Raw genomic sequence first — 143728 nt, 5'->3', positions numbered from 1 at the left:
TCAATGCGAATCCTGGCGATTTTCTGATTTCTCAGTCCCCTACACCCAATTGTTTGCCAGGAGGTTCTGGATTTGATTTCTTTGGTACTTCAGGAGCTTTGCTTAATGAGCACAATCCTGTTGCCTACTCAGGACCTGTTAATTGTGTGCTAAACTCTGGTTCCACTATGGATCCTGTTCCTCATGTGATCGCCTCATATGATCCCCACAACTCATTTGACCATCAATTTACCTCTGCTAATGGGGACATCCCTCTAGAAGTTATCCTTCCAGATCCAATTGTTTCTGGAAATGAGCTGCCAGTTTTAAATAGCAGTCCTGGTGAGGATTGGATTTCTTTGAAAACAGGGGCTAATGGAAATGAGAGTTCCAGCAGCAATGTGGAGGCCCATCAGGAATCTGCTGGCGAAAATGGACTGGATTTGCAAAACCAGTTTAGGTCCAAAGAAGGTATACATTCCAGTTTAAAGGTTGCCTTGTTTTCTTTTGATGCTAAATATTATGAGGGGGTAGGAATTTCTTACTCTTAAGGTTTTTATTTATGTTTCTTTCAATTTAATATGCAATAAGGCAATTTGTTGCAGATGCTGAAGTATATGTTTTCTAGTGTCAAACTTTTTTCCTATTAATTGCTTATTTGACGAGTGTCACTTGTATAAAATACCTTTTTAGATAATAACTTTAGTGCATCTATATGCCTAGTTGTATTTTATACATCCTTCTAGGGGTGTTCACGGTCTGGTAAACCAAAACAAACCGCAAAATTGCGGTTTAGGATTTAACATTCTAATAATTGTATTGTGATGCGTGATATATATTAAATGTATTTATTTTCTTTATTATAAAAATTATATTATAATAATGGTTTGCGATTTGCAGACCACAAACCGCATTAAGTTGCACTTTGCGGTGTGGTTTGATATCAATTTTTTTTTTAAAGCCGCATTTTAAACACTAGCCACAGGTTGGTGAAAAATCCAAACCATAACGTAATTTTAGAACAAGCTGGAAAAAACGGTTTGGTTTGCGGTTTGGTGTCGTCTAGTTGGCACTCTGGATTATCTTACCTCCTTAAGATATTACTACTTCCGTGCCTAAATACTAGCAATAGTTTGACATAACACTATTCATATGTTGACTTTGTTATTACTAATTATAAAAATTAAATGTTATTGTGAAATATATTGTTGGGTTAGTCTCAATGTATATCCGGAATTGCAAAATTTTAAATAATTATTATCATTCCATATACCTATGGTCAAATTGTACATTGACACGTGCTAGTCAATTTGTTGTATGTATTTTGTTTGTTTTTTGTTGTGTCTCCATAAAAAAGAGAGCAATTGGGCTAGATCAATATAGTTGGGGATCTCCTCCAAATGGAAATGATCTTTTGGCAACATTCAAGACATGCAACAAACTCGTATAGAAAAGCTAGACATTTGAAAATTTTAAGTAGTATCTTTAACAATTCATGATAACATTGTGAATAAGATACTGATAATGAAGATGGCTTCTTTCCGTTTGTATTTCCGATTATGACAATATTGCCCCGCAATCAATTTTCATTTTAAAAGTATGCAAGCAACTGAAAAAAAGGTGGTTTTGTTTTTAATCCACCTTTATTCATTTAAAACGCTTAATTTAGCTTTAATCTGATTACGTATTGTGGTAATACTCAATTTGTGGATTGCTGTTTTGACTAGTTTCATCAGCAAATTAGGTTGTTTTTTCATGTAATACCAAGAGAGTACCTGTAGTCTACAACATCTACACTTTTACTGTGCCTTTTAGGGCTTTAACCCATTCAAGCAAGTAGATTGGAATTTTTTTTTCCTCCTGAGATGTATGTGCATCAGATGTGATAGTTAAGAGGATTGTAGTCTTTCTTGTGTAGTTTTTTTTTAATAGATGAAAATCTATCTTCTCCGTGACGTCATATTTGCATAGGCATGTTTTTCGAAGTACAGTAGCAATTCCCAAGCAGGATTCCATTTGGATCTTTATTTTTTGAATTTTTTTATTTTTTATTTTATTTATTTAATTGGGGGTGGGGGTGGGGGTGGGGATAGTACATGAGGTGTGTGTATTATGAAGTTAGCTGGAGATAGTTTAATATGTAAAAGGAAGGTAAAATTAATGGAGCGTATATCAGCGGAGGTAGCCTTAATTGCACGTCTCCCCTTAGATGGTCTCTAGCAATCTGTGATGTTTTTGATGTGGCTTGAATATTTGCTGTAATTCTGTAAAAGATAAAACTGCGTAGATTAAGATTTGAAGGGTAATTTAGATTGCATCTTTTTAGTATGTGTGCTATTTGAGATGTATTTCTTCACATGCTTCCATGTTACTTTAAATGTCCAGGATAACATTACTGTTTTTTTAATGTTTTTAAATTTAATGAAAACATTTATATTCTTTCATATGTTTCTGCCATTTGTTTTCAATTTTCATTATTGTCGATTATAAAGTCTTAAATTAAACCTTTCCAGATTCTATACTTCAAAGGACTCATGGTGAATCTGGATGTGGATCTGATGTTGCTGCTAGTAGAAAAAGGTCTGATGGTCCTTTCACATTCCCTCGCCAGCAAAGATCTCAAAGAAGACGTTCTTGTATACAAACATCTACAAACCTCACATCCAATCAATGTAAATAGCAGTAGCACACTCGGACATGTAATAGACCTTCTATGGGACCATTGTGGGAGGGTATTTATTAAATTGGCTTTCCATTTCTATGGTGGTTGTCCTTTTTAGCCTTAGCGGGCTTACCTTGCAGAGCCAATTTTATCATGCTTTTTAGGAAACGGCTGATTTTTCACCTTTCACAATTTTGATTATCTGTGAAGAAATGTTTGTCATGTGGCGGCCCATCAGTTGAATGAAGGCGTGAGCTGTTATTGTCTAACATTGCTGGAAGATCATGTGGATCAAGTTGGGCGTGTTCTCCTGCATATAAGGTATGTAGTATGGCCATTATGAATTTGTGGTAGATACTTGCCTAAAAGGTCAATGATATGTTTAACGGAGAAAACATCTTAAATGCCACTGTGAATATTACAATTATGTCAAAATTATTGTCAATGTGTAGTGTAATTTGAAATAACTATGTGGCTACTGGATCCAGATGGAGGTACTTCATTTTTCCCTTGAGAAATAATAGTAGTAACATATACTCTATTATTGCTTTTAAATGTCTGTAATAGTGATAATCTATGATTGGATTTTTTTTGAGATACCTACTATAACTGAGGGAAAGGAAATTCGTGAACCATGCTTACTGGTATGAGTTTGGTTTTTTTTAGTTCGTTTTGCCATGTTAAATTAGATGGAACAACTTAAGCAAAAAGCTCTCAACTTTGGTTCTTTTTTAGAGGGAGAAGCTCTGACTTCTCTCAAAAAAGGAGCTTATCTAGAAATCTAGAACAAAACCATGTGTCTAGTCATCACTCCCCTCTGCCGACATCACATAGCCCTTTTTCTTTCTTGCAGGCTTAATCGATATGCCCACACCTCTTTCTAGCTAATTAAAACTCTATAGCATCACGTAACTCTTCCTTTCTTTGTTGCTTTTCGACCAGTGATGTCCATCTCTAAGACTCTAACCCTATCCGACAATTGATGTCTTTTCAAGCCTTCAATTTTCATCGATCACTAATGTAGCCTAGTCTCAGACTCTCAGCTGTTTCTTCTCTTATTGAGTTGGAGACTTGGAGTAGTGAGCCAGTGAGTTCATCATCTGTTTTGTTTCAGTGAGGTATGGTTGTTTTCCCCTCTTCCTCTGCCTCCTAAGTTTCAGATCCACCGGGTCTGCCTAGCTGATGACCAATTTGACAGCACTTTGTCATCTCTGCTTCCTAATCATGCTTCTTGCTGAGGTGTTGCTGCCTTTGTTCAAATCATCTCTGCTTCAATCTTTGAGGTCCCCAGATCTGATCCTTCACCTTCGGCTGGTTTTATTTTATAATGCTGCTTATCTGTTGTAATTAATAGTTTAATACTACCTCCGTTTCATATTATTTGCAACTTTGGAGGACTGCACAGACTCCTAGGAAAAATTTGTTTGTCAGTGTAAAATAGAGTGAATAATATGGGTGCATGTGATGAGAAGAGAGATAGAGAGAAATGACAACCTAGGGGGGGGGGGGGGGGGGGGGGGCGGCATTTGTTGCAAATAACGTGTACCATCTATTCTTTGGCAAAAGTTGCAAATAATATGAAACGGAGGTAGTAATTAGGCTTTTTTATTAGTTTTTGGTATATTGTTTATTTGTAAGGCATGCTGTAATTATTCAGATTTTCTAATTTTGTAATCAGTTAAGACTTTTTCATTTTGGTGTTTGTTTTAAGTAGAATTTCTTTGTTTTTAGTTTAATTAAGTGATGGAAGGCTTGGCATTGAATTTGCATTATTTAGAGTTAGGTAAATTGTCTACCTTTGAAGTCCATTTACTAGTTTTCCCTGGAACTGGAGCTGGGTCTAGAGGGCCTTTTGATCTTGTTCTAATTGTCTCAATGTCATTTTATTCCATTGTACAAGGTAGTCCATGCTGTTTTCTTTTGTAATAAATAATGTGGATAGATGGACTTTAGGGAGGTAATGTACACACTTATGTTCCTCTTTTGGAAAATTCAGTGTAATTAGACTGGTGGCGTGTTTCATGCACATTGGTAAAATTTTTTTATTAAAATTGAGATTATATTAGATATAACATGACTAGTACTGTTGAAACATTCCCAATCCCCGATCACTTCTCTTGCACATCATAGTGTTCCCCTCCCCCGTCCTTTGCACTTCTTAGTGTATTTGTATCATGCTGCTTGTGTATTATTGATTTGGTGTGGCTAATTATTTTTCTGACATGTAGATTTTGGGTCTGTCGTCTACTCATCTGTGCCCTGAGGAAGCAAGCTTGCCAGTTGCAAATCTACGCAAAGCTGGAAGAAACTTTGCAAGATGACTATTATGCTTTTAGTTTGGCATATCTGAACATGTTCAGCTGACAATTAAATCGTAAAGAAGATAAATTACTCGGTGACATCTAAAACAAGGAAATTATTCCTGCAGGAGCTACAGTCCAACGGTCCAGTGAAGTATGTTCCAAGGTCTACTGCTCAAGTCTGATGAAATTTGCTATTCATATTTCTGATTGAGAATAGATTGTTTTTTTTTTTTTTAGTTCTCAGAATAGATTGATTAATGCTGCAACAGAATGAGGTTTTATTAGTGAATCTGCTAGAATTAGGTTTTTTTTCCTCCCTCACCCCTCCCTCCCCCCAGTATAGATTAGGCGAAACAGGTAGTTAAGGGTGACAGCTGATTTAGTGGTGGTGCTGCAGAGGCCATGGGTTAGTCTGATTTATTCGGAAGCTTCTTATGTTGGGAAGCTGTCCATGATAAGAGGATGACTGGCCTAGATTTCTTCACAAACGTATGGCAAAGAAAGTGTAAATATATCTTACAGGTACTGGTTCTATAATGTTTTGATAATGTGTAAATACATTTATCCTGTTAGTGCCAAAGTATTGCGTACTTCCGAAATTTGAGTTCTGTTCTTTCTTGGGATCCTCTTTCTCACTCCTTTTCCATTACATTGTTTCATTTGTTGAATCTTAATCATGCCTATATTGTACAGTAGTATTTCATCATCATTTAATTAAGGAAAAACTGTCAGATCCACCTTTTATAACACTTTTTTTTTTTGAAAAAACACCTTATAAAAATTTTCTTGTAAAACACACCTAAACCAAATTTTACTTTTTGCGAAATAACACCTTAAATCGGTTTCAAGGCTTTGACCTTGTTATCCGGCGTTGAACCTCACGTGAGGGTCACGTGCTCAACCCCTCCCTCAAAACCACCAAAACCACTGCCTAACCAACACCAACCGCTGACACCACCGCCTACCAGCCACTAGAACCACCTCTCAGCCGCCGACACCACCACCCATCAACATAGCCGCCATCACCGCCTACCCAAATCACTCTAGACTCACTGGAAAAAAAACCTTTTATTTCTTTTTTACCCTTTTCCCCCGCCAATTAGACTTTCTCACTCCCTATTCTTCTAGCAACCCTTAATTTTTTTTTTCAATTGAAGGGAAAAACTCCATTGTTTTGCTCGAATTGATGCAAAGATCAACCTCAGTTAATCTAATTTTGAAGTAGGTAAGTTGTTAATGTTAAGAAAATTGATTTTTTGTTGTTAATTTCACTGATTTTTTTATTTATCTTAGATCTAGGGTTTTCAATTGGGGGAAAAAAGGAGGGAAAACTACTACCTACCTCTTCTCTCCTCTCTATTGGTTTTTGGGGGAGGGTACACTTTTCCGGGTGAATTCGGGTGGTTTTGGGTGGGACGTGGGTGGTTGTGGAGATAGGTAAGGATTTTTGCGGGTGGGTTTAAAGTGATTTGGGTGGGCGACGATGGCAGCTAGGTTGGTGGTGATGTCGGCGGCTGAGAGGTGGTTCTAGTGGTGGCTAGGTGGTGTTGTCGGTGGTTGGAGTTGGCTATGCTATAGTTTTGGTGGTTTTGTGGAAGAAGGGGTCGAGCACGTGACCCTCACATGAGGGGCAATGCCCTGAAACCGGCCTAAGGTGTTATCTAGCAAAAAAAATCTGGTTTTAGGTGTGCTTTTACAAGAAATTTTTTATAAGGTGTTTTTTCACAAAAAGAGTGTCTTAAAAGGTGATTTCTTACAATTTTTCCTTTAATTAATCCCCTTTAAAACTTAAAATCGGGTGAATCATGGACATAAGTACAAAATTCTCTCTAAAGAGATACCTAATTATTTTTTACTATGATTTTTTCTTTTTTCAGAATTAATAAAAAAAAATATCGAGCTGAATTATAGCTTGCTCAACTGGTTCTTATTAAGGTTACGAGTCAAGTTGAGTTCGAATCAAGTTTTATTGAGACAATTTGTATTGCTCACGAGTTGCTCAACTCGATTAGCACCCCTAGTTTTCATCATTATTACAATAGCATTGTTTTTATAATTGTTGTAATCAGGCCAGAAACAATTACACTCCACTTTAGGTTGGGTCCTACAAATTTTGAATTTCGGGACGTTTGGGTCACAAGTTGGGTAATTCGGGTCGGGTAATCCGCATCGAGTAATTGAGAACGGGTTTGCCAGGTTTAGTGCGAATCTCAATAATGTGTGCCTCAACAAAAGTTAGACTGTGACCCCCCCCCCCCCTCTTTTGTTCTTCTCATTTCATCCATTTTGATGTTTGATCAAGTTTGTTTGTTTGTTTTTAATTTTTTTTTTTTTTTTTTTTTTTTTTTTTTTTTTTTTTTTTTAAATAAAGAAGTTCGTACCAAAAGATGAAAAGTGTTCTAACTCTACCTTTTCCTCTAAAATCTTATATTCACCCCTCCCTTCCAAATTTACTATCCATTGCATTAATGAGATTAAGAGTGTTTGCGGCTTGATACACAAATCAAACCAAACTATAAAAAGTGTGGTTTGGCCGTGATGCACCACATAGAATTCCAAACCACATCTTAAAATACATAGGGTTTGGTATGTAACGCAACTTAAATTATTTCAATTCAACAAACTAGGTAGGAGTGTAAATGGACCAAACCGATTAATAAACGAGCAATTCGCGAACAAATAGTGTAATGAATGAGCTGAGCTTGAACATATTTTTGAGCTCGCTTGAAAGCTCGAGATTGTGCTCGGACTCCTAAATAAATGAACTTGAACATGAACAATGTATTACTTGGCTCGGCTCATTTACATTTCTAAAAATAGGTGTAAAAAACTAGACCTAAGTAAGATGTAGAACCCATAATTCCAACAATTAACCGAACAACATTAGGCATAATGGAATTCAATGGGACTTAGAATATGTATCGAGAATCTCAAGGGAGTCCCAGTTTATCTTCATGATAAACAAAAATCATTTATATAATGGCATTTGGCATTTTTGTCAATAAATTAACATTAATAGGAACCCGCATATAATAAAAGTTGTTAACTTATTTATAGATTTGCCACTAGATAAACTTGTATTTTCTCGAAAATCTTCTTTTCAAGTGTATTATACAAGTATTCACTTAGTATTCACCCTTATCTTATCTGAATTAATATTACTGGTTGTAATTTGAATTTGGGTAACCATCATCAATCCTTAATAAGATTATTTTTTTAGAATTTATCTTATTTAAACTTATGAGACTTAAAATTCATACTCCCTCCAATTTTTTAAGTGCCCCACTTTCTATTAATGATCGTTTTTTTTAAGTGCCCCATTACCAAAAGCGAAAACCCCACTCATATTATATTATTATTTCTCTCTTTCCTTTTAACCCCACTATCATTTAACAACATTTTCCCTAACAGATTATTCTTAATGGTCCCTATTCATATTTCTCTCTCTTACTTTTTCAAATTTTTTTATTCCTATCCATACCCATTTATGTACTATGTGCCCAAGGGTATGGGACACTTAAAAAGAAAACAGAGGGAGTTCCATTTATTCCATTTTGATGAATCATGACACTAACTTTATCTGTTGTTAGTATGGATACAATTTACAAATAGTCATTACTTAAAGGGATTTTCAATTTGGTATCATTGCAGTTTTGAGCTTTTGACTTTTCCACCCAATTTTTAATTATATTCCAATGGTACCATTATATATTCAATTTATTCTCTACTATAGCATTCCATCAAATATATTATGTTATTATGCATTCTTCGATTTGGGTGTCATTAAAATTGATTAGTTAAAGTTTTAAGAGGATAATTTAGCCTTTAGCGAATTAGCGGCCCTAGAAGTTCAAGTTTGAGGTAAATATTAGGGAAAACAAAAAACAAAAAAAAAAAACAAAATTTTATAAAAATTATTAAAACATGTTATCCTACCGAAAATATAAAAATATAATGAATACAAGTTTAAATTGAAAAAATAAAGATAATAATTATTATTATTATGATTTTAAAGAAAATCACAATAAAAACATATAATCCTTTTATATTATCTATGATAATTGTTATCATTAATATTAAAGTACATAAAGTCACAATTAGAAAAACATAATCCTTATAGATAATGATTTCTTTTAAGAAAATGAGATTAGACTAAAAAAAATGATAAAATTTATCTTAAAAAGATATGATTTTTATTATAATTTTTTTTAATATAAGGTAGATATTTATAACATATAGAAAAGCAAAATTTAAAAAATAAATAGAAATATAGATAAATATTTGATAAAAATTTGTGCATCGCACGGGTTTACATTTAACATTATAATATTTTATATCTTACACATATACTTTCTCCGTTTTTAAATACGTGCTCCACTTTCAATTCTCCCTTCTATTTTTGCTATTTACAATTTTTATTTATTTATTTTTTTACTTACCCCACTACCTCCATTATTTTTGGTGCTCACGAGGGGCTAAGCCCTAGAAAAGAAAAAAAACAGAAGTAAAAACTACGGTGGGACAGATCGAGGGAAAGTCACACCAACACTATCATCATGTAAAATACGACCTAAAGTTAAGGCCGGGAATTGAATCAACTCTACTTTGTTGTTCAGGATGACTCCTTGATTGGCAAGCCAATCTGCAGCTATATTTCCCTATCGATAAATATGCATCACTTTCATTTGCCAATGATCTTCCGCCAATAGCTTCTTACATTCCCTGATGTGATGAAAACATTCACCATTAGACAAATCTTCATTTTTAAGTGCTAACACAAGGGCCTGGTTATCTCTTTGCACTTTAAGCTTTGCCACCTTCAATCTCTTCGCTAGATTAATGCCATATTCTAAAGCTAACACTTCAGCCCTGAAGGCGGAGCAAACCCAAGTCGAATTGAAAAGCCATACACCATATTCCCTTCGCAAGTCCTAATCCACTGGCATCTCTAGGCGTACCTTTTGCCGCACCATCATATTCAAGGTCAGCCAACCACAAGGAGGTGAAATCCATCTCACATTTATTTCTTTTCTTGCGCTATTGTTGGTGTTTAAATCATCATCTCCCAATACCTTCGAAATTGATTCACATCAACAAGAATCTCATGTGTTATATTATACGCTACACAATTTCCCCACATCAAAATCCACCACAAAACAATTGCAAAATAGGTCGGCCAAATTTCTGAAGAAAGGGAGTTATAGCTTTGTACCTTAATATTTCGCACAATCCATTGCTGCAAGTTTCATAATAAACCTTTTAAAGTAGAAATTTTAACATTTCCAATAACACATTTTTCATAATCAAAACTTTCTAAAAAAATATATATAAGAGCAACTCCAATGGTTGTAGCTAGGGACTTTCTTGCAATTACAATAATTTCCTAGCTATTAGCTTGACCATTGGAGCTAGAAAACTTAATTAGCTTGGCTAAGCAATTTGCTTGGGAATTAAACTTGCCAAAATGAAAATGCTCATTGCACCAATTAAGCTCTTTCTATGTATTTTCTATCCAACAACTACTACTAAGCTAATAGCTAGCCATTGGAGCAAAAAGTAGCTAAAATAATAATTAGCTTAAAAGCTTATGTGGCATGACAAGCTAATTGTCAAATTAGCTTGCCATTGAAGTTGCTCTAATACATTAGTTTGAAAATCAAGTATTTCTGTAATTATTTATTTATTTATTTATTTTTGTAAATCTGTTAATTTCAGTTGGTATGAAATTTGTAGGCCCTACTCACTCCACCCTTAAACAAATAATAATATTCGGTAAAAAATTATTTCATTTCAGTAAAACTAATTTCATTTCAATAATAATAAGTTCAATTCATTAAAAATAATTTCAGTTAAGTAAAAATCAGTAAATTTAAAGAAGAAATATAATAGAAAATCAGTAAAAATAATTTCAGTTTAACAAAAGTAATTTCAGTTCAATAAAATTTATTTCTATTCAGTAAAAATAATTTAAGTTCAACAAAATTAAGGTGAAATGAACGAGCCTGTATATCTTGATTCTATGCATATGTTGAATATGAAATTGAACGCATTTAATTCAGACTGTGTGTAATACCCCAATAATTCTTTCTTTAAACCTGTGAATACCCTGAACAATATCCAAGAGAATTACTGACGTGCTACTGCCACGTGTTCAAACGCTAAGGCTATTTTAGAATTTAGCAGCGGAAAACTAGTTCAATTAAATTAAAGTTTCAAACCAATAATTAGAAAAACAAACTAAATCTAACAAGTTGGAACCATTAAGGCCCTTATTCAAAACCCAGTTAACAAAGTTGCATTTAAATCAGAGCAGAGTTTAAGAAAGTTTAAGGTTTTGCGAGAAATAAATCATAAGTAGAACCAACTCTCTACTCAATTACCCATCACTTGATGCAAGTCCCACTTTATGCAAATACCTGTGATTAATCTGCTCTCCAATATTGCAAGTGTAAAAATTGGATCATAGCAGGGTCATTGAAAGGCGAAGGCCATGACCAAAGAAAAGCACATAAAAGCACGCAATCAGCAAAGCTGAGTACATACAAGCTGCGAAATATAATAAGAAATCCCTAGCATGCTACTAATAATCAATCATGACATACAATTTATTTAACGACTCAAACACTACGTACTAAGACTCCTCTATTTAATGACAATTTATTAATTTCATTATAATCATTGGATTAAGCAATAGACAAGGTTGTCTATCCCATGCTCAATTTGGAACATCAATAAAAAAAAAACCCATGCCTCATTTCGAAAACATCAATAAAACATCCAACGACCACGGGCGCGACTCCGTGACAGTAGATTGTATGAGATCTCATCTAACTCCTAGTTTTTGAAAAGTATTTGAAATAAGAGACTCGTAGATAAGACGGCCTCTAGAAAAGTGCACGGCTAATACCCCGTGTACCCCAACCCCTGATTGTCATTACTCTAGATGTGCACAAATCTAGAGTTTTATTGCTCATCAATCTTGCACTTTACGTGATTTATAAGTTTAGATTTGGTGATGACTCATATACAAAACAATACAATCAATCCAATATCAATTAATCAAGTAAAGCAAGTTTTCAATTTCAATTTTTGATTTATTAGTGACAAACAACATTTATTATTTATTCCTTAACTACCTCGGTGTATAATAAACACCTTGAGTGCGTAAAGCTAGGGGTGTTCAAATCAGGGTACCCGCATTGACTTGATGGGGTTTTCACCTTTGATACAATCAGGGTTGTCTGAATTCGTTCCTGGTTGTGTTGTGTCGGTGGTGGCTCAGCGGAAGTGGGACAAGTATGGGGCGTGTTGCAGGGCAATGGCTATGATTTTCATCCTTTCTCCTTTTCTTCGTTGGGGGAATTAGAAAAGGATGTTATTGCGTTGCTGAAGCGGGTTCAGGCGTTCGCTAAGACTCAAGATATTGGTGCTCGTGCAGCTGCTCACATCTTCAACAGGATTGGGTTCGCTATAGGTAGAGGGGTGGGGGTCCATATTGTATCTCGGTTCCCCACTAATTTCTTGTAAATTGATTGACTTTGTAGGTCTTTTGTTATTTTTTATACTACCTCCGTTACACATTATTTGCAACGATTTGACATAAAGTAGAGAGGGAAAATGTCAAATAATTTGTAACGGAGGCAATAATAATAAAGAAGTATTATTTAGATTAAAACTTGATTTATGATCATCTTGTGTGCCAAATTTTTGCAGTATTATAGGGTAGTATATGAAGAATTGGAGAGTAGGTTTGAGCTTTACTTGTGGGCTTGAATAATAAGATATTTAGCCCAAGGGTACATACAAAAGAATTAGCCTATTTAAATGACATGGGATAAATTAAATAGAAGTTTGTAAGAAAGTAAAAATATAAACAGTAGCCTTTAAATATTTAATTAAAATAATTAAACTCTTAAAAATATGTTTTACAAACACTCAAATAATTTGAAAATTAAAATACGGGGTATTACAAGCTCATCCCGTTTTGTTGCTGATAACAAATTAAAACACAAACTCATTGAACAAACATTACATTACATTACAACACCACAACTGCACCCAGGCTAGAATCCATTCTTTAAGTTGTTCTGTCGCTTATAGGCCGGGCTGATGACTACAGTGTGTGGGATAGGATTTCAGCAAACGACTGCACAGCTGCACACACGACCAGCATTAGTCCAACCAGCTCCGGATGCAATGCAAAGGCTTCCCGCCGGAGATCCCATAAGGCAATTAGCAATTTCAACCTCATTTTTACTCTCTAGACAATATTTGTACGAGTTCAAGCTGTTTGAGAGAGCTAGTTTTTTCTTCACGCATTCAATAAAAGCTGAATAGTTTACTGTAGGCGGTCGATTTTTACAAACACCACCAAGTCTGCCCTCAGCCTTGCATGTCACATCACATCTATTGTTGTCATTACATTCTCCTTGGAAACTTGTCCTTCTTTTGGGACAAATAGCTGCACATACGCCCAAGATTTGACCATGAATGAAAGTTCAAATATGAGTATCGAAATTAGGATACTCTTTAGTCTTACTCTAACTAGCTATATAACAATTTTTATGATTTATATCTTATTTCAATTTTCACAACATTTATTTAACCATAATAAACAAATTACAATAACATAAACTACCTCCGTTTTATATTATTTGCAACGATTAGACATTTTTTCTCTCTATTTTATGTCAAATCGCTGCAAATTATATGAAACGGAGATATTATATATACTTCCTCCGTTTCTATTTAGTTGACGCGTTTGATTTAGGCACATATATTAAGGAGAGGAGAGAGAGTGATAGAGGATGAAAAAGCAAATGGGGTAGCTTGTAAATGTAAGGTAAAAAATTTACCCAAAAAAGAAACGTGTCAACTAAAAAGAAACTTCCTAAAAAGGAATACGTGTCAACTAAAAAGAAACGGGGGTAGTATATCAATTTCCGTTTTAGTTGTTACTGCCTAAAAAGATATAGATGAATATGACAATACCTTATCCTATATGACTGTATTTGATTTTACAGATCTATCATGATATGTGATAGACTGATATGACAGTGGTGCAATAATAATTACAATACGGTTGAAACAATATAATGTTGCATGATCAAGTATACATTAATAACATCCTACACACATGTACGTATCAAGATAATACATTATTAACAGTAATAGTCCAATTACCTTGAGAAGTCGCATTCACCAAAAGCAATCCAAGAGTAACAACAATCAAAATGGCGCTTGTGCTGAATTTAGCCATTGTTACAACCTTACAATAATACAAAAGTAATGTTTGTATTTTGCTCGCTCAATAACCTAATGAGTTACCTTTGCTTTATGCACAATGTTTTGTTTGTGACTTTGTTTTATACTAAAATTTTAATACTAAAATACATAACTATGCCGCCTTGCCGGCCACTTGACCAACCTTAAAATGTACATTTAAGGTTGGCAAGAATACAATATATATTTGTGATTATATCCTAGATTCCTAGGCAACAACTATCATAATTTAATTTCCTTTTTTTAAGGAATAAAATACTTCCTCCGTGTTTTTTTAAGTGTTATGCTTTAACCGGCACATAGTTTTAGGCAATTTAATTGACTTAAATAAAATAAGTGGTAAATAGGGTAGTTGGAGTATTAAAAAATTGTAACGATAAGATAATGGGGTTGATAGTTTATTGAAAAGTAATGAATGTGAGAGGAAAGATATAATTAAAAAAAAAAGTAGTACTGAGTTTGGATGGGGACCATAAGAGAAGAGATATAATAGTTTAATGTAGCTTTTTGCCAAATAGAAAGTGTAACACTTATTAAAACACGGTCGGATTTGGTAAATGCAACACTTAAAAAATACATAGAGGGAGTAATAAATAAAAAACCTACGAAGTACATCATATACTAGTAGTTGTCCTTGTATTCTACTCCGTAATTTACAGCCCTCTAGATGTACCTTCTGAATGACTGAATATATAAACGCATACATAGTACCTCCGTTTTTTAGTTTATACATTTTTGATTTTAGTATTCACATAAGAAATTAATAAATCGGGCAATTTTGTACTAGAGGTGATTAATAAATCGGGCAATTTTGTCAGATTAAACCTTTTGAAATTTTATATAAGGCGATATAGGCATCGTGATCAAATAATCTTGTTAGATTCATCATGATATAAAATTTTAAAAGCATCCTATAAGCACCTTTTTGCAAAAAATCAAGATATAATCTTGTTAGATTCATCACGGCATAATCTTATCTTGTTAGATTCATCACGGTATAAATTCACAATATATCTTGTTAGATTTATCACAGTTTAAACACGGACAAATGGAAATTTTTACAGACTATACCTTTTAAAAGCACCCTTTTACAGAAGAGTAAAATAAAAAAAATTAAAAAAAAAAACTTTATAAAAAATTTTTGGCAAACAAAAATTACCAAGTTGCATTTTTTTTTTATTTGTAAGATTAAGGATTTTAAACATTTTTCTACTATTCCATCATTATTCATTGATTATCATTTTTAGGCATTGACTTGGTGTCTTTGTTAAATTAAAAACGATATAAAATTAAGTAATTTTTTTATATTAAAAAAAACTTTAACTCTCTCTTTTGTGTAAATTATTGTATGAGTATAACTTTTCAAAAATTGTAATAATTTATAATATAATTTTGTTAAATCCGTGCATCGCACAGGATGTTAGTAGTCTACTAGATTAGTCTCGTGCGATGCACGATTGAAACAAATATTATTATTTTTTTAACATTTGTTTATTTTTCATGCCAAAATTTTTTTAAAAAAAAATCCCGAAATAAATAATGCATCAAATATTAAAAATAAAATTTAGGGTTCATATAAAATTTGAGCAATAAAAGGACTACGTGAGGAAGGAAAATTAAATTATTATTAGATAGATAAACTATTTTCGAAATGTGACACTAATAATAAAATAGCTAATTAGAATTTTAATTAAATCAAATAAAATATCATGATAATATCATTTATAGTTTGGAGGGAAAATTTTTAATGACAACCTGACATGTGTCTGGTTTTAGGAAAGGGTGATGTGAGCATCTCCGATGGCAAGCTACAATACTTTGTAGCTTGCTTTTTCACATTAATTTTTAAGCTACAACACTTTTTAGCAATAAAGTGTTCCAATGGTAAGCTACAACATTTTTTAGTTTGTAAAATAAATTATAAAAAATAAATAAATAATTATACACATGTTACAACATTAGTGGAATATATTTGTCTATTGTACAATCAAGCATGTAGCTTGTTTAGGCTACAATTGCTAGCATGTTGCTCAATTTTTTGTTCTCCAATGGTAAGCATGTAGCTAGGAACTTTATTTAAATTGCAAGCAAGTCCTTATAATTGAACCATTGGACTTGCTTGCAATTTAAATAAAGTTCCTAGCTACATGCTTACCATTGGAGAATAAAAAATTGAGCAACATGCTAGCAATTGTAGCCCAACCAAGCTACATGCTTGATTGAAAATGAGACAAATAATCTCCATTCATATTGGAACATGTGTATAATTATCTATTATTTTTTTAAAACTTTATTTTTTTGCAAACTACAATATGTTGTGGCTTACCATTGAAACAAGTTGTTGCTTAAAAAGTGTTGTGGCTTACCATTGAAACAAGTTGTTGCTTAAAAAGTGTTGTGGCTTAGAAATTTATGTGGAAAAGCAAGCTACAAAGCATTGTAGCTTGCCATTGGAGATGCTCTAAGCGGTTGCTACTTTAGTATTAGTTATAGATTTGAAAAGTTCAAACGGGTCCAACGTTAATTTGGTTTACTTGGAATAGTTTACTAATTTAAATAAGCTTATTTCATCTTTGTCATAGAGGATGACAACCACTAAATGATTGATCCGACGACTTTTGACAGCTACCCCAAAAAGTCTTAAATAAAGAAAATGTTTAAACAATATGTGCTGGCCACTTGTGTCCTAAAATAAACTTGTCCATTGATTAAATGATTAACTAGTGTGTCCCGGGCGATGTCCCGAATTGCTAGTTTGTACTTCTTTAATTTGATAATTATGTTTAACTGTTGTTTAGCTAGTGTGTGATTTGGGTGTTGTCTCGGTTTTTTTTTCTTCATATGTATTTATTTTCTAATTTTGTGAAAAATAAATAAATTAAATAACCTCTAATATAAAAGGAATATATAACGTTAAATATGTGAAATTTATAACACTAATAGAAGTTGGTTGAGTAGATAAGTGTGTAGCACTTATTTGTTTGAGGTTGAGGGTTCGAATCTAGATATAACCATATTTTATTAATAATTTTGTCAAATGAAGTCGCAAGCTTACGTGGCATTGTGACATGTTTTCATATACGTTGAAGAGTGTCACGTGGCACCGTTCCTTTAAAAGGAACGCCTTTTAATATAATGCTTGATCAGACGACTTTTGACTGCTTATCCCTAATAAATTGTTCAAACAAAATTAAAGTCTTCAAAAGAAAAATAAAATAAAATAAAATAGTTTAAACAAAACGTGTTGGCTACTTGTGTCCTAAAAGAAACTTGCTCATACGAGTACATTTTTTTAGACAAGAAGAAAAGGAATTTCATCAGTATAATATAACCAAACACCATTTATATATAATTTCTAAGAAATCAAGAATTTCAGTAACAGTTTATAACACATTAAAACTAAATACTTCCTCCGTTAATGGTTATTTGCAACAAAGGAATATTTTATATCTCACAAATAATACCTCTTTGTTGCAAATAACCATTAACGGAGGAAGTACATAGCATATGTGATCAACAATCGTCTCAACAAAAATTTCATCCGTAGCAATATAATTTGTGAGTTAGCAATGAGTAACTCCACTGATGCGTAGTCATTTGAATGAAAATACTTATGTGGTCTAGTCCTTTCAATTCTCATGGTGATTTTAAAACCCTAAATCTTCAACTCTCAACATACAAATAGAAAAAGAAAATAAAAATAAGAGAAAAATCATCTCAAGGATGAGATCTATTTATCGAAAGCAATTAAAAGTTGTGCTTACTATCGGTAATAACATCGATGAAAGCTCCTACAAAAATTCACAACTGAGATCAACAGGAAAAGAAATGGCAAGGATGGAGAGAAAAGGGAGAGGAGAAGGAAAACCTTATAAAAATTATTTATAATAATAAAATTTTAGCAATGGAGGATAGAAAAACCCTCCTATGAGAGAACCCCTAAATGAAACTAAGGAAAACCCCGTCATTACTCTTAGGCCCTGTTCTTTTCACCTTAAAAAAATAATATTAAGTAAAAATAATTTTAGTTCAGTAAAAATAAGTTCAGTTCAGTAAAATAAGTTCAGTTTAGTAAAAATAATTTCAGTTCAGTAAAAATAAGTCCAGTTCAGTAAAATTCAGTTTTCTTAAAGAAGAACTATAATAGAAAATCAGTAAAAATAATTTCAGTTCAGTAAAAATAATTTAATTTCAGTAAAAATAATTTCAGTTCAGTAAAATTAAGTTCAGTTCAGTAAACATAAGTTCAGTTCAGTAAAATTAATTTCAGTTCAGTAAAATTAAAGTGAATCAAACAGGGCCTTAATCACCCTAGACTTGCTCATAAAGTAAATGATTAATGTTATAATTCAAGGGCGGAGCCAAGATTTTAGCGTTGGTAGGGCTTCCACGACTAATTTAATTCTAATCAACATACAACAATATAATCCAATATACAAGCAATCATATATTAAAAATTTAGAATAGCCCATTATCATAGATTACCATAACGAAAGAAGTGTCATTGATAAATAATTATCCGTTTTATTTAGAGCAAAATTTAAACCACCTAGCCACTATGAAAAAGAACTAATGTAGAATTTAACACAATATTGACGAGTAACATTACAATATCTGGAGAAATTTTAAGTCATCAAGATTATCAATATTAAAGTTTTAAAATTTGTTCCAGCCAAATAATGGAGAAATTTCTTTGGAAGTTAATGAAATCTGCAACATCCTCATCCCAATGTTTGATCGAAGGGAAGCTATATAGCCACCTGAAGAAATGTGGATGTTCCTCCTACTGCCTTTGGCCTGGTAGTCAATGACATCCTTCAGCTCGCTCCCCGCTGCTAGGGGTGCTCGTTCTGCTTCGTGAAAAGGGATGGTAATCGTGTTGCACACGAGCTAGCTAAACCCAGTTCTAGTTTTGATGAGCTTATGGAGAGTATGGTTGAAAAGATCCCTTCGAGTATCTCTGTTTTTGTAATTGCTGATTTGCACTCTTTAGCTGATTAATAAATATCTTTGCTCGGTTTTCGTCAAAAAAGATTATCAATATTAGTTAATACTAGATAAAACCCGTCCGATGTACGGTTTGTTTGTATTTTTAAAACAATTTTTTTTTTTATTTATAAATTGTAAATTTTCGTTTATTCGTTAGATATTTACATAAAATTCCTGAATTCAAAAGATAATATATTATAGGAAAAATTGGCTTAAAATAATACCAATTATCAACGGTGTGTGCAAAATAATACGAACTCAAATATCTGCTATTAGTGGTACCATCTTTTATACTATATGTGCATAATAGTACGCAAGTCACCGAAAACATATTTTGAGTGACATTCCGTCCATATTTATTACTATTATTTTGTTTTTCAAAATACATATTGAATTAATAATTTCCTTTACAATCAAATTAATAATGCATGCCCCACCCCTTTGTTAGTTTTTTTTACAAAAAAAAAAAAAATATCAATATGTATTTAAATAATTTATTTTAAAATACATGTAGTGATTATTTCTATTACCAGTCTACCACACAATAATAAATAGGGTACTATAATTTAATTAGTTTCAAAAATTGTTTAAAATATCCAAAAATTCCTTACATTATTTAGGTTTGTGAATGTGGGAAAATTTCAAGTATTTTGAAACTAATTATATCAACATAATAATAAGGCATTTAATAATCCTATTTACTATGTAGAAATTACTTTATGCATTATGAAAAAAAATATATTGATTTTTTTTAACAAAAGGGTGGGGCATTATTAATTTGGATTGTAAAGAAAATTGTTAACATAATACTATGTATGTATTTTAAAAAGATTATAGAAAATTAATATAAAAAATAATAAATAATTACAAAGATGGACGGAACATTCATCGAAATACTTTTCCAGAGATTGACATACTATTTTGCACATATAGTATAAAAAGTGGTACTACTAATAGCAAATAGTTGAGTTTGTATTATGTTGCACATATCGTTGATAGTTGGTATTATTTTAAGCCAATTTTCCAATAGAAAAGGAAAATTTGTTAATTACTACCTTAAAAGAGAGGCTTTGTCAGTTACTACCCCTAAAAAAAAAGTTTCCAATTACTACCCTAATTCACCTAAATTACACCGATTACTACCCAAGTGCACTTTTCGATGATTTAACTCACCTTATGACGTCATAACCCCTATTTAACCACACTTTACCCTAACTCTAGTATAATTAGCCTAACCAACCCAATAATTAAACTTAATAAACTTAATTAACCTTAATTAACACAAATTAACTAACAAAATTTACCCCAACTACTCATCTGATTTAAATCACATGAGCAGAGTACCCAATTCAACCCCTCAAACGGCTCCTTCACCATTATCAACCAAAATCCTCTCATCCTATCACTGTAAATCACCAAATCTTTCATCAACCTGTCACATCGCAAAAGGAAGACTTTTGAAAAGGTAATTGATTAATTTGCTTCAATGTTGTGTTATAATGGTCTGATTTTTAGGATTCATTGTAAATTTTAGGTTTTTTCATGATTGAACACTTGAACGATTTAATTAGTGGTAATCGCATAAAGACTGTAAATTTACTTATTTGGAACCAACGATTGCAGGGGCTGTTCTTTGTTCTCCTCCAATGGTAACTCCTTTGTTCTTCCGCATTTTTTGCAAAATACACTTGGAATGTTGTTTACAAGCAAATTACTTTGTAAGTTAGTGCAAATTATGAGCTTGCAATGGGATTAGTGCGCACACGAACTATAATTCTGGGTTTTAGATGGGTTTTGCTAAGGAAGAAGAAGAAAAGTTCAGATGAGGGAGAGAGATGGGAGGGAATTAACCTTTTTTTTTTTGGCAGAGTTAGGTGGGGGTAATAAATTGAGGGGGGGGGGGTAATTAGCTGGGGTAATTTTTTAATTTGGGTTGGTTAGGCTAATTATACTAGAGTAAGGGTTTAGTGTGGTTAAATAGGGGTTATGACGTCATAAGGTGAGTTAAATCACCGGAAAGTGCTAATCGGTGCAATTTAGGTGAATTAGGGGTAGTAATTAGAAACTTTTGTCTTTAAGGGTAGTAACTGACAAAGCCTCTCTTTTTGAGGTAGTAATTAACAAATTTTCCAATAGAAAAACCAAAACTACTGAAAAAGAAAGAGAATTGAATGGAAATACCTCAAATTTACTATGTTGTTTGTTTTAAAAAAGAGAAACAAACTGACAGTCGCACCACCACACAACAACCTATCTCCTTCACTTCCCATCTTTTTCAGCCACCACCTAGCCACACACCATTCGTCGCACCAACTACACTACTTGCCGCTACTCACCGACTCTCCTCCCGCTGCGCTGCTGCCCCCACAACACCCTCCTCTATCGCGAATAATTTCCCCAAGCCTCGTAAAACCTTAGATCCGCTTCCCTCTCCCCATAAAACCCTAGAAATCACTTCTTTCTCCTCGTAAAGCCGTTGTCCGCGTGAGGACGGGGGATGGGCGAACGCCGATTTTACGAGGAGAAAGAAGTGGTTTCTAGGGTTTTACGGGGCTTGGGGGGAGTTTTTTGGGGGAGGGGAGGGGAGGGGCGGCAGCGCGGCGGGGGAGAGGCGGCGAACAGCGGTGAGTGGAACTGCAGTGCGGTGACTAGCTTTTTCTGGTGGTGTAATGGTGTAAATAGGTAGGAGGGTGATGGTATAGTGGTGTGGTTGTGGTACGGAACGAGAATGGGAAATACCTTGGGGGAATGGGGAATCAACTTGGAAGGATTGGGGTAATGAAGAGGGTAAAGAGAATGAGAAAAAATGCCTAACAAACAACAATAAAGGGAATCAGAACAGTTAATTCCATTTCCTTTTGATAAATACCCCCAACTAAACGGCCCCGAGTACAATGGTACCAAATGGAAAATCTCTTCCTAGTACTAAAAATGAAACAAACAAACCCGTTAGATCTGACGGTTGACATTACTCTGTTATGCGTGTCAACTAATCTTCCTCCTACGTTTTAATTTTCAATTTTATTTTCCTTACACTTTCTTTGCAGCACCCCCCTTCTTTCCTCTGCACCTCCATTGAAGCGCGTACTCTGAAACCTCCATTGAAGCGGTTTTTGAGCTTCCTCTCCTCCATTGAAGCAACTTCTTAGGTAAGCTGGTTCATTTATTTATTTTTGAATCATTAAATACCAATATCACAATCTAGGGTATATCGTTAATTTAATTCTCAGCATACTCATTTTAGGGTTCTTCTTAGGTGAAAATTTGAACTTTTGGTTATCATTATTCAAGTTATGAGATATTATAACGATCGATTATGTTGCTAGAGATTTGCTATGTGCTATTTACGTTAAGATTATTAAGTGAGAAGAATTGAATGTGATTTTTGGAGGCTAATTTGATTATTGAGTCAAATTTGGTTGCTAATGTGTTGAAGGCTGTTGTTTATAACACTTTATTGTTGGATGGAACTATGAAAATGAACCTTTAGTCGGTTCAGGCGGCCGCCCCTCGTGCCTTGGCTGCTCAGGGGCGGGCCTAGTTGTGATTTTGATTAGTTGATATTTTGAATATGTGTTTTCGCGTAGATTGGTTAAATGCAAGCTTACTGAAGTGCTTCCTTTTAGAATTTTAATTGAATTGATTTATGAAATTATTTTTCGGAATATCGTAGTGCATTGCCCTAACAAACATTAGCATAAGACCCTTAATTTTCTTAAAGTGCCCTTGTTTGATAATCTATATTAGTTGGCTGAGAAAATTGGGGTAATTGGGCTGTGTAGAAGCCTTTTAATGAGCGGAACAATATTTAATGCCTTTTGGTGTTACAGGCGAAATGGATGGTTCAGCAGCAAACCAGCTTCCGGAAGTGGATTCTTTGCCTGATGGTTTTGTTGAGAGTGCTCCAGACTCCATAGCTCCTGTAACACTATTGAATGAAAAGGAGAAATCATCATGTGACTACAAAGAGAATAGTTTGGCGGAACCGGATAGCTCAAGTGATTTTAGCTATGATGCATCACTAAATGGGTTTGTTTCAGTTGAAGGAAAAGGTGATAAGGTGACCAAAGTTCGCACATTTCCCGTTCCATTGTCTGAGAAGGATGGTTATGATGCTTCGGGAGAATCTGCCAATGTTTCTGATGATGGCTGCTTTGAGCAGAGAGAAGATACTTTGGCAATCAAAGCTGAATCATCTACCTCTGCTTCAGGAGGATCTGATTTAAGAACGAGCAGTAATGAGAAAAATAAAGGGCAATCAGAAGTCCAAACCGCTGATAAATGTAATTACCTATGCTTCCTGAAGTTCTTTATCGGTTTCTTAGTGATGCTATTAGTTTCATGGGGCTTTGTAGATGATTTAATTTACAGACCATATGGAATTATTGCATGTTTTCCTACACTTAAAATCATGTACATTGTGAATCATAAGATATTGCCTAACCATTTATGAAAATGAAACCTAAAGGTTAACAAGTGAATCATGGTAAGATGTTTATATCAATGGCTGTAGTGTACACTTATAACTTCCCCCTTTTGTTTCTGTGCTGACATGTTGACAGTCATGAAACCTGATAATTTTTTTATGTGCTGATTTTTTTTTATAAGGGTTGTAGGCTTAACAATTATTCTGTCAAATTTTGTGTTGCAAATCTAATTGTACTTACTCTGAGCTTTTGTCAGAACAAGGAGCAGTCTTGTTTCATAACAGTTTTTGCTGTTCCTTCTAGGGGAAGATAAAGTAATTTAACCCTAGTGATGAATGTATGGTGCAAATACTATAGTTATGCAAACTGTAGTTAAGTGTATCGTATAACATGTGATTACTAGTAGGTTTGATGGGAAGCAATAGGATGAGTAAGGTGCCTACGTCTGTGCAACTCTCTGCCTCTATTTAGGGTAATCGTCTTTGTGATAGCAGCCCTTATGTATTTTTTACTATTGTAAGATTAACATGGTCCAATGAGAAACTAGTTAATTGGAATTTCCCCATATCTATAAATCCTATTGAACTTTGAGATGATTGACTAGTAAAATCCTAAATAGGTCTTCCAATTATTTTTTTTTCTTTTAATTTATATGCAACGACATGAGGCATTGTTACGTTCATATGATGAATGTGGTGGATGTGCGTTTGTTACATTGGTTTTGTGACCATACAAGAAAGAAACGGTTGAGAAATTAGATAATTAGGAAGAAAGTAGGGTTCACATCTATTGAGAACAAATGAGGGAGGAATTCGATAATAATTAAGAAAGCAAGGGACTTAAAATAAGACGGAATTGAATGAGGCTCCTATTAGAAAGCTTGAAGAGTGGCAAAATGATGGGATTGTGATGGGTAGGGGAAGACATCAGATAACTTAGAGGGTGATTGGGAGTGTTATAACTTATAAGCCGTTTGGGGATTGAGGGAAAATATGGCATTGGATAGAGTGAATTAGAGGGACAAAATCTGCGCTGAGGACGCATCATGACTTAAAATATTTGTTTATCTTTTCTCTTTTTCTTTTAGCTTAACTCATTGTGTTTTTGCAAACTTTACTTATTTTCCTGTGTTTAGGTTTTTAAAAATATATTTTAGTTATTTTTTCCTTTGTTTCATCACCCCTTACTCAATATTTTCTCAAATTTTAATTATATATCCTTTTTTTGAGTTTTCACTCTACACTGCCCTCATTTTAATTAATTTTTTTTTTCTTTTTCTTGTTTTTCATTCACTTTCATTTTATCACATTTTTTTTTTCTTTGTTCCATTTAATGAAAATGGGTTCTTATTACGCTTTATCTTAGTCGACCCCAAATCATTTTGGGACTAAGGGTTTGTTGTTTTGTTGTTGATCCTTTTTGCAAAAATAATTAAAAATATTAAAAATAAATAAGTGTTACTTCCTTCATCTAAAAAATACCAAGTGTATTATGCTTGAATTTGATAGTGTTGTCAGTGCTGGTAAACTGGTTTAAAGTGATTCTAATTATTAAGGAAGCCATTATTGGATTGAGATATTCTTCAAATTAAAAGATAATAACATGTAAAGTTTGGAGAATGGTTTGATTAGAGATTTGATTGGTGCACTTTCCCTCTTAAGCTTCTAAGTTCCAATTTGTGAGGCCTTTGTTTAGCAGGAGTCAAGATTTTAGCTTGTGAGCATTTCTTGACTTTTTCAATTTTGTGGATAAGCTTAAGGGCCCAAGATCTTTTCCCCTTACTTTACCCTCTTTTTGTATTTTGGTGTCACTCCCTGTCTCACTTTCACCTTAGTGCTCTAATATGATTAAAGTGAAATAATAATTAATTAAAGGCTAAGTCAATCAAGCTTAGTTTTAATAGAAGTTTATACTCGTAACTTTACCGAAATTCACTCAAGGGGGGAAAGCTGCTGGCTATGAGAGAGAGTGGCATGTTTTCTTTCTGACTACTGACACTATCTTATGAGTTGTCATGCAAGGGAGCATGAGAGTTGTGTTTAGGTTCATTACCTGAATATGTAGGAGTCAATTCTACCTTTTCTTCCCCATGAATATTCTCTGGTTTATTGATTGTTGCATCTTCACACACTGGCTAGCTTGAAGCCTTGAAGTGTGAGTTCCTGAACCACATGCCATTTTTCTTTTGTGAAGTGGGCTTATATTGAACTCTTTTTCTATAGATCTGCCTTAAGTTCAAGTGTTGTTGTTCTTCAGCATATCTAGGGGGATCAGATGTACCAAATAATTCAAAAGAAGCACAGTCATCTGAGAATCTGAAAAACCGAAAGGTAATTATTGTGTAAGCTTATCATGAACTTGCTAATAAATTTTGTACATTACTTTGTTGTATTGGTTCTATGTGATCAAATCTTGTTCATTCTGCTCCCCCTTCCCCACCCTCACCCTCCCCCCTTTTTAATTTGAAGTTTCTGTTCACAATAGAGACTGAAATGCAATGCTTAATATTTTCTAATTTTATGAAGCATCAAGAAGTGAGGCCACTCCTTATTGGACCTCATTATCATATACTTTTGTCTAATTTTCCCTGCGAAAGGGATAGGTTAGCTGATAATCTTTCTCAACCTAATGGGAATAGCATGGCATAGGAAGGGCTTTGAATTTGTGACATAGGGACGTGCATTCCTTATGCAATATGAACCATAGATGCAAATCTAATTGCCCTCAGCTAAGAGAACAGAAGCAGCTTGCTAATCATCTTTACTCTCCTTTGATCCTTTGTCCTAATTTTTCTTTGACTTAGTTTAAGAGAGCATGATCGAAGTGTGCTTAACAAGCGCTCATGTGTTTATGTGGCTACATTTGGAACTAGTAGGGTTCTCTTGTGATGTGAACTTATTTACTGGTTTCTTGCCTAATGACTTGGGTTTAAATAGGAGACAAATTAGAACTGGAGTGGTATTGCATATCGAGACTGCTTCTTACCTCCTTTTTGTCGTTTCATTGGCTGCTTCTCCTTTTGATGTAAAGCAAATATGAGTAATATTTTATCTGGAAGGAGTTGTTTATCTTAGTGGCAGCATCCATGTGCAAAGAAATTTCTCTTTTTGACGGTCTTGTTTATGAATAAATTCCTTATCCACTACTTTTAGATTTCATGCATCAGACCCATGATATGCTCTATTTTGTTAAGTTTGAGGATCTCTCTTTAATTTTTAATAATTGTTAATTTTGAACTAATGCCAAATTTGAGATTTTGACCTGAATAATAATCATTAACACACATTTAATCTTGGGTCAGCTACACTTGTGCCAAACAACCTAGTTACCTACCTTGTAGGAAGTAATGCCAGCAAGATGACTCACATACTTTCATAAGCTAAACCAATACATATACAACCTATGTGTTCATATTTGCTGCAAATGAGCAAACAACGATAGCACTAAGTCATAACACAACTGATAAGGAATAGATTTCTAGTTGATAAGTGTAACCAACTTTCTAGCCCTGGAGATATGCAACATTCATTATATTCAGTACTCCCTCTGTGTTTAAATAAATGAAATGTTTTCCTTTTGCGGCTGTGTTTATATAAATGAAACGTTTCCACTTTTAGTAACTTCTCTCTATTTTTTAAATACATTTTCTCTACTTTTTAATAATATTCTACTAACTAAAAGTCCCTACAAAACCCCTTACTTCTTTCTCACTCCTCAACTTAAACCCCATTACCTGTTATTTTAATAAATTCAACTAACCTTCTTAAAACTCCGTGAAATTCAAAACGTTTCATTTATTTAAATACAGAGAGAGTATCATTCACTTTCTGTTTAACAGCGGAGAGCTATTTTCATAATATCTTTTCTCTTAATCTTGTGAATTAGCATTAGCAATAGGAGGCTCAACTCTACACTTATTCAATTATTCCATCTCAAGTGACATTCCTTCAGCAGTTCGAAATTCAAAATTCCTTACCAGGATTTTCTACCAGGTGTTGGTGTGCTGCTGTAAGACAAAAGAGCAGGTTCTTCTTATATATTCCTTTTGACTTTTGCATTCCCTTGTATGATGTTGTGGTGGGTTTTGATGGAAAATGTAAGCCTTTTGTTCCATTCCAAACGAATGGCCTATTTTGTGTGGTGTGTATGAGGTTATGTCACATGAATCTTCATCATAATTATAAAGCTTAGATGAAGGACAATTTTTTGAGACATTGCAAAGTATTTTACATGTAATGTGTTAGGCTTATCTTCATCTGCAATTCTATCTGTTGTACAGCATTGGTAATTTCTCAACAATTGCTTTTAGATTTTAATTAGAAGTATATTGTTGCTACAGGAAACACCTGAAGGGAAGCGTAAAAGTTCAAAGCGTACCTTCAAAACTGAGCAGGAATTTTTGGAGTTCACTTTAAAAGTATAAACAAGTTCTTACAGAACGAGATGCAGGTAAATAGGGGGAATAAATTCAAGGCTGCTCCACCAAGGCTGCTCCCAACTTGATTTTCTTTGAAAAGCCGTTTCATTTCCTGTGTTTTGAATCATACTACAATATTCTATATGGACTGTTTATGTTTCTGCATCAGCCATTCAACAGCCATTCAACTCTATTATCATAGTCAATATGTTTGGTGTATAGCTAAACTTCATATAATCGATAATCTTAAATATATTCTAGCCACCACAATCAACTAAGGTTTAGCAATTCAGATCTCTTCAGGTAGCAAATCGTGGTGTGAAAAGGTATAGTATTAGGTATAATCTAAAATTTATATTCCTAAATTCTTGTATTGTAAGGGTGAAGGTAAATACCAATTCGTCAATTCCCACAATGATGGCTAAGAAGTGTGATGTTACACCTGCGAGACGCTGCTTTCATGACACACTCTGGTTGCTTATGCAAGTTCACAACTGCAATTTTTTCCCATGGAAATAGTTTTCATTGACAGGATATGAATACCATATGGGGATTTCTAGGTTTGTGTGGCCTGTTTATTCAATTAAGGGTGAGGTTCCAATCTTTCCAGTTCTTTTATGAACTTTTCCCTACACTTTGGAGTTTGGACTATACAATCTTGGAAAAGAAGGAAGGAAATATAAGTAGGTCATGTAGGCACAGCATAATATCATATCGGAAGAGTTGGACATCTTTTTTTGTCTCAAGTATAACATATGTTAATAGTTGCAACAGACTGAATTGGATAGCAATATTTTAGTGGAATGCTGTGGTTTCCTATTGTTTAGTCTTTTTTTTTTATTTTTTTTTATTTTTTTTTTTTTATAGAGTTTAAAATCACTTGGTATGAAATCTAGTCCTTTATTTTTCTTGAAATGCAAATATTGATCTACCATTTTCTTGTTGTAGCTATTGCTGTTCGAGACAAGCTTGAGTCATTGTGTAGGGAGTTACAACGTCAGAATAAGATGTTAATGGTATACAACTTTCTTGCCTCCATCTGTTAGTTTTCAATATACATCTTGTGGATGTGAAATGTGATTATGTGATTATGTGAATGGTGTTGAGCAATGATATATGACATTATATGTGAAATGTATAATTGAGATGATTTTTTTCTTAGGAAATTGAGCAGAAGCATTTATTAAGGCTCATTTTGTTTCAATAACCTAGCTTATGACCTCTAGCCCATAGACTCATATCAAGGCAGTTCCATCATGTAATGGCTATTAACATTTAAAGGTAAATTTGTCAAGAAACCTTCTTAAGCAAGTTTGTCAGAAAAACATTTAAATATATTTTTGGTAACTGAAAACCTTAATGTAACTTTTTTAGTTAGAGAGACGGCTTTACCCCACTTTCTGACGTTGACTTGGGGTGTGCAGGTCACGTGACATTTTGTTCTTTCTATTTTCACTCTCTACCTGCCATTAAAACCTGCTCTCTCTAATTTGCTCATTCACTTGCAATTAAATATCCAAATCAGCCCTAAGGTAGTTAGTTTTAGCGGTTGAAGACTTTCCCTACTGAATTCGACCAAGGTAATGTCTAAATTCCTGTGTAATTTGTGCTTAATTCTTTGAATTGAAGGTTTACGGAAAATTAGAATTTCTTCCCCCAATCTTTAAACTAATTTCAATCTCTAAGGCTGAGAATTGCCCTTTGAGTGTGACTGGTATGGGTGAGTACCACAGTGGAGTTAATGCAAGAAAGCGGAAGCCAAAGAAACAAGTTGTCTTTGAGAAAGAGGACCTACAAGGTGAAGTTGGTGCTTTGCTGGTTGCTGGGGAGATGGCAAATGATTGCCTTCCTATTGTTAATCAGAAGTAGAATTCAAGAATTGGAAATTCTTGTACTATGCTGGGGTGGAGATTGTTGTAAGAGCATGAATCACTTCCTTTGGAGTTACTTGTGTGCACTTGGAGAAGCTTAGTATTTGAACTGTACATTGATCATGGTTCTGAGCATGTCTATCATTTATGTAAAAGAAGATGGATTAAAATGAGGAAGGGAAAGATTTTCGATTCTATTTTGATTTTGAACATCTGTAAGAGGAAGCCTCAGTATTGGACCAGCTCCAGTTTTGGACAGATTGGAATTAGTGGGAGAGGAAAGTTTGGGAAAAGGGTGGAAATAGCAAAATATATGGTTGCGTGACCTGCATACCCCAAGTCAAGGCCGTAAATAGACTGGTCAATGTCTGAAGGTGGGGTTAGGTTGTCTCTTACATAAAAATTTACATTAAGGTTTTATTGTTTTATTGTTTTAACTTGCCAAAAAATATTTAAAACGTTTTTGTTTGATAAAGAAGTTGCTTTAAAAGGTTTCTTCAGACAAATTTTCCTTTTATTAAACTTGTTGGACTAACTTCTAAGAAGATGTTCCATGGTGTGATAAAATCACTTTGTGAAGTACTTTGTTTTATTTAATTGTTATGTTTGGACTTTCATGCTTGCTAATGCATATATTCATTATCAACATTTTTAATTATCAATATGTAAAAATTATAAAAAGTTGATATTTTGAAAATATATGTTACACAAATCTTACAAGAACCCATGACTGTTTTTATTGATTCAATTAGCTTTGTTCAATCAACAAAAACTTTCGTTGTAAAAAAAAAAAAAAACACCTATGGATGTATGGCATTTATTGGTATGTTATTGCTTGAGTTTTAGAAGTATTCCCATAAATCATCATTATGAATATGTGCATCCCAAAAGTACCCTGAACTTGGTGTTTATCAAATTTGAATTTTTAATTTTATTTTTTCTTCTCTTCCTGTCAAATTCAAATCAAAGTTATGTTTTATGTTTTTTAAGTGTGTGTAAACTTTCTGTGTATCTGAATCTGTACACTAACTTTCTAAACTTGTGGGCTTGATATAGACTGTTAAGATCTGAAAAAAATATGATACTTGTATCAGTTTATGCACTCATTGCTCTAACATGAGACTTAATATAAATATCTAAAGAACTGATGGTATATATGCAGGATGAATTTAAAAGAGTATCAGAGGAAGGGCAGAATTTGAGATCAGATTTATCTACCAAGTTCGAGGATGCTATAAAGGTTTATATTTGACAATTATTCTTTACAGCTGATTACTTTCTAATGCCTGTCTCATTTTGTTTTTTATGATTGAAAACTAGACACTATTTATAACTAAATAAACTCTTCTAAATTTTTTCCAAAACAGAAAACAATATCATGTCATTTCTTGTTTGATTCTTCACAGTGGGTACTTAAAGAATATCAAACATGACAAGAGAGCTGTTAAAAGCTAAAAATGTGCATTGGCAAATGTGCCAAATGGAATTAGTAGAGATCTTAGAGATTGATCAGACATTTTATTGGATTCGATAGTTTTCATTTTGAAAAAAATTGAGGGAGTATTACTATTGTACCTTTAGGCTCTTTTTTCATCTTATTATTTCCACTTATTTCTAGAAAAAACTAGTTTTTACCTAAGTTTAGGTAAGTTCATTTGAGCTGTTCATATAAGTGAATAGAAGGCACCCTGGAATGAACTGACTTAGGGGAGGGTATTATGGGTAGTTTAGTATGTTAGTAGTTATCAAATGTAGTATGGGCAATATAGGAAGTCTAGTATTATTAGGTTTGTAGTTGTTAGCCTTAGTATAAATAGGGAAAGGAGAGAAGGAAGCAGTAGGCAGATATTTGGTGAGAACCTTTTGGAGAGTTATGGCCTAAAGCTATTAATGGAGAGTTGCGAGCTAAACTCACTATCGAAGATTGATAGCCTTAAGCTATTAAATTATCGTTTGTAACCATTCCGCCATTATCAATCAATTTAAAGCTTTCACCTTTATTAATTTGCTAGTAAAAACAGAAATTCGTGCTGTTGTATTGACTTCTACTGGGTGTCCGAATATCAGTTCATTACACACCCTTAATGTTATCATCAAGTAAGAATTCTTGGATGACTTTAAGCATGATGGATTTGAATTTAAATAGGTAAGGATAATCATGGTACTAAGGCTTTATACATTATATACATAGTATCTTATTAAACGTGGCCTATTTTATAGGGGTGGAGGGAATAATGTAGAGAAGGGTGGGAGAACCTAGTGGAATTTATCACCTGGATGACTGGCTGGAACATGGGAAAAGTGATCCCATTCTGCATATTAAGGCACTAAGCTCATGTATAGTCTCATACGGATCAGCCCTAGCTGGAAACCACTGCCCCAAGTAGAAACATCTACTATCTTACATAGACCATCTCTGAAACTAACTAAATCGATCCTCAGGGTGGCCAGTACTCTAGTAATTAATTTAGAAGCTTTAGAGGAAGATATAATCAAGTTCATAGGGAAAGTTTTGGTTGAAGTTCTTGATGATGTGAAAATGAGATTATGGAAACCATGTGGTATGTCTGCCCCCCACCCACCAAAAATAAAAAAATAAAAAAAAATAAAAAAACTCTCTTATGGAGAAGCTGCCGTAATACAATGCTTATATGGATATCGTGTGGTAAATCTGGTTTGAACAAAAGTGCCGTGTAGTAATATATTGTGGGAAAAAAAGTATCTAGAATCATTTCACCTAATGTACTGGACTCATGGCTGATACAACCAAAGTGAGAGCTCCTTTAGAGTATGGCTGCTCCCCTGAAGGTGCTGAATGAGGTTGCCTTACAAGACCTTGGTAGATACAAACCATACTCACTCAAGGGGCATGCCACAGAGCATAGGCAGAAAGGGAAAACACCAGCTTTGTCCAATTGATTTTTATTGGCTTGGCTTTATGCTGCTTGCAGACTCAAAAAACTTAAAGCGTGGTCTGTGTTATTTAAGCGAGTCCAGTGCTCATTCAAAGGACCTTTGGTCTTCAGAAGTATGGACGGAATGCCCCTACATGCTCACCTGTCCTATACTATCATACTAATCTTTTGAAATTCACTTCTGACATATCCTTGCTTTTTATCCCTTGGTAGTATTGGTACTATGGTACTAATGATATGTTATGGTTTAAGAACTTGAAAGCACCCTTAACTTGGAGAGCAACCTTCGTCTTTGTCAACTTCTGAATCACCAAGTACTGAAATTTATTTGGTCAGAGAGGGTGTGATTTCAGCATTCATTTTTTATTTTGCCCGAAGCAAATCATCTTGACATTTTACTTTGAGGGAAAGAATCTGCAAATAAGGATTTGGCTGAGCTCTCGATTTGTGGGGGATTTTGATTTATTGGAGACTCTAGATTGGAGCTTTTCATGGTGTCTTCTCCTGTACCCCTGGAGGTACAATATGCAAATTGATAAAAAACAATCTCCTTAGGGAACCCAAAGTCTTGTGTTAAAATTAATAAAAAGAATAGGAAAGAAAGCTTTTCTGTGTACAATCTGCTTGGACAGGCTCAATACTGTGTACGTATAACAACTTTCAAACCTAGATAATTATTAAGTGTATATCCTATGATATGTCTTGTGCTATTGTACTTGGAAGATTGGGAGCCATATGCTCTTGCATAATGGTTTGGCTTTATTTAGGAGCTATTGCTATCTCTGATTATGTGGTTGGGAGAATGTTGGGATCTTTAATAGTAGCTATAAGCTATTCCAGGCCCGTACTGCTTTATGGGTTAAGTTGTAGATACCTCTGGGCTAGGGTTTTATTAATATTCAGCATGATTGGCCCATAGTTATTTTCCACTAGTTCCAGGAGGACTCGTAACTTTCTTTATATATACATTTTAAAATTAGAGATGCTTACAAAATACTGTATGTACCCTTCCTCTCCTATAGGAAGCACATATAGATCCTTAAAATGATTATCAATTTTGTTCCAAAGGACTTAAAATCATCTGCTATGATACTCATGCATTTTTCATATGCTTATAAAGATAAGGAGTATATTTCTTGTAGTGCATCAGCGCATGTGCATTTTTCAGTTGTATTCTATCACCTAAGTTGGATTATATCCACAGGCTATTGATTTATTGAACGTTTTTTTTTACTGTAATAGTAAAATAGATGTCTTTTTTTTATTATTATTTTTTTTTTTTTAAAAAAAAAAAGAAAAAAGAAATAAGCACTAGTGTTGGCTCTAATGGTTATCATTTAGAGTTATTCAATAGTTAAAATTTTCTAATGGAGGAATGTACTTGTTGGCCTCCTTCTATGAGGTGCAACTGATGATGCTTTTTTATTCTTCCATCTGATCATATCTGATATTTAATGTGCTTGTTGCAGGATGTGAGTGTCAGGCTAGAAGAGCAGAAAGGAGAATGCATTTCTCAGCTGAAGGAGAATGAAATGTAAGTTGTGAAAAACCATGTGATCCTATAGTTAATCAACAAGTATATTATAATGCAGATAATTGATGTAAAAATTTACAGATGAAATTAATTAGTGTCCCTTAAATTTTTTTTATAAAAAATCTGTCAAAGTAGCCTTCTGGTCTCTCTTTTCACGTCGATTACCTACTTCCTACTTTCTAAGTCCTACTTCATTCCCCAATGACAACAATGTCGGCATCCTGCATTGATTTTCTACCTGCTTCCTTTTTCCCTTTGATCTCCTTGCCTCTTTCATTGTAAAATGTTATATCAACTGTATTCAATTTAAGATGTCTGCAACTTCAGATTTCCTCCTCTTAGAAGAGACACATTTCCAACTTCACATTATAAAATATTGACAAAATCCCTCTCTAAACTTTCCCTCTCTTTTTATAATTTTTCTACTAATATGTGTTCTTAAATAATTAAAGAGTGTGGTTAATTGCTGAAGTGTTGGGTGAGAATTCCATTCCTTTGTAAGAGTGTAAGCATCCAATATGAGTACTTGAGGCAGATAAGTGTCATTGTAACGTAGCTCCTACTTATGCATACATATCTTAAAGGAAATTTCCTTATTCCTTGTGCCCATTTTGTGACTTAGAATTAGTTGCAAAACTGCATGTCAGACTCTTGTATCCATGCATCTTAATTTCCATTTTACCTTTTCAAACATTTTATACTGGGATTGTATTCTGGTGATCAACTATGGCTACATTTTTTAAAAAATGTTTACTGCTTTTGCCCTCTTTTTCTTTTTGGGGGAGTGAAGCTCCTGTTCATTGAGAATATGTTGCTCTGGACAAATGGAGTATTTACATGTTTTCTTAAACCTAATTTTTGTTGGTAGTGTATTAGAACATAGATATATGTTAGAATCAATTATTTTCTGTTGTATTAGTATTTGAAATCATGACTCTGTCCTCTGCATCTTTGCTTGTGCCCTTGGGATTTAGGCTGAGAGACAAATTGAAGCAGCTTGCTGATCATTACACTCAGTGTCAACAACAATATGCCCAGGAGGTACTGTGTAGGCATACTTTATGGTTAATATTCTGTATATAAATCATGTGGAAATCTCAACTTTAAAGTTATTGGAACTTGCTTTGATCCTGTGGCATTTGGTAATATTGCTGTGCAGCTGAAGCAAAAATCACTAGAGCTTAAGATTGCTGAACTGAAAGTTGAGCAAAATGAGGAAAAAGTGGCACATGAACAGGCTCAAATAAAGGTATATGCCGAGAAAATATCACAGCTTTTGGAAACTGAAAAAAGTCTACGTCAACAATTAACAGCTGATGGAGAAAAATTTCAACAGTTTCAAGTGAGTATCACTCTCTATCATCATGTCATGGGAGGAAATAAAAAACGCCCTTTTTTTTTACATCAATGTAATTGAGAAGCGTTTATTTTGTAGACCCTGTTTATTTGGGTGCAAAACGTTAATTCTATCTGATAGAAAGTAAATCACTTTCTTTGCAGGATGCACTGCTGAAGAGCAATGAGGTTTTTGAAACATTTAAGCAAGAGATTGAAAAGGTAATTCTATAGTCTCACTGTTGCATATAATTTTGAAAACCATGGCCTGTGTCAGAACTTATAACATCATTAACATGTATTTCTAATGATTATGAGGCTTTTTAATCAGATTCCTGCATTCTGTTGTGTTTAAACAGATGTCCAAATTGACAAAAGACCTGAAAAAGGAAAATACTTTCTTGAAGAGCAAATGTGAGAAATCAGATTTTACTCTTATAGAACTCGTTGAAGAGGTAAACCCTTTTGCCCCGTTTCTTTGCCCATGTATCTCTTAACTTGCATGCATTCAATTAGAACCATAGATCTGTTATCTTATTAAGGGGGTGATCTTGGATCTTTGTAAGGTGTCTGTGAGGTCATCTTGACCACTTTTTCAGTTTGTCATCTCCTGATTTTCCCCAACTGTGTGCGGATCCAATTTACTGTGTTGTCATCTCCAGATAATAAATTTTTTTCCTCTAATGACTACTGATTCAACAACAACAAAGCCTTAGTCCCAAAATGATTTGGGCTCGGCTTACATGAATCGTTATAAGGAACCATCCGAAAAGGAAATAGAGCATAACATAATAATCGATTGAATAAAACTTGGAAAAAGTTGTGTAAAGTGACTACTGATCCAATTAGTAAAATTTAACTGTCATGGTCTCGTACTCCAGTATTTAATTTACAATTGACTTTTGGATGCAATTTGTGAGAATGCATTATTTTCTACAAACTCCTTGCTTGAAAAGAAAGGATAAATTCCTCTTCTTAAGAACCATGTTAGCTGATCAGAATATTTTACATTGATTTATTGGCCCCAAATAAAGCTTATGTTTGCATCTTGAATTCTCGATTCCCTTCAATCTATCCTGGACCTCAAGTTAGATGTAGACTTATCTCTTCTTATTGGATAGCCTGGGTGTTTCTCACTTGTGTTTGTTTGATAATAGCTGCAAGTCTGCAACCCTGCAAAACCTGGCAAAATTATATGTAATATCAATTCATTTCCCTGATATGTCAGACACACTTTGGCTATTTTGATACGTCATGTTTGAAATTATTTTGTACTTATTGCATGGATTGAATTTCACTCTTTTCCAAATTCTGGAAACTGCATTATGAATGATGTTTTGCAGATTACAATTCCTTAAGAAATTGTGCTATGGAACTTTTGCATCTTTTGGTTATAGCAAATGAAATCATGTATGGAATTTCCTGGATTGTGTTTCATATCCCTTAGAGATGTACTGTAGAATGCTTTGCCATTATACATCTATATGCAGCTCTTTGCAATTTGCTATTCCCACTAAATTGGATGATGATCTTCATAATGCTGATTTTTACTCATTTGATTGTAAGTTTTCATCTTCTGGTAATAACTAATGGGTGTCATTTCCTTTGAGCAGCGGGAACGTATGAAGAAACAATTGGAAAAGACAAAGAACCAAAAGGAAAAGCTTGAATCACTATGTCGCTCACTACAAGCTGAAAGAAAACAGGGTTCGATTGGCTCTAGTCAAGCTGACTCTGTTCAAGTCCAAGAATGAACGTTGTTGCACTGACTCCTGTTTCTCGAGACTTTTTACTTTGCACCCTAGAGATACCCAATTCACAAGTTTTTGTTGTAAATTCCTTTTTATTTAGCGTTATCTGAATCAAGCATCTTATCTCTTTTGTTACTTGACTATTCGAAAATGAAAATATAGGATCTGTATTTTCAACTGCATCGTCTTGTTAACCGCCTGTTGGCTTTGAAACTCTATATTTCTTCCCCTCATATTTGAAGACTATCAGATTGGTCCTACTGGTTTGCCGAGAAAATTTGGTTCATCTTCAATAAAGTTTATTCCATTTCCGCAGTAGTTTTTTTTACTTATAATTTTGTTGATGAATTTTATCTCAGCTCTCTTTACGAGTTTTTCTCTCTACAACAGCTGGTAAGGCTCTTTTAAGATGGATTTATGTAAGTGCATAAGTGCATTGTATCTCAGCATAAGTGAGCTACTCTTCCTCCACAAAATTCTTCTCTAGCACTGTATGTCTTCCTTCTCATCTTCCCGAAAACTTGAAACGGATTCATGAATACAATATCTAATGGAACAGATACCGACTTTTGAGGGCACCTCGTGATGCAAGTATCACCTCCCCATTATCATGCACCATAGCATGATGGTAATGCCTCAAATTCTTAATGCTTTGCGAAGATTGATGAAGTAGCAAATGCGAAAATAGCACCTTGATGTCTCTTGCATTTTAAACTTTATTTCCATTGCACTGGCTTGACTGTGGAGTGTGGATCAGCGACTTGGTTAGCTATGATTATAACTATCTCCACAATCAATCTTGGGATTAAAAAAAAACTAGCCAATCCCCATTGATATCCTATATCAACAAGTTTTGTTGATATAATGGCATTTCCGCAATTATGATACCTACTTTTTGCAATTTATTCATTGTTTAATATTATTGGTGAGCTGGACCCGTTTTATGAGTCAAATGTGTCCGTTGTGGGTAAAGTTTGAAGCGGACGGTGAAGTTAACGCCGTCAAGTGTTTATTGTGGCCAATTCTTCTACTTGAAAGAGAAGAAGAGAGAGAAACAAATATACAGAGATAGAGTGGGTACTTTCATGGCGATTTTCCGGCAGATCTGGTTTGATTTTCTGGTCGCCGGTTTGCAAAGTTCGACCTCGGTAGCTGAATCTCTCCTTTAACTGATTATTGTGTGAAATCGACACATCGGAGCTGAATTGAAGTTGTTGCTTGTTGGGAAAAACTGATTTACCATGACTCAATTTGCTTAGTTAATGTTTATTTTTTCGAATCATATAGGGAATTGCGTTGATTGCTGGGAAAATTACTGTTAATAATTGAAGTGGGTCTTATGTGATATGTACATAGTTTTGATTCAATGTTTCTGCATGATTGCAGTACCGCGAAAACGATCAATCTACTGAGTGGAGTAATCGAAGAAAGTGCTACTGCTGAGTAATTGAAGATGGTGAAATGGGCTGAACAAAGTGAAACTACTGAGTGATTAGAGATTTAAAGATGGTTACAAGATTGAAGGCTGCGAAATTGCTGAGTTATTGAAGATGGTGGGTGAGCTGGAGCAATTGCAGAGAGCAATCGCTTGACAACTATCTAACGTCGTCTATCTCGAAACGGGGTATTGTTCAACGGGATGTGTGGGCAGTCCATGTGTCGACGATTTTGCCCCTTATTTAATGAGTGAAAAGACACTGATGCCCTTATATCAACAAGTTATGTTGATATGGGATATCAACTTGTATTTCCTAAAAAAAAACTGCTATATATATCATTAATTGGAGGTATGGATATAATTATGCCAGGTCTAATATTTTATACATACAATCATATACCTTAATCATGTAGCAAAAAATTCAGAAGGCTGGACAACCAATAATGTTATGCCCACAAACAATGCAACCTCTTATACCAGAAGCTACAACAAAACAGAGTTTCCCTAAAAACTGAAGAAACAAATCAATGGTTTTTAATGCTCATTAACTATGTAAAAGACAACCATAGAAACATGTAAAACACTAGCCAATATTTCCTACGTTTTTTCAGTTGGACCACTTTCCTCTTAGAACTATTTTGAAATCATTGTCCCATTTTTCTATTAGGTAAATTATAGTTCAAATTACGGAGTAAATGCATGCCCTTACTTTTTGGTACATCACATATTTATAAAGCCTTTGTAGTAATTGTTAGATAATGTAAATAATATATTGTATATTATTAGTTATATAATATACACTAGATTATTTACATAATCTAATAGTAACAAGCTAGTGAAGCTACTCTTTCCCCCACCACCCTTAAAAAATGTGCCAGACAGATGGAACACCTAAAAGGCAGGAAGTACATAACAGTGGGTCACGAACCTCTGTTGCAAAATTATCACGTGAAGGCAACTATAGCCTAAAAGGTCTGTTGCTTTTCTATGGTTTTAGATGTCGGGCAACTCTTAGTAAAATTAAAGCCAAAACTAAAGCAGCATCTGGAACCCCAATAGGCCAACAAAAAAAAAAAAAAAAAACAAAGGGCAGCTAGCCAATAGTCCATGTATGTCCAATCATAGTGAAGTAACTCAATTGGAAATATTAGTCGGCCGCTTAGTTTGTTTCTATTCCATCATTAATTTAGCTATAAAAGGAGCAAAGCTCTTAGTAAGCAAAACCATCTTCAATTCCTTCTCACTAAATCTCTTATCTCTATTATCTTTATCTGCTTAGAATATTATCATACCAATAAAATGTCAAACTTTTCATTATTAAACGTGTGTTTTATTTGAGTTTTCTTGATGAGTGTTTTAGAGATTCATAGTTTGTCTAATTCAAACTCCTCAAAACAATTATGCCATATTGATGAATACTTTGCCTTAATGCAATTTAAAGGTTCTTTCATCATCAACATTTCGGCATCCAAACATTGCTCAAGGCCATCTTTTTATCCTTATGAAAGAGGACTAGGTGGTCAAGTAGCAAAGGCAAAAACCAATTCATGGAAAAGGGCAACATATTGTTGTGGATGAGAGGGGGGGAATTGTCATCCAATTACGGGTCACGTGGTTGACCTGGACCTAAGTTGTGCTCAACTTCAAGGGAAGTATTGGGTTAAACAACACCCTCTTCCTACTCCATCTATAAACACTTAATTTGGCCTTTAATGATTTCACCCTATCCCACATTCCATCAGAATTTGGTCAATTTCATCATTTAACCAAGCTTAATCTTTCTCACTCAAACTTTCGAGGTATGGTTCCCTCTGAAATTGGCTATCTTCATCAATTGAATTCCCTTGACTTCAGGAGATTGTAACTCTTCAACTCCGCTAATTAATTCTAAGGATTTACGGCAATAAGGATTGTTTACGAAATGGTTGAAGGATAATCTAATGTGTCTTCACCCACTCGAAAATGTGTCTGAATACCCACTAGGGTTTACGCAATATATGTGCAATATATGTGCAATATATAAATGTAATATAATATAATATATAATATATAATATATAATATATAATATATGTGCAATATAATATATTTATTTTTAGAGTTTTATATTCATTATGTAAGTTTATATAAATGTTTATGATTAACAATTTAGAATAATAAATTCATTCATATTTGATTAAAAATTAGTTTGTTTGATTTATATATATTGTAAATCTACTAGAAGATGTATGTATTGAGCTTTAAAAAATACATTTAAGTTAGGCCAATTTATTTATTCCAATATTTATTGTATGAGATATATAAGTAGTTAAAAATGTTAAGAAATTATAGAGTGTATAATATTGACTTGGTTACGTACCTCCACCATAGCTTACCCGCAACTATCACAGGCGACCTATGTGCAGAGTAATTGGTCTTCAAACTTTGAATTACATCTACATAGTCTAGCAACGCCTAGTCTGTTGTTAGGAAAGTCCTAAACTAATGATCAGTCATGGCTGCTTCTATAGAGTAGACGGAATTGATTGACCGTAGAAGCGATGGTGAAGGGGTGCCAAAGAACGAATTTATTTGATGCTACTCTCTACAAGCTTTGTTTTTTTTTTTTTTTAATTTTTTTTTTTTTTTGTGTTTTTTAAGTAAAAAAGAAAAATTTATTTGATTGTTTTGTTTAATCCACGAAACAAATTACGTTTGAAAATTTGGTGAAATCTATTAAATGTAAATACAAGCAAATTACAAATATGAATGTGATAACAAATTTGTCCAAAAAAACATGGGATAAATATATACTACTTGTTGTCCATGACTTGACTGAATTTTTTAGCTAGTTTGGTTTTATCATTTAGAACAAAATGTTAACTAAAATCCAGAGGGGTGAATTAATATAATTAAAAACGAGATTTAAAAATAAAATTTGACTAGAATAGATATTATACCTCAATATGAACTAACATCGCCCGAAATTTGGTTGCACTTTGATTTAGTACCCCAGATTCATTCAGAGGATAGATTTTGCCTTGTTCACTACCAAACAACACAAAATGGGAGATTCCACTTGTGATTCTCCCCATAATGTGTCGCCTACGAGCAACTTCTGCATAAACAAGAGGTTTCTAGACCCAAAGTGGTCCAACTTTTGGGTGTAATTTAGCAATTTCAGGTATCACACCCCATAAAAAAGAAGAAATACAATAAAATAATTTTTATCTCCTTTATTTCGTTCATATAATAGTTTGCTAGTTTTGCATGTTTAGGGACACAAGTTAATGAGTCAATTATGATTTTCTAAAGTTTTAGACAAACCAAATTAAAAATACACCATCAAATACTTACTATAAGTATTCTAATAATCACTAAAAAGGATAGTGTCATTACTCCTACAAGTAATTTCCTAATGAAGATTATAAATTCTCGAAATGAATTTGTGAATGACATTTTAACAGCATATTGAATAGGGGTTAGATGCCGATTTTACGACATCTGTGTTAATTATTTAAGAGTTATAAGAGCATGCCCAACCATTGACCATTGGGGTTGGTTATTGGGAGAAAGAAACTGAAAAAAAATAATTAAAAAATGAAGAGAGAGAAAAACTTGGGGAAATTTTGCTAAAACCAGGTTATTTCTATAACCGATTATTTGCCTTTGGTTATGCAATAAAATATTGCAAGTGGATGGGTTTTTATGACTACCCATAATGACGTGGCACAAGAAGATTGTGACACTCATGTATTTAATCAATGGTTAATATATATATATATATATATATATATATATATATATATATATATATATATATATATATATATATATATATATATATATATATATATATATATATATATATATATATATATATGTATGTATGTATATATAAAATGAGCTCAATATTGAGATATTTTGAAACAATTTTTATGAAAGTGAATATTACTATCTTGTAAATCAAATTGTGTAGAGATGGAATATTTCATAATCCAATAGGAAAAAAAATCTACAAAATCTCAGAACTCATAACAACCCCAAAATAATTTAAATCTTCGACCTTACTATTCTAAGTTTCTAACCTTTCAATTGATCTCAACTCAGATTAAGATACAAATTTTCTACAATTTCTCGAATTATGGTTCAAAAAATCTCAATTTCTCAATTTTTGAATTATTGTGTATTTCTTAATTAACGGCTAATTACTTACTAATTAAATAATATAACGCATTAATTTTAAACATAGGTCATTTTATTTAATTAATGTATGCTAATAATAATTATTAGTTTTGATTGATTATTATCAAGTGCATTAATTATATATGAGAGAGATTGTGTGGTGGGGTTGGGTAAAAGTAGGAGAGAGAAAATGTAAAACCAAAAAGTTGTGGTTAACTATTGAGATATATTGGTTATTAAATGAATATAAGAGTTGTTATAGGTGAGGTGGAAGCTAGAGAAATTATTAAAATAAGTAATAACCACAATGGTTGTGGGCAACTATTGTGTTTGCTCTAAGGGTTTGAGCACGCATAGTTAAGTAAATATCAGTGTAAAGTATGTTTTTGGTAGATAGTGGAAAAAAGAATACAAAATTTAATTAAGGGAGTAAGCGTTAAGTTAAGATTTCATGGTATTGTATAAAAGGAAGTATTATGTACTGTATAAAAGGAAGTATTATGTATTGGTTAATGGTATTAGTAGGCATTGTGCTCAATTGCTCATAAGTGCCCTATCATTTCCTAGTTTGGATTATTCAATTTACTTCATTTCCGTCTTTCATTTCAACTTTAGATAGTCTTTCTCGACTCTTTAGTCTATAATCGGATACAAATCAATTTTACCTCTAATATGTCATTTTTTTTAGACCGGTTCAGCATTCGCCACCTAAACGGTAGGTTTTTACATGTTGGACAAGAAGTGGGCCCAGAAATCCTAAAGGACCCACAAATGTCAGAAAAAAGATAAAAATAACAGACAAATCCAATCCACCATACCATGAAAATTTCCATCACCCACCCCTATAAATAAACCAACAATCTCACCCTTTTTTACATCAACACTCTCTCTAACAACACCCACCAATCCGCCATTGCCACTCTCTCTCATTTTCTCTCTCCTCAAGAAATCCGCAACAATGGAGGAAGGTGGTAGTGGTAATAGTGGGTACGTTGACACAACCAAGGCAGATAGAGCAGTGTGGTTGATGAAATGCCCTTCTGTTGTTTCGCGCGCTCTTCAATCTTCCTCTGTTCCCAACGATTTACCTGTTGCTAAAGTTACCCTTTCCATTGATCCTCTTTGCTCTGACCCTGAAGACCCCTCTCGTCAGGTTTCGTTTCTCTCTCTTCCTGCATTGCCGCCATTTCTTAGGGTTCCTTGCATTATCTTTTTTTTTTTTTTTGATTTTGTAATTTCTTGCATTTTGGGAATTGTTTGATTTTATTTGAAATTTTGGTTCTAGGGTTTTGATGTGCGCTAATTTCTGGGCAAAGGGTAATGGGTGGGTTTATATTTCTTTGCATTTTTCTGGGTTCGTTTTTGTTTTATGAATAATTTCAATTGTAATGTGGGTTTTATGTTTTGATGAATTTTTCCAAGGGTGGCCGTTTTTGTAAAGATTGAGGAAGAAAAATTAGGTAAATGATGAATTGATGATGTTTATGTATATTTTCAAAGCAATTTTCTCACTTATTTTGATATGTGATTGTAATTAAGTGAAGTTGCATTAGTATTGTACTTAATGTTATGAAATGAACTATTATGATATAATGTTACATTGGTAGTGAAAGACGGTGTATGTTATGTATCAGAAGGACAATATATTCGTAACCCTCGTTGTAATTCTTATACAATTGGATATATGTTTTACATAAATTACATTTATTGTACTTATGAGAATATAGAGGGAACGATCGTTATCAAGAACGAGTAGTTGCGTACATTTGGACCTCTCTAAACCCGTACGACATTTGATGTTGCTTGGTTGATTGTGTACTCTGCATTTTGTGTGCTTTGTTGCGAAGTGGAGATGAATTATATTGCTTTGTTTGATGGAGGACATTTCGTCGTCCTTGTGTTGTTTCTTTTGTTGGGACCTTATATTATAAAATTATGTGCTTGGAGTTTGTTTGTGATTTGGGATTGTATATGGGCCCAAGAAATTTATTCAAGTTAGTCACTCACATGGGTTGCTATGGGTTGGTGTCATTGGAAATTTGATGATATAACAGCACCAAAATGTGTGCTGCCATTAACTGTTAAGCCTTCCGGTCTGTGGACTTGCAAACAAATGGTCAACTGGAATGAGATGGAAAACATTAGGATACTTAGTTTCTGGGATGATCGTAGGAACATGTATTTTGTATCAGATAATCTGTGCCGTGGAACCCCAAGCATACCGTGTTTATACTTTTGATTATTTTCTCCCCTTTTTGTGCAGTTTCTTGCAGTGTGATTCTGGGAGTATACTGTGTAATGTATTGGAGAGTATGATTCTTTGCTTGAGCTGATTAGATAAATAACTTTTAGACAGTATTGATAACATTACATTATTTATTGATGATTGTTGATTTCATAAACTTATAATATTTTAATAATGGAAAAGGAGTAGTCTTCATTCACTTAAGGAATCTACAATTTATCATTAGTCTAATCTTTATGTACAACAGTACACGTCCCCTAGGAAATTGTTGACATTATGTTTTAATCAGCTTATGGACGAGTTTTTACACCTTTTTCTTTATTCTAAAGAGTGTAGACACTGTGGGACCTGTTTTAGGAATCGAAGTTTATCAATTATCATTAGTCTAGTTGATGATACCTGTTCTATTTTATTAAGTATTTGGGCTTAGGAGTTCAGTTTTTATTATTCTAGTTGATACCTGCACCTGGTATTGTTTGACTATGCTATTAGTCCAATAGTATATTATAGAATTTTACTGACACTCAGAACAGGGGTTTTAGATTTTGTCCTCCGTTGCACATTGAGTTACTTAGGATACTCCTTTCTTCCACGGATGCATGGTTATGGTTCATTTTTTTCCGTTGTCAGTATACCCTGTTGTATAATCGAATTCTTAGTATTCCTACTCACTTTATATGTCTCCGCAGTCTCCATCCCAACTCGTATGTCACATATGATTGAGGGTCTGACAAGTCGAATTTAAATTCTTTAACTTTCTTCACTATCAACTTTTCAGGATTCTTGATTTGAGTATGGTATTGATGGAAAGTAAAACTTAAACTTACTAAACTACTAAAGTAGGAATGTGGTCTATTGTTTAGAGACGAAGAAAGTTTTAAAGAGTGAGTGACAAAATGAAAACTATAATTGGATAATATTCATTTGTATATTCAATTAAGCAGGTGAGGAGAATTCATGGGATTTCATATTTGTTTGTCTCCTTTGCTGTCATATTCTAAAATTTGATACATTGTTTATAATATGATCAGTTCACCATGGAATTGTCTGGCTCTAATTTGGGAAATGTGCCTAAGCGTTTCTCTATGGACATGTCTAAGGAAATTGTTCCGATGTCTGTCTTTTCAGAGAACCAAGGTGAGTACATAGGCTAATCTGTTTTACCTAATTTCTAGAGCATATTGGTGCTACTACAAACCAACCTTTTCCTGATTTGAAAAATACTATTTTGGCATTAATTTATGTGCTGTCTACTCTCTGCACAATGTCTTTTGTTTGTTTGGTTACAAATTTGTCATGTTCTGAAGTCTGAATACCATAAATTCTCTGTTATGAGGAAAATAATTGGGAAAATTCAGAATATATTTGCAAATTTTTGCCAATCATCAGAAACTTATGTTTATGGAGTAGAGTATGTATGCCTATGTTATTCTATGTGGGAGAATGTTCTTTTATTTAAGGTTTTTTTAATGAACATATTCTGCAGTTAGAGAACCGATTTGATGGAATACTTTAAGATTTATGATTTATTTCTATATTGTAATTCTGCTAAATGGCAGGTTGACCGTCTAAAAATTATCTGAAGATATCTAAGCTATAAATTTAGACTTAATTATCTCCTTTGAAATGAAATTAAAACATGTGAGGTTCCTTCCCACAGAAATTCGTAGTTTATAACATGATTTGTTTGATGTCTTGGCAGAAAGTTTAGCTTGTAAACCATTGCAAAAATAATTAAATAATTTTACTCTGTTGTTTTTGTATGCATGTCTTGTAATGTAGAATTGTATATAGGATGGTCAGAACAGCCATTATTATGTATCTGTTATGACCACTCTCCACTACTTACAGGGAAGATAAGTGTTGAAGGGAAAATTTTAGATAAATTTGACATGAAGCTTCACTATGATGCAATTGAGAGCTATGGTAAACTATGTCGTGAACGAACAAACAGATCCATGACGAAGACTAGACAGATTCAGGTCTTTGTAACTTCCTCTTTATTGATTGATCTAATTTTTTTCCCTATGCTCCTTATTAATCAACTCATTGGCTGATGTGCTGTTTACAAACCAGGTGATTGGCAATGACAGGCCTATAATACCTATGCCCGGGATCACTCATACTCAGGTTGAACAACTTCCTTCATGTAAATATTGTGCTGTTCCCTTTTTTTTTTTTTTTTTTGGTTACTTTTATTGCTTGTCATTTTATGTTAACAGATTGTTTCTTTTACAGGAGAAGAGGAAAGTGGTTGTTAAAGGATTTGAAACTAAGAGAACTAGGAGGGATCGAGGAGAGATGGAAGACATTATGTTCAAACTATTTGAACAGCAACCTAACTGGACACTTAAAGAGCTGGTCCAGAAGACAGATCAACCTGAGGTTTGTCTCTTGCTTAAATACCTAGATGTGGACGTACGCTTTCTTTCTTTTCTTACTGCCAGAAATGGTTTATATTAAAGTTTGTTTATTATGTGTTAGGTTCTCTATATTGATAAAACATTGATTTTTAGTATAACGCTTTTTATAGATTGTGTCCCGTTATATTAATGTCTTTTCTTTATTTAATTTTGGGATTCAACATATTATACTCTGGAGTACTATTCATGATATCTTGGCCAATTTCTCCCTTGAGTTGTGTTACTCTGGATGGGAGAAGTGCTGTGACCCCAGGCCATCAAGTTTTTATTTATACAAGTTTGCAAGGTCAAGGATTTATGCTTTTCAGTTTTTATTCAGGTTTCTGCTTTTCAAAAGAGTTGTATACAGATGCATGGGGCTTGGGACTCCTTGGAGCTGTTATAAGGGCACCTAACATAGGCCTATATATGTCTAATTTTAAAGAAAATTAAGCTGAGTACATTATATGGTGGATCTTCAGATAGCAGAACTGCAACTGTTTCAGTTGTATGTTGGATTTGCACTTCAGGGTTTTACCGTGTTAATTTTCTACTAAATCTTCCTATCTTAAATATTACGGAGTAAAATGTAAAAATTATACCACACAGTGAAATCTTTGACCTGGAATACAGAAAATGACTTCGATTTGTGAGAATCAACCGGATGTTAATGGTCAAATTACTTGGATTTTTATGCCTCTTGATAGTTAGGTGACATACCATAATCTTTTCTGACAATTATATATCAGCTCATGTGTTTACTCTTGTTTCTGTGCAGCAATTCATGAAAGATTTACTGAAAGACCTTTGTGTGTACAACAACAAAGGATCTAATCAAGGGAGCTATGAACTGAAACCAGAGTACAAGAGGTCTGCTGATGATTCGATTGGTTTGTAGGATGTTGAATTGTTGATATCTTCATTCACATTTTTTTTTTTTTTTTTTTTTTTTTGGCAATTAACTTCATTCACTATTAAAAGCAAAGTTTCATCTTAGTCTTTTGCACATATATGACTCAAACTGAAGAAAGATCTGTTTTTGATCGAAGCTGATGTCTGCATCGTTTTTGTGTACCGAATCTTCCAATGTTTTGTTTGCACATATTTTCTGCACTCTCAGGATAGTAAGGAAGATTAAAACATTAGTGTGTAACCTTTGGAAAGGAAGTGAACAGGTCTGATTGAGGCCATATTCATTTCTAAGCTAAAAACTTTTGATACTATGATATTTAGCCATTTTTTGTATATTTGTCAGAAAGTTTCATTTTTGCTTCTGAACTATTCTGTGCAGGACTGCAAATGCTTTTGGGTTCAATTTGTTTAAATTTAGTATGTTAATTTGATATGATGAGTTCAGTAATTCTAGTACAAGAAGAGTAATATAAAAAATAAAAAAAAAATTAAAAAAACCCAAGAAAATATGATTAATTTATTTCAAATTATCATAAGTTAGGTGTACTATGAACATATTTTTTTTGCTTGATATATTAGTTTTGCTTTTTTAAAATTCTCCAAAACTGATAAATTGAGCAAAAGTACCCTTGTATACATCTAACTCTAGGTATGCCCGGAAATTAGATAGAGGTACCGGCAACCTTGGCATTTTATTGACATGTGGAAATGTAGAATATAAATTGAATAATATTATGAAATACTACGTATATCTCAATATAATAAGTATAATTCATTAATTTGACAAAGTCTGTTATGCAATGGGAAATGAAAGATGCCCTGGCATGTGATGACAACTTGTTTTGGTAAGTGGTAGGAGTTTTATTTGACTCTATATTTAATTCAATCTACTTTTATCGTTACAGATATTCGTCAAACTTTAGCAATCATCTATATGCTCTGCCTCTGCTCCATCTTTCTGTCAAGATAAATACTTGTATTTATATCCTGCATGCTGGTGAGAACATTAGCCATTTTTATGGCTTTGATGTTTTAGTTTTAACAATATTTAACCTCATAAATGCACATTTGAAATTACTAATTTTGTTTAATAAAGTTTGTTCATTTCTTTTTTCAACGAAATTCTGTTCATTTCTAGATATAACTTCTACCAACTTTTAAACGCACTTGTTTCGCTTATTAAGTTAGTCTTAGAATTTTGTTTTAGAGGAAATAAGGTCTTGTTCACTTCACCTTAAAAAAATAATATTAAGGAAAAATAATTTCAGTTCAATAAAATTAAGTTCAGTTCAGCAAAAATAATTTCAATCCAATTAAAATAAGTTCAGTTTAGTAAAAATAATTTCAGTCCAGTAAAAAATCAGTAATTTCAAGGAAGAATCAGTAAAAATAATTTAAGTTCAGTAAAAAAAATTCAAGTTTTGTCAAAAAAAAAAAAAAAAAAAAAATCAAGTTCAACAAAAATAATTTCAATTCAGTAAAAATAATTTTAGTTCAGCAAAAATAAGGTGAAATGAACGGGGCCTAAGTCTTAGATTTTGGACAATAAGACCCTGTTCTTTTGAGTTGATGCGATCTGCTTTACTGAGTATTAAAAATCTGCTGACACTTGTTTTGCTCTGCTCTACTCAAAAGGTCAAAAGAATAGGGCCTAAATCTCTGATTTTTGGCAATAAGCTAAGTCTAAAATTGTATGTTACATTAAATACATTCAAACCATCTCAATTAACGCTTTTACAAGCATAGGTACAGTTTACTTCCTTTGAACTTTTAATATTGTAACATGGAATGGGACTTTGGAGATTACGTTTTTCAAAGCACAATTTAAAACATCAGATTGCTTTAATGATCAACAATACAGACTATACAATATTGATACTACGAAAGTATATATAGTGTGACAAATTTAACAAGAATCCGTGATCGGATTTTTCTTTACGTATAAACCACAATAAATTTAAAAAAGCGTGTATAAAAAGTCTAAAACATAATTGCAATATTATAGAACATAGATTTACTCATACTTAAATAATTTTACAAGATTACTCTTCTAATCTTATTCAACATATTGTCAGTTGTCAATGAAATGTCAAATGAAAGTGAATATTGGAGTGCACTGCACTATCCCAAATAAAGGAAATATACTTCAAAAAATATTGAATATTGTCATATTAAGAATTATTTCAAGAACATCAAGCAAAAGTCATGCTCATGCCCCGAATCAAGCCAAAGTCATGCATGATTCAAATAAAGTAAACTAAATTAATTACATACTCGATCAGCAATATTGTCATATCAAATCATAAAGAATCACATACTTCATACATATAGTATTTTTTTTTTTGAATTTTAAAAAAGGCTAAATCAAGCAACAATCAATTTTTGTGCATGTAATGGAGTGTCAATTTGGATACTTGCTCGATAATAAAATTAATAAAAAAAAAAATCCTTAGAAGCAAGAAAAATAGCATAATTTTGGAGAAAATAAGATCAAAAGTTGCACATTTATTATCACAAATTAATTGATCTTTACCAGGATTTTAATTCATTATTTCTTGCTAATCATTCAATCCATCATGAAATCAATAAATCTTCATCTACAACTCTCCCTTACCTCTTTTTTTTTTTTTTTTTTTAACAACCCATACATATTGAATATGAGTATTTGAACTTTTCAACATAGTGTGTTATGGAATTAGATAGCTAGTATGCCATTGAATTATAAAAGAGCTTTTTTTATTATAATGTTGAAACTGAAAACATTAGGAGATCCTACTCACGTGATGAGCTCCTAAATTCCTAATGCATCAAATGTAAGAATAGGAAATAAATCATAGTTGTTACAAGTTACAATGTCCATACTCCATATTATCACTAATTAAATGACGGGTGACTCACACTAGCTATTGAATCAAATACTGACAATAATATATTATTATGATCAATTTGCCATAAGATGTCCATAAATATTGTACCGTCACAAAAATTAGGTCATGTTCTTTTAAGTTTTTGGACAAGCAGTCAAGTAGAGCAAAGCAACTCAAAAGAATAATGACAATATAAAAATTAAAGCACATATGCATGAATGTAGAGAACAGAGAATATAGAAAATACAACTAAAAAAGCACACGTTTTTTTTAGTTAATAAAAGAAGACTAAGCAATAAAATTGACTTTAATTGTCATTTTATCAAAATCGTAGTTGGCGTGTGGGAAGCACGGCACTTCCCTTCTTCTTCCTACTTTCTCTCTCCTCAATTTCTTCATTCCTACCTAACCCAGAATTTATACTTACTCCTCTTATCTTCCAAATCCCATCCATTGATTCTTCTCCTTTATTCTTATTCTTTTTTCTTCCCTAATTTCATTAACCTTAGAAGGAATTTTAATTTTTCATTCCCATTGATTCGATTTCAGGTAATCCCTTAATTTCTGCTTTTTTTCATAGATTAGTGGGTTTGTTGTTATTTCAATTTCTGTTGATTTTTCTGGGTTTTTGTTCAATTTAATATGCAATAAGTAATTGGGTAGTCAATTTATTTATTTGGGTATTGGGTTTGTATTTGATTGTTATATTATCCCAATTTTTTAAAAAAAAAGTCAAAATAAAATCAGAATTATGATTTGTATGTATGTTATGTGATCTGGTCTTCTGGGTTTGGTTTGAATTTTTATTAATTGATGTTGACATATAATTTGTGTTGTTTATTGTGTTTTCGTGTTTGAGGATTTTCTGACCCTCAATTGATTTGATTTCTGAATTTTTATATTACGATATTTGAAGGTAATCTGGGTTATATGATGATTATGTTGAATTTTATTTTAGAGTCTTTTTTTATTTTTTAATTTTTTAATTTTATCAATTGTGATTGATCATTTTATTTGGAAAAATCTCAATCTTTATATATAAGGGAGAATTTGGAATTTTACATTTGATATCGAAAATTTTATAATTTTGGACATATAGTAATAAATTTTAATAAATTTATTTTTGGAGCATGTTACATGCTGTAGTAGAAAATTTACATTGCTTGAAGTTTATATGTTTTTCAATAGCCATTTATATTCAAATATCTTTGGTTCCTCATAGTTGAGAGCTTACACATCTGATCTTTTAGGTACCTAAAGTTCCATATGCTTCATTTTCAGCTACCTATTGATAGTGTCTTTTGTAATATGCGCTCAGCTTCCTTGTCAATCGATTCTTTCGTTTTATTATAGGAGTTACTGAAGTGCTTACTCTTTGATTCTGTTGATGGAATTGCCCAAGTGTTCAAATTCCATATGTGTAATGCAATTTAGCTAAGATCATTTCATTTATGACTTGGGTGCTTTTATTTAGTATCATCTACGAAGCGAATTCTCATTTTGTTTCTTGCACAATTTTAACCTTTTGTGCTACCTTTGTGTTTGCCTTTGGGTTTACTTGCATTTTTAGAATTGTGGCATGTCAATGTTACCTTTTGTGTTTGTTATCAATTGTGTATTTGTGTTGTTTAACTAAAATCTTGTATGGTTTTGGCCGTTGAGATAGATGGAGTTATTTCATTTCTTTTCCGAATTGATACTAGAAAAGGTCTAGAATTTACACATTGAATTGAGGATTTGTAGTCCGAAGCTGTTTTTCTCTTGTTTGCAATAATTAATTACATGATACTGCTTTGTGTTAGTGGATGCACCTTTTTTTTTCTTTTAATGCTGAAATTGCCTGATTAGTGATGGTCCTAGGAATGACTTAACTGCTGATCAAAACTTTTGTATTATTGTTACATATTAAGCCCATTTTTTTTAACATCTTTCCTGTATAATAAGATATGTAGTTCCTCAATTTTCGTTTCCTCTTTCACCAGCTGGATTACTGCGTTGGAGATATGGACTTTTGCTTCAGAGAATTAGCTGGGGAGTCACTTCCTTCAGACCAGGACATCCTTCGATGCCCATTTTTGAGGAATATTGATGCACCAACACATTTTTCTTTTTCATCTTCTCTGGCCTTACCTCTTCCTGTAAGTCACATGTTCATCAACAAGTTATGGAGCTATTTTTTACTTCCTCTATTCTTCAATAGTTGCTTTACTTTGACTGGACACACTTGCCAAGGCACACCTTTGATTACATGATACCTTATATTTGTAAACTCACAAAAAGGAAAAACGGATATAATTCTAGTTTGTGCTTAGGATTTAAAATCACACTACAGAGTCTAAAAGACATGTTCTTCCTCTATAAGCTTCTGTGACAATTGAATTTCTTCTGACATGCTGAACTCCCTGCCTTTGCTAAGGTGCGTGGAGGTGGGTCCAAAGGTCCAATTTTTGAAGATGGTCCCAATTTTGACATGGCATTCAGTCTATTCCATGGCCGTAATGGAGTTGTACCGCTTTCTGGGAGGTCACATTTGCGAACTGAGAATTTAGAGATTGATCCGTCTCCACCTAAGTTTAATCCTTTAGCTGCAAAGGCTGCCACCATCAGTCTTTCAGGATTTGGAGCCGGATGGCCCTTTAGTTTTGATGCATTCTCTCAGAAGTGGAAAAATCAGAAGAAAAAGTCTGAATCATCAAAGGTATTTTCCCGTAATTGCTATACTACTTCTACATCTCATTTGGTATAGGGAAGGTTATTGTGGTTGGGGATTTGAAGGGTTGGTTCTTCTCTATGGAACATTGCTTGTTTTAGGTCCATTTTCTGTCAATCTGTCCTGTTTTTGTGTTTTGGAGGGTGGGGTGGGTTGCTTATGATCTAGTTGTTTGTTTTGATACCATACATTGTACGGATTAGTTATTTTCACACCATGTGGGAATGACCATTCTGTCCTCATTAGCAAAGATTTTTTCCTACATCCTTTCCACTGTTATGTAACCCAACAATTTGATTTGCGCTTGCTACATTATCTACTGATTTTATATACTACAATTGATAAGCTTTAAACATTTGTACCTAGTGGGGGATCTTGATGTATGAATTATGAATCACTCATAGTACGCATCACAAATATTAAACTGTTTTATTCATTAAATGATGTTTTGAAATTATATTCTTGTTCAAATATCACTCTGCTGAACTTACATTTATATAATAGGGAAATGGAAAACACGAGGCATTGAGTAATGAGTGGCTGCAGTCAGGAAATTGTCCTATAGCCAAGTCGTATAGGGCTGTAAGCGGTGTTGTGCCATTGGTAGCAAAGGTCTTTAAACCTCCTCCTGGTGTGAAATTTGAGTGCCCACCAGCCATTGTTGCGGCTCGAGCAGCTCTTGCTCGAACTGCCTTGGCAAAGAACCTTCGGCCTCAACCATTGCCCACAAAAATGCTCGCAATTGGACTCCTGGGTATGGCAGCAAATGTCCCCTTGGGTATATGGAGAGAACACACCAAGAAGTTTTCGCCTGCTTGGTTTGCAGCTGTTCATGCAGCAGTTCCCTTCTTAGGAATGTTGAGGAAATGTGTCTTGATGCCTAAGACAGCTATGGCATTTACTATAGGAGCCTCAATACTGGGTCAAGTTATTGGGTCTAGGGCTGAGCGGTACCGTTTGAAGGCCAAAGCTGCAAAAGAATCTGCCATAACTGAAGTTACTGTTGGTGGGCCAAAAATGACGCCGGTGATCACAGTCAACAATAGCGGGCACTGTGGTGATATGGTGAAGTGGGACCCTCTTTCTATTCATGCCAGTGACCCTTCGCCATCAGCTGGTGTTTGCGCCTTCTAAGATTAGTCTCTGGCGAATCCAGAAATTGTATCCCTATCTGTGTTCTTGAAATAGTGCCGTATTTGTGCCTTAACTTGTATCATTATTCTTACTTGCCTGTACGATCTCCTGGCAAAGACCCTAATGGCGCTAATGTACGTCACTTTTTTCTTTTATGTGTGAAACAATTGAGTTTGATTGTCTGGATGAAGTTGAGTACTTGAAAATAAAATGGATTCGTGCTTCCTCTTCTATGTTATACCCTTGTTCTGTTGTGTTGAATTATGCCTTGATACGACTGTGATGCTATATTCGTTAACTAATATGGTGACTTTCAAACAATTGAATTTACATTGTTGCATCTTGTATGTATCAAGCTTAATATAAGACAGGAATGAAAACAATCGTTGATTCAATGCTGAAAGGTCGCTGACTCGCTGTCACTATTCATATCAATATCAACCATTGAATCATCAGTCATGTAGCCATTTATGCTATGACTTAATTTAGAAATATAACACTAATCTAGCTTGTTTGAGTTGTTTCCCTATAAATAGATCATATTAATCACAAATAATCTTTATATTATCCATGACCATTAAGAGTTGAAGATTTCAGCCTTTCGTAGACAATTGTACATCTTAATTATCCTAAAAGCATTTGATGACAATCAAACTATCTTCATCAATATGAATTTGCTTTTGACCTAACCATGCACTGTTGATTAAATTTATTTTTTATTTTATTTTTATTTTTATTTATTTTTTATTTTTTTTTGGGTGGACTTGGATCTTATGGTGTATCAAAATTTTAACATGCAATCAATGTAAATCTTTGAATTCACTAGATTTACACTTTTACGGCTATCAATTACACTCTTAATTTAACCGTTACTCTATAATTTAAGACATCGGTTAAACCAATAAAATTAGATAACGACTTAGGGCCTGTTCTTTTACGATTATTTTCAGTTTAGTTCAGTTCAGTTCAGCTTAATAAATTCAGTTTACTTCAGTTCAGCTCTTAAATTCTTTTGCTTATAAAATATTCAGTTCAGTTCAGCTCTAATATGTTCTGTTCAGTTCAATTCAATTCAACTGATAATGAAAACAGGCCCTTACACAATCATATCGAGTAATACTTCAAATTACTCGTAATTTCCAACTTAATTAGTACTACTTAGAAAATATACATGAAACTGCTAATTTTTCTTTTGAGAACACATGAAACAAATCTATTCATAATACGATGAAAGAGTGATTTCCTTACTAAAACAGAGCAGCAATGACGACGACAATCGGAATACCATGGCCTGATTTCAACGACGGTCTCACTTACAACGACGTCGTTTCCGCCTCTTCTTCAGGTTTTCTCTCTTCCACCTTAACCTGCAACTATACAATTCAACACCCTCTTCAATTTCATACTAACACTTTCTCTCTCCTCTTTTTTTTCTCTCTCTAGGTTTCACTCTCATCAATTTCTACTCCTCCAATTACTCTAGCTCAGCTCCATTGCAGGGGTATTTCTATAATTTTTTAAATTTTTTCTCCAATTTTTTCAATTTGTTGAAATTAATTCATTTATAATTGAATAATACTTAATGGGGTTGTTTTATTTTATTTGATAATTAAAGGGTTTAATTTATTTCAGTTGAATTTTCATGGTTTTATCTGATTTCTGATTGTTTCATGTGTTTCCTGGTTTAATCAGTTGGTTAAAGAGAATTCATAATGGACAAATTACGATTGATGGGGATACTGTTACTGATCCAGATACTGTTCTTAGGTCAGTATTAAGTCTTTCTTATGAGGCTTGTTTTATTTATGTGTATAGAGAGTTACAAAGAGCATAGACCGGACTTAACCCGTCACGGGTTCTATTTTAAGACTTTAACCAACTAAAATACGAGTACTAGACGATCAACAGTTAGATTATAACCCTCGGTTTGGTCAAAAGAATTGTAATTAAGAATAAATGTTAATATCTTTGATTATGCATTTTTAATAATTATTAAAATTTGATACTTTGAAATTAAGCATTAATATGGCTTTAACAATACCCCTTTATTGTTAATGTAATAATGTTTTACTCTGTATTATACTTGCATGTAAGAAAATTTGGTGAAAGTCTACAAACTTTTATCACACACAAGCAAGTGTAGACTTATTATGAATAATGGAGGGAGTATATGAATTATTTACTTAAAATCATAAAGGAAGTGTGAGGCTTGGTTTGGGAAATGCCAAATTGACAATTGTGAAGTTTGTAATTAAATGATGGGACTCGTGGAAGTATTAATTATTTTTCCCTTTTGTATAGATATATTTTTATTTTAAGTATTATAATTATCATTTACTGGATGTTAAATTTTGTAGAGTTGGTTCGAAGTTGGTTTATCATCGGCTTCCATGGAGTGAGCCCAAGACACCTTTCTTGCTCGAAGTGCTCTATGAAGATGGTGACATGGTAAATTTTCCTAATGCTAATAGTTGTAATGCTAATTGCATTTGATTTTTTTCATGTATTTCTTGTAATTTTTTTTGTAGTTTATTGATATTTGTGCGATAAGTATTGTTCTTTTGTGAAGAATATACATTTTTTTTATTTATAGATGGTGCTCTTGGGCAATTAAATATGCCCTTTATTGGTAATAAACTTGAGCTTTGTCAATTATGAATATATAAAGTACTCATTAAGACTTGCAGTGTATATACATTAGACAACTTTAGGTCACTCTCGATTTTGTTCATATTGGAAATTGAGCAAAGTTAATTGGAGTACCTTAAGTCTTTCAAAAAAAAAAAATTGGAGTACCATATGCATGGTGCTCTGAGGTATACGACATAAGTTGTGAAAAATATTATCTGTTAAATTGTTTAATAGGATGATAATACTTTTGAATAGTGCTAAGGTCTTTTTTTCTTAAGGATAGCTGTATAAAAATCTTTGGAAGTTAGAACTGAGTGCAAATTTGGAGAAGTTAATGTCTTAATGATACGTCAATCCAAAATGGAGGGCAATGCAAAAGGTTCAGATTTACTTGTTTAATTCAGATCAAAACCTAGACAAGCTTTTATAATTGGATCCGTTGTCAATTGCATGAGAGTTGATGATGAGAAAACCTTGCATTCATAATAGCCATTGATTCCTAAAGTTCTATGTATCCATAGTCTGAGCTTTCCAGTCAATCTTAGTAGATATTTATGCTGGCTTATATTTGGTGCTACATCACAGATTGCTATAAATAAGCCGTCTGGTTTGCAAGTTCTACCTGGAGGACTCTTCCAGCAGCGTACGGTTTTGACGCAGCTAAAGTGGCATGCAAACAAGAAAGGCAATTCAACACCAGGTCAACTTCATCCTGTTCCTGTTCACCGTCTAGGCAGGGGCACATCAGGTTAGCCTTCTTGTTGAATGGAGAACTTCAATAGGAAGTGTTGGTGAACAGGATTTTTAGTGGAATATTCTTTATCCATGATGTCAATGCATGAGTTGTTGAACGCTTGTTCTTATCATCTTGTTAATAGAACATGTTAGAGTATTATTTTTTTGGGTAATGTCTTAAGATTCACAGATTGCATTGAGTGAAGACAGATGCTGGAAGTAATTAATTTAAATTGCATTTGTGGTAAATGTAAGTTAATAAAAAAAATGAAAAAAAAAAAAGAGATAAGTTGATCCTACTTATTCTATTTGGTAGAAGTCAAGTTGCTTAAAGTGATAAATATGTTGTTATCTATATCTGTTTGTAAATAATGTATGGACAGGGTAAAAGTTCTTGAACTGTCCTACCGGAGCAAGAACCTCTATAAACTCAAAATTTTCATTAAAGAAGAGTGCTAATAATATATTTTGACTAATAATACTGAAATTCAATTACATTCCTGTACTAAACGATTTTGCTGCTATGATGTTATCTTATTCAGAATGGTTTCTGTATATATCTCTGCATTGTGCTTACTTTTATACTTGTACTTGGAGATTCTTTCCTTGGTGAGTGAAAATTACTGTTTGGAATTTATTAAAACTTATTTATCATGTGGTGATTGATTCTATGACAGGTGTATTGCTTTGTGCAAAGACGAAGAGTGCTAAGGCTCTCCTTGCAGCATATTTTGCTGATGGGACATCATTGGTGAGAGGAAACAGGCTAGTAAAAATGACTACTTTGATACTATTTGTCCATAATTTCTGTAAGCTTGTCTCACTAATAAGTTGCTCCACCCCGGTCAAAAAGCCCACTTTGTGATTCTCTATGGCTTCAAGGCCTTCAACAACTCAGTAGTTGTTGATTAAGTGACCTAGAAATTGCTATTAACTTAAAATCATAATTTGATCACTCTGTAAGAGTACATGAGATCTTGATAAGGTTTACGTCACTAAGTTTTATACATGCTCTGGTTTGGTTCTGTGGACTTGTGGGGGATAAAATTATATACTTCTGTGTGCCATTGGTAATTGTTGAACGTACAGTTTTGTGAAAACAAAAATCATTGATATGCATATTCTCATAACAGTTAGTTTGTTGTTTATGCTAAATTTACTATGTTAGTGCTTGAATAGCTTTCATAGAAGGCTTACTGTTTTTTCTGACCTGATTAGAAGCATATTGCAAAGATGTTTCTGGGATCTTTTAAAAAGACCTTACTACATCAGTGATCTGTTGGCTTACAGCTCTTGCTTGATTGATGATTGAGGATCCGTTGGTTACAAGAGGATCTCTTTAGATCAGCTGGTGTATATTACTATATTTTGTAATGTTAAAGATGAATATTGTGGCTTGCAGCTCTTGTGTGATTGATGACTGAGGATCCATTGGTTTGAGATTCATGAAAGTCTGACATATCTTGGGGCTTAAGCATATAGTTAGATGTTCATAAAACAATAAAAGGATGTGCATGTCTGAAGTGAAATGTTTAAAGCAGTATCTGTAGCTCCAGGTATGAGCTTGAAGAGAAAGGAACTTTGGGAAATTATTAGTAGACAAAAGCCCAGTTGCTGTCCGATTCCTTGTGGCACTTCTGGACAATATCATTTGATCATTACTTGTGTTATATTATTGTTAGTTATAGTATTGCTATAGATTTTATTCTTTTAATAACTGTTTTTAATCTTTTGAATTGTGGTTTTAGATCATTGATTGTTCAAATTACGTTTGATACATTGCAGAGAGATAGACTCAGAGAATGAAGTAGAACGAAGGATAACCAAAACATATCGGGCACTAGTCAAGGGGATTATAGACACGAATGAGGTATTCCAGGGAAATGGAAAAAAAAAAAAAAAAAAAAAAAACTTTCTATTTGGATTTTTATACAACTTTTTTACCCTGGGAGTAAACCATAAGCTGGCAACCATTTAACCTTGGACTAAATGAATTGACAGGTTCTGATTAACCAGCCAATTGGAATTATACGATATCCTGGGGTTGCTAAGGGTCTATATGTTGCACTGCCCTCAGGTTATTTTCTATCTAAATTCAACTTTTGTGCCTATATCATTTTAGTACTCTTAGAGGCCTTAGAGCACAATGGTGTAAGGCTACCATGATATTTTTATATTTTTTGGCATGTATTGTGAATACTTCGTATCATACAATAATTAAATTTGCAACTTTAAAGCTTAACCTTGAAGCTCATCTCTAATAAGTTAGAGATCTCTAAGTATGATTCACTACCTTCATATGTTACTATACTTTTTTTCATGCCAGGGAATGTTTGAATAAATTAGCAATACCGATTAGCTTGTACCTTTTGAGTAGCTGATAGCTGTTGAAACAGAGGGTGGCTGTTTACTCGAAGCTGTTAAAAGAATATTAGCTTGGCAAAGTAGGTGTTGGAATAGAAATATACAATAAAGGTCACATGGGTAAAATTTTTGTAAATTTATATCACATGGCTATTTACGAGGCATTTCCAATCAATTTTGTAAATTTTGACCTCAATTCAAACCCATAAGGCAAAAATGACCCCCCAAAACCTCTAAAGAGCATTATTTGGCACAGAAAACGAAGTTTTTTTAAAAGAAATGTTACATTTAACGATTTTCTTAATGAAAAGTGTTCAATGATGGTGAAATCTTTTTTATTTGTTTTTTTGTCTTTTTTGGGTGGCATTTTAAAATGATTTTTTTATTTTATGGGTGGTAATTTCAAAAAGTGGGTTATTTGTGGGTGGTAAAAAACAAAACTTCCTTATATTAATGCATGTCTTTTATTTGCTTCAAATGAAAATGCATGTCTCTTATTAATTTTTTAGATGCATCACTTTTAAAATCACGGAGAGTAGAGAGATAGAGAGAAAGAAAAAAGAGGACCCATGTGATGTGAGAGAGATAAAGAGAATTAAGCGCATAGAGCAATAATGGAACAACGATGATCAATCTGAACACACAATAAGCTCATCGTGCTCTCACTGCACACATGCTTTTCAATACACTGACATGCTCATTTAACTGCAAACATAAAGAACATGTCATGCAATTTAAAAGAGCATGCCCAATATAAAGTCTTGTGATGAAACATTTCTTAAAATATAGATCTCTTTGCTGAAGCATGACTGCTACTTTTTATTTTACAGACATTTTATGTTCTAGTATGATACTCTCTCGCTTCCATTTCAAGTGATATGGGGTTTTTTTTTTCCTTCTTTGATTTTGCAAATTATATGAGATAATGGTAATAAGTAGTAAATGAAAGTAAAAGCTTCCTGTGTTGAAAATTATGACTTTAAAATTATGGGCATTTCTTTGAATGAATAAATGGCATTTGGAAATTAATTCAGTTTCGGTCTTATGAATAACTATTAAATAGCTAGCCAAATCACACTAATGCAATTTCATTCACCCTGTCTTTCCTCTATCTTACTTCAGAGTTGGTTCCCAAGAAAATGCAAGAAGGCTGAATTCACTCGGGATTTTTCCGAAGCCTTTTGCCTTAAAGGTGGCCGGTCTTCCCTCCCTGATCTCGGGCTTTATGTCTTTCAAAAGAACCGTCTGCAAAATTAATTTTGTTACATAAAAATAGAATGGGATAGAAAGAGTAGTAGTTTTTTTTATACTAGATGTTCCAGAATAATCCATCTAACGAACAGCTATAAGACAATATTCTTATTCTGTAATCAGTACTTTGTGTGCCACAGGAGAGGAGGTGAAAGAGAGAATAAAAGTTCCATGTAGAGTTTACTAAAAGAAATTTATGGATGCATAATCTTATTATTATTATTATTATTATTTTTTACCTTTTTTCAACTAGGTAAACCAGCCCTAAGCAAAGTCAGGGTTCTTAAACGAGATCTTGAGAAAGACCAGACACTGGTGCAGGTACTATGCTCACCACTATTTTCTACAAGCACCTGTGACTTACCTTTATATCTGAAAATTTGAATTTATCCGACGCTGTTGGTTGTCTAGATGCCTTGTTTTATGGTTCCCTAAAGCATTTCCAATGCTGGAAAGCTACTTTTGTTAGAAGCTCTATGTACTGTTGCTCTACTAATATAATGGGAAGTGTTTCTGTTTTGCTGGTCCACAAAGCGTGATGAGGGTGGTTGGCTAAAGAATTATGTGCAAGTATGAGCATGTTGCTTGTGTATCCTCTTATAGGGCAGGGCCTTTTGGCTTTCAATATGATTATGATATATGGAGTGTCTCATACCTGCAACTAGAGAGAGAGAGCATTTGTTAAATAGAATAAAAGGACATGCAGGCCACGTTATTTACCAAATCTAATAACTGTAAACCTGACTCTTTAGCTTTGTGAAGACGGACTATGTAAAGACTTTTTCCATCAAAGTTGACTATTCTCGTTTCAACTTTGCATCAGGAAGCTTTCCACTATTCTCATTTATGCTTCCTTGAACAGGTTGAGATACAGTCAGGAAGGCCTCACCAAATCCGTATTCATCTATCCCTGATAGGGTATCCACTGTTAGGTAAACTTTTGATTATATCTCCAAGGTATTATTATATATTTGATCAATACTCCAATGTCCGGTGTTCTTAGTCAATGAATGTAATTTCCTTTCCATGCTGTACAAAATCTGATGCAAATGATCTAACAATCCAGAACTATTGAAGCACATGTTGGTTATTCAGTGATTCATAATATCCTTGATATTTAGTAGAATTGACACAAGTATGGAGTATTCCCATAGTGCAATTACAAATTTATGACATCTATTGATAAACTCTTCATACTTCTATGCCTTTTCCCGACCCATTTTATCTAATTCTATTAATCTATAGATGTTGCAACCAACTAAAAGTCTAAAAGGTCCCTTTTTGTGTTAGCATACTGTAATTTGTATCTCTGTAGCTCTTTACTCTTTTGCCCCTTCCCCTCTATGCTTTGGCTCCCAAAAAATTTTAATGGTTTTACTTGTAGCCACCTTTTGTATTGTTGTCCCTCTTTGTGAAATGTTAATTTTTAGGAGTTTTTGGATAAGACTTGACTTTTTTCGGCTGGTCATGGGCAAAGCTGATTTTACGTGGAGCAGACCCCGAAAACTTCACAAGACTGACTTTTCAGAGTCTTTCAAGAATTGATACTGCAAATAGCTGAGATATCCGTTTAGGCTTTTTTTTTTTTTTTTTTTTCCCCTTGTAGATAACACCATTACTAATATATCTGTTTATGTGAGTGGATAATGAAATGGATTATATGATATTACTTTGTAGAGTTTGTTTCCACTTAGTAAATATTGCTTTATACCATAGTCGTTTTTAACATTTCAGGTGATCCTCTTTATGTTGCTGGTGGTCAACCAGAGTGTTTTGATTCGGAGCTTGTTGAGGAGGACTTTGCAGAAGATGGGTATTGAAATTCTGGATCTCTTTTACTTTCTCATGTTTAATCTGTTGAACAAAGCATGCAACTTGTGGGGGGATAATGAATAAATACGTAGGCAGGTTTTTGCTAATAATCTTGTTGACCTCTGGGAGATGGAGACTGCATGGCTAACAAGTTGCCAATAAGCAGTATTACAGTTTACAATTTTACATGTTGTAGCCTTCTCTGTGTGTGGCCTTTTTCTTTCATGATGCTTCCAACTTCTAAGGCAGCTTCTGTTATACTCCTTCACATCCAAATTTAAAATCATATTGAAATATTCCCATAAATCCTTACTAAAAGTTGCATTAAACACCTTTTAAGTGAACAATTTTTTCTGATCACTGCCCATTACATGTTAGCCTTCAATATAAATTCATTGAAGTTGATTAAATTGATCAGATGTTTTCTAGATTATAAATTGCAGAAGGCCTCCCCAAATTCTATTTATCCAAAAGAAAAACAAAAAAGATTGATGTGCAAGATTGGGGAAACAAGGGGAGTTTTGTTGTTTATATTTTACTAAAATCTCTGAATTCAATGTAATTACAATTAGTTAACTTTTGGTAATGTTAATGGGTGATGTTGGAAAAAAAAAAAGCCCCGTGAAGGGTGCATTTGACTATTGATTTTTAGTTAGTAGTGTGATTAAGTAATGAAGCTTCACTTCAGGGTTTTTCGTGCAGATTTTCCTATATTTCACTTTATACTATCACCTTCTATTTAAAAAACGTTGTTCTAGGAGTACAAGGTAAGTGTAGGAAACCCTTGCCTCAAGGAAGACTTACACTATAATCAGTTTGTAATTAGCAATAGAAGGTGAGGCATTTTATAATACCAATATGATATTAACTTGTTTTAATCGAATTCTTGTGATGTGTGGAAATGGTAACAACTTTGTATCTTGGATTAGAAAAGTATGTCATCAGACTGACTCACATATGCTTACTCATTCAATGTACTAGTAGCTGTATGCAGATTACAGGCCATGGGAGGTGTTTTTATTGTCTTTGCATTTGTGAATTTATTTATCTTGAATGAACTTTACTATATGCAGAGGGTATCAACGGCCTACAAAACCTGTTCCCGGGGACTGTGGTTATCACTTGCACGCACATGAAGTGATTCTATCCCACCCTACTACAAATGAGGTAATTATAAGATTATTGCATTTTTGCGTTCTATTCTCATCCTCATCTAAGCTCACTTAGTATTGTTTTATGATGATGAGTCTGTTTCATTTACATGCTCTGGAATGAAAGCGATAACAATATTTTCTTTGACCATAGACACATTAACAACAGCATATCTATAACAGAAATGAGTAATGACAACTTTTTTTTTTATTTTTTATTTTGACTGGGGAGAAATGACAACTTAAAAGCGAAAATGTGAGGGAACAAATTTTATAAATTAAAGCAATAGATCAATATTTTTGCTTAGGAATCTCATGTTATTTATTATTGTTTTTATATCAACAAGATATGCATATAAAGATGGCATTAAAGTTAGTTTGGTCAATTCAAAGAATTTTTATGAAGAAAGGGTTATTTGGTGACTGAAGAATAATAGAGAGTAATCTTGCTGGTTTTAAACGTTTCCACTAAATTTCTGGGTTCCTGGTTGGAAACAGGAAACATAACCTTAACAAGATTATGCATGAATCAACTGGCAGATGTTGAAATCGGACACTTACCTCTCGAAAATATAATTGCTTGTATTTATTGCACATCATAGTCACAAAGCCTTTAATTGACAATGTCGTTTTACCTCCCAATACAAACCTGTGTCATTATTCAAAAGAACGACGGTATGCTGATGTTTAGCGTCTGCCATAAAAACAACATTCAGCTCAACTCATCTCAGCTTCTGCCATAAGAACAACATTTATCTTTAAGTCATCTCTCCCCCTTCCCTCTTCTCCCAGATAAGCGATAGCAGACTTTGGAAGCCAACATAAATTAAGTCTGTTATGTATTTACAAATCACGTTATCTGACTAGGACTCTTGTAAGTTAGAAGTGCTATGTTCATGTATAGATAGCACAGAGAAACATCTTATGTAACTCTACTTGCTCAGCCTAATGACTTACAAATACTCTCTATTTACCTCCGAGTATCTTACTGCATTTTGAGCTTGATGACTTGTGATAGTGTGTTGATACTTCTATTTCCAAGTTCCAATCCCCATTGCCGTGAGATCAATTGTCATGTTTTCAATAATTGCAGGTTCTGAAGATCATTGCACCACTGCCATCTATGCTAAAATTAAAGGGAGAATAGTAGTTGAGGAAGTCGATGACAATATAGTTTTATCCGTTTAATGTATTGTGTGTTAAATTTACTAGTTAGTGTTAAATATTGTTTAATTTCTTTGATTTTTTAGTCAATGTACCAGTTCAAATTCTCTAGTCGAAGTTGATTAAATGGATGATTCAATTAATTAATAGATGAAATCCATAATATTCCTCTAAAAGTGAAATCCAGAAATAAAAAAAATCAAGGCTGTCATAACAGCATCAACTTCAAAATCAGAAACTTTAGGACTCAGAAAAACCCAGTAGATATAATAACCAGAACCCTGATCTTCTCTTTCATTGAACTTAGAACTGCATATGAACAAAAACATTAGACTATTGATTTGTTGACAGATGGAAGGAGGCCGTAAGAATGACTATGAATTCCTCACCTCCCAAAATTTCTTCCAGATTAATTTTTGTACCTTCCATCAAATACAACAAATGCAAACCCTGCAATATTACAAGCAATCTAAGGCAACCTAAATTAAATCTTTCAGTAGAACAAAGGAGATGAATTCAACAATACAAAAACCTAATGTACAACTGTGGCAAACAAAGATGATTTGCCACGCCAGGGCCTTCCTATTAAAGACCCTTGGCATTCCTACTACCTCCCTACATCTCCTCCTTGGCTTCTCCAAGGTTCCTCCCTAACAATCCCATTTACTGAGTGACCTCCAACACCACCATACTGTTGACTGGCATAATGCAATTTCAGTGCCGCCACAGGATCTGAAATCCCACTGCACGAACCTCCAAGAATATCCCCTCCCTGTACAACATTCAATTTAACCACACCCTTTCCCTGCTGCTTTAAGGTTTCAAAACCATTCCTTTGTACCTCAGGGAACACGACATCCTGAGGCCTTTTCTTCATATCTAGTCTAAATGGCTGCAGACCATCTTGGTTTCTTAAAATCGTATAATCTATAACATTCCCGCCGTTACTGCTGCTGAACTCCCTTGGCGAGAAAACACAAGCACCATTCATATTGCATTCATTACCATTCACAGCTGCTGGCAAGGGCTGTTGCTCTGACTTTGGCGAGGATATTGAGTAGTTAGAAAACGCACCAGGATACTTGGCTAGTAGCAAAGCTGAATCAGGCAAAGTCGGAAAACCAGTTTGTATCTTAGTTCCATCCCAAAAACCATAACTCCTAATTGGAACATTCTCCAGACCTAAAAAACTATTATGGTCATCAGCAAAGCTCGTAGAATTCCCATTTACTTCTTGACTGGAATGGTGCTTGGCCTTCTCATCATGCAAAACAACATTAGAAGTCGGTTTATCGACTGAAGATGTTTTGCTGAGAATCTTTCCAAATAATTTTACATTACCATTTCTACATGACTTCTCTGTTTTTGAAGAGCAGCTGGAGCCAAGTTCATCTTCGCTCTGTTGAAGAAGAGGAAGCTCAGCAACTGAGTTGTGAGATACAGCACGACTACACTTTCTGAGAAAAGAACGTTGATATGATTGATCAATACTCTCATCTCCAACAGTGCGAACATCATGCAATTCTGACTTGACTGACAAGTCTAATGGGAAACCTTTTAAATCACGACAGAGTTCACTTTGATTCATCATAGAGCTACCAGACAGGAGATGATGCACATTACCCACAGACGATGATTTAAACAACCCATCTCTAGGATTTACAAATTTGACGGGTGCAGAAGATACATGCACTTCTGATATGCTGTCAGAGATTCCAGAAGCAGCTTCCATATCCATAGCAACACCTGAATCGTGATGCGCAACATCAGTAGCACTTCTACAAAGTAATGTGTTCACCTTAGTTTTATCATCCTGGATCATCAGATGAAATTCAGATCTTTTGGTATCAACAGCTGTAGCAGAGTCCTTAACCATGACATCGACCATCCCACGACAAGCAAGTGGATCTGAGACGTCTGCCAGGTGACCTTGTGGAATCGAATCTTTCAGTACCAAATCAGAATCCTTATGATCCAACTGTCCTGGACCACAATTTTCTTCCAACGCATTCAATTCAACAATAGCATCAGGTTTCGACACATCTTGATTAACCTGCACCAGGTCTTCATCTATTCTCGAACCTGATTTGTCACTACAGACAATAGAACCAGTCTCCACAATGCCAGCATCTTCAGTGTCGCTTCCTCCCCCATTAGTATCATTACTTGCATGATTTCCCCCACTGCCAGAGGGTAAAATGTCCAGACCAAGACACTTCCGTGCCTTACTGAAAAAAACTTTACATTGATCACTTGACTTTGTCCTCACACGTCGAGAAATCATCAAAAAATCCTTTCCATGAGACAAGAATGCCTGCACAAACAAAGTCTTTTCATCATCTGTCCAGTCAACAGGGTCCATCTCTCCACAGCTCTCATCTGAACAAGTATCATCATCATCAACGTTCTGTGTCACCTCCGGAGTCAAAGGCCGTCTTATGGAAGAACCAACCTTTTGGTTCTTCCGTTCCTGGTTGCCTTCACCAGGATCAACAGAGCTAGTGATACAGGAACTCATTGCTTCTGATGATAACGAACCACAGATGCCTGCCAAAACATCAGCAGCCGCAGTCTCTCTTTCATCTTCAGCACCAAACAAACTACTAGAATCTTCAATGATTCCATCTGATCCTCTTGATCTCTTGTTGCTAGATTTTCCTAAAAGCAACTTTGAAGTTTCCAAGGCCTGATCAGCTTGAGCAGCAATAACTGAAGCTGCACCTAAAATATCAAGAGAAGCAGCATTCATCTCCCTACTCCATTTCTTCCCAGAGGTCACCAGATATGTGTTGGCAGATATAGGCTTCCCTATCTTTTTCACATCTAGCTTCTTGATTTTCTCAAAACATTCTGATTTATGGTTTTTGTAATAGAATTCAATGCAGTCAGCCGTAGTCTTATGATCAAGAAAAGAAGAAATTTTCCGAAAGTCTTTCCCATGAGTAGCTAGCTTATCCATGAAAATTTCCTTCTCTTCGAAAGTCCAGGGGTTGATCAAACTTCTTTCCTTCTCAACTGCACAGGGATCTTCAACTAATCCATTATTCGACAAAAACCTTGACATCTTCTCCTTTTCATCCAAGATCATAGCTGGCATCTTCAAACCATTCCTATAAACCTTGGCCTGGGAATCGGAAAGCAGCTTGCCAGCAAAATTGATGATTTCGGTTGTCGGAACCAGGCTTAAACTTCCAGCTGCAAAAGTAATAAAGTGTTCAAAATGAGGCATACAGACCGAGGTAATAAAAAAAATATTTACATAATTGCACTTAAAAAATATCAATCATCTCCGCTGACAAATCAAGTAATTAAAAAGCAACAGAGAGTCAAGAATGCTATACATAAACTTCTGCCAAATTCTATGAAAACACTTCTACTTCATTAACAACTGTTCCATTCATAAATCAACCCCAACTTAACTCAAAATAATTGCCAACAAAATAATTAATTTTATGCTCTTACCCATCAAATAGAATGATCTATTTGCTACACACCACCCACAGAATTTTATGTCCATGGATAGTAGAAAAACAGCTTCAGCTAAAACAAGTCTGTCAAATTTAAAATCAATTCTCCAAGAAATAGTTCTACTACCAAAACATAAGCTAGCAAACATATATTTTAACAAATGCAAATATGAAACAGAGCACTAAAAGAAAAATACTTTGATCTGGCTACATATAACACACCAACCACGAAAAATAATAGGATCCTATATTCTAACTACGAAATGCATGCAATTTCATTCCGGAAAAAAAAAAAAAAAAACACACACACATACACACTATGTAATGCATGCAAATTTCATTTTTCTAATCCAGGATACCAGGTCATTTAATATCCATGAGCAATCATCTTTCTGACACCATCAAAAGCTTTGGCAATTTTTCTAATCAGGGATGCTTCAAACTAATGCCGCCAACAATCAAGATAGTAAAATCATAATTAGTAGAGAAAAATGACTACTGAAGCGCAAAAGGAAATTAACCCATAAATCCGTAAATTTAAAACTATTATCTGATATATCACCGACATATTGATCCAATCTGGAGGTAAAGACCAAGTGGAATATCCTCATACAGTATGAGAAAATAACACATTTTAGCCCACGGTTTTTAAATTGAGCTGTTTCAAAATTTAGAAAAGAAAAAATAGAAGATCAAAATCCCTCCCTTGTTCCCTTCTTGCCCCTCCCCTTCTCTGGCAAACCCCTCAAGCCCCTCACTCCTGCTGCCAGCACATAGTTTCTTTTCTCCAGAAAAAATCTCCCTTTCCTCTTCTCTGCCACCACTGCTGCCTCGAGCCCTCAATTCCCCTTGTCTTTCTCCTCTTTGATCCCACAACATTAACATTTGAAAGGTAACTGGCAGGTTGGTAGAAATTTCCCTTGTTACTATGGGTAGAGAATTGAAAAGAGATAATAATTGGGGTTCGTTGATAAAAGGCAAAGAACCAAGAAAATACATGAGATGCTTCAACCCCTTCATCACTCCCCATTGTCTGCCACCAGTCCACATAACTTCTTTTCTCCAGTGAAAATATCTCATTCCTCAACAATACCACCACCTTGCTGCCTAAAATCAATCACTACAAAATGACTAGAAAGGTGATAGGTAGGTTCATGTAACAATTACTCCTGGTGGGTAGGACCGTAGGATAGAATTGAGAAGAGGCATAAAACTCGAGTTCATTGGAGAGAGAGAGAGAGAGAGCATTATTCACAAGATACCACATGACTATATTTTTCCTTAACTACAAATCATTTAAAGCTAGTTCCTTATGACGATTCATGTTAGCCGACCCCAAATCATTTTGGAAATAAGGCTTTGTTGTATCTAAATCACTAAAGCTAATCAAAGTAGATAAACCAACGAAAAACCCATGAGATGCTTCAAACTCTTCATCATCCAAGGTGTTAGCAGTGGCCCAACAAAAGGACAGCTTTGGTAAGTAGTAAATTTCTATATGATATCGTTGCGTGGTTATGTTGTAATCAGGTGTGCAGGAGGGAAGGAAACAATTTTTTTTTTTAAAGTTCAGGAGTAGGATTTACAAGAGAAATATGTGCCAAGGGGTTTTCAATTGATTTTCTTTTTCCACTTATATTAATTCAAAATAATTAATTATTTTTTCCAATAATTAATTACAATTAAAAAGAAATCATCTTTTCCATAACTCCATCCGATTATTAATTAGTACTCCACATAGACTTCACGGTTATAGGTGAAAGAGTTGAATACATTAAGGGGGCGTTTGGTTTGCGGATTATAGGTATGAGATATGGGTTTAGAATGACCAAAACTCATACCATATGTTTGGTTGTTAAAAATATGATTTTTAAACCCATACCTCAAACCCATGAGGTATGGGGTTTAGAAACCTTGGGGGGAGGTGGGTTTGGCTCATTCCATTCCCTTAGGTATCAAATACATGAAATTAAGGGGATGATATTTCATTCCAGAATTGAACCAAACACATGGTATTAAGTATCAATTTCCAACCCGATACCACCTTAACCCTATTCCTGATTCCAAACCTATACCACTCTGCGAACCAAACGCCCCCTAATATTTTTCAAGTGAGGTATGTTGAAGATTAAACAAATCAAAAGAAGCATTGGTAAGTTATTGTGGGGAGGAGAGAAGAGTGAAAACATATTTTAAAATGAAATGGGGGGACCATTAGTGGGGAGGAATATATAAAAATAATGTCACAACTTTCCAAAAATAGGAATGGAACATTTAATAGAAAAACGGCTGAAAAAGGGAGATGAAGCACTTGTTAAAAACGAAGGGAATAGTATTAGTACTTTCTGAGGTCCCATTGTCCCAATAGTGGTTCCAATTGCTTTTAGAAGATCAAGCTTAAAACAGTTTATCATATTTTTTACTAGAGAAATATGTATCAAGGAAGGGATTTTCAATTGGTGATAGTGGACATTGGAAACCGTCAAAAAGCAACCGAAACAACTATTTTGGGGGTGTAAACAAGGTTTTTCCCATACGGGTGTTACCTTTAGAAGAAGTCATTTTGTAGGAAATAATCAGAAAATAGCCTTAAGGGATTACATGAATTAATTTCCCAATCAAGACAACCACACCTCATAGTGGAAGAGATTGCCAACTAATGTTTTCCGAGTCCTGGCACTAAGGACTTACTCACAATTCTTAAAAGAAACAAATGCCGTCAATTAATGAATAATACAAACTAGAAAAGAAATAAATACCTACAGAACTTTAAATTTCTGTAATACTTTCATTACTTGTATAAAATTGATGGAAGTGCCAACCCATAGTTTAAGGAAAATCGATATTTTCTTTCCTTAAGCTTAAGCATGAAAGAACCCACAATAGTACAGAGTACAAATCCAATGTTTGTTGCATCCCATTTGGCAAGACCAAAAGGGGTAAGCTCAGTCAGTAAAATCATAAATCAAAATAAAGAGTCTCAGAAGCATAAACATCCAACTTCAAGATAAAACTTGCGGCATGATTCAGCATAACATTCACCATATTTCAATCTCAGCCTACAATTTTCTCACTTAAATCACAGTTTAAATCCTATCAAATATCTTATCCTTTACACAATATTCCAGCATCTCTCCTAAAGCAACAAAAATTGACTTAAAATTCTATACACAGGTATTTTCTTTAATGCCAAGAAGTGGTACCAACTTAATTAAATAATTCCATTAAAAAGCAAATTTGAAGCCACATCAAAATATTTGATTAGTAATTTAATTGTAAGATTTTACTTACCTGGTGAAGTAAAACGTGAACGTATGGAGGACCGATACTTCTGACTCCCTACTTGCAGAATACGTGAACTCGAATCTGGCTTTTTCTGGGGTTTTGCACGATGACTTCTCAAAGAAAGTAAACGCAAGTCCTCCTTCCAAAGGTGATGAAAAGCCCTGTATTTCAGTGATATCACTCTCTCTTTAAATCTGAGGGACCTTTTCTTTCTCAAAAACTTCTCCTTCATTGTGGAATCAGCAGGTGTGCAAGAAGCCCTATTCGCCACCATCGAATCACAACTAGGCAATAACTTAAGAAGCCCCTCTGCGGCTCTGTTAGCCAATTCCTTATTAGAAGCTATTACTGTATCACATATACTGTCCACTTTTTTATCACACACACCAGGTTTCTCAATATCAATTGCAATTATGTTATTTACTTGGACTACACTTCTATCATGGCCTTGACAAGATCTCCCCACATCCATTGCACTTTTGGTAGACTCAACAAACCCAGATTCCCCGGAAGAGTTTTTGCACACATCATGGGAGATGGGCTTATGAACAGGAGGTTCCACAAATTTAGATGTAGCAGTGCCAGGACTGTCAATATCCTCATCCTTGCTTTCAGCTTGAACTTCACCGGCATCATCACAAGGAAGTCTATCTTCCAAAATTATTTCCCCATTTGAGACCACTTCCAAAGGATGTGGTCTCGGGAAGACAGTTTGACAATCACTTAGTCCATCTTTATAATCTGCAGGCCCTGAATTTGATGATGCAGGACGATGGAAGCTTCTATCAGTTTCCGACTTCAATGACGTCAATTCATTTTCAAGTGAATCAATCTCAGTTTCAGTTAACTCCAATGTCTTTGAGATATCGCCTTTCCACAGCAGAAGTTTATTGAAAGCCGAGGATCTCATAAAACCAGAATCCATAGAACATTGATCATCTGCCTGTAGCAATTCATTGAGCAAAGAGCCCAAGTTGGCAACTGACTTCAGTTCCAATTTTTCCAACCTAAAACGTGAACCTTCAAGCTGACTCTCATGAACAGGCATTGATGAGACACTGAAGTTGCTAGCATCACCACCGGCATCTACTGCTTTCCCATAAGTTCTGTCTTCCAGCCCTGTTATAGCTTAATTTGGTGAGGAAATTACTAAAAGAAATAAATCTAGAAGCACATAAAGATAGTCAAAAGGCTTAACATATCAAAACTTAGGGCATTATAAAACAAACAAACAAATTCAACTTGTACTCACTACCGGTAAACCAAATATCAACTCAGGTGACCTATAAAAGTAAAAGATATGGTAGTGATGATTTAATTAAAATCACAAAATAGAAATACATTAATCAGATACAGACTTGCAGTAGAGCAGTAATGGTCAGAGAGTTGCAAGTACAACATCACGTTCAATGATGAGCTATGCCAACAGTATTGAAATTTTGAGAGGCATAACACCACTTATCAGAGAGTTTTTAGAGAAAAATCTTCTCAATATATACTTTGGAAATGAAAATATTCAAAAACCTATTCAGTGTCATGTGACAGTAAGCTGAAAACTCAACCTTCGCCACATATAAGGTCCTTTATTTGATACCTTGATTATGTTTTCAGTAAATAATTTAACTACAACCATCTGAAAGGAATACAATGTGCTAGGGATGTCATCTGAAAGGAATACATAATGGCAATAAAAATGAACAAGATTAATACCTGGTGAAGAGCTGCAGGCAAAAGATGATGGCGTGGCAGGCGATGAACAATCAGAGAAACCCGAAATCTTGGGACTCTTGACAACCAAATTTGTGGGGAGTGAATGTGAGGGTTCCACATTACTGGCAGAAATTGCATTACTTTTCACATTGTCTTCTGGGCCATCAACTTTCTTTTTCTCATACTTAGCCAGCCCCTCCCCCCATCCAAGCCGTGGTTTCTTCCGAGAAGATGTTTCTTCAGATGCAGTAACAGAGGGCGCACATGCAACAGCATCACCAGAAGGTGACTGAACAGGAGTAACTTTTTTGGGGAGCAAATCACACTTCACATCACTAGACTCTCCTCCAATACTCTTAGAGCTACTTGAATGGCTAAAACCAGAACCCCTAGACGTCAAACTTCCTGAACGAGACCACTTAAGAGGCTTCCAATCAAGAGATCCCAACAAATTCTCTTTATCAACTCTTTGGCCAGTACTAGACCCATTAGCATCACTCGTTTTATCAACTTGTTCCTTTGCATGAATCTGATCTCGAGGATCAGAGTGTGGATGAGAAGCACGCACAGGCGAATCACCAACTGCCCTCTGATCATTAACAATATGTGGTCTGCCTACTCCATTTGCTGGACCACCATGATGGTGATTATTTTCCCAAGACTGCCCTCTCCAATCTCTCTGGCCAAAGGAGGGTCGATTCTCCCTGTAAAATCTACCATATCTACCATCTCCACGCATCCCAGAAGATCTAAACATATTATTATCATCCATAAATCTATCAGCTGAACGAGGTGTGGGATACCCGTGATCTTCAGGGTACATGTGCCATCCACCCTGCTTACCATGACCTTCAAGATATAAATTTGAGAAAGGAAAAAAAAACCATCAATCAACACAAGGAGCAATCAACCTAACTCATACATGTAAACTAAATAACACTACTGAATTAAAACACAATAAAAACCTTTACAAACAACCAGATCCTCACCCCACCCACCACACAAAACATAGATTCGACATCAAAATCAGCTTCCACAACCCAAAACACGCGCTTAATTAAAAAAAACACGACCTCGAGAACGATTCGAGTATTCCAAATGAACCCTAATAATCTCTTCAAACCCAAAGACGGGCAAACAGTCTCAAATTTTCATCACTAACCTACAACTCCCTGGCAAACCAAACTCAAGCACCCAAATGAACCCTAATAAAAGATTAAACCTCAAAAATCAAAAACTCTCACCAACCCCCAAAAAAACACCCGTTTCACCAACAAAACAAGGGAAATCAATAAAAATATGTAAAATCACCCAAGCAATCGTTATATAATCAAAAGCCACCTAAAAATCAAAACAAAACCCAGAAATAAAATTAGGGTAGGTTGACCTAGGGTTGCCGACACAAAATAATAAATTCACCCTAAACAACTTTTTTCCCAACCCTAACAAAAAAAAAAGAACCCTAGATTCAAAACTCCCAAATTAATCAACAACAACAAAAATTAGGGAAAAAAGAGAAGAAACAAAGATACTAACCAGGAGGACGGCGAAAGTCGGAGGAAGGAAAACCCCAACGAGGGGAAAAATCGCTGTTATTGTTATTGCGGGATCCGCCATAAGAGGAAGAAGAAGAAGAATCCCTCCATCTCGAAGAACCACCAAAGTCGTGGTTGTGCTTCCTATCCCTAAACAGCTCCTTCCGATCCCACGGCAATGGCTCCGGCGGCATCAATTTTCTCTCACCACTAGAAAATCACATGGAACAACAAACGATTTGGGGAAAATCGAAGAAACCCAGAAGAACCCAAGTGTAATTCTGGGGTACGAACAGCAAAAGAGGTGGATCTTGTGAAGAAACAAAGGTGGGCAACAATGGCGGAAATTTCTCTGTTTTGGTGGGGTTAGAGAGATAAAGAAGATTGGGTTTTTGAGGGGAAATCTTGTGCAAGTGATTGCTCAAGGGTTGAGGTTGGGTTTGCTGAGGGAAGAGAGAGAAAGTTAGAGAGAGAAACGATGATAAGAAGAGAGAGAAAAAGGAGAAGAGAAGAGAAGAAGAAGAGATTAGTTTTTGAGGAGAGAGAAAGAAAGAAGGTGTATGTAGCGTATCTCAAAGCTTTGTGGGTTTAACTCGTTTTAATTTTATGCTTTCACGTCCGCCTTCTTCTCTTCTTTTCTTTCTTTCTTTCTTTCTTTCTTTCTTTCTTTTTTTTTTTTTGACAGCAGTGAAAAAGGGCAATCAGGCCCCTGGAAAACCAGTAACTAAGATACTAAAACAATGGAAGTTAGGAATCAGGTCCCTAACTGTGCTTAAACTATCTCTAAACGAATGAGCTCCAGCGAGGTCTCCCTGTAACCATCTTGACAAACTGGTAGAAGAAGTCCTAAGCTGCAAATGCCAAAACTGCTGCCCTATAGCTGCTCTCATACCTGCAAGTATAGCACTCATACAGTTGCTAGACGAGCCAGCTTGAATCCAGTCCCTACCCTGCTGGTCCCTGTCGTCGTAACTCAGCAGCTTCCACTTCCAATTTGGCCTTCCCCTGCATCTCACCTTATTTAAAACCAAATTAACTTGAGAGCACTCCCTGTTTCCTGCAATTAGCTCAGCCTTCCCTGCTGCTTGGTGAAGAAGTCCGCTACCAACCTTAGGCTCAAAACCAGGGGGGAAATCCTCTTGGGTGTTACAGCTGCTGTTGTGCCTATCCCTGGTGACAGTGTTGCGGCTGAAGCTCACCCTATTTTCCATTTGCTTAATCGTGCCCCACGCATTTGCTTGCTTGTTTCGAAACACTACCGCATTCCTAGCCTCCCAGATGCACTCTAATCCTGCAAGAAAAGTAGCATAGCTCTCTTCTGATCCCCTTAATTTATCTCTGAGAACTCGTAGCCAGTTATAGATCCAACTTGCGATGGGAATATTACTTTGATTGTCCACATTTAAGCCCAAACTACAACCCTTCCAAACATGACTGGCAAAGGAACAGTCTCTGAATAAATGTTCTAGTGTCTCTAGATAGTCCTGCGTGACCTCACTTCCTTTCGAGCAAAGTGGACATAAGTGTGAATTGCCTAGCCCCCTTTTCTTCCTTTCACTACCCACCGCAAGGGCACCCTTTAAGATCTTCCATAGCAGGATCTTTTGTTTAGGATGGCCATCAAATTTCCAGAAATTTCTCCAGTTAATGGTGGCTTGAGTGAGCTGACTATCAGTACTGCACTTTGCTTGATGAACTTCATTGAAGATGAAATTATAACCACTCCTGACTGAATAATTGCCACCCTTATCCTTATCCCAGATCAGTTGATCCTCAAATCCGGATGTCATAGGGGTTATCTCAGACAATTTAAGTAATGTGGTGTTGTCAAAAATTTCTTGACACAGCTCCATGTTCCACTTACCATCACTAGCGACTAATGATGCTACACTGTCGTTATTTGGGATAAAAAAACCCTTCCAGATTGGCGCCTTCCCGAGAACCCAGGGGTGGTGAATTTTTGCAGTGTACCCATCCCCTATAGACCACGAGCAGCCCCTCTTGATCACTTGTAACCCCCACTCGATCCCTTTCCAACCCCAAGTGCTCGAACTCTTGCCTATCCACCCATTACCAAACAGTGTACCTTTGTGTATGCCGTATTTATTGCTAAAAATCTTGCTGATCAGAGAATCCGTCTGTGTGATGATACGCCATCCTTGCTTTGCCAAAAGAGCTTGATTGAAAATTCTAGCATCTAAGATACCTAGACCCCCATTTTCCTTTGCCGCGGAAAGGTGCTTCCAACTTTTCCAATAAACACCTTTACAGTCTCTCCTGCCCATCCACCAAAATTTAGCAATAATGCTATTAATTTTCCTTAGGATCCCAACTGGGCATTTAAAGACCGAGAGGACATAAGTTCCCAGACTAGAGAGAACCGACTTAATGAGTGCAAGTCTACCAGCCGAGGAGAGAAATAAAGAATTCCAGGCATTTAGTCTCTCTTTCACCCTTTCAATCATGAAACCAAAAATTTCTTTTTTGGTAGAACCAAAATCAGAAGGAACACCCAAATAAATGCCAAAGTTATTTCTCCTGTTTATCCCCAAGATCTCACCAAAATTAGTGACATCCTCCTCATCTGTGTTGGGGCTAACAAGAAGTACAGACTTACTTTGACTAATGATTCGACCCGATGCTTTGCAGTATGTGTCCAAAGTCTTCTTCAGGGTGACTATGTTGTCCTCCGTGCCCTTCATGAAGAAGACAGAATCGTCTGCGAAAAAGAGATGACTTATCTTTGGAGCTCTCTGGGCGACACTCAGGCCCACCATCCTCCCTGCTATTTCCTCCTGCTGAATTAATCCCGAGAGTCCTTCCATGCAAAGAATGAAAAGATAAGGGGACAAGGGGTCTCCCTGTCTTAGCCCGCGCTTTGGAGCAAAAGCCTTTTGTGTATTACCATTGATGATTACCGAGAAGGAGACAGAGCTCACACAATTCATAATTGTTCTAATCATTAGCTCTGGAAAGCCAAACTTGTAGAGAACGCTTTCCAAGAAATCCCACTTGATTCTATCATAAGCTTTACTCATGTCTGTTTTGATGGCAACTTTCCCTCTTACCCCCTTCTTTGTTCTCCTGATATTTTCTAAGAGCTCATGGGCAATCAGTATATTATCCGAAATAACCCTACCCGGGATAAAGGCATTCTGGAATTCGCCCACCAAATCATTGATAACTCTTCTGAGCCTATTAGTGATGCACTTTGAGATGATCTTGTAAATGACATTGCATAACCCAATAGGTCGTAACTTATCCATAGAGTCAGGGCTTTCACATTTTGGAATAAGTGCAATATTAGTAAAGTTCAATTCACGGAGAATATTACCTGTGGAAAGGGCTGATTGAACGCCACTAATGACATCCCCTTGGATCCAGCTCCAATTTTTTTGGTAAAACCCTGCTGGAACCCCATCCGGCCCAGGGGCTTTCCAAGGCTTCATAGCAAATAGGGCATTTTTGATCTCCCGTGATGTATATGGTCTAGAAAGCCAATCCTTTTTATCCTCTGCAAGTGAAACTGTGATCCCCCCCACACCTTGTGAAATCTCAGCAGCTCTACCTGTTGGGTCCTGATGCTCATCATTACCATAGAGCGTTTTGAAATAAGAATTTGCCAGTTCAGCAATTTGCCTCTCATCTGTAATCCAGTCACCATCCCCATCCTTGATTGCCTCTAACTTGTTTCTGGCTTTCCGACCTTTCACAAAGTTGAAAAAATATTTGGAGCATGTGTCCCCTGCATAATTCCAACTAATTTTGGCTCGTTGTCTCCAAAAAATTGCCATGTTTTTGGAGTATTCAGCAAGTTGTTTGCTAACCCGAGTGAAATCTTCCGAGTTCCCATCCTCTTCCAAAATTAACTGTGCTTCCAGCAGATCCTTTTCAAATTTATCCCACTCACCATTCCACTCACTCCGCTTGTCAAGAGTCCACCTCTTGATGCCCACCTTTGCCAGATGAATCTTCCTTGCTAGTCTATACATCGGTGATCCCCTCTGATTATTATTCCAAGCCTCACGAGCCACATCCACACATTCCTCATAATTAAGACACCAACTCTCCAGCTTATACACACTCCTTTTCCTATGTGGTGATGCTTTCGTATGCAACAAAATGGGAGCATGATCCGAGATTTGGATAGGCTGATGAGTTATCATAGCATGGGGGAACAAATTAAACCACTTGGCGTTAGCATATCCCTTGTCAAGTCTCTCAAGCACCAGATCATCACCCTCTCTCCCATTTGACCATGTGAACCTAGGGCCTTGGAAGATCATGTCATGGAAGTTGTTTTGTTCCTTCCACTCAATAAAGGCACTCGAGCCCCGAATATTAGTAGAGTTGTGGCCTGTTTTGTCGAAGTGGGAATCCACTTGATTAAAATCACCAATAATTGCAATAGGTAAATCAAGGTTGGAACTAGTCCAATGATTCAGACAATCCCAAACACTGCCTCGTAAGGTTGTACAAGGTTCACCATACACCAAAATCAATCTCCATGTTCCATTAAAAATATCATTGACATTGACTACAAGGAAATTGACGCAAGCAAAGACAACTTCAAAAAGGGATTTATTCTTCCATCCCAACCAAAGGCCACCACTAAGACCCCTAGCATCAATGCCTTTGAAATAGTTAAAACCTAAACATCGTAAACGGTTAAAAACTAAGTCCGAGCTACTTTGAGTTTCTGCTAAGAAAATGAAATCCGGACCAAAAGACCCAACAAGCTTTTTAAGTCTTGGAATTGTCGGTGTTGTTGGGCTACTAATACCCCGACAATTCCAAAGGAGACCAATCACTGATCTTGAGGCGGTTGAATCGGGTCAACCACCGCAAGCCCATCACCTGAGTACGAAATTGAAATACAAGCATTGAAATCAAAAGAGAGTCCAGGCCCAAACCCATTTTTGGAGGATGACGGCCCATCCTGCTGCAGCCCATCAGAACATATGCCCTTCCCCTTCTTTCGCTTCCTAATAAGAGCAGAATCAGCATCATCTTCCAGATCATCTATAAATTGGATGGACACAAGATCCAAATCAGAAATTGCTTTTCGTTTGAGAGGGCATTTCCCCTGCTTGTATCTCCTTTTATCTTTGCCTTTTTTGAACCGCTTGTTCTTCATCTTCCTTCCCCTTCTATCTTTCTCACCCCACCTTGTAAAGAGGATAGCACTGTCGGACATGGTTTCCAACGACGGCGGGGTGACAGGCACTCCATTGCCAGTGACCACCAGCTCAAGGCGTTCAACACGAGGACCCTCCTGGCGTTGCAATTCCATCTGAGTTTCGAGACTGTTATTATCTAGTTGATTCTCTTCGTCAACTTGAATCTCAAACTCCCCCTCCCACGGATTCAATGGGTCTTCTGGGATCTGCCCAGGTGGGTAAATTTCATCATCATCCTCGCCTCCCTGCACCTCCATAGGCTCATAGCTCGGTGAGTCTGGCTCAGCAATCTCAACCGCCCTCGGGTTGTTCTGTGGATCAAATTCAATAAAAAATCGCTGATTATACCCCGAATTGTCCGCCCTTCTGTGCGCAATATCATCATTGGGTTCCACCCTTGATTGTATCGCCGATCCCATGAGAACATCATATCTGATTCGCTCAATTTCCGGCCCATATTGAGGTATTCCATCCGCGGCCTCTGAGGTTGTGATTGGTTGCGCTGCGGAGGCTGTGGTTTGCTCCGCCGCCGCAGCAGTGCGGTACGGGTCGCCTCCTCCACCTCCTGGGAGCACAGGGTTCTGAAACGGTGCACCTTCCCCCTCCGCTGCTGGTGGGATATCTCCCGAGGGAGGGTGCGCGTTGCCCTGTTCCACATCCATGGCTGTAGCAGGGGACTGAGCAGAGCGTAGTTGAGAGTGCGGCTGCTGCTCAGCTTCAGACCTTTGTGAAGTCACCGTTCCGACAATTGGACCCCTGAACGGAGCCCCCACACTGTTAAATTGCTGGCCTGGTTGGACCGATCTACCCCCGTTTTGAATACCCAGATCGTAATCAACCAGGACATCCGAAGCTCTGAAATTTGGCGAAGGAGGCCTATCGGGGTCATCAACCAGCCTTACCCTGGTGGTTATGGTGCGTTCCGAAGCAGGAGTAGCACGCATGTCAAGAGTGAACATCGAGAAACCATCCTCTGTTTCCATGGTTGGAATTCCCCTTGCAAGGTATTCCATCATTTTGTGATCAATGTCAACCTTGATAAGATCCTCATGGCGCGTGCACCTGGTGTACTTGTGGCCAATTCTTCCACATCTCGTACAATACTTGAAGAGATTCTCGTATCTCAATTGTATCCAAATAATAGCATCATCATCAAGCTTTAGAAAAAAACCAGGGATAAGGGGTTCCCCTAGATTAAGCAGAATGCTTATTCTAAGATAGTCGTTGCGGGGAACAAATTGAGGTTCCCAGTCAACTTGATAAGGTAAACCAAGCAATTCCCCAATTGTTTCAGCCATATGAGAATTAAGATATTCACATGGTAAACCACAAATCCTTACCCAGAACTTAGCTCGTCGAAATCTGACAGAGTGTGGCACTTGATTAGGCCACCAGGGGGAAAAAACCATCAGCGCTCCATCGAAGCACGCTTTTGTCATGTCGAGCATCTCCCTCTTGTCTTCATCGTCAGAGCATCTGAAGACATAAAGGTCGTTCATCTTGAACACCTCTATGGTGCCTCTCTTCCTCCACCTTGAATTAATAAAATTTTGAATGGACTGAACATTGAGGCTGCGATAATCCATTAAGTAACCATATATGCATTGTTGCCAAAAAGCACGACTCCCTTGAACTCTGTAAGATTCAATTTCAGCCAAGGGAGCAGCACGATTGATGTTTGTGTGGTAAGATGTTTGATTATTCATAACTGAGGTTAAGTGAAGTTGAAATTTGGGCGAAGGAAGGGAAGAAGAGCTGAAAGGAAGAGCAGATGGATGGTGGAAAGGTTGAGCAGCAGGGGTGAATTTATATAAGCCGCCTTGACAAGGAGGCGGTTCATATCCCTGTCTCGGTGAAGGCAACCAAGGCATGCAGATTAGCCTTGGGCAAAACAAAAAGTTACTGTCGTAATTAAAATCTAATTACGTAAAAACGAAACGGCAAAGAAGGAACAAGGTTGAAACAATTAACGCCGTAGCAATTAGTAGCTAAGAAAAGAGTGTAAAGGGAATAACGATGCTTCAAACTGCTGTTAACTGGGAGAATTACAGTTAAAAATTAATGATTATACTTAACAAAGGGGATTGGCTTTTGTAAGGGGCACCGTAAAAGGATGCCAAGTGTCAAGCCAGGGGAAAGGGTGGGCAAAAGTAAATCCGTAGGCTGGATATACTCAAGATACGAAGGGTAAGCGATGATTGCAAATAGCTCAACACAACTGGTGGCAGCCACCGTAACAAAGATGAACAATAAAAAAAAAAACTCTATTTCTAGAGTAAGAAACTCTCAACTTAGTGAGAGAAAAGGCATTTTTATTAAACTTAAGGGTATGATTCTTTCTTTCTTTCTTGTTCTTCTTTGGTTTTGTGTATTGTGCCTTGGTGTGCCCTACTCTTCTCTTCTTTTTTTTTTCCTCCAATTCATATTGCTATTGCTTAATGGGGATTATTAAGTGTGATTCGACCCGATGTAATCTTATTTGGACTTTGTTCGCGATTGTAATTCGGTGTTTTCATATTGATTTGACCCGATTATATGTATTTTTTTAAGGGTTTTTCTATACAGTGCCCTGAACTATTGACTTTTCCAAGCTGTGCCCACCCATTTTCAAAATTCTACGTTGTACCCCTAAGGTACCTTTAGTGTCTACACTATAACCCTACCCTAATCCTTCCGTTAACTAAAGTTAACTTTTTGTTAACTTCAAAATAAATAAATTTTAAAAAAAAACAAAAATACCCAAAAACACTCAAACACCTCTATCTCCTCCCAAGTACCCATCACTGCACCACCGCCGCACCTTCTACCGCACTTTCGATCCAGCTGCACCGCCGCACCACAGTGGCTCGCCCTTCTCTCCTCGACCCACCACCGCATCATCCTCCCCCTCCTTCCCTCTCACTTCTCCTTTTACTGCCAGATTTTCGACCATTTTTCGAAAAAAAATTCGTGCGATTCGAACAATTTTGACCAATCAAACCATATTCGTGCAGATTTTCATTGGAAAAATCAATTAAACAAGTTCTGTGTATTTAATCTCAATCTAATTGAACCAAAATTGATGATTTAACAATTAAAATCAAATTGGGGGAAAAATTAGGGTTTGGTGTCGTTTGATTGCGGTGGTGCGGGACTGCTGCGGTGGTGCGATTGTGGCTGTGCTAATACAGGGGTTGCTAGTGTTTTGTGATTTTAGAGGCTGAGGTGAGAGGAGAACCTGGTCAGTGGTGTTTGTTGGTTCGTAAGGTGAGTAGGGTTGTGGGTTTTCTGGTGCGGGAGGGGATTGGGGTGGCTGGTATTCCAGCGGGCAGTGGGCGGTCGAGGAGAGAGGGGTGAGCCACTGCGGTGCGGCGGTGCGGCTGGAGGTGTAGTGGTGGCTGGGGGGTAGTTGTGACTTGTGAGGGAGGATAGAGGTGGTTGGTTTTGTTTTTTTTTTAAAATTATTTATTTTGAAGTTAACGGAAAGTTAACTTAAGTTAACGGAGGGATTAGGGTAGGGTTACATCGTAGACACTAAAAGTACCTTGGGGGTACAGCATGGAATTTTAAAAATGTGTGGACACAGCTTGGAAAAGTCAATACCTGAGGGGTACTGTATAGAAAAACCCTTTTTTTAAAAGAGGTGGACTAATAATGAATTTGAGTCGGTGTTTCGATCAGGTTGTTTAGGTCTTGACTGGTTATTCAATCAGGGTGAATTAATGAGCTTTCATTCTATTTTAGAGTGCAAGGTTAACTCGATCGTGAGCTTTACTTATCTAATTCGACCCACTTGAATGTCTCTTCTCTTTCATATGCTTTTCCCCTCATGTTCCCTCTAATTTAATAGATTCACTAAGCGTAAAAGTTATACATTTGCTCCATTCCATGGGTGCATCCTCCATTATGTCTTTGAGTGGCGTTCATATGTCTTCGTATTTATATATTTTTTACATGTATTTTTCAATGACACATTTTGACTTTAGCACTATTCGCAAAATCGCTTATGACAATCTTTTATGTATTTTGTTCATCAGTCGTTAAATAAAATTAGATGAAGAAGTACATATTAATAAAGTAATGACTAGGTAGGGGTCACTTAACTCGTAAACTAAAAAAATTATCTACTCGTGGTTAAGCAAGACGAGTAAATGGCATGAAAAAAGATAAAAAGACATTATAATTTTTGGCAAAGACCTTCAAACTAGATAATGAACGTGAAGAAAGTTTCCAAATATTTAAGGTAAAGTTCATCAACTAGATGATGAACATTAAAGAGAAATAAAAGACAAATGTTAAGAATTGATGTACCGGCAATCTCCTTGGAAAATCCATGAGATGGCCAGCAAGGCTCCTAAGAAGCCTAATTCTGCTAAAGATTTGAGATATGATCATTTATGAAAAATATATTTGTGTGATATATTTTTATATTGATATCTTTAAAATATTATATGTAGGATATTTAGTATTATCAATCTTATGGGATGTTGTAAGGTGTTACGATTGTTTCCTAATCATGAGATTGGCTAGGTTATCTTCTTCTACAAATACTGGATGAGATGATATAATTTAATAATATGTGACACTAAGCTAGTCTTTACCCTAAAATTGCCATGGTATCAAAGTCATGCCCAAGGTTTTGACCTTTAATGGCTTCAATTAGACCCGTTCATTGTCAACAAAAATAAAAAAAAATAAAAAAATTAATTAATTAATTAAACCTGTTCAGCGGGCCAAATTCGGGCCGGATTAGGCCTCAATTAAACTGGTCGGGGTCGGGCTAAGGTTAGGACTAATTTGAAACCGGCGAGGCCAAGTCATTCAATTATGAAGATCAATTATTAAATAAAAAACATCATTTTTAAATTACTTAGCTTGAGAATTCTCATATTATTACCCATGGCATACTGTTTGCAGCTTCCCATGGCTTAGATTCTTGCTCAATTTTATCATCTTCAACCTCAATTAATTCAACTAGAAGAAGTTTTTGTACAATTTTATCGATGAAACCCATATATTCTTCTCAAATTCCTATGCCCCAAGTTCACCGCAAAGACCCTTTTCTTAAGAAACTTGCTTCAGTTATTGCTAGATCTCTCGAAACATTTCTTCATCGACCCTTGATTTGGATTCCTCTCCTTAGTTGGATCAAGAATGTATGGAAATCGAATAGATCAAAATCTTAACAATAATTAAATATATTTTAGAAATTGCAATCAAATAACCTTATCAAGTTCAATTAATAATTCTTAATTTTTTTAGATCTGTTGATGAATAAAATTAAGGAAAATTTGTAAATTACCACCCAAAAATAAAACCATTTTCGAAATAACCACCCATTAAAAAATTTATTTTAAATTACCACCCCTTAAATTAATTAATTACGCAGATTACCACCTTTTTTGAATTTCCTATTGAATTCAGATGTGTGGGGCCCACAGTCGTTACCTCCCTCCTAATTTTTTTTTTCTTTTTTGTCGATTTCACTAATGTAAGCTATTGAAGACTACTCCTCTCTCAATTATCTCAGCAAATCCACCTATCTCCATAAATTCTCACCCACTCAACAAATTAGGATCCTAAATTGCAGATTAAAACCCTAAATTAGTTTTAGTTCACAAAAGAAGTTACTCCTGTCTTATTGGGGTTTTGCTTGAAGCTTGGGCGAAAACAATTTACAAACACAATTTTCCCTGATATAACAGCAATTCAATGACAGAAAACCAAAATTGGGCGAAGAACATTAAACCTAATTAACTAAACACCCAATTTCCCCCAATTAAAATACAATAAGAACCCTAATTTGCGAAGAAAATAAACCCTAATCAATCAGTTTTCCCCAATTTAAGTACTACAAGAACCCTAAGTTTAAAGAATTAAAGTCTTTACCTGATGCGAATTCGCCTATGAAGTTTCTTGAGAACGCTTCTGCAATTACAAGCTCATATGTGTTGGGGTGAATTTTGTGAAATTTGGGGAGAATTTGCAGTATAAATCGCAAATTAGGGTAGGAGATATGTTATATAGGGAAAAATCGGGGGGGAATTCATTTGGGAAGCAAGAACTAGTCGTTATTAGCCGTTAGGAGGGCCCCACACATCTAAATTCAATTGGAAATTCGAAAAAGGTGGTAATCTGCGTAATTAATTAATTTAAGGGGTGGTAATTTAAAATAAAATTTTTATGGGTGGTTATTTTGAAAATGGTTCTATTTTTGGGTGGTAATTTACAAATTTTCCTAAAATTAATAATTACCTTGAAAATTTGAAGGTAATTTGCAAATGAAAATGAAGATTAATGGAGTAGTGAGATTTTGAGAGGAGAAAGAAAGTATGTTTGATTTTTAAGTGATCAAGGATATATCGAATTTTATTTAGGGTTTCTAATTTAGGGAAATTTTTTTAGGGCTTACAATTTGAGTGAAGAGAGATAAAGAGAGAGAGGGAGAGAGAATTAGGAGAATCAAAATAAGATTAGTTAGAGGATATTAGGATAATAAGGCCCCATTAGGATAACCCTTTTTCAACCCTTTTAAGCTCTATCCAACCTTTTAAGGGTCCATGACTTAAAGACCATTTAAAAGCTGGAAAAATTATCCGAAATAATCCTACATTTGAGTCGTCCGCTGAAAATAATCCGCCTTTGGATTATTTTTAAATAATCCCACCTTTATACCCACTCCGCTATAAATGGTCCCATTTTACTTGGAACCAGTTGAGCAGGTAATTTCTTTTTTAAAACCATGTCGCTCCTTGATTAGTCAAAAAAATAAAAATAAAAAAGTAGTAAAAAACCACCACCACCACCTAAGCCACACCAATTCAGCCACCACCACCCAACCTAAACCCTAGAACCACCTTCCCACCCACACTTGAAACCACCGTGTTGACCGGAATCCCACCAAGCCAAGCCAACCCGACCCCAATTACCCATTAACCCAACCCTTTAACCCCATCAACCATTTAACCTAACCCCAAAGCTCCATTAACCCAAGCAAATTGAGACAGGGGAGTTCGACGACGCGGCTGGAAACAGTGGACGGGGGAGATTGACGCAACCAGAATCTAAGGATGGGGGAGGTCGGCACGCCGGAGCTGGGTTTAAGGGAGTTCGACGACGCGGCTAGAAATCGTGGTGGCTCGCCTGGGTTTTCGTGGGGGAAGGAGTGAGGGAGAAGGTTGGTGGTTCAGGGGAGGGGCTAAGTCGCGCATCGAAGCTGGGTTTAAGGGCTGGCTGGCCGAGCCGCGTGAATGGGATTGGTCGGTTGGGGGTTGGCTTGGGTGGTTGATGGTTTTTGAATATTAATTTTTTTTTAAAAAAAGATTTATTTTTTTTTATTTTTTTTAACCAATTACAAGTTGCCATATGTATGGTAACTTGTTATAACAAGTTAAATGACCGGGTAGGACCATTTATAGCGGAGTGGGTATAAAGGAGGGATTATTTAAAAATAATCCAAAGGTGGGATTATTGTGAACAATTTTTCCTTAAAAGTTCGCTCCATTTACATATTGGATTGGCAAAATCCTTTATAAACAAGTTGGTCAGGGCTTATAATAATGGGCCCCCTAACCCAATTAACAGGTCTAGCTTTTCCCACTCAGAAAGATACCTAACGAAATTTCTAGGGTATTACAACAGTGTCCCTAAAGTCAGAAGATTAAACTTCTTTGCCCACTCAGATGGATACCTAGCGAAATTTCTAGGGTATTACAATAGTGTCCCTAAAGCCAGAAGATGAAACTTCTTTGAACACTCAGAGGGATACCTTGCAAAAGGCTAGGAAGAAGGGCTTTAAAATTTACAATAAATTAATGTGAACCAAGTTTATTTAATAATTTGTATAGCAAGGCAGTCCTTCAAGTACCTTTAAACATTTGACATCTTGCATATCTAAAATACCCTTACTAAGTGTGAAAGAATTTCAGTTTCCAAAAGTAGTCTCTAAATTTGGATACCCACACAGAAAATTGTTAATTTTGTTTCAATCAACAAACTAGTGTGTGACCCCAGGCTTTGCCTCGGGTGGCACTTTAATTTGAATAATTTCGTTTTTTTTTTTTTTTTTATTATAGACACTTTAAAAGACATGTGTGTACATTTTTTTTTTATCATAGGTATATAAGAATATAGTGAAAAGAATAACTTTTTTTTTTATCATGGGTATATAAACCAATTATCAAGTACATTATTAATATGTAAAAAAAAAAATTATATAAGTGCAAACCACAAGGTTCAATTTAAAATAAAATATATATATATTTTTTAAACAACTCAATTTTAGTTTGACTCTGACAACTACAATTTTAAAAAGACTTTAAAATATTATCGATTGCACGTGTACAACAGTACAGTAGCAACCCGGAACGCCCGGGCTACTCACTAGTTGAGTGATGATGCAGGCATGCAGCGTGATGCTAAACTTTGTTAAATGCTCATGTGGCGTGTTGATGCGGCGTGGTACTGGTGTAAGAAACATACACGTGGCACATACACAAATTTAGGAACACCTTTTAATATATAAAATAATAATAATAATATAATAATATAATAAATATAGATTTTAATATATATAGTATAGATATGTGGTCCCTTTTTAATTTTAAAATTATTTTTATTAATTTATTTTATTTCTAATCACAATAATCTCTAATAATAAAAAGAAAAAAAATGGTTATATTGGGTTATAAATGAAAAGTGACATTAATATACTTGAAAGAGTTTCACCATTACGAAATTATATATATTTCATGAGCTACCCAATTAAAAAGTGAATTGGATATCACCGTTCAACATAAAAAACAATTCATTTGGTATTTCAATGCTCAAAGTTCCAATTTTGTACCTAGTATTTCAAGTCTCACCATGGTCTAATGGGCCGGATTGATCAAATAAGAATCTGGCAATCTGCTCAAACCATATTCAACTAAATAGAAAGTTGCAAGCATTTTAACCAAATTAAACTTAAAGAACTTAAACTAATTGAATGGGCTTCATATTGGGCGGCAAATGTAAATGTATAGAATAAAGGGCATTTGCTGGGCTTTCCAACTTGTCCATGTTATGTCATTTGTTGTGTCTTGTTGGACATCTATCTCTTCTCTACCCTTTAAAAAGTGGAAAGTTGATCAACAAAGCTTAGGAATAGTGAGATGAGTCTATAGTCAAATGGCTCATATAGTCATATCAGTTATATGTGTCTAGTTGTATATTAAAATCTCTACCCTTTAAAAAGTGGAAAGTTGATCAACAAAGCTTAGGAATAGTGAGATGAGTCTATAGTCAAATGGCTCATATAGTCATATCAGTTATATGTGTCTAGTTGTATATTAAAAAACAATTTTTAGTTCAAAAATAATACTCTGTAGTTACAACTTTTAACTTTACAATCTCTTAGTTCAATAATAACAGTCACATAAATTATTTTGAAATTTACGAAAAATGAACAATCTTTAACATATGCTTTAATTAAGATAGTTTAAGTCTGTGATTGATTTTACCATTAAAAGTATTTTACTAGGATCGAGTTGCGTTAGGGGAAAAGGAGCGGTCCAGCAATTAGAAAATGCTGGCTTTTTTTTTTTTTTTTTTTTTTTTTTGGGGGGGGGGGGGGGGAGGGGGTAAGATTGTGTCATATATTTAACTACAAAGTGTTGGGAAAACTAGCATCAAAGTCAATTAGTTGTAATAAGTTTAGTCTGTTAAGTTCGAGGGTAATAAGCTCAAATAAGTGATACTCCCTCCGTTTTTTTTTTATGCATCACTTTTCTTTTATGGGTGTTTTTTTTATACGCATCACTTCTATATTTGGTATAGTTATACTATATTTTATTATTTCTCTCTTTTACTTTAAACCCCACTCAAATTATTTTATCATTTCTCTCTCTTCTATGTCCCCACTTAAATAATAAAATATATATTCTCTCTCACATACTTTCTCTTTCATGGTCCCCTCGTACTTTTATTATAATAATTTATTCACCCACTCACAATATTATATTTATCTCCTAAAACTATGTGCATTCCCAAGTGATGCATATATATAAAAAAAAAAAAAAAAAGGAGGGAGTACAAGTTAAGATAATTGTAGTTACAGTTTTGTTCAACTCAAGGTCATAAATACTACCTAAGTTCAATTTAAACTACTTTGAGCTCAAATAAGTTAAGCTTACAGAATTTAGTTTTACTCCCTTTATTTTTAACAATAATCCAGGTATTCCCTACATGCTGTCTAAATTAAACTTTGAAATTGTATATGAGATAATATATGTAGATAGTAATTTCCGAACTTTGCTCATACTTAGGGACCGTTTGGTTGGGGGTAATCAGGAAAGGGAATGGGAATCAACTGGCTCGATTCCCTTTGTTGATGTTTGTTTAACACTTTTAATCATTCCCTTTACCCTCCTCATTACCCCAAATCCTTCTAACTCCATTCCCCACCTCCCCCTAGACTTTCCCATTCCCATTCCCTACCCACCTTCACACCACCCCATCAACACCTTCACACCAACCAACACCACCGGAAAACCAGCCCAGACCACCGCCGCCCATCCTCCGACCACTGCAGAGCCTCCCCCGACCACCGCTGCACCTCCCCCAACAACCACCGCTGCACCACCCTCGAAACCCAGAGTATAGCCAATACACAACAATCGGCGCAAATGTCCCCAATATCTCATCGGAAACCTCAAATTCAGCACCCATCATCTTCATCCTTTTCTCAAAAATGAAGAAGAAATATAAAAAAACATCTGGGAAAAATCGCATACCCAGAAAATAATTGCTTGGTGAAATCGCATACCCATAAAAGTCGCACACCAAGCAAAATTAAAAGGTTGATTAATGCAAAAATTAATGGGTGATGATGATCTGACCCAAATAATACGACGGTTGCAGGGTTTCGATGCTCACGCTGCTAGCGGTGATTTTTGCGGGGCTGGGGTGGTCGATGCTCACGCTGCTAGCGGCGGCAAAGCGAGGGGCCGGGAAGGGCGGCGAGGGGAGGGGGATAGTCGGCGAGGGGCGGGGAAGGGCCGATGAGGGGTTTGGTGGTTGAGAAAGATGACAAATTGATGAAATGTGTGGTGGTTGTAGTGGTGGTGTTGTGGTGGGGGAATGATTCCCTTTGTTTAAAAAACAAACAACAAAGCAAAAATAGGGTATCTTCATTCCATTCTTCTCCTTTTCCTTTGTTTATTCCATTCCGATTCCCTCGTGTGAACCAAACGGCCCCTTAATGTTTTTCTCACTTTGCTTCAATTTATTTTTGTCTCAAAAAGTATTTTGTTCCTAAAATATGTTTCTAATAGTTAACCAAAAAAAAAAAAAAAAAAAATCTAATAAGAGTAAGGGTCTGTTCACATTTACTTAATTTCAGTTCAGTTCAGTTCAGCTCCAATCAGTTCAGTTCAACTCCAATCAGTTCAGTTCAGCTCTTAATTTCCCTCTCTCATAAAATATTCATTTCTGTTCAGTTCAGTTTAGCTCTTAATTTCCCTCTCTCATAAAATATTCATTTTTGTTCAGTTCAGTTCAACTCCAATCTGTTCAGTTCAGTTCAATTCAGCTTCAATTAGTTCAGTTCAGTTCAATTCAGTAAATGTGAACAGGCCCTAAGTCTCGTATGTAGCTAGCCACACTATGTGGCCACATTGTTTAATAAGAATAATACTTAGGGCCTGTTCTCATTGAATGAACTGATCTGATCTGAAGTGAACTGAACTTATTAGAGCTGAACTGAACTGAAAGAAATATTTTATAAAAGAAGGAAAATAGGAGCTGAACTGAACTGAACTGAAAATAATCGTATGAGAACATACCCTAATATTTATATATATGAGTAACCCTATTTATTCATAAGAGTACCCTCATTTTGTCCATTAAAGTAACTCCAATTCTTTATATAAGTAATATCAACTAATTTAGAAATAAGTAACCCCATTTGTTTATTCGAGTAACCCCTATTCTTTTGTTTTAAAAATTGAAAGAATTACTCCACTTAAGAAAGAGAGCAACCCCTTTTATTCATTTAAGTAACCCGTTTACGCCAAGCCGCCAAGGTAACCCCATTTGCTTATCACCGTAACCCCCTATTACTTAATTAATTGCGTTATTGTGAAGTGGCCACACGGCCACACCATGTGGCTAGCCACATATAAGACTTTGTTTTTCTTTTTTCTTTTTTCTTTTTTTTTTCTAGATTTTTTAGTGCTTTTTTAGCATCAATATAAATTTCTAAATTTATAAATTTGTAAAGATGCTAAAATGTTGAAATTATACTTAACGATAAATTAACAAGCACCCATATAAATTATTAACAAAAATGTCTTTTATTGACTTATTAATGAATAATAAACAAGCTATTATAAATCTTTTAATTTCCATTGATTAATCTCAACACATTTGATAAACATTATTGATTTACCATTTAACCTGAAAACATTTTATAAACATTATTGATTAACATCAAAACATTTTATAAACACTAAAAAAACATTATTGATTAATCTCAAAACATTTTATAAACATTGATATTTACTCACTTGCATTAGGCCTACATAAAATGAACAGCTATCGTCCAGTATAGTACGTAGAGTAGTTTAGAAATATTTAGTGTAAAATTGCATGCATGTAATGCGCCGAATTTCATGCCTATTTAATTTGTCAACTTCGTGGGGGTCTAATTCTCTAAATGCGATTCTTTTGACTAATTTGATTCGGATTTATATTATTTTTTTTAATGTTTATTATCACTTTTACATAGGATTCAATATACTACAACTACTTTTACATTATTTTATAAGGTGAATGAAATTGTGAGTATTTATAATAACATAAAATAAAAAGTGAGTAGCATTAATGGAGTATTAGTTATTGTCATGAAAAAATGGAGAATTTAGTTACTCATAGGGTCATGAAGTTGGAAAAAAGAAGATTTGGACCACTACTTATAAAAAAAATTTAATTGCATTGGCCTTGTTTTGTATGATATGATAAATGTTTCAATAGATCTTCTAAATTTGCACCTTTTTTTATTTATTGATATTCACTCCTTATCCAATTTGTATTTTACACTGTATTTGATAGAGTATACACACATTTAATAATTTAACCATTTTTTTTAATTGTATATTATAAAACGTTAATATTGTAAATTAACATACTAAAGAAAAGTGATAATGCAAAAAATTTGTCTTTTGTGTATGATTTCATGGAAGAATATCAACAAATCAAAATAATTACTCGTACATGCTAATTAAAACCTTTGAAATTTTATCCTATGTTTGGATAACAATAATGAAAAGAAATAGTAAGGAATGAAAGAAAGTAAAGAAATCGAAACGGAGGTCAGTAGAGGGGTACTAAGGCAAAGAGTAACTTTCCATTTTTTTTCACAGTATAGGGATAGATGGTAGTATGTCCTAACCTAATTACAGATATGATTCTAAATTTTCTAGACCCTATGGATTTGGGTATGTAGGGTATGAGTCTAGGTGACATCGGGTAGGGTAAGGATCCCGGTACATACAATGTTTTCAAACCTAGACCCTATCCATAGACCTTTAAGACCCACACCGTACCCAATCCAGCCCCTTACATAGACCTGCACAATTTATTAATTGTGAAAAAGTTTCAAAATCAACTAAAAAATAGGTTAAAGATCTTGATTTTGTAAGATATTGATGATGAAATCGAGTAATATGATACGAAAGATGACTATAACATCCAATCTAAATAAGGGAAGATGTGCGCGTCTCACTTTCCCTTCAAACCATCCTATCCAAACATAGTGGTGAGAATAGAGATAAAGGAAAAAGTTTATAAATCCCATGCACAAACCAATTAACACTATTTGTGTTAGACTCTAGTGGTTTTCTTTATCTTAAAAAAATTGTTTAGCAAAAATAATTTTAGTTCAGTAATGATAAATTTAGTTAGTGTAATAAATACTCTTAATTCAATAAAAATGATTTTTATTTAATTAGTAAAAATAAGTACGAGTAATTTAAAGAACAACTATAATAGAGTTTTAATCCGAATAAATAAGTTCAATTCAATAAAAATCATTTAAGATTAACAAAAATAAAGTGGAGAAAGATATGTTATGAAATCAATTAAAGTATCAAACTGTGATATATTTCCATACTGATATATATTAAGGAAATAATATATTGGGATTATTTATGTTAAGATATGATTCACTAATGTATTTTTCATATTGATATTAGGAAAAATAATATCTTTAAAATTATTTATGTATGTTAATATATGATTTGTTAAATAATATTGATATAAATCAATAATAAATCAAATCTTTATGATTTATAATAATCTTTTTCCTTCAAAAAAAAAAAAATCTTTTAGGAAGATGATTTCCTATCTAATGGTCTAATATCTTAGCTAGGTTTTGCATAAAAAAAGCTACTATATTATTTAGGCTTATATATGGTTTGCTAAATAAAATTGATATAATTAATGAATCAAATCGTTATAATTTATGATAATGTTTTAGGAAGATTATTTCCTATGTAGTGATTTGATATCTTAGGTTTTGCATGCAAAAAAGCTATTATTTATGCTAATATATGGTTTTCTAAATAATATTGATATAAATTAATAAATCAAATCTTTATGATTTATGATAATCTTTTAGGAAGATTATTCCTTTATAATGATCTGATATCTTAGGTTTATATAATGATCTGATATCTTATGTTTTGCAAAAAAAAAAAAAAAAAAAAAACTATTGCTTATGCTAACATATGGTTTGTTAAATATTATTGATATAAATTAATGAATCAAATCTTTATGATTTATAATAATCTTTTAGGAAGATTATTCTTATATAATGATCTGATATCTTAGGTTTATATAATGATATGATATCTTAGGTTTTGCTTAAAAGAAAAAAAAAAAGAAGCTATTGCTTATGCTAACATATGGTTTGTTAAATATTATTGATACAAATTAATGAATCAAATCTTTATGATTTATGATAATCTTTTAGGAAGATTATTTCCTATCTAATGATCTGATATCTTAAGTTTTGCATAAAAAAAAAAAAAAACAAAGCTATTATTTATCTAATACATGATTTGCTAAATAATGGGCGTGTTCAGCGCTAGCTTTTGAGTAGCTTTTAGTGGTTTGACTTGGTCAAACCACTACTTAACAAAAAATGTGAGTGTTTGGTAAGGTAGTGGTTAGGGTAGCTTTTAGTGGTGGAGGTAGCTTTTGTAAAAAGTTAGAAAAATTAGCTTTTGAAATTAGAGGTAGCTTTTGAGGTAGCTGTTGAAAATTTAATCTATAGTTTTAAAAATAAAATATTGATTTCTATATGTAACAGCTAGTCAACCGCTACTTTACCGAACACTCATATCTAAAATTATTTATCTTCACAGCTAACAGCTTGTTGACAGCTAACACATACCTACACAGCTAACAGCTGCCTCCACAGCTACAGCTACCTTCACAGCTATATTTTGCCGAACACGCCCAATATTGATATAAATTAATGAATCAAATCTTTATGATTTATGATAATCTTTTTAGGAAGATTATTTCCTATCTAATGGTCTCACATCTTAAGTTTTGCATAAAAAAAACTATATATATATATATATATATATATATATATATATATATATATATATATATATATATAAACAAAGCTATTATCTATGCTTATATATGGTTTGCAAAATAATATTAATATAAATTAATAAATCAAATTTTTATGATTTATGATAATCTTTTAGGAAGATTATTTCCTATCTAATGATATGATATCTTAGGTTTTAAATTTTAAAAAAAACAAAGCTATTATTTTTGCTAATATATGATTTGCTAAATAATATTGAAATAAATTAATGAATCAAATCTTTATGATTTATGACAATCTTTTAGGAAGATTATTTCCTATCTAATGATCTTATATCTTAGGTTTTGCATAAAAATTTAAAAAAACAAAGCTATTATTTTTGCTAATATATGATTTGCTAAATAATATTGATATAAAATTAATGAATCAAATCTTTATAATTTATGATAATCTTTTAGGAAGATTATTTCCTATCCAATGGTCTGATATCTTAGGTTTTGCATAAAAAAATCTATTATTTATGCTAATATATGTTTTGCTAAATAATATTGATATAAATTAATGAATAAAATCTTTATGATTTATAATAATCTTTTAGGAAGATTATTTCCTATCCAATGGTTTGATATCTTAGGTTTTGCATAAAAAAATCTATTATTTATGCTAATATATGATTTGCTAAATAATATTGATATAATTTAATGAATCTAATCTTATGATTTATGATAATCTTTTAGAAAGATTATTTCCTATCAAATGGTATGATATATTAGGTATTGCATAAAAAAAAAAAATTAAAAATCCTATTATAATATATGATTTGCTAAATAAAATTCATATCAATTAATGAATCAAATCTTTATGATTTGTGATTTTCTTTTAGGAAGATTATTTCCTATCTAATGGTATATTAGACTTTGTATAAAATGTAAAAACTAAATAAGTTATGCTATCAAATTCTTACCAAAAATTGTCATTACTTTAATAATAATTAGGCCCTGTTCTCTTCACCTTAAAAAAATAATATTAAGTAAAAATAATTTCAATTCAGTAAAAATAAGTTCAGTTCAGTAAAATTAATTTAGTTCAGTAAAAATAATTTCAGTTCTGTAAAAATAAGTTCAGTTAAGTAAAATTCAGTTTTCTTAAAGAAGAATTATAATAGAAAATCAGTAAAAATAATTTCAGTTCAGTAAAAATAATTTTAGTTCAGTAGAATTAAGTTAAGTTCAGTAAAAATAAGTTCAGTTTAGTAAAAATAATTTCAGTTCAGCAAAATTAAGGTGAATCAAACAGGGCCTTAGTCCTATATGCGCATTAGTTTATTCCGTATTTGTGTGATCAAATAAGGCCCTGTTCAATCCACCTTAAGAAAATAATATTCAGTAAAATTAATTTCAGTTCAGTAAAAACAAGTTCAGCCCAACAAAAATAATTTTAGTTCAGTAAAAATCTTTAAACTTAAAGAATAAATATTATAAAAAAACCAGTAAAAATAATTTCAGCTCAGCAAAAATAATTTCAGTATAGTAAAATTAATTTCACTGCAGGAACAATTATTTAATTTTAGCAAAAATGATTTCTCTTTATTATAAATAATTTCAGTTTAGCAAATACAGTATAAGGTGAAGTGACCGAGATCTAACTTTATCGAATAACATCGTAAAGAACCAAACACAAAAGTTTTTACCATATCATGAGATCGACATAAACCGCATACAATTAAAAAAGTTATTCTTAGATGAAATAAGACATTGGATCACCGTCACCACAAATTGGCAAATTGGTACCTCTTGTGCTCTAACATCAACCACTCCATGTGCATGTTCTACGGTTCTACCTGTTCAGTCTAATACACCCCAAAACAAACCAAAAATTTTGTAGCAGCTAAGAAAGTTGCATTGTACATTATTGCTTCAAGCCCCCTACACATTTATTATTATATTTATAAAATTTTGGGGCTATACATCGTTTTCACACCAATCACAACTCATCATAATAATCATGTGAAGCTAACATATCATTTATTAAATGCAATTTATTTAATACTATAAAGTACATTTAACATAAATACCAAAGAATTAATCCTAATTCAGTAACCACTTTCTCCGTCTCTTTCTCTATATGTGCCCCTTATGTTTAAGGCTTATTTTAATCTCTATACTTATTTGATGTCACTACCTTTTTGGTAAATCAATAATGTGTGATGCATCTTAGGAATTTTTAACGTTAACGTGTGCTTATGGGCGCACATAGACACAATAATCTTAATGATACCTTATCAATGAATTTAGTGTAACATATAAAAGAAATTTTTTTATACGGAGTACCGAATTATACGATTTGATTATCCAATCTGTATTTGAACTTCTCTATCCAAACTTATGCGATTGATATAAGGTGAATCAAAAATTACCTAGCTCAGCTCGATTGGAAGACTAATGTGTCTAGTATATAATATTAAGTTATATTCATCTTACTTGATATATTTTGACTTTAAACATTATTCACAATTTCATATCTTAGGGTCTGTTCTCATACGTTGAAATTCAGTTCAGTTCAGCTCCTAATTTCCTTCTCTAATAAAATATTCATTTCAGTTCAGTCAGTTCAGTTCAGCTGAGTTCAGTAAATGAGAACAGGCCCTAACTTTGACTATTGTAGTGATTTATGTTTAAAAAGAAATGTCTACTTTGATTATTTTAGTCATGTAAAATCTTAATGCATATTTTCAAAATAGCAACTTTTTATAACGTGGATGACGTGGTTTATTAACAAGCACGAGAAATAAGTGGATGACGTGGTCTATTAACAAGCACGAGAATGTGTCAATTGAATGAATTAGAGAAATTAATAAATATCTTGGTTTGAATAATCACACTATCCGTTATATCACGTGAATCACGAATGTAAGTTGGCTGAACAACCCATTTGACTCTGTAAGGGTATGTTTCGATTGACTGAACTGAGCTAAATTGAACTGAACTGAACTTATTGGAGCTGAACTGAACTTATTGAAATTGAACTGAAATGAAAATAATTTAGAGAGAACAGGCTCTAAGTCTATATACGCTATTTCACATGAATCACGAATGTAACCTAGCTGAAGCCTGAAAAACACAATTGTAACCTGACTAAGTATGTGTCTTGAACTCTTGATTAATCCATTGTGAATGTGTCTTGATTAATCCATTCAAGCAATTTTTTTTTAAAAATATTTTTTTATGGAAAGATTTATAAAATTTGGGTTTGCATTTATATTACCAATATTTTTTTTTTTCTTTTTTATCGGACTGATTGGTTGGTTGATGGGAGTTAGTAATTTCACTCACATTTTCTCTCTCATCCATCCTCCTCTCCACTCTCAGTCACAGACTCACAGCCACCAGTTGACAAAATTCATTGCAATCCAGAAAAATATAAAATATAGGGATTAATCCAATTACTGTGCTGTAGTCTTTTTTGTTCTTTCCCTACTGTTGATCAATTAACGTGCTTACTAGTAGTACTATATAATATAAAGTATAATAATATACACTTCATTTTCCAATTTTCCAAACCAACTACAATTCATTCTATGAGCAAATCTCATCATCTATAGCACCATTCTCAAAAGTTCTGGATACCCAGAACTTATTTTTCTGAGAATTTTTCTGGGTCATCATTCAATTTATTTTTTCAGATTTGATTAAAATCATGAAAAATACCAAATTTGGGTGTTTTTTCTTGGTTTTTCTGGGTATTTTTTCTGCTACATTAGCAAATCAAGAGAAAGATAGAATAACATGGTTACCAGGACAACCAGAAAATGTGAATTTTGCTCAATATTCTGGTTATGTAACAGTAGATAAATCAGCTGGTAAAGCATTGTTTTATTGGTTAACTGAATCACCTTCAAATCCAGAGTCAAAACCATTGTTATTATGGCTTAATGGAGGTCCTGGTTGTTCATCAGTTGCTTATGGTGCTGCAGAAGAGATTGGTCCATTTCATATTAAAAATGATGGAAAAAGTCTTTATATGAATAAATATTCTTGGAATAAAGGTATACTTTTAGCATTTTTTTTGGCTAATGTAATGTTATTTTATGACATTGTTTTAGTGTATGATATGATTTGGGTTTTTTGAATGTGTTGAGCAGAGGCAAATTTGCTATTTCTTGAGTCTCCAGTTGGTGTTGGCTTCTCATACTCAAATAGATCATCTGATTTGTATTCTCTTGGTGATAGCAGGACAGGTATATTATTGGGTCCTCGACTTCACTATTCTGTTACTCGATTGCTAATGCTAAGGGCTTGTTCGTTATTGTTTTTTTTGTTACGAGTTTCGAGTTTTATATTTATAAAAATAATAAAAACAAAAATTTTGAAAAGTGTGTAAAAGTTTAATGAAACATTGATATGACTAGTATAACTGAATTTTAGTTCATACAGTACAACTTTTGTGATCACATTAATAAAAAGTGAAAATTGGCAATGATACCATCATACCAACACTTATAACTTATTTTTTGATTTAAAAGGGGTTTTTTTTTTTAAAAAAAATCCTTAAACTTTTCTAATATTAGAATCTAAAATTAGACTTTAGAGTAGTAGGTGCTTCTCAATGAGATTATTACAATTGTACCTGTATTATGTGAATAATGTACTTTTATATCTTGACAAAGTAAATTTATAGATTGGTGTAGCTCATAATCCTTTTTTTGTTTACATGTGCAGCTAAAGATTCCTATAAATTTCTTGTTAAATGGTTCAATAGGTTCCCTCAGTACAAGCACAGAGAATTCTACATTGCTGGGGAAAGTTATGCAGGTACTAATCTTCATTGTGATCCTTAATTATGCTAATTAATCATTATAATATGATAATTAATCACTTTGATGAATAAAGTTTCTGATCATTTTCTTGTATTTTTGTTTCAGGGCATTATGTTCCTCAATTGTCTCAACTTATTTACAGAAGAAACAAAGGAATTGCAGAACCAGAAATAAACTTCAAGGGATTTATGGTACATGCACTTTTTTTTTTTTTTTTTTTTGGCTTCTGTTCTTTGGTATATATTACTCCCTTCGTCTTTAAAAGTTCTTCCTATAGCGACGATGACAAAATAAGCACAACTTTTAGAGACGAAGGAAGAATGTCACAATTCAATTTACTTATTTTTTCTGAATTATGTTCTTAAACATTATTGTGTGATTCAGGTGGGAAATGCAGTTACAGATGATTATTATGATTACATTGGTACATTTGAGTACTGGTGGACACACGGCTTAATTTCAGATTCCACCTACAAGAGCCTTAAAACATCTTGTTTGGCTGGATCATCTCAGCATCCTAGTATTGTATGCAACAATGCTCTGGAAATGGCTGATTCCGAGTTTGGAAACATCGATCCATACAGTATCTATACTCGTCCTTGCAACTCGACTGCCTCAATGAAGCGCAGTCTAAGGGGCCGTTATGTAAGTGACTAAGCTGCATTTCTTAATTGAATGTTACTGACTTGTATGTTTTTGTTTGCCAAGGGAATGTCAACTATCAACTGCATTATCTCTATATAAAATCTTCGAATTTTCGAGTGATTTGAACTGCTCCTTGATTGATGTTTGTTACTGTCACATTGTTTTCCTAGTAACATCAGTATTAAGAGAAAGCAAAATTGTAGAAGCCTATAGAAGTTATGGTTCAAAGGTCCCATTAGCTTCCTAAGTAGCATATTTTCCAGCTGGTTAATTGAAGACAGTCAATATTTGTTGGCTGCATGATGTTTTTCAAGGGTCTTTACTCTTTAGGTCCTTTTTGTTAAGTCTTTTCTATACCAAACTTGTATGACTTTATCATTTGATTGATTGGGACCCTGAAATCTTCTTTTTATCCCCTAAATGTGTCACCCACTTCACCTTAGACAAACATACATGTGATCTTGTAGATTGAGGTGGCAACTGGGTGACAAGTCATTCATTTCGGCTTTTGGGTGTATTTGGGTTTGGTCATATGTGGTCTTATAAAATTTTGGGTCATTTTAGTTCGGGTCAAATTTGGGTCGATTAGATCTGGTTCAGCTCTGCTAGGCCCATGTAATTCAGATTAAGTAATCGGATAATCAAATACAAATTAGTTATATCAGGTGTAGATTTATAATCATGTATGATTTGAGAGCACTTAGTCATAGTCAATGGGGGTATCTGCTTTAGTACAAATTGAACTGAATTCCTATCTTTAATACAGTTATATGTCTGCATATATATATGAATCTAGTATTACTGCAGAATTATCTATAACAATGTCTATTCAGCAGTTTTGTACTTTATAACTTATCTGTTACAATACCCTTAAGAAAAAACCAAAAAAAAAAAAGTCATGTTACAGAGTTGGTTGTACTTAATGTTGTTTTCTTTCTTTCATCAGCCTTGGATGACCAGAGCATACGATCCATGCACCGAGAGGTACTCGAACCAGTACTTCAATCTTCCTGAAGTTCAACTCGCTATGCATGCTAATGTGACCAAATTGCCTTATCCATGGAGCACTTGCAGGTAAGAAATGATCTTATTTGCGTTTATATTTTTGACAGTAGTTCAGCTTATATGCAGCATTGCTAATCAATACTTAATCTTTTTCAGTGACATAGTTGGAACTTACTGGTCTGACTCTCCACAGTCGATGCTTCCAATTTATCGAGAACTCATAGCAGCAGGCTTGAAAATATGGGTATTCAGGTATTTTTTTGCTGTAATCCTGTTCTGTTTCTCTGTAATCAAGCTTCAAGCCTAACACATTTTATCAATTCTTATGTGCTCATTTCTTTGCTTGCCTTCCGTGTTATAATTTGTGCAGTGGCGACACTGATGCTGTAGTGCCTATAACAGCAACTCGATATTCTATTGATGCACTGAGACTACCTACTGTGAATAATTGGTCACCTTGGTACGACAATGGAAGGGTGAGTACCATGAACGAGAAAGTATATTCAACTAACACACAAAGTATTAGATAAACTAGAATTTAGTTGTTCATACTTCATAACACTTATGTTATATACTTCCTTACTAAACAATGAAATAAACATTGAAATCTTTTCATATGTTAGTCAAAAATTCTAGTCCTGTGACAGCCACCATGGACAGTTATATAGACGGAATTTGATTTCATGTCTGTCTGACATTGTAAATAAATATTGACGTGTTTTTCTCTGTTATGCATAGGTTGGTGGATGGAGCCAAGAATACAAGGGGTTAACATATGTGACAATAACAGGAGCAGGACATGAAGTACCTCTTCATAGACCTAGACAAGCTTTTATACTTTTCAATCATTTCTTGAAGGACAGATCTATGCCAAGCCGAAGCCGATAAAATTCATGATTATCAAATTTTATAGTAAAAGATTATTATAGGGTTTGATTATTTATTGGAGCAATGATAAACAAAAACAAGTAAAATAGCAGAAAATTTATCAGTGACAAATAAATTCCCCTGGAACCCCCTTTCTTACCCCTATTCTTGCTTGATATCAGAAAAAGTTTTAGGTCATAGGTTTTTTTAATCCCATTTTTATTTGGAAATCAAATTTTATTAATTTTTTTCTTTGAAGCAAATATATATATATATATATATATATATATTTTTTTTTTCTTGTATTACTGACAGACATTTGTATGAAAATCTCATTTACAGCAAAATTGCAGAACTTCCTTGCTTAATCCTTTTGTTTTGATTTCCTTTTGGATGGTAATGTTGTAATTGTAATCATATTGGCGTTAAGCAACTTTTAATATAACACCCCTACTTCTAATTGGGATAAAAAATTTGTACCATAAATTTGCATTAGTTTTATTGGCACATTATGTATTCAGTTGATTGATGTACGCGAGCTTAGTTAAGTACTTGTATTTGAGTAGAGCTGATCATGGCTTTGCCCAGCTCGCTAGTGGACCAAGGGCCGTGCATGAACATTATTTTCGAAATATAACATAAGCGCGATATGAACATTGTAAAGCAACTCGCTTATATTTAACCAATCACAAAAAAAATTAAAAGATAAATGACACGTGGGACGAGTTGTGCATGAGAGCCCTATTTATGATGGACTGGCACCTATAGATCGTCTCATTAAAATAGTTGCTACTTTATAAGTCTAACACAAAACTGTTGGGCCCGCTTTAGGCCTACCCGGGTCACCCACCTTCATGGGTCGCACACACACTTCATTCCACGTTAGTATGATATTGTCCGCTTTAGGCCTAGTCCGCACGGATTTGTTTTTGGGTACCTACCCAAAAAATCTCATACTATTTGGAGTGTGCTTTTACTTAGGAGCTTCTCACTTCCAATCTTTCTCTGTGGGACTTGAGATGAACACCCCAACAAAACCAACTTTGCTTAGCCCTTTCCATAGAAGCATGAGATATTCTAACTCGAAACAAGGTTTTTTTTTTTTTCATATGCAAAATGCATTGCAATGTAAATTGTTACCCCGTTATTCGTACTGTTAAATGTGAGTGAATGTGAATGAGCATGATTAAAAATTGTGTTTTTATATTTTGTGAATTGGCCAAAAGCTTTCTTTTGCCCTTTAAGCTTGAGGCATCCAATCAGAATGGATGAATAAAGAATAGAAAAGTCTAGCAGTTTGTAATTGGGCCTTTTCCTTCACACCTTTTGGTGCAACATCCGCCTGAAAATGGTATGGAGTATTTTATTTTATTTATTTTTATAATTCTTTTTGCAAATATGGACCATTCAATTGCTATCACATGCCCATGAAGATTGAATTTGTTAGTATCGCTTAAGCCGTAGGCCCCCAAGTCCCCACCCAAAAGCTGCTTAAAGCCAAATAAGAATCCATACAGATGATTAAAGTTGATCCGATACGACAATATGATATGAATCCAAATAGATGATTAATTTAGTTGATTAAAGTTTGGGCTGCATTAAAGAATAAATTTTTGATAGTATTTCGTTTATAATAAATAACTAGCGTGTGGCCCAGGCGATGCTCTAAGGCTTTTTTTTTTAATATATTTTATTATATTTTATTTTAAACACTTGTAATTGAATAGATAGGTTCATTCTTTATTATTTATTTATTCATTATTTGTTTATAATTTATAATAGTTTTTCATTAAACATTTGAATAAATTATTTATGGAACAACTATTGATTAATTATACAAATGTGTTCCTGTCAAAAAAAATTATAAAAGCATATTCTTTGTTTATAATTTATAATATAATGAAAATAAAGACATAATTATTATCAAAATAATTAAATAACTAAAATTAATTTATAACAATAGTTATTTTTTCTTGCTTGTATGTATTACCTCGATTAACATGATTAGCAAAATAATGGGATTTTTTTTTTTTTTAAAAAAAAGGAATTGTAGTTATTAAATGTTCAGATCTCCATCCAATCTATATACTTATATATTTATGAGTTGATTATAAAAGCATGATTAATATATGTATGAGATGGTAAGACACCTAATGCATATTTCTGTGGTTATGAGTTCGAATCTCATGATAGACATTTTTATTAGAATATGCTCATAGTTGAAAGATGACATGGCGAGGGTGCCACGTGACACATAAACGTTTTAATATAGATAGTATCCTATATGGAATGTGTATTACTTCTTAAGTCTCTTGTTAAAGTGCATTATTAGCTTTTGCTAATTAATCAAAGATATTTATGCATTATTAGCAGCTGGTTTTCTTCATAAAATATTCCATAAACAAGTTACAAGTTACTACTATATATGAATTCAATATATCTCTATTCTCTATAGTCAAATATCACTTGGTCAGTCATAGCGGTGGACTAATAATATCAAAACTAGATCATATCTTCAATAAAATACTAGGAAAACTTTAACCAAATTACAATAATAAAAAAGTATAAACAACTATATAATCCCATCATTAATTAGTGTTGATTATCAATTAGACTATTAGAGGTTGCTTAATCAAACTTGACACTTGCAAGTTCCCCACCAATCATGAAGGGTTACGTCAACAATGATCTAACCTTAGTATAAAGTGGGCCCATCTAATCCCAAGAGCAAACAGAAGTTCTTCAATTTATGGTCATTAATAGTGTACTGATATTGTAATTAATGAAATAAACATGTAAGAAAATGGAAGGAGAAGAAAAATAATTAGGGGTGATCCAGAAAATAGGGCGTTATATGGGGCACGAATTGAAGACTAAGGATTATTGATTTAGCACTAGTGCATTGCCTAGTGGTAGTGTCTTCAACTTCAAGCATCCTTCTTGGCTCTTGCTGTAATGCTATTAGCCTATCACCGCGTTACATTAAATTCATATCCTTGTGTTCGGATGTTGAACAAGTCTTAAATGAGGCGGATTTTAATATATACTCGGGTGTACTAACAAATTAGAAGATCATGTTGGATGATTTAATTAAGAGCATCTATCGATCCTTTACTTCTATTCTCATTTTGTCCAATCTGTTAATTGAGCGAATTTTCTTACCTTTTGAAAAAATTGAACATATATTGAATATATTTTTGTGTTACGAAGCTGATAAAGTTTTAGATGAGACAGACTTCAAATGACAGAGTATATACTTGTGTATATCGAAAAATTAGAAAATTATATAGGAGGATTAAGAGTGTCTATCGATTCTTTACCTTTATTCTTGTGTATCTAGTCTGCTAGTTCGGGATGAGTCGGCCCACGCAGAATTTTGACCCAATTGAGAATTTTCTTACCTTTTGAAAAAATTGAGCATATATTGAATTTCGCACATAGAGAATGTTATACGAAGTATACTTTAAGGTTTAAGCATTAATCTCCTAGGCTAGCTAGTTGTCAGCCTGTCATGTTGACTTGACACATTATTAGTAAGGCATGAGGTGAATATAAAATACAGGGTTAGTGAAGACATTTTTTTTTTTACCCAAAGATTTAAATGTGGCAAATATTTTCTTACTACTAATATTAAGTGTAGATAAATTCATAATGCAAGTGAGTTTTAACATGTTCATCAAATTTGGGATTGTTGCCTTGTTGGAATATATCCTAATTAGTAAAACTTGGAATACATATACACACCGTACCAATACAAGTAGTATATATGGAAGAAATAATATAGTCTTATAAAATCTTGTTAGATTTGTCTTTATGTATATTCAAGTTCATAATTATTTTACTCCGTAATTTATATTCATGCATAGTTAAAAATATGCTCATAGTCAAAGTATTACTTTTAGATCGACCATAATAGTCAAACAGTTACAACTTTTATGGGAAGAGGGAGTACTTTAGTTTTAGTTCATTGAGGAGGACCATACTATTGCATCAATTATACCTTTTTCTCTAGAGATGACTTACGAGTAAATTGGATCAAGTTTAGTTAGGGTTAGGGTTTGATTTAAATCAATTCGGCTGAAATTTATACAAACAATCAATTTAGGCATAGGTCGGTCACAATCAAGTCAACTGTGGTTTAATTGCCAATTAGTTGTTATTTCAAACAAAATTTAATTAATTTACTCCTATTGGTCAATTTCGAATTTGATCATAAAATTATCCAATTTAGTATAGTGTGAATTAAGACGAATTCGGATTGAGTTTGTAAGGAGCAAGGAACAATTTGGAGTATGATAACATGGACATATTGCCTACTTTTCATGAATTTGTCCCTAATAATGCACCCATATTGCCCATTTAATCAAATTCAACCCAATTCATTTAAGCAATTACATGTTAGCCCAAGTGATTGAAAATTAAACAATTTAATTAAAACCGTCCATTACTAATAAGTTAATAATGTTTTCCATTATTCAAGACACAAACTATAAATATAAGATCACAATGTAACTTGCATGTGAAGAAGACTTCTTTGCCTTTATATGACACTCTATTAATCCTTAACTTTATGCTTAAACTTCTCTTCTAAAGTCCTTACACAAACACAACCAATATGGCATCACCCACTAGAGAACATTGTAAGATCTATTCATGTTCTCTACTCCTCATCCTATTTTTTTCCGGTGAGGCGTTAGCTGCCCATGGTCATAAGGGCCACCACACGAGTGCCCGAGATAGAGATAGGATCACCGCGCTACCGGGGCAGCCATTAGGTAAGGTGAATTTCAGCCAATATTCAGGCTATGTAACGGTGGATAAAAGGACTAATAGGTCCCTTTTTTACTGGCTAATTGAGTCACCATTAAGTGGTAAAACTAATTTGAAACCACTTGTACTTTGGCTTAATGGTGGGCCTGGTTGCTCATCTGTGGCTTATGGGGCTTCAGAAGAGGTGGGCCCATTTAGGGTCCAGCCTGATGGAAAAACACTTACTTTAAGCCCATATGCTTGGAACAAAGGTATGTATTATTAAATGAAAAAAATAAATAAATATTTCATAATTATTTGTTTTGTTATAATATATAGTTTGAAGATATGGATATTTTGTTATTTTGTTTGGTCATTTTTGCTGATGGTGTTGTCTTTTTGTTCTTTTTCCTATGTTCTGTGAATGTGAAGGTGTTTTGTTGATAATCTAGTTATATGAGTGGTTGGGTAGGGTATTGGTGTTTCACACAAAGTGGCATTTCTTTGTCTAGTCTTCATATAATTGTGGGGAAGAAGAGAATGTCACAAGTTGTGATTCTTGATAAAAGTTTTAATATGTAGTTTCATAATTTATTACAAGTATATAATAAAGAATACATGGTTTATTTTGTATAGGAAAACGAAATAGTTATATAGATCACCAAATTAATTAAACTCAGACGAATTTGTTTAACTTCATTTCATCATATGTAAACAAAGAATTTAAACATCAAGTATAGTGAGTGTTGTAAGTAAGTGAAAATAACTTAGTTGCTACTCTTGAACTCCTATATACTTCGTATTGTTTTGTAATAAGATTATAGTACAAGTCATGTATCATTAATGGGTTTCTTAACTATGATTCCGAGGTTTGCTGCAAAGTAATAGATGAATTGTTATTATTATTATTTTTACAATTTTAACTTAGTTAATGTGAGGAGCAGTTTTTATTGTCATATCATCTAGTCAGTTTAATAATAGATAAGTTGAAATTTGTGACTTTTAGTCATATTTTGACTTAAGTCAAACTCAACTAGGCTTGAAACCTAAATTTATAATGACTCAAGTCAAGCTATTAGCAAAATATTTACTCTTGTACTTTCTAAGAGAGTTAAGTTTTAAATATTTTTAATTCTTACCAAGGTTTTTGAAAGGATAATGATTACAATTATTATTACCATGCTAAATAAAAATTCCCCTTTTGTATTTTTTTTTTTTTTTCTTATTATGTAGAGGCCAATTTGCTTTTCCTTGATTCACCTGCTGGGGTTGGATTCTCTTATTCAAATTCTTCGGTTGATGTAGAAGAAATTGGTGACAGGAGAACAGGTTTGTACAATTTGACAATTTAAAAGCTATTATTTGTACAAATAACATGATTAAAAAAAAAAAAAAAGTATTGCAATTAGTTCCTTAGAAAAAAAAAAGGTATTGCAATTAGTCATCATTAATTTAGTGTGTGTCACTTATAATCTTTATGTACATGTTCAGCTCGAGATACCTATGCATTTTTAACAAGATGGTTCAAAAAGTTCCCCGAATACAAGAATAGACCATTCTACATAGCTGGAGAAAGCTACGCGGGTCATTATATCCCCGAACTATCCTTAATCTTAGCTCGTCTCAACAAAGGAGTAAAAAACCCTACCATCAACTTCAAAGGCTTCCTAGTAATACCTCGATCTCATTCATACATCTATAGTTTTATTATTATATTATTATCTTCGACCTTAAACTATAATATTATATTATATTATTTGATTGTGCAGCTAGGGAATCCAGTGATAGATAATTACTTGGACAATAAAGGATCATTTGAGTATTGGTTCAATCATGGGTTGATATCAGATGCAACATACAAGGCACTAAATAAGTATTGCTTGAATGACTCGATATTGTTCCCAAAGGGTGAATGTAATGGCGCACTTTTCAAGGCTTACTCGGAGTTTGGAGACATCAATCCCTATGACATTTATGGCCCTGTTTGTGATGATCTTTCCTCCCTCCATCTTCACTTTGTACGCTATTATCCTCCTTTCTCTCTCTTTTTTTTTAAAAAATTTTTTTATACTAGCTCCAATACGTATTATTTACAAAGATTTGACATAAAGTAGAGAGAAAATGTCTAATTGTTGCAAATAATATGTAACGAAGGTAGTAAAGTATCTACTTGTACAATTGCATTGATTATTCCCTCATCGTCGTATATTACATCTGTTTCACAATAGTTGCATCATTTTGACCTTTTTTTACACTTTTTTGTTACACTAATTTTGATCACGTGTGATGTGTCTAGTTAAAGTAGCACGTTAATGAACGTGCCTATTCAAAATGATGCAACTGTTAAAGAACAGAAGTAATAATAAAGTTATTTGTAATATCGATTGGGTCAAAATTCTACTGGAGTTTTGAATATGTTGAGTTAAAAACAGACTCGAATGTAAATTGATTATGTTTCTAAAACGTAACCATCTTTTCAATAATATTTAATTAATTAGATTACATTAGTGAATAGTGATTAGTAATTTAATTTATTCTCAATACCTGTAGATTTACAAAAAGTTGATTTTTAGATATATTTGACAAATATTTTGGTGAAATCATGCAGCCATTCAAGTACAAGGGGAATGATGATTGTATAGTGACATACACAATGAATTACATGAACAGACCACAAGTACAAAAAGCTCTTCATGCTAACATCTCTGGCTCTATTCCTCATACTTGGACTGCTTGCAGGTTTGCATACCACACCAATTTAATCATAACTCTGATTTTTTACTGCTTCATTCTTTTCACGTACGCTAACTAAATAAGGGTAAATAAGTTCAGATAAGGGATCGGGTTTTTCAGGTGAAAAGAACGAGGCCTAAGGAACATTGGACTTTATATCAATTAGCATCATTAAGTATAATAATCTCTGAGAATATATAGGATGGTCTCTTCTGTGAAGATTATATCATGAAGATGTATTTATGTATTTTTATACAATGCAGTGAAGTTGTTCGAAGCAGTTGGACTGACTCCCCGAAATCTATGCTTCCTATCTTCAAGGAACTCATAGCTGCTGGTGTTCAGATTTGGGTATTCAGGTGAGCTATGTCGCCTTAATTTGATGTTATAAGCACTGTCATATACGGGTTAATGTTGGTTAGAGTTAAATCTGTTCTTGGGTTGATTTAGTTTTGCCATGTCTGCTTACTTGTTCTCATCAATTGGTCTACTCTAAATGTAACTCTCAGCAGTATCAGAATTTACCCTTTACATACCAGGATTGCAGTTAACTGATTCTTAGAATTTTCTCTTTACAGTGGGGACACAGACGCGATTTTACCACTAACTTCAACAAGATTCTCCATCAATGCCCTTAATCTCAGTACAATTACAGAATGGTATCCCTGGTATGACAGCGAAAAGGTCAGTGCTAACAATTTCTGTTAAATATTACAGCACTACAAAAGCATATAATTGTGCAGTGCAGATATTATGTTTTGTTAGTATTACCTACACTTCTGAAATTCTGGTTGATGACTTCTGAACAGGTTGGTGGATGGAGCCAAGTGTATAACGGACTAACCTACGTGACAATCAGAGGTGCAGGGCACGAGGTTCCATTGACTAGACCTCGACAAGCATTGCTTCTGTTTCAACAGTTCTTAAGGAATCAGCCCATGCCCCAGATTACAATTACAGATTAAGCTTTGTGACACCATAAAGCTTGCGACAAAATTAAACTATAGTACTGTAAGATAGAAAATGTATCATTTTTATTATACTGTGTGATCTTAATTGATAGGTTAAGTAAATTGTATGATCTAATATATATGAACTCAATTATTTGTCAAGAAATGAATCAGGACTTCATGCTTTCTGTTTGTGTCAAAAAAGAATTTCTTTTAAACAAATACAATTTTCATGTTCTTTGTACAGCAAATATAAAATAGTCCCTTTTACTAAAGTATGAGAGTATAAACTACTATAAAGTTGAATTATGGAAAATTGTTTCATCATTTATATAGTTTATCAAAAATACTCAAAATCGATGTAGGTAGAATCGTTAGAATTGCTCTGGTTGCTGTCACTCCCGGTAGAACACTCAGCAACCTTCTTCTCCATGCCAGGGGGAGTTGCATCCTTATTAGCAAACCGCGTAAAATCTACAGGATCAGGGACATGAGGAGGGGCAGCACATCTAACAAGTGCCCAATTCACCCCTTCAAAGAAGGGGTGTTGCTTGATTTCAGTAGCACCCCTTTTGTAAGCAATTCTCTTATGAGGCTCCTTAACCAAAAGTCCACGAATGAGATCGCGTGCCACATTGCTGACATTTGGATTGTCCGGGAACCTCAAGGGCTGTCCAACGACATTGAAGAGGGTAGCCCGGTTTCCTTGCCCTTTGAAAGGGGTGGTACCATGTAGGAGCTCATATAGGAAAATACCAAAAGTCCACCAGTCTACAGCACTACCATGCCCCTCACCGCGAATGATCTCAGGGGCCAGGTACTCGTGTGTACCGACAAATGACATAGATCGAACATTGGTGGGCTCTGCCATCAACTCAGGGAGTGATCCATTTACAAACAGCCCAAAATCTGATTTAGATTTTCTGTTCTTTTTGCCAGGGAGTATGCTGCGAGGGAAGAAGCTTGAGGGTTGCATACACCCCTGCACTGCCAATTCCTCGTCGAGGATCCCACCACCTCCACTTCCACCTCCACTACCACCATTAGACACATGAGATGAGGAGGACTTGACAAGGGTTGGACTGACCGAGCAACGAAGGGAAAGGTCAAAGTCTGAGAGCATGATATGGCCTTCTTCCCTTACTAGCACATTCTCTGGCTTTAGGTCTCTGTACACTATTCCAAGCATGTGTAGATACTCCAATGCTAATAGTACTTCTGATGCATAAAACCTGCATTCACAATTTACATGATTATAAACAAAGAATTTAAGCCTCGAATGTAGGTCAAAGGAGTAAATTGAGCTAGAAAAAGTATGATTTAAGGCCAATATAACATAATGTTTTACTACCTCCGTTTCTTATTATTTGCAACAAAGGAACTTTTTATATCTCACAAATCCCTTTATTGCACATAATAAGAAACGGACATGGTAGAAACATAAGATCATCAGAAGGGAAATAGCTAGGAAAAAGTACTGACCGAGCAGCTTCCTCAGAGAAAAACTTGTTAGGCTGCTTCTGTCTAAGGGAATGAAGATTACCACCACTGCAGAACTCCATGACCAAGCAGTAAAACTTATCGGTCTCAAAATGTGTGTACAATGTTGGCAAGAAAGGGTGATCGAGCAAGCCTAGAATCTCCCTCTCTGTCTGCGCCCTAAGCAACTTGTTCCTACTCGCGAGTGAGGCCTTATCCATGACTTTCATGGCAAAATGGGTGCAAGTCCCTCTTAAATCAACAAGATAAACACTACCAATATCTCCATACCCAAGCCTCTTAAGGAGTCTAAAATGGCTAAGTCCTAATGGAGCCTCTCTTGCATTTACCGCGTTTATAGCATCCCATCGCACATCCCCCCCTGTATGAGGCTTTAAGGGTGCAGAACTCGTGCTCTCTATGCTGTCACTCCGGTGGTGCTGGTTCTGATGGTTATTGCTGTTGTTGCTGCTGTAGCTGTGATCTCGCCTCTGCACTGTCACCTCATGATTTGAGACCGGCCTAGGGGAGGGTATCCGGCGTTGGTTCCCAGCCATCAGGTTATTAGACCCTGGCTTCCATAGAGGCTCCAAATGTTTTTTCTGCTCCCGGAACTTGCTTTGTGCAGGACCTGTTGGTTTAGGCATCGAGGTTGGATCCATTGAGCCTGGCTCGGGTGAGCTATAGCCCGAGTCCATGCTTGTTTTCGATCCCCAATCAGGACTCATTCTTTTTGGTTCATATGAATCATCTTCTGATGACGGATAGCTCATCTGTTACATTCACATCATACAATCTTTCAGATGATCACAAACATTTTCAAAGGACAAGATATCAAAACAGAATTGCGTTTTTTTCTTAAAAATCGAAAGAAATGTTAAAACATTACAACATAATAAAGATTAAAACATCGTTATATAATGTACCTATATATTAAGAGTGAAAATTTTACCAAGGCAAATATCGAGTAACAATATATTCCAACCAAGAACAATTGACTTAGCAACGATAAGTAATTCTTCGAAAAAATCTCTATCAAATGTTAATCATTACGTATACAAACAATCATTGTTATAATCCCTCAAAAAAAAATTAATTGTTATAACAAATTTGTTAAATTTAGAAACTTGTTATGAAGTTGAGATTTCATAGGAGTCTAACAGACAAGAATAAACTAATTTAAAACACGTATTTACAATGACATAAATAGAGACGTGTAACAAAACATAACTAGCTATATTAAAAACGACCACAAAAGGTAAATGATTCAAAGGTCCTAACCTCAGAAGTATCTGCCCTCTCCACAGGCTTAAATGACGTCAGCAGCGCAACACAGCAACGCTGATTAAATCCCTGGTTAGGTTTTTGTGGAAACCACATTAATAACACAGTTCAATATGATTGATATAATGTCCAATATTTTTTCTAAACTTTGGAAAATAAAATGCAGTTTCCTAATATGTTGTAAACATGAAGTATATAAAATTATCAATCAATGTGTACAAATGCAGGCCTAGTGCAAAAGATATGCACAACCTAAAGACCAGTTCTTTTTTTTTTTTTTTTTTTTTGAAATATTATTGATGTGAAATCATGTTGTATTAATTGTTATTAGTATTAAGGCACAAGAAATGAATTTGTGCTAAGCACGTAGATTGCTTAAAAAACGGCCAAATAAACCTATTTTGAATTATTGACCAAATCCTAGCTTATTATCACCTACCAAGAACCAACACATTGTTTTAATGTGGTTTGATACGAGTCCAATTAAAAATCTAAAATCATGTACCATTCAATCGGTTATACCTTGCTCATTTGCGCAAATAGCAAATCGATTTTGCACTTATTACCTATTACTTTGATGAATTTGCTCAAGTTTATAGAAGAAAAAGTAATTTAGATGAACAAAACAAAAATGCTCTTTCTTTTACAAATGAAGAAAATTAGTTTTCTCTTTGTAAAAATGAACAAATATGATAATTGGTTGTAAGTGGTTCCAAACATAAAATGTCAATAAATAAATTTACATTGATAAAGGTAAAAGGTAAAGCGTTATTATTAGAACTTTAGAAGTGAGATGATGAAAAAAAACGTACATGTTTCATCATCTAGAGTATCATCCGTAGGAATTAGAGAATAGAAAAAACGTACATGTTCCATTGCATTCACCTCCTAATTGACATAAAAAAATTGTCAAATAATAATAAAAAAAACCAACCTAAATGTATTATTTATTCTTTCTCAAATAATTTTATCTTGAGCAAGCTAGATATGGTACTTCTTGCAAGGATATCCATCAAATTTATGAAAAATGACGTCATTTTACACTTTCTAATAAAAAAAAAGTATATTGCTAACCCACACATATCCTAATACGTGTTTATCTGTATAGTAAAAAAAATTACACCTGTAGACATTCAGAACGACAAATGGCAATATATGTGCACGTCACACACATGTACATTTAAGACACACATTGGACATGACGTGTGTACATAAGTGTGGGCCATGTGCTATCGGATCATATTACGTCCATGGTTAAAGTTACGGTAGTTAGGTTGTCAAATCCAAGATTATCTATACAATTAATTAAGTTAAAAATTCTATATTTGGAAGAACTTTTTGAATAATTATAATCCAATCGTGATTATAATAACATAATTGATTGATGTCGAAACATGCCATGCCATACCAAAATCACCAAATAAAAAACCAAAAACGGGAAATAGAATTAAAGATTATGAAGAACGAACCATTATCCAAAACCATAAGCAAAATTCTTAGAGCTTCATATAACAAACCCAATGATTATATCCAACTTTTGTCAACTTTGTAAGGCTCACAAACAATGAAACAAATATAAATTTTGGTAGATAATGAATGTTGTAGTTCTTGTTTAAAAAAATTTGGAAGAAAAAAGAGGTTGAAACTAAATTTTCGTTTAAAAAAAAAAAAGTAAAAGAAAGAAAGAAAAAAAAAAGAGAGAACAGGACGTGGTGAGATGAACACAATTGTGGAAAGAAGAGGAGAATAATTTTAATCAATTCCATAATTAAAAAATTTAATGGATATCCGTTGAAAGCTGCCAAATAGTGGTAGGGGAATGAGAATTTGAGATTTTGTGGGATCCTCCACCCCTATTTTTAATTGATTTTTAATTATTTTTACTATGATTTATGACCATATGATTAAGCATCATAATGGAGTATTATTAATATTTTTTAATTTAACATAATTTTTAGACTTTTTGACACATTTCAAAATTGGTTTATTCTCTTTTATTAGTGCTTGTATTGAGAATTTAAAAGGGTTCAAAATTCAAATTGGTACTCCATAGTCTTTACTCTTGATGTTTTTTTGTCTCTGGAACCTTATTGTTGTCCACATGTGAGTTGTTTTATATTGAAGCAATAAGTTTGAATAACAGAGAAAATATCACTTTATAAGCTGAATATTTACTGGTCGATGCGTGCGTGAGTTATAAAACTTCTCCAAATGACAATTAAAAAATTTTCCGAATCTATTACATATTTCAAGATTTAAAGGCCAACAAGATGTGGTGCTAGTAAGTTGAAGAAAAATGTAAAGCTACAACTTGCGAAATCAAATCTTTATTTTTGCTAGTTTGTGAGCATCTTCTAGATTTTGTCGTTGATCCTAGCGAACTACACAAATGTGGTTTTATTCATCCAAACTCAAGCATTTGCAAGTAATTTTTGAAATACTTAGAAACAAATTTGGTGTTAGGTATCTATGAAACCAGGAATAATAACCTATAAGGGAATCCATCCTCTTCGATGCTTGCCCTTTTAGCCTCGCTGCCTTGATATGGAAACACAGGCATTCGTTAACATCTCTTTAATAATACAGAGTACTCGTAACAAGGAACACTCATCGAAAAATTTCCATACTGTGACAAGCTAACAAAGAAGTTTTAAATTTCTTAGATAACAAAAAGTTTGAAATCAAAGCACATTTTTAGCGTACACAACACGAATTGAAATGCACTGGACTAGAGATCCCTGAAAACTGAGACTTTACTCTTACATTTGGTTGATGGAATCTCGTTTGATTTCTAGTGTTACATAATTTCTGAAACTAGCAAGAACAATAAATGAGTAGAGTACATAGAGAGGCACATTGATCCTTCTACCTCTCTTTGAGTTCCTGTTCGAACTGTAACAACTTTTCATGCAAAGGTTGTAAGAAAGACTTCAAATCCTTGGTAATACTCTGCTTATCTTGGTGTGGCAAATCACTACCTCCACTTATATTCACGGTAAGCTGCAAACATGCAAGGCAAAAGAATTGTCAGAAAATAATTATAAGCCCCAGCTGAAATGGCTTCAAGTTGGGAGCAAAAACATGCTCACACAGAATCAGCCATTTGACACAGAGAAGAAAAAATTAAAAACAACACTTAACAAAAATTTTTCTTTTATAATAGTTAACGTGCTAAGCATCATAAGTAGCCATTGGACCATGGCCTACGAACTAAGTTTTTATAATAGTTCACGTACTAAGAAGCTTTTGAGGAGTCAGTCCAAGTACTAGGTGATGGTCATCAAGAAACATTAAGGGTAAGCATTTTCTGTCTGGAGAGCAGAATTAGAATGTTGAAGACTACAGAGAGAAACCAGGCAGATATTAGAGTATAGGAGAGCATCTTTGTCGACAGTTCTGCCACCTGGAATCACATAGAGGCACGGAATGCAGGAATCATATCTCATCAAAACACAACCTTCTTTTAGTAGCATTCAGGGAGAAGGGAGGGGAGAGAGAAGGGAGAGAGGGGGGGAGAATTGGCAGTCTATTAACTCCTTTCATTGTGGTAGCATAAACTTTCTGTAAGGAATGTAGCAGGATGGTGTTAGACAATATAATGAAATTCAGGACCAATAAGTGTTCAGCATGACCATTAAAATAGAGAAACCAAGGAACATTAGGCCCCCGAATTGCAAACTACATCAGCCCCCTTCAGCCATAACAAATAGTTTTCATAACAAGATGGTGAGTTGGACTGCAACTGCCAATTGAAATCATAAGAATTAAAGGAAAACTACCACATAACTAAATAAAGCTAGTATGACAGCAACCAAGAACCACCAAACGCATTACATAAACAGGCAACTATATAATTGGTCCCTACAGAAAACCTTTAGATTTGGTCAAGATTTCAAACTACAGTTTTAAACAAAGTTTCGATTTACTGACATACTCACATACCTCTAAGTCATCTAATTCACCATATGAGAACTCTGCAATTTCCAGATACCCCTTTATCGTCTTATTCTCTCCACCAACCAGCCAGTCACCTGTTCCAAGTTGCCACATAATAATCTAATATAAGAAAAAACTAACAGGTGTGATTCTATGTAAAAGTGAATACTAAATGCTAACCTTTGACATCAATGGTTATCTCGTAAGTATAGCCAACACGTTTCTTGTTACGAACCGTCACCAAGTAGGCCTGTGTATTATATTTGACAAAACATTAAGTTCATATTGCCGATAAAAGTATTCACAGATATGAACATTAAGCATGTTATATTCTAGCTTCCTATGGCCTAGTGCCCAAACTTCATACTAAAAAGTAATATCTGTCGATATTATATATTTTCTAATTCCGACATTTCTTTAAGCACCCACTCCCATCATCCCAGTTTATGAGCCCAAGTTGGCAGGATATGCACATTAAGAGTTGAGACAAAGACAAAAGTTAAACAATCAAACCACATTTCTAGAGTAAGGGCACTTGGGGTATTAGTTTGTGAAAAAGAATTCATTAAGTCATATAGGGTGTGATGGAGCTGTGGAGGGAGGGATGTCAGTGGGGCGGGACAAGTAGGAGACCCGCGCCATCCCCGCCCCAGTAGGGCGGGGATGGGTCTCGGTTTGGCGGGTGGTGGGGCGGGGATGGGGATAAAAACCATACCCGCCATGGGTGATGGGACGGGGGTGGATTTTAAGTTGTACCCGCCCCATCCCCGCCTCGCCCCACCCGCCCCACTTCATACCCGCCCCATCCCCACCTCATATCCACATCTATATATCTTTTAAAGCAAAATTACATACTTTTATACTATTCATAAAATAATTACGTGAAATACAATATTAATTATCATACTCTGTACGACACTTATATTATAACACAAAATGTGTGTAGGATGTTTTATTTTATAATTCGTATTGATTATGTAGGATTGTGTATTTGAGATATGGAGATTAGGTGGATCTTGGGTGGGGATTAGGCAGGTCTTTGGGTGAGGATTAGGTGGGGATGGATATCCAAGTGGGGGGTGGGGCGGGGATGGTTTTGGAGTTGTACCCGGTGGGGCGGGGATGGGGATGAAAATATTAGGTGGGGATGGGGATGGGGATGGGAATGCCAACATCCGCCCCGCCCCGCCCTGCCCCATTGACATCCCTAGGGAGGTTTAATAACACAACTATGTCAAGAAATCAAATCTTCATGTATGGGTACCTGAAGACAACCATATCCAAAACGAAAGCTCCTGTTCAAGGATTCATTAATCAATAAAGCGAAGCAGCTAAAGAACAACTTATTTCAAAAGGTATACTACAACTACAAAAGGTACTTTAAAAAGAGGGTGTCCAACAATTCCAGATCTAAATCATAAGCTGAATATAGAAGCTAAATCTGAATTTTGAGAAACAAGTGTTGGACTGACAGTTAAAGCCATTCTCAATCAGGTTCCAAATTCAAATCCTTTTACAAAAGTTATAACCTCAGACAAAGTTATAGCTTAATAAATTGCATCCCTACCACTGGCATCACCGTAAAAATCATATCATGTGAGTAAAATCCATTTAAAGAGAGCTGTTTACAATAACATAAAGTACAATTTATTCCCTATATCCAAGAGCTTTACTCAATATTAAGTCCAGATTTTAATAGTTAAGACTTGATAAAGAAGCCTTCTTAGAGTATTAATTATTTGAGTACATAACACTTAACACATGAAAATAAGCTTTTAATTCTATTCAATTAAATTAGTAATAATGCGGCGAAGTGATGGGTGCAAAGGCAATACTCACATCGCCTGAACATTTTGATACTTCACTTATTTCTGCTTTTCCATTAGTGAACTCCAAAGAGCCAATAGAACTGAGCAACTCCTGCAAAATGACATAAGGAGGAGTAGTGAGCAACTAAAGTGCGGCAACTACTCCTTCAAACAAAGGCACTAGGAAATAGAACAAACAGATACAACTGCATGTCAATTGCCAAGCCAATTAATCATCACAAACATGTCATTACCATATCGACAGACAAGACATCCAAGAGCATTTGACTAGAAAAGATACTCAGGATAAAAATTAAAAAAAAAAAATTAACAAAAAAAAGAAAATAAAAGAAACGGTGCCAAAGTTGTCTGAAATAACTTCAAGATTGGGAGGAAGTATAAAGCTAATATATTCCCCTTTAAACACACAAATTTATTTAACTTTATATACTACTACCTACATCTTTTTGTTTGTCCATTTAAGGTATTCCTTTTGAAAAGAGAAAAGTTTGACCAAGTGTATCCGTTATCATATATGAAGTAAGAAATTACATACTCATGTAAGAACTTGTTAGAATTCACTCGATTTGTAGTTTCAAAATATTAACTTTCTACAATTTTTTATAGCACATCGCTGAAGATGATAAAGTGTAGATGTGTGTATTGAAAGCAATGTAAAAAGGCAAATGGAACAAACAAAAAGGAGCAAGGTGTAGTATTTATACCAATTAAATTTGTTTAAGCTCAATTGTTTTAGGCATCTAAATGAGTTCCAAGTTATCAGGGTTAATTAAGGGAACGTTAAGTTCATAAAGTAAGTATTTAGGGATCTGAGAAAGGTAGCTATAGCAATAATATATTTCTACCATTGTGCATTATAAGTACATGTTGATTGAGTAGGTTTGTGAATTGTGAGATATGTGCTTGTTATAATTTGGATGCATAAGTGAATTCAGAATCCAATTCAGATTCTTGTTAATATGAGATTAGGTTTTTCTTATTTATCTTACAGCCACTTAATCTCCCCCATCTCACAACCAATTTTAAGGGTCTTCCTCTATTTAAGTGCCCTATTTTTAAAGGCTAAGCAGAGAAGGAAAAAAAATGCATTACAAGGCTATCTCTCTTCCTTCTAAACATGGAAACAGTACCCGTTTGGCATATAAGAATGAACTTGCTTATTACTTTTTCCTATCGGATATTTGGAATAAGTAACAAAAGGAATGCATAAACCTAGGTTTAGTTGGATATTAAGAAATGGATACGATAATGCTTGCTTTGGGTTCAGGTAGAGACTGATACAGGGTGCATTGAATTTCCCAATGCAAACATAAACCCTTTAATTTTATTATATACCCACACTATAGTTTTATTTTATTATAGCACTCAAGTTCACAATTCTCATTCCATACAAATCCAACTTGGTAAACTAAACACCACCTAAAAACACTCAAGGGAAATCACATCCTAAAAATACTTGAGCCCCTAAAAACACTCAATGGAGCACACCCCTAAGATACTCGAGGTAGAAAACCAAACACCAATGCACAGGAGGACAGGAGTTATATACATAATTTCTCAATCCATCAAAAAATAAACCTTAATCTACAGACCCAAGAGAAGTTTCATGTCAATTTAAATTAATAAATATTAAAAAACTCATGAAAAGTTCCCTAAGAATGTAATACTTGACCATGTTAACATAATGAATACAAGAAAGGGAAGGAAAGAGACAATGTTCACTAGAAATAAGCCCTCTTTCTTAAAAACATCAAAACTCATACATTTAGAAGATATATATAGCAAATTCAAGATCAGGGGATGCACGCAAATCACAAATAAAACAGCCAAAGCACAAAGTTTATAATTTGATTGCGGAGAACAAACCTTAATCCTTTCAGTTGACCATTTGTTAAGGTTCTTCTCCTCCCATGTTCCAGCCTAAAACATGGATAGGAAACAAAAATTAGCAAAGTCAACAAGCACAATGTAACTAAGATAACAAAGTGGTCAACAAAAAGGACGAAAACTATAACAAAACTAAAAATTTTGAAAGCCATATATGGAATCACGAGTCTGTTACTTTGGCCGGCATAAATCAGCACATAAACTTTTAAGGCTGTCTCATCTGAAAGTAAAACAAGACTACTCTTTTACACGGAAAATTACTCTACTGCAAAAGCAACACCCAACTAACAGCGCATAAGAGATTTTTTCGACACCCCAACTTAATGACTCGATCATAGAATGAGTAGCTCCAGGCATTAACAAATAACTCTTTCTCACTAACAATCAGAAAGTAGAACAAGACTACTTTTTCACACAGAAAATTACTCTACCGCAAAAGCCACACCCAACTAACAGCGTATAAGAGATTTTTTCGACAGCCCAACTTAATGACTCGGATCATACAAAGGGTAGCACCAGGAATTAACATTTAACAAATAACTCTTTGCCACTAACAATAGATGTGTTTCAATAATGCAAAGTGTCAACAAACCCATACAACAAAACACGCATACTTACAAGTTACAAGAAACCTCCATTCATTGTTATTAACCTTTTTCACAATAAACCTCGCAATCCAGCTTCCAGCATAATAATATAAGTACAAAATTACTAGAATATTCAAGCCAATACCATCCAAACAGAGAATTTATCAATTAACATACATCATATTTTACTCCAATAATATCACATTAATCATAATAATTTCTAAGAAAACACATAATTGAATACCCATTCTGTTTCAAATTAATTGTAACATTCACCATGATCAAACTTCACAAATATCAACCGTATTTTTACACTAACATATACCCGTAAATAAAAACATATCACGTGGGATCTTATTAATTCATCGTATATATTCTAAATATCGACTCTTTATAATTTATAAAGACGCAATTAAAGATATTAATGATCAAAGCGATACCGTATTCCAAACGGAACCAAGAGCAGGGGCATGAGAAGTTTGTTTGGAAACATCCTGAGCAGAAAGCATCTTAGGAACAGGAGGAGGCGCAGCATCCGACGTCGTTTCTCTCACCCAATAAGTGTAAGAAGATGTCTGCTTTTCTGACACAGCTCCACCCTCCATTGCACAATCTCTCTTCTCTTCCAACCCCACAAATTGAAAACCCTAATTTGAAAATTACAAGAATGTGGATCAGATTTTGGGGATTTGGGGAAGTGGGTATTGCAGATCTGATGAAGGAGGAGAGAGAAAAGAGGATAAAAAGGATGGTGGAAGTTCGGGAAGTTTCAGAGAGAGTGTGTTTGTGGGGGGTGACGTTAGGGGTTTGATGGATTCTGGAAGTTTCTTTCCTACTTGTTTGGGGAAGATGACAGTCCAAGTTGATAGTCAACTAGATCTTTCCAAGCTTTTACAATTGGTTGGTTGGGGGCCTTGGGGCTTGAATTTGGTTGGTTGGGGCTTGTGTAGGGGTGTCAATGAGCCGAGCATGTTCGTAAACTGTTCAAGATTTGACTCGACCAAAGCTTGATATAGGCTCGAGTGCTCGACTTGAGCGATTCAAGTTGAGATTTTAACGAGCTAAGCCAGAGTTATTCTTGGTTCAGCTCGAAAACTTGTACTCCGTATTTATGTTTAAGGCTTAGAGACTAAAAGTTTTTTTTTTTCCCTTTTCTAGGATTATCACTAATTTTGGAGCTTTTGTTGAAGATTTTCTTGTTATTTATATATAAGAAAATAAAACAAAAGAAAAAGCGAAAGAAATTGTTCACATTGAATAAAAGAAGCAATGGGATAGAATATGAGAGTTATAAAAGAAAACTTTGATTGTCTTAGGGCCTATTCACATTTATTTAATTTCAGTTCAGCTCCAATGAGTTCAGTTCAGTTCAGCTTTAATCAGTTCAGTTCCCAGTTCAGTTCAGTTGAGCTCTTAATTTCCCTCTCTCATAAAATATTAATTTCAGCTCAATTCAGTTTAGTTCAGTTCAATTCAGCTCCAATCAGTTCAGTTCAGTTCAGCTCCAATCAGTTTAGTTCAGTTCATTTCAGCTCAATTCAGTAAATGTGAACAGGCCCTTTGATTTAATGACTAGATAAACAATTAGGCCCTTTGTTAATTGGACTAAATACTAAACTCTCTCAGCCTCAAACCAAAGTGAGCCGAGTCGAGCCTTGAGCTGAACCAAGCCAAATCGGGCCAAGCTTTTGGGAGTCTCGAGCCTTAAGGAGTATTGTGCTCAAGCCGAGCCTTAAGATGTCTCGAGTTGAGCCCAATTTTTTTCAGGCCGGACGAGCTTCGAGCTCAAGCCGAGCCTACCTAAGCCCGGTCCCAGCTTGGCTCGTTAAAAACCCTTGGCTTGGGATATGTTTCACTGCTCGACTTGGTTTAAATAGCTAGTTGTATAATAAAGCTCGAAAATTTGAATACTCAAGTAGATGCATTCGTTTGGCATATATAGTATGGATTATAGTGTATTACACTATTACCAAAGATTAAAATAGAAACTCCTTATATGCTCACATCATGGTGCACAAAAGCACAATATCCCTTTGTCTCGCATATGTTTGACCATTAAGGGCCGTTTCTCATTGACTGAATTGAGCTGAACTAAACTGAACTGAACTGAACTTATTAGAGCTGAGCTGAACTGAATATTTTATGAGAGAAGGAAATTAAGATAAGAACTGAGCTGAACTGAAAATAATCGCATGAGAACAGGTCCTGATATCTTTAATTTATAAATTGAGACTTTTTTTCTTTTTTTTTTTGGAATCGGAAGTAACATACTAACATGAGATTAATTTAACAATTTTTATACAACATTATTATGTTATTTATATATGGAATAATAAGCTCCAATCTTTAATAAATTCAACCAAGTCTAATATGATGTAATTATATAAAGACTATTTCTTTAATTTATACTCCACAAAAATTCTTACATGTGGCTAACCACACTGTACGGCAGCCACCACCGCCCACCGGGTTACTTCATTAGTGTTATAAGGGTTACCCGGTTAATGTTATTTTACATAGATCACTTTATTATTTTACAAGCGGCCACATGGTGTGACTAGCCACACACACAATGTTCATTATACTTATTTTAGTACTCGTATAACAATACGAAGTATTATTCATAATGTATGATATTTTATTAATAATCTCAACTTAAGTAGTTTTCTTTTAATAATCTCACCTTTCAATTATTTATCAAAATCATAACTTTCAATTATTTTTATTTTATTTTTTTATATATTTTTATTTTTCAAATAATGGTAATTTAACCATGTTAATTATTATTTATTAAGGGTGTTTAGTAACATGATTATTACTCCGAACCATTTTTTTTTTATTTTAATTTTTTTCTTTGGGCGAAATATATTTATTTATCAGATTGAGTGAGTAAAACGCTAATTTGCAAAACTTCCTAGCTAAACCTCGATCAAATTTGGAGTATTTAACACAAACACTAAGGTTGCAAATTTTCTGTCCAGTGTTGCAGTAAAAGAAGTGTTCCCCAGATCAAATATGCCCATTAAGAAAGAACCTTGCAGAAATTTTCTGCGTGGGAGGTAAGCTACATTTTCTTCCTTCTTTATTTTTCTACAATTTTCTCTGTAATTTTTTTTATACAAATTATTATGGGTGTCCTTTAATTTCATTATTTTCTGTAATTTGGTGTTTTTCCAATTTTTTGTTTGTGGGTTTTGGTGGGTTGGAATTTGGGAGTTTTTGCTCCTCAATTTGACATTGTTTTGGAAGAGAATTGAATTTCTACATACTTAAATACTTGAGTGAAAGAATGATAAATACATCATTGGTATAAGGAAGAATTTGAGAATTTGGATAATACCCAGAATAGTTAAATTGTTGTTAATTTGGTAGAGAGTTCATTAGTATAAGGAAGAATTGGAGAATACCCAGATTGGTGGTGAAGGTTCTTTTGGGAAGAAGTGCTATTTGAGCTAAGATAATGAGTTTTGTTGTATAAATTTGCATTTCTTGAGACTGGATTAGGTTTTCGATTGTTCCGAATGTAACTTGCTACAGATAGGATGGAAAATAAAAAATGAAAAAATGAAAAAATTAATGTTTATGATTCATTAATTTGGTAATTGTATTAGTATTGGTAGGAACTAGGAAGGAAAGCAAGTGATAGTAAAGAAAGTCTTCTACTATCTTTGAATTGATTTCTTCCCCCAAGTTCATTCAATAATACATTCCCTTGGTTTCCATTATTCTTATTTGACTTAATTTCTTTATTTTGTTGAGAAGGAAAAAATGATTTATTGATTTTGCTTATTTTTGCACCATTAAATTTGCATTGGAAGGACTTATGAAGTGTCTTTAAGTGGCAATTTAAGCTTTGTAATGCATAAGTGTATCTTTGACTTTAGTATCTTCACCAGCTCACTTTTAGAGTTTTAGAGTAACCAAGTATGTGTATGTATTGAGTCCTCTAATTTTATATTATATAATCTGATCAAGGGTTTGTAATAAGTGGAACTCACCTGATATAATTTTTCCATAATTATTGGAATTGAATATGGGAAATCAGTGTACAATAATATTCGTGAAATGGTGAAAGTGGGAGTTAATATTGTATAAAAAAAGGAGCTGTATGCAACCTCCGACATGCAACCTTACCAAATCAAAGAAATTTGTAATATTTGCGTTTGCTTGGAAAAAAGCTGGCTTATTTTGGTATTCTGATCGTCACAATTTTCATATGTCATTCAGCTGTCGTTTTGGTGATAAATGTAAATTCTCTCACGCCACTCAGCAACAGCCAAAATCCAATGCTTTTGGGTTTGGTTCACAGACTGCCACACCTTTCCAGCAGCAGAAGCCCAATCCCTTTGGTTTTGGTGTCCAAAATAGTGGTTCTTCAGGAGGATTTGGGCAACCGAATTCAAATAAGGTTCTTGTCCCCACTTACCTGAAATCTCTGTGTTTTCTTAGTGAGTAGCTTCTCCATTGTCCATAATGATCTGCTACTTGCAGTCAATCTGAATTTTTTTAGTTTTGTTTATATATAAAATCTTTTATAACCACTGATAATAAGATTCATTTGCTATTTACTGATTTCAATTTGTGACTCCACAGCCTTTTGAGAATAAATGGGTTCGCTCAGAACAGCCCCAGAACCAGTCTCAGGCTACTAGTCACAAGTAAGTTTAATGTAATTTTTCTTCATGTCTGGAGAATGAGAGGAACAATTTTCTAGTTTCTTCTTTCAAGTTGTCCATTACTTATGATGTGGTAATTTGGTATCTGTAGGTGTACGGATCCGGATTCTTGCAAGCGTCTAATTGCTGAAGATTTTCAGAATGAGAATCCACTTTGGAAGCTAACATGTTATGGACATTTTAAATAGTAAGTTTTTTTTTTTTTTTTTTTTTTTTTTTTTTTTTTTTTTTTTTTTTTTGACTATAGATAATAGGTTTTGCTTACCACATCTGTTTGTTTATATCTTTGTTTATTGAGAAGGAAGCATTTTTCATTACTATGAGTTTTCGAATGAATTGATAAGTCGTTATCAATAAGTTTGGCTGTTTCATGAATCTCTGATTGGATGGTTCCTTGTGCTACCTTTATCAGCATAAATCTCCAAGTTGACAAATTTGATATCAGAGCAAAAAGGGATATTGGGAGGGTTTTCTGAGCATCTCAATCAATACTAAAAGTGATAATTCATTTAGATTTTCAGTTCAACCCCACTTCTCTTGAGGGTTTCAACAAAGAAGAGGGTGCCGTACTGCCGTGTATACAGTACAAAGACTTCGAAAGAGTTGATCTTACCTAGTAGTGTTCTTGCCTGATTACACTTGTGAGATTAAGTTGGATTTTGTGTTTTAATGCTGTTAAGTTTTCTCCTTCTTAAGAAAGGTTTAGTGTTTGTCTTTCTCCACAAAAAGTCTTGTTAAGCTGCAACAACCCCTTTCTGGCGAAGCTGACTTAATTGATCCTTGGTTACTCTTTTTTTTTAAAATAAAGATATTAAATTTCAGGGCGTGTGTCCGCGCACATGCGTGCGTGTGTGCCTATCACTCTATTTTGAAAAGACTGATAATTTTTTAGTTGTTGTTGTTTTTTTTTTTTTTTTATTTATAGTTATTTTTTTTAGAATATAATTATTAAAATCATGCATAGCAAGATGTATGTGAGAGTGAGCTAATGAAAAAATATTAAATATGTCATTTTATCTTATTTACCCAATCCTAAAGTGTATTATATATGTTGGGAGTATATGTAAAGGTGAAAATGTTATTCATTAGTGCCTTTTCAAGCTGTGTTAAAAAAAAAATTTAAAGATATATGGCCCCTTAGGTTCTATATATTATTACTAATATTCCAAGGGTAGGATTTTTTTTAACTATCTTTTTTTTTTTTTTTTTTTTTTTTTTTTTTTTTTGCAGCTTTCCATGTGATATTACCGGTGATATTAGTTATGAAGAGTTGCGGGCAGTGGCATATGATGATGCTAAATGTGGCACCAGTTTGCAGTCAATTGTAAGCCTTTTGCTTTCACTGCTAAATGAGGCATTAATTTGCAGTCTGTTAAATTTCTTGATTTTAAGGGTCTTTATCTCTTTGATGATCATCATTTATCTTACACATACATTATTTTCTTCCTAGTTGGCTTGCAAGATGCATTATTCCCATTCGATGTGAATTTTTCTATGTTAATGCTGATTGGTGTTCAATGGAAAACAAAGTATTTACCTGTGAAATAGCTGCGCACAGTAGTTTTTCTGAAGTCTGGATAAAGTTTTGTATATTGATGAACCGTATTGTCTGTGATGATTACTGTAGGGTCTGTAGCTATTAATACTAAAGGGATTCAAGCAATCATGGGAATGCATTAGTTTTTTCAAGTAGGATAACTGCAGTTTGTTCCACATGTGAATTGACAGAAAATATAATTTTTTAACAGGGAAAAAGATTGTAGCCTTTGTATTAAATTTGTTTCCTCTTTCCTGCTAAAATAGTTTTGTAATCGGTAATCTCATCAGTTCTTTTTGGTTTCATATTTTGTAAGTCTTCTCTAATTTACCTGCATGGAAAATCTTTGTTTTAATGACTAATTTTGTTGAGTTAGTTTGTGCTGAAGCCATATTGTTAGCTAGGGACTGTTGTTTTTGTTTAAAACTAGTAGCTTTATTATTTCCTTTCTGGAATATTGACACTGGGGTTCTGGGTGACATACTTACTTTGAGTTTGTTCAATTTTTTTTTACTATGACTAAACTCTTCCTTGCACAGGTTGAAAGAGAAAGGGGTTTAGTGAATTCTAAGAAGATCGAATTTGAAAACTTGCTTAAAAATCCATATACAAAGAATACATTTCCTGCTCAGCCGAACCAAAGTTTATTTCCATCAGCTAATGCCAGCTCGCCATCACCGACACTTCAAAATAGTGGTTTTTCTTCATTTGCACCTTCAAATCAACAGAATCCATCTCCTAACCTTTCATTTGGTGTAAGGCAAGTATCATTATGTTGGTAGTTGTGTCAAGCATAAAATTGTGCATTTATTGTGCCTGGACAGTGAACACAAACAGTCACCTTAGAGGGGCTGCAAAAAAACATGCTAATGTCAAACATAAAGCTTCATATCAGTACTATACTACCAACTAATATGTAAATGTTGGAGCTCTGAATGAATTTTCTGCTATACTTTTTATGATTCTACTATAATTCATTTTACCTGATACGGTTGAGCATTCACTTGTTGCAGGCCTTCTACTCCATCAAACAGTGCTTTTGGGCAATCCCAAGGCCCTGGCCCATTTGGAGGAAATAGCGCTCCTTCAGGTTAGCAAGTGCACCTTTCACGTCCCAGTGCATCTAGCATGTGCTATCCTGTATTTTCTCTTTTCTATGTAAGTACTAGAGATTCCTACGTGAGATGCTGAGAATGGATACTTGGACACTTCAAGTTAAAAAAATGCACCATTATCTGATAAAGGTCCTTGTCCAAGGCTTATACATATATGTTGGATACTTTAGCTGAGTCTATGTGCCATACATGGTATCCTTTCATCAGTAGGGTCTCCATTCATCTCCTCATCTCGCCACTTGGAGATAAATTGTTTAACTAGCTTTTACAATCTGTAGGTCCCTTTGGCACTCAAGTTTCTGCACAACCAGGTGGAATTCTGCCTGCTGCCAACAAAAGTGGCTTCGGAAATAGTGGCATGAGTAGTCAAGGTACTGAATATATCTCCTCATCTTGCAAAATGGCGATAAATTGTTTAACTAACCTCTATTTTCACTAGGTATTTTTGGCACTGAAGTTCCTGCACAGCCAGGAGGAAGTTTTGCTGCCAACACAAGTGGCTTCTTTGGCAACAGTGCCATTAGAGGTCAAGGCAGTCTATTCCCTGTGCAAGCAGGGGGGAATACCTTTACTCCTGCTGTAGGCTTCGGTAATATTGGAATGAATAATCAAGGGCCTCAAGTGCCAGTGCAAATAGGTGGAGCTCCAATTACTTCCAACACTGGAGGCTTTGGCAATAGTGGTATAAATAGTCAAGGCAGCCAACTACCTTCAACTTCATCAGTATCACTTCATACTCAGACTCCTGCAGTCAACAATTCTACTACAACTTTCAATGGATTTGTTGGTGCTAATGGAGTTCAACAAACAACGTAAGTTTAGGTTAACATATCGATCATAGACATCTTTACATATCATAAAATTAATGTGTAAACTGATGTATCTGAGCTGATTGATAACTTTATGTTATGTACTTTAACTCTGACGGTCTGACCTATTCTTGGCAGAACATGACCTTGTATCTACACCCTCCTTCATGTTTAAACCTTAAATTTTATTATATACCTGTGACCATATTGACACTACTTTGGTTCTGATTTTCTTGTTTTCAGAGACAACAATCCTCCAGAGATCTCAGCTGTAGATGCAAGCATTTGGTTGAAGCAGGAGTGGAAGCTTGGAGAGGTAAACCTTTTATCACCATTTCTTCAGCTCGTTGAACTTACATATTTATATTATAGTGTAACAGCTTTTATAAGCTGCCAAAAATATCCATATGGTGAAGTGCAAAGTTGAAAATTTGTTAACACTGCTACAAGAAAGTTCTCAATGTAGTGTAATGACTTTTGTGACCAGCGTCTTGTATTCTGGGATACAGTGAAATATGAGAAGTGCTCATACGATCATAGGAAGAGTCACCCCACCTCACTTGGATTAGTAGTCATCCGGATGTTTTGAAATAATTAGGCCTGTGTCTTCACCTTATTCAAATTATATTGAGTAAAAAAAAAATCAGTGGAGGAAAATAATTTCAGTTGAGTAAAAAAAATGTTGATCTCAACCAAAATAAATTAAGTTCAACAAATATATGTCCAGTGAGCTTTTGACCGCAAAATATAGTAAAATAAAAGTTTTAATCTATTAAAATAATTTAAGCTCAGCAATTATATTGTAATATCAGTAAATTTAATTTAAGTTTAGCAAAAATATTTAAGCTCAATAAAAATAATTTAAGTTCAGCATAAATAAGGTGTAGAGAACAGGGCTATTTCCAAATTCTAATAGTGTACGATTGGATTTCCTGATGTCTTTACTAAAAATAAGAGACGGTGGAGCTTAGTAATACTCAATTATTTAATGAGTTATTTGGTTTGGGACCCAGTGTAATACTTTGTAGCTAAGTAGTAATTGCAGAGGAGAGACTATTGTGGCAAATAATCATAATTCAAGTAATGGCCAAATTATCATAATCCTTGAAATCTTGCAATATGAAAGTTGGTTCACATACCTGTTTTGAGCACGAAATTTCATTCATTTGGTTTCAGATTCCTGCGCATAGGATCCTATTTGTGTATAAGTGTATAACTCATTTAAGTTCCCTCTACAGATTCCAGAGCAGCCACCTCCCGAAGCTTATGTTAGATAGAGATAAATGGCTAAGAGAGTTATTTGGACCCACTCAAGAACAAAAGGTACAAGAGAGGAAGCTTGCTAATGATCGTTGATGTCTGAAGAAATAGAGTAGCTGCTACGAAGTTCGCAGTTCAAAAACTGATATCTTTTCTTGATCCTATCTGGATATAATGATTCTTGTGAACATTTTTTCAATACGAATTGATAGATTAGTGTTCTAACGCCTACACACATGTTAATAGGTTCTAGGGAACTCACATTTTATCTGAGGTTTTGGTTATGATGATAGTATCGTATTATAATGTAAATGTAGATTGATATAACTGACAAACTTACTCTTGGTTTCACGAAAAAGTTTTGGATTTGTTCATGAGGTCAAACTTTGATCTCCACTTGCTTAAATTTTTTTTTTTCTAAAGATGGTCTCAAGATTGTATCTTGTACACCGGGTTCATGGACATGTTGTCTTGAGATGGTGTGTCAATGACAGACTTAACCATCCTTTGATGATATATATTTCTATAAGTTTCAATGTCACTCTATAACTTTAAAAGTCACCCAAAAACCTTTAATCAAGCCTAGATTGTGAAGGGAAGCCTAATCTGTTTTGTCTGTAAGACTTATTGCAGCTTCTCACAATCTCACTTGTACTAATTTAAGATTGTTTCTTGTAATAGTTTTGGGTTTTTGGATTATTTCTGCCCATATCATATATGGTGATGAGATATTCGCTTATTTGGGTCAATATTTGTTTGATGGGGGGTGTCAATTACGATTGGAGTGTCGAATCATTTTTGGTTCAAGAAAACAGGGGAAAGGAAAATAATGGGGGTAGAATAACCAAGCATCTACAGAAGGAAATGAGGATAAGATTTTAATTGCCTTACTATACTCTTGGAACATCTTTACAAACTTTGGAAGAAAATGCTCCGTATTGTATCTCTTGAAACACACAATTTTGGTGAAATTCTCATGTTTGCTCAGAAACATGGCCGTGCAAAACCTGGTAGAACCAAGAGCAGCATAATTCATGCCCAGATTCATATCCTTACAAAAATGGCCAGAGCTCAACAGCTCTGCTAAGAACCATGTTTCTCCTTCGCTAATCAAGTTCAACACATTTAACTATCGACACCTATGAAAAGCAAGATCAAGTGACATTGGTATTAAACTGTCACGCAAAGAATTTTGTATGCTATAAATATAGAAGATATTGAACAAGCCATGATCACATAATGGCATAAACAGTCAGGGTTACGAGGAAACCCCATAGTGCTCCAGCTATAACTTCAACCTCAGTGTGACCAATTGATTCTTTTAGAGCTACATTTGAATTAGTTTTCTCTAATTCTTTCCCCCTCTCAGCTGTACTGTTCCATAGCCTAGATCCGAGTAATTGAGTTGCAGTTGTCTGTTCTTTACTAAAAGTATTCGGTTCTTCAAGGAGACGTGAGCTTTTTGCGTTTGTTGCAGATGACTTTTCTGGTACAGAATTTCTGATTTCTTCATTGTCTTTCATTACAGACTTTATCTGGTCTTCCATCAGCAGCCTGTTTAGCGTTCTAGCATGAATTCCAACTTCTCTCCTTACTCCCTGACAAGATAATATACTTTAAAAATCAGGGCCGCTGATTCCAAACTGTTTAGGAAAAAATATCACCAGGAAAAACAGAACAGTGAAACAATGAGTATCGTGTTCTCTTGTGTTGGCTGCAGTGGTCCACGTAGCTGCAGTGGTCAACATAGCTCTTTCCCATAGTAACAGGCTAGGTTGACTTTGTTAAAATTATACAGGACTATTGGAAATGGAGGGTGGGAGCATGGAACCTATAGATTAGACAGATTGCAGAAAAATAGATGTCACCAAATGTAAATGAATACATTAATTTATACCTGTGCATCATACATAACAAGTCCTGCATAAACAACACTCATTCCAAATATTGAATCGGAGAAGCCCCTGCATTTAAATAAAAAACATGTTAAAATAGCAAATAAAGGACATACTACGAGTACAATGAAATGAATAGAAACATAAAGAGTAAAAAACAATAGCATTGCTAAATAAAAGGTTTTACAAGAGTCAACCTATCAAGTGCCAGAGATGTCGCTGCAGCCACAACTGCCTGTCAATTGGAAAAACAGAAGACCTAAGAAATGCAAAAAGATCAGCTTACAAAAACCCAATCTCCCAAACTACAATCAAAGGTAGTATTCCATATAGTGATGTTCTATTACTAAACACAAGGGAGACTACTTCAAACATGGGTATGCCAAAACATATTGACACATAAACCCTGTTTTCTCAAATCTCAGATCAGAAAAGAAAGTACCACATCACACAAGGACTATACAGAAAGCACTTTCACTTGCTTCACTTTAAGCATGCTGAAATGAAATATTTCAATAAAAGCAGTCCTATTTTCCTATACATAAGCTTACAAAAATACCCTTCATATGAAGGAAGTGAAAGCAGTCGCACAAACCAAATTTACCGTCTTGACAAACCTGGTATGCTACATTTAAGTATATAACTATTTAATTCTATCCATTTTCTTATTTTTTTTGGACACAGAATAAACTATTTAGTTTTATAGATAAGAAGATTCACATTAGAGGCTATTATTGGGAAATCTAGGAGCGGTGTTATGCTAGAATAAGCAGTGCACAATACTTTGTATATGCACTCATATATTTTTTAATGTAAAAAGTTTTTAAAGGCATTAATTTTAAGATCTTTTATCTATGAACTGCCCAAGTATGTGCAAACTTTCAAATCTGGGAAATGTATGATTTAAATATATTCTTTGGATTTTACAATATGACATAAAACAAGAAGGTGCATCAATGGCCATGTACCATTTGCTTCATTTCCCACAACTTAAAATACTGAGGATCTTATATTGTGCCCCCCTTGCATATTATGAAGAGGATGATGCAAAACCTAAACGGTGAGCACAAAAGAGGACAGGGTTTTCTTTATAACCATCCATATAGACTTGAACAATACCCCTCTCAAGCTCTAACTCCTCTCTCTTGCTGGACTCACAGTATAAGTACAGTATATATTATGATAAAATAACATTTGATGATATGATTCCTGTCTCATAATACTATGAAATTTTTGGGAGTTAAAAAGCAACTTATATAGCGAACAGGGAACAATATAGGGTTTTACTTGCAACAAGTCTTGATATAGTCAGATTTTATGCTCATCGTACAACACTGGAAAATCTCCTCATTATTTTTCTTCATATTGCTAGCACTTCCTTTGCAACTTTTCTTGGTATACATGTTTTAAGTCCTCATACCCCTCTTCCTATTCCTCCGAAAAAGAATATACCCCCTCTATAACTCTATTTCAAACTAATAGTTTAGTATAAGGTTATAAATATACATAGAGTTGGCTATTTCATTGGAATTCAGGACTAGTAAGTTATATTGTGTACATATTTAAACTGCTCAAGCTAATGATACATTAATATATCAAGTGATTACTAATTTACATTAACAAGAAATAAAGTCAGTTAAGTGGTCAAATAACTTGAAATTAAGACAATAGGACATTGAATTGAGGCCAGGATGTATAAATGATTAGCACTAACCATCATGGAAACAAATGAATACCACATTACCACTAATAGAACTCCATTTAACCAACCAAATTCGCCGAATTCGATAATTAGAAGGGTTTTGTTCAGAAAATCAAACACATCATACAAACCAATTATCAAATCAAAGTCAAACAACAGCATAAACACAAGTAACTGAAAGTGTGTGCTCACAGAAGAATGAGTTGAAGGGAATCCACCAGCTTGAATAACAGCTTTTATATCAAAACTTTTGCCATACAGCAAAACTGATGTAAATGGCTTTGCTAATTGCCCAATTGCTGCTGATACACCTGCTGCAATCAAAACCTATCCAAAAAAAACATGAAAACCCTTAAAAATGAACAAGAAAAATCCCAAAAAACATGAAAAAGAAGAATACCCATTACCTTATTTTGGGTGATTGTAAGAATATCATCAAAACCAATGCTAAGATGACAAGTGAATTTAGGGGGAGAATAGGAGGAATTTAGAGGGAAATGAAAATGACCCAGATTAGGTTTTTTCCTGTTTTGTCTGAGAAAAGAAATGGGTGTTCTTGGATTAGAGGTATTGGGGAGAAAGCAACAATTTACTGACATTGTTGAACACTTGTTAGAATAATACTACAGTAAACTTAGCTCCAACAAAATACACCCAGAAAATCAAAAGGGTTTTATATAGTAGTATATAAAAGTTTTATAAATTGGAGTATTATTACTAGATTTGCTTATAAATGTTACACGTGGGTTCAGTTGATAATGAGTTGTTGAGTTTTTGATTTTTAAGAAATACTGTTAGGCAAATGGGTTGTTCTCTTTCTGTTGCATTTGAGGATGTAAATGAGTTGATACGTTCATGAATTACTCGTGAACAAATTCTGTCAAAACTTGTTTATTAAGTAACAAACAAGCTTGAACAAAAATTTTAAGCTCGTCAGATAAATGAACAAAGTTTGAACAACATCATGTTCGGCTCGAAAATGCTCCGTGAACAACTCGTTTATGCACATTTATGTTCACGTTCGATTATAACTCGGTCAAACCTTGTTCAAGCTCAAAAAATCTCTATTATATTAAAACTGTTATAAAATATGTTAATAATGGATGGTCATTATAGCTTGTAAATATCACTTTTATGACTATCTTAAGTATGGTTGTAATAGCACCCTTGTAATCCTCCTTTGTCATTAGGTCACATTAACCCTCTCATGAATGGACTCTTCATTGTTCATATAGGTTACAATGTTCTATCATGTATATATATAGGCGACTCATGAAATGGATGAATATAGACATAACACAATTACCTCTCTACATCTCTCTCTCTTATTCTCCCTTTCCCCTTATTTTATGATACGTTATCAGCACCATACTCTAAACGAAACTATTACATTATCACTCCTTAAGTATACTAGCCAAGAAAAAAAAAAGTCCAAAGTGAAAAATGTCAAACCTAGCCAAGCTCGAATTTGTGGCCCTTGATATTACCGGAAAGAATTATTTATCATGGGTGTTAGATGCTGAAATACACCTAGATGCTAAAGGGCTTGGTGAAACAATCAAAGAGGCTAATAAGGCAACCGGTAAAGCAGGTAAACCTTTGTGATTTTTTTTGCACACGTGTCAATATGTAATTGGTTGAGAAAAATAAAGAAAAGAAAATTAAAAAAAAAATTAAAGAAAAATGTTAAAAAAAAATAGAACAACCCAGCAACACCCACCACCACACGAACACCACCGCCGCACATCAAACCACCACCACCGTTGGCCAAAAATGGCCGATATTGGCCACAAATGGCCGATGTTGGGGCTGAATACCCTAAACCGGCCGATTTCAGCCGTTTGTGGCCGATTTCGTGCATAGGCGTCGCCGATTTCGAGGGTGGGGAGGGGTTATCGTGTAGGAGTTTATAGGTACTACGCAGCGGAAATAACATGAATCATATTCATACAGTACCTAATCCCAAGATCTAATGCATAACACATAAAGAATACATAATTGTACCTTTGAAGCGTGATTCCACGTGCGATCGAGCAAGAACAAGGGGAGATAAAGAACCTCAAGCGTGATTCCTCTACTTGGTCCACGGGCATGGATTAAGACCTCCACTAATGCTAATTAGTTGCAATTGAAACCTTCAATTGACCTTCTACGGAGAAGAGCGAGCAACGAACCACCATGAACCACCACAAACACCACATGCGCCACCTAGGGTGGCCGGCCGTACGGACGAGGGGAGGAGAAGGAAAGCCGTGAGTTAGAGAGAGGAATTAAGGTTTTTGGGATTGGTTGCCTTGATGTCAAAATACACTGTATGTGGACTATGACTGCTTACATCCAACCCTAGGCATGGATCTTATTTATAGATCCCATCTCTAAATAAGAGCCCATGTCAAAAGCCCAAAACCTAATTCCAATCTAACTATGCTAGCCCAATCCAATTCATGATTAGTTAATTGAAGCAAAGCCCCATTAATGGGCCTCTTACTTGCTTAACCCAATACCCTTGTGTGTGACCTCATAGGATCCATTCTAGAGGGCTTTGGACTATTTGAATAGTCCAAAGATCATCTCTCATAGTGTAGCAACAGAGGATGACGCCCAAAAAGAATGAACTTATTATTTCCATAATAGTGATCCTTGATATATCTAGTAATTGCACTTATCGAAGACATAACTCCTTCATATCGGTGGCTGGGGAGGGGCAATCGGGGGCTGGGGAGGGGTGTTATCGGGGCTGGGTAGGGGTTATCGAGGGTGGGGGAAGGGAAGGGGTGGCTGGGCGGCGGTTTCTGGTAGCGGGGAGGGGTTTTCGAGGAAGGGGATGTTTTTCCGGCAGGGTAGGGGGTGGGGGTGTGGTGTTTTCCGGGATAGGGTGGGGGCTGGGTATTTTTCCTTTTTTTTAATTTTTGTTTTTGTTTTTCTATTTTTTTTGGACCTATCACGTGTTGACACGTGTCTAGGTAACCTGCTACATCAGGTTAGATGACCTGTTGGGTGCAACGAAAATCAATACCCCCCAAAGTTGGGAGTGATAGATAATAAACTGAACTTGGGATTATTTTCGGCGGATGAGGCAAAGTTCAGATTAATGGGAGCAGTTTTCCATAAAAATTTAAATCCCGCTGTAGGCACGTAAAATTTATACATGTGCCACATCGGATTTAATACGGTTAAAAGACAAATTATTGACTTGGTGTTATTTGACTATTTATTTAAATTTAATTATTTTGGGTGAAATAAATTAAATTAGCCCATTTTAATTGTTTTAATTAAATTGTTCATTTAATAGCAAAAACCTACTTAAGTGGGTTAAGCTACATAAATGAGTCAAGATTACCACGTCAAAAGCCCAACTTCATTGTACATCAAACCCTAACCCTAAAAGTTGCTCACTCTATAAATAGAGGCTCTCAACTTCATTTGGAAGAGAGGAAAAAGAGAGAGAAATACCTAGAGAAAACAAGGAGATCAAAATACAGAGAAAGCCTCTTAAATACTCAAAACCTCTCCACATAAAACCTCTCAAAATAAATACTCTCAAATACTCTAAACCTCTCCAAAGAAATCCTCTCAAAACCTAGAAGAAGAACAACAAGCATTCGACGTGCCGTTCTACTCTAGAAGATCACCTGTGGAAGAGATCAAGCCTCGACGGCCCTCAACACAAAGGAAAGAAGGAATTCAAATCATCGACAACACCAGTTCAACCTCTACATCAAATAATCATTGATCGAGATCAAGCCTCGTCGGCCCTCAATCAAGAATTCAAGTTGAAGGTAGGGGTGGCAATATCATCCAAACCCGATGGATAACCATCCACCCGATCCAAATATATGGATGAAAACCCGAACTTAAGCGGATGACGGATGGATGATGGATGGGTTGAGTGACGGATCGGGTCGGATACGGATGATGATACATCCAACCCATCACCCGATCCATCACCCGACCCATCCATCCACCCGTTAAATTTATATATAAAAAAATAAAAATAAATATTTTTTTTAATAAATTAATGTCTATTGTAGTGTTAGTAATTGACATTTGTTTTTAATTTAGTAAAAAGGAACGAGTATTAGAAAGATGTATAAAAGTTTTAATTACTTGATCATTTTTTTTTTCAAATCTCAATTTTAATTATTAAAGTGCAAAGTTGTATTTATATATATATTTCACCCGAATTATCACCCGATCCACCCGATTCATCCATGGATGACGGATGGATCGGATGTGGATGAAGGAAAATTAGGTGATGGATGGGTCGGGTGATGGATGGATTTTTGGCGGATGGAGGCGGATGACGCATCACCCGACCCACCTCCGATCCATTGCCATCCCTAGTTGAAGGTCTATATCAACAACAAGTCAAAGGTCTACATCAACTATAAGTCAAGGTTCTGCATCAAATCTTCAATCAAGATCAAGCCTCGATGGCCCCTCATTCGAGAATAAAGTCAATGCGTGAATTAAGTGAGAGTCAAAGTGGAGATCGAATCAGAGGAGCAAATTAGAGATTGTACCTATAAATTATCAAATTAATAAAATTAATACTTTGTTGCATTTGTTTTGAATTTATATTTTACAGATTTAAAATTTGTGTTTACAAATTTGGCACGCTCGGTGGGACAATTTCTACCTCTCATCTCTTTCTCCACAAATCGAAACGACGAAGCACGTAGAAGAAATGATGACAAAAGACGAAGCACAAGACGATGTCGTTGTAAATGTCATGGCAATGGAAGCAAACACCATCAAGGAGGAGTTAGCAAATATGAAGCTACTTCTCGAGAAACTCGTCAAGGACAACGAAGAAAGGGGGCACAAATTAAGCTCCATAGCGAATAGATTGTTGCACTTGAAAGAAGACTCGAGAAGCGTCCAATTGAAGGAAGTGAAGATGATAGAAGTGAGTCAGAACTTAGCACTAAGACAAAGCTTAGTTCAAAAGGTGAAAAGCCCCATGTTGATCCGTTTAGCTTCCAAGCAATCCAAGAGATGATAGCCAATGCTATCAAGCAACGGCTCGGTAGAGACGTCGACAAAGATGAGAATGCTAAACGGTTATCAACCTCCGAAATTCCAGCAATTTGATGGGACAGGCAACCCCAAGCAACATATTGCACACTTCATAGAGACCTGCAATAATGCTGAGACCTCAGGAGATTTGCTGGTCAAGCAGTTTGTTCGCTCTCTTAAGACTGTTGCTTTCGATTAGTACACAGATCTACCTCGAAATACCATCGACAGTTGGGAGCAAATAGAAGAAATGTTCCTCGATCACTTCTTCAGCACTCGGCGCGTTGTCAGCATGACTAAGTTGACACAAACCAACCAGTTGGAAGATGAACTAGTCGTGGACTACATCAATCGATGCCGAGGATTAAGCCTTCAATGCAAAGATCATTTGTTCGAAACTTCGGCAGTCGAGATGTGCATCCAAGGCATGAATTGGGATCTTGCTTACATCTTGCAGGGAATCAAGCCCAAAACATTCCAAGACTTGGCGGCTCGAGCTCATGAGATAGAGTTTACGATAGCCAATAGTGAAGATAGATCTGATTAGACGATCATCAACATCTAAAGGGGGCAAAGATGAAAAATTGTCCTCAAAGCTCCTAAGCAAAAGCATAAACTGCCTCAAAAAATAAAATTCAAAAAGTAAATTTCAATTACTTATTGGTACATAGGCATCTTGGATATATAAAAATTTCTTCAAGGGCAGCCATGAAAAAAAAATGCAAGATTGGGGGCAAGTTTTAAGTTTCCCATCAAGTTGAATGATGTCATCCATTTGAAGATTGGAGAAAGCTTCAAGCACCAATACTTCACCAAATTTACTGGAAGATCCGGAGGTAGCTGCAAGCACTAAAGATTCGTAAATTGTCAAACATGGACGTGTGGAGAAAGCTTCCAAGCACCAACGGTCCACCAAAATTTTTGAGATCTGGAGAAAGCTTTAAGCACCAGAGATCATCAACTCAAAATGTTGAACATGAAAATCGGAGAAAGCTACAAGCACCGATCCACCGAAATTCTTGAGATTTGGAGAAAGCTTTTAATTAAGCACCAAAGATCATCAATGCAAAGTGTTGAACACAAGACCGGAGAGAAAGCTATCAAGCACCGGTCTAGAAAAGTTCTTGAGATCTGGAGAAAGCTTAGCTTCCAAGCACCGGAGATCAACTCAAAACATCAAACACAAAGGTTGGAGAAAGCTGTCAAGCACGCACCAAAACTTCATCGACAAATTTTGAAGACCAGGAGAAGGCTGCCAAAGTACCAAATATCTACAATATATATATATATATATATATATATATATATATATATATATATATATATATATATATATATATATATATATATATATATACACACACACACACACACACACACACACACACACACATATATATAGCCTCCAAGCTAAGCACCAATGGCTTAAGATTCGAAGAGAGCACTGCACCACCGAGTCGCATAAACAAACTCAATTTGACGTGGATCATGAAAAAAGACTTCCAACAAGTTATTGTCACCGTTGTCAATAGGGGCATTCATGAACCACAAGAAGTGCTAATTGTCAGTTCTGCTTCTCAGCGATATTGCCTCCCACTCCATGTAGTCAAAGCACTTCATTCTTGGTCGGCATCAACAACACAATGCCTAGCCAGGAGACAAACATATTTAGAGTACACATTCATTGCATCGTAATTGACATGGTTCCCTTCAAGTCAAAAGGTGATCAAGTCATCCAAGAACA

The 143728-nt window shown here is 34.5% G+C and overlaps 11 protein-coding genes and 1 pseudogene across 13 annotated transcripts in view; 8 read left to right on the top strand and 4 right to left on the bottom strand.

The window, feature by feature from the left end:
- LOC145594702 (E3 SUMO-protein ligase SIZ1-like) overlaps positions 1-5537 on the top strand; it is a 24512-nt gene extending 18975 nt beyond the window's left edge. The window contains exons 16-18 of the mRNA XM_081651035.1: positions 1-450; positions 2493-2962; positions 4870-5537. The exon at positions 1-450 is cut by the window's left edge and continues 595 nt beyond it. Coding sequence (XP_081507161.1) covers positions 1-450; positions 2493-2659 — 617 coding nt within the window. The 3' untranslated portion in view covers positions 2660-2962; positions 4870-5537. The remainder of the gene's footprint in view (positions 451-2492; positions 2963-4869) is intronic.
- Positions 5538-22239: 16702 nt separating this feature from the next.
- Positions 22240-37761, top strand: LOC145594700 (uncharacterized; annotated as a pseudogene). Its single transcript, XR_014102860.1, has 12 exons — positions 22240-22364; positions 23046-23498; positions 25899-25972; positions 27982-28091; positions 29008-29075; positions 31093-31170; positions 34315-34379; positions 35354-35420; positions 35539-35721; positions 35880-35936; positions 36074-36169; positions 37328-37761. The product of XR_014102860.1 is annotated as an uncharacterized LOC145594700 (transcript).
- A 6166-nt stretch (positions 37762-43927) lies between these two features.
- Positions 43928-48899, top strand: LOC145594898 (uncharacterized). Its single transcript, XM_081651246.1, has 6 exons — positions 43928-44219; positions 46343-46448; positions 47163-47293; positions 47388-47441; positions 47550-47696; positions 48492-48899. Exons 1-6 carry the CDS (start codon positions 44025-44027, stop codon positions 48609-48611), a joined length of 753 nt encoding a protein of 250 aa, XP_081507372.1. The 5' UTR covers positions 43928-44024; the 3' UTR covers positions 48612-48899.
- A 2916-nt stretch (positions 48900-51815) lies between these two features.
- LOC145594698 (uncharacterized) lies at positions 51816-55574 on the top strand. The gene is made up of 4 exons (XM_081651033.1): positions 51816-52041; positions 53475-53630; positions 53909-54190; positions 54707-55574. Exons 2-4 carry the CDS (start codon positions 53496-53498, stop codon positions 55334-55336), a joined length of 1047 nt encoding a protein of 348 aa, XP_081507159.1. The 5' UTR covers positions 51816-52041; positions 53475-53495; the 3' UTR covers positions 55337-55574.
- Positions 55575-56514: 940 nt separating this feature from the next.
- LOC145594697 (RNA pseudouridine synthase 5-like) lies at positions 56515-66555 on the top strand. The gene is made up of 13 exons (XM_081651032.1): positions 56515-56681; positions 56780-56837; positions 57029-57103; positions 57694-57784; positions 58553-58715; positions 59380-59467; positions 60488-60572; positions 60704-60779; positions 62571-62638; positions 63180-63249; positions 64052-64130; positions 65203-65296; positions 66374-66555. The coding sequence occupies exons 1-13, from the start codon at positions 56600-56602 to the stop codon at positions 66425-66427; spliced, it is 1083 nt and encodes a 360-aa protein (XP_081507158.1). The 5' UTR covers positions 56515-56599; the 3' UTR covers positions 66428-66555.
- A 254-nt stretch (positions 66556-66809) lies between these two features.
- On the bottom strand, positions 66810-76952 carry LOC145596061 (uncharacterized). Of its 2 annotated transcripts, none has more exons than XM_081652491.1 (4): positions 76443-76952; positions 74907-75755; positions 73203-74315; positions 66810-69639 (listed from the first exon to the last, which is right to left on the bottom strand). In XM_081652491.1, exons 1-4 carry the CDS (start codon positions 76633-76635, stop codon positions 67052-67054), a joined length of 4743 nt encoding a protein of 1580 aa, XP_081508617.1. In that variant the 5' UTR covers positions 76636-76952; the 3' UTR covers positions 66810-67051. The 2 variants fall into 2 exon arrangements, with proteins under 2 accessions (XP_081508617.1, XP_081508619.1); XM_081652493.1 differs by having other exon boundaries at positions 74907-75741.
- Positions 76953-100530: 23578 nt separating this feature from the next.
- LOC145594695 (serine carboxypeptidase-like 27) lies at positions 100531-104920 on the top strand. The gene is made up of 9 exons (XM_081651029.1): positions 100531-101249; positions 101346-101441; positions 101923-102015; positions 102126-102211; positions 102405-102665; positions 103612-103739; positions 103827-103922; positions 104041-104146; positions 104409-104920. The coding sequence occupies exons 1-9, from the start codon at positions 100901-100903 to the stop codon at positions 104556-104558; spliced, it is 1365 nt and encodes a 454-aa protein (XP_081507155.1). The 5' UTR covers positions 100531-100900; the 3' UTR covers positions 104559-104920.
- Positions 104921-109152: 4232 nt separating this feature from the next.
- LOC145594058 (serine carboxypeptidase-like 28) lies at positions 109153-113008 on the top strand. The gene is made up of 8 exons (XM_081650402.1): positions 109153-109558; positions 110520-110615; positions 110778-110956; positions 111056-111304; positions 111895-112025; positions 112283-112378; positions 112598-112703; positions 112829-113008. Exons 1-8 carry the CDS (start codon positions 109153-109155, stop codon positions 112982-112984), a joined length of 1419 nt encoding a protein of 472 aa, XP_081506528.1. The 3' UTR covers positions 112985-113008.
- Positions 113009-113309: 301 nt separating this feature from the next.
- On the bottom strand, positions 113310-115828 carry LOC145594694 (serine/threonine-protein kinase RHS3-like). The gene is made up of 3 exons (XM_081651028.1): positions 115730-115828; positions 114452-115221; positions 113310-114201 (listed from the first exon to the last, which is right to left on the bottom strand). Exons 1-3 carry the CDS (start codon positions 115826-115828, stop codon positions 113310-113312), a joined length of 1761 nt encoding a protein of 586 aa, XP_081507154.1.
- Positions 115829-118361: 2533 nt separating this feature from the next.
- LOC145594704 (uncharacterized) lies at positions 118362-124814 on the bottom strand. The gene is made up of 6 exons (XM_081651036.1): positions 124412-124814; positions 123364-123417; positions 121508-121588; positions 119849-119918; positions 119675-119763; positions 118362-118732 (listed from the first exon to the last, which is right to left on the bottom strand). The coding sequence occupies exons 1-6, from the start codon at positions 124574-124576 to the stop codon at positions 118598-118600; spliced, it is 594 nt and encodes a 197-aa protein (XP_081507162.1). The 5' UTR covers positions 124577-124814; the 3' UTR covers positions 118362-118597.
- A 1898-nt stretch (positions 124815-126712) lies between these two features.
- LOC145594821 (zinc finger CCCH domain-containing protein 46-like) lies at positions 126713-133785 on the top strand. The gene is made up of 11 exons (XM_081651159.1): positions 126713-127030; positions 128199-128379; positions 128565-128629; positions 128739-128834; positions 129878-129971; positions 130724-130944; positions 131198-131274; positions 131578-131670; positions 131739-132111; positions 132352-132424; positions 133347-133785. Exons 1-11 carry the CDS (start codon positions 126987-126989, stop codon positions 133383-133385), a joined length of 1356 nt encoding a protein of 451 aa, XP_081507285.1. The 5' UTR covers positions 126713-126986; the 3' UTR covers positions 133386-133785.
- Positions 133786-134253: 468 nt separating this feature from the next.
- Positions 134254-137609, bottom strand: LOC145595084 (uncharacterized). The gene is made up of 5 exons (XM_081651442.1): positions 137373-137609; positions 137158-137292; positions 135461-135498; positions 135266-135332; positions 134254-134966 (listed from the first exon to the last, which is right to left on the bottom strand). The coding sequence occupies exons 1-5, from the start codon at positions 137562-137564 to the stop codon at positions 134601-134603; spliced, it is 798 nt and encodes a 265-aa protein (XP_081507568.1). The 5' UTR covers positions 137565-137609; the 3' UTR covers positions 134254-134600.
- Between the last annotated feature and the right edge of the window lie 6119 nt (positions 137610-143728).

Source organism: Chenopodium album, chromosome 19, assembly GCF_948465745.1.
Source record: "Chenopodium album chromosome 19, dcCheAlbu1.1, whole genome shotgun sequence".
NCBI classification, from domain to species: domain Eukaryota; kingdom Viridiplantae; phylum Streptophyta; class Magnoliopsida; order Caryophyllales; family Amaranthaceae; genus Chenopodium; species Chenopodium album.
This window is presented reverse-complemented; position numbering and strand designations above follow the sequence as displayed.

What these genes read in the sequence shown, in the direction of transcription:
- LOC145594898 (XM_081651246.1), top strand. Translation starts at nt 44,025, where the DNA reads ATGGAGGAAGGTGGTAGTGGTAATAGTGGGTACGTTGACACAACCAAG. An exon ending in TGTCTTTTCAGAGAACCAAG is followed by an intron (nt 46,449 to 47,162) that starts GTGAGTACATAG and finishes CACTACTTACAG; the next exon opens with GGAAGATAAGTGTTGAAGGG. An exon ending in CGAAGACTAGACAGATTCAG is followed by an intron (nt 47,294 to 47,387) that starts GTCTTTGTAACT and finishes TTTACAAACCAG; the next exon opens with GTGATTGGCAATGACAGGCC.
- LOC145594698 (XM_081651033.1), top strand. Translation starts at nt 53,496, where the DNA reads ATGGACTTTTGCTTCAGAGAATTAGCTGGGGAGTCACTTCCTTCAGAC. An exon ending in CTCTGGCCTTACCTCTTCCT is followed by an intron (nt 53,631 to 53,908) that starts GTAAGTCACATG and finishes GCCTTTGCTAAG; the next exon opens with GTGCGTGGAGGTGGGTCCAA. An exon ending in AAAAGTCTGAATCATCAAAG is followed by an intron (nt 54,191 to 54,706) that starts GTATTTTCCCGT and finishes TTTATATAATAG; the next exon opens with GGAAATGGAAAACACGAGGC.
- LOC145594697 (XM_081651032.1), top strand. Translation starts at nt 56,600, where the DNA reads ATGACGACGACAATCGGAATACCATGGCCTGATTTCAACGACGGTCTC. An exon ending in TCTAGGCAGGGGCACATCAG is followed by an intron (nt 58,716 to 59,379) that starts GTTAGCCTTCTT and finishes ATTCTATGACAG; the next exon opens with GTGTATTGCTTTGTGCAAAG. An exon ending in TCATTGGTGAGAGGAAACAG is followed by an intron (nt 59,468 to 60,487) that starts GCTAGTAAAAAT and finishes GATACATTGCAG; the next exon opens with AGAGATAGACTCAGAGAATG.
- LOC145596061 (XM_081652491.1), bottom strand. Translation starts at nt 76,635, where the DNA reads ATGCCGCCGGAGCCATTGCCGTGGGATCGGAAGGAGCTGTTTAGGGAT. An exon ending in TGCCTGCAGCTCTTCACCAG is followed by an intron (nt 74,316 to 74,906) that starts GTATTAATCTTG and finishes AAGCTATAACAG; the next exon opens with GGCTGGAAGACAGAACTTAT. An exon ending in TTCACGTTTTACTTCACCAG is followed by an intron (nt 69,640 to 73,202) that starts GTAAGTAAAATC and finishes TTACTTTTGCAG; the next exon opens with CTGGAAGTTTAAGCCTGGTT.
- LOC145594695 (XM_081651029.1), top strand. Translation starts at nt 100,901, where the DNA reads ATGAAAAATACCAAATTTGGGTGTTTTTTCTTGGTTTTTCTGGGTATT. An exon ending in TCTTGGTGATAGCAGGACAG is followed by an intron (nt 101,442 to 101,922) that starts GTATATTATTGG and finishes TTACATGTGCAG; the next exon opens with CTAAAGATTCCTATAAATTT. An exon ending in TTGAAAATATGGGTATTCAG is followed by an intron (nt 103,923 to 104,040) that starts GTATTTTTTTGC and finishes TAATTTGTGCAG; the next exon opens with TGGCGACACTGATGCTGTAG.
- LOC145594058 (XM_081650402.1), top strand. Translation starts at nt 109,153, where the DNA reads ATGGCATCACCCACTAGAGAACATTGTAAGATCTATTCATGTTCTCTA. An exon ending in CCCATATGCTTGGAACAAAG is followed by an intron (nt 109,559 to 110,519) that starts GTATGTATTATT and finishes CTTATTATGTAG; the next exon opens with AGGCCAATTTGCTTTTCCTT. An exon ending in CATACTTGGACTGCTTGCAG is followed by an intron (nt 112,026 to 112,282) that starts GTTTGCATACCA and finishes TATACAATGCAG; the next exon opens with TGAAGTTGTTCGAAGCAGTT.
- LOC145594694 (XM_081651028.1), bottom strand. Translation starts at nt 115,828, where the DNA reads ATGTGGTTTCCACAAAAACCTAACCAGGGATTTAATCAGCGTTGCTGT. An exon ending in AGAGGGCAGATACTTCTGAG is followed by an intron (nt 115,222 to 115,729) that starts GTTAGGACCTTT and finishes TGAATGTAACAG; the next exon opens with ATGAGCTATCCGTCATCAGA. An exon ending in TTCTCTGAGGAAGCTGCTCG is followed by an intron (nt 114,202 to 114,451) that starts GTCAGTACTTTT and finishes TTGTGAATGCAG; the next exon opens with GTTTTATGCATCAGAAGTAC.
- LOC145594704 (XM_081651036.1), bottom strand. Translation starts at nt 124,576, where the DNA reads ATGGAGGGTGGAGCTGTGTCAGAAAAGCAGACATCTTCTTACACTTAT. An exon ending in GGTCAACTGAAAGGATTAAG is followed by an intron (nt 121,589 to 123,363) that starts GTTTGTTCTCCG and finishes GTCATTTTGCAG; the next exon opens with GAGTTGCTCAGTTCTATTGG. An exon ending in GTGAATTAGATGACTTAGAG is followed by an intron (nt 118,733 to 119,674) that starts GTATGTGAGTAT and finishes GCATGTTTGCAG; the next exon opens with CTTACCGTGAATATAAGTGG.
- LOC145594821 (XM_081651159.1), top strand. Translation starts at nt 126,987, where the DNA reads ATGCCCATTAAGAAAGAACCTTGCAGAAATTTTCTGCGTGGGAG. An exon ending in AATGGAGTTCAACAAACAAC is followed by an intron (nt 132,112 to 132,351) that starts GTAAGTTTAGGT and finishes TCTTGTTTTCAG; the next exon opens with AGACAACAATCCTCCAGAGA. An exon ending in AGGAGTGGAAGCTTGGAGAG is followed by an intron (nt 132,425 to 133,346) that starts GTAAACCTTTTA and finishes TTCCCTCTACAG; the next exon opens with ATTCCAGAGCAGCCACCTCC.
- LOC145595084 (XM_081651442.1), bottom strand. Translation starts at nt 137,564, where the DNA reads ATGTCAGTAAATTGTTGCTTTCTCCCCAATACCTCTAATCCAAGAACA. An exon ending in TCCCTTCAACTCATTCTTCT is followed by an intron (nt 135,499 to 137,157) that starts GTGAGCACACAC and finishes TCCAATTGACAG; the next exon opens with GCAGTTGTGGCTGCAGCGAC. An exon ending in ACATCTCTGGCACTTGATAG is followed by an intron (nt 135,333 to 135,460) that starts GTTGACTCTTGT and finishes ATTTAAATGCAG; the next exon opens with GGGCTTCTCCGATTCAATAT.